The sequence below is a fragment of the Cimex lectularius genome, unplaced genomic scaffold, assembly GCF_000648675.2.
Source record: "Cimex lectularius strain Harlan isolate CLEC.00 unplaced genomic scaffold, Clec_2.1 scaffold7, whole genome shotgun sequence".
NCBI lineage: Eukaryota > Metazoa > Arthropoda > Insecta > Hemiptera > Cimicidae > Cimex > Cimex lectularius.
Window position 1 is genome coordinate 732,069 of NW_019392731.1, and position 114,406 is coordinate 846,474.

General features: G+C 33.0%; 1 protein-coding gene across 1 annotated transcript; it reads left to right on the forward strand.

Annotated features, from left to right (window-relative positions):
* Nucleotides 1–4,817: 4,817 nt before the first annotated feature.
* LOC106663917 (acetylcholine receptor subunit alpha-L1) lies at nucleotides 4,818–109,472 on the forward strand. The gene is made up of 7 exons (XM_014389159.2): nucleotides 4,818–5,065; nucleotides 70,444–70,488; nucleotides 77,799–77,908; nucleotides 84,357–84,537; nucleotides 105,495–105,651; nucleotides 106,660–107,405; nucleotides 108,456–109,472. The coding sequence occupies exons 1-7, from the start codon at nucleotides 4,886–4,888 to the stop codon at nucleotides 108,648–108,650; spliced, it is 1,614 nt and encodes a 537-aa protein (XP_014244645.1). The 5' UTR covers nucleotides 4,818–4,885; the 3' UTR covers nucleotides 108,651–109,472.
* The last annotated feature ends 4,934 nt before the right edge of the window (nucleotides 109,473–114,406 follow it).

The window sequence follows — 114,406 nt, forward strand, 5'->3', positions numbered from 1 at the left end:
TAAAATGATCGAGTTTAATTGTAATTTGGCATGAATAATATTTCTATCAATTCAAAACAGTAAATCGCTATGTTTGTAAAAATGAAATAAAATTGTTAGTGATTTTCGATCCAAATCATATAATTTTATGGACAATTCTCACTTCTGTCTCACAGAAAAAATTTAATCCAGTGGAGACATATTTTTGCACTGACCTCGAGTTTTTTTTTTTCAATAAATAATAGATAGAAGATAATATGTCCATGCAAATAATTTCAAATGTTAATTTTTTATAATGATTTTGTACCAATTTTTTGAATTTTGAATTTTATAATTTTATCGCACGTACCGAGTTTGTGTCACTGCCAGAACTTCAGAATTTCAAGCTTCACTTTAGTTTCTGTTAAACTGAGGAAAGCCGCTCTCTGCATATCAAGCAGCCCTTATTCTGACTCCGGAATGAAGTCCGACATGGAAGGAGTTTAAAACCTTTTTCGTCGCCCTTGCTTTCCGGCCTAGTTCGTCGACGCTATTCACGGGCTCTGCATATACCAAACTCCCCTCGAGAAAAATTAAATTAAAGAAAAAAGAATACAAAATGCTTATTAATACGGGATCGCTGGGAAATAACACGAGAGGGTTTGTAAGGGAAATGAAACACATCCTTAGCCTTAGTATTGTGAAATGTTACAAGAATGAGGATATTGAAAAGGATAAATCATGAATAAACCGATATTATGTGGAAAACGTCAAGGCTCTTGGTAGAAACGGGTTCTCGTTAACTTAAGCTTTCAACGATTTATCACATCCAAAATAAATCACTTTATATGGGCAAAGACATACGACCTGCCTTGAAATTTATTACTCCTTGAAAACGGAGAATCGTCCAACATCGAATTCTTACAGTCTAATCTGCACAATATTATATAATTACTCACAACTGAATGTTATCATTTATCCATTTGTAGCTTTTTTATTTACAATGGAGGGAACAACAATGTCACAAAGCAATAAAAGGCTTATTCAGAAGTTTCCATCAGGCATAAAATCCAAAATCCTTCCAATAAACCAGTCAGCCCAACAGAGAAATAGATTATTTTCTAATCTAAAATCAGAAAACAGATATAACAGAATGTATAAACAGATGTATGTAATTAATACCTATTCTTTATTATATACTAATTATTGTAAAACATTTATTTTCAATTTTCGGGAATGCATTAAAAAACAATAAATCCGAATCTATTCAAATTTTAAAACAGACATTTTGGAACAAAAAAAAACTTTTTAGATCATTTCGACTTCTATGGATTTAGAACAGGCCTCTGATAGAGTCTGGCACGTAAGCTTGCTTTAGAAACTAAAGAATACATAAAAAATAATCATTAAATACTGCATTGACAATTTTTAAAGAAATACTTTCATAAAAGCACTTCTATGAAAATAAATTACGGATAATTTAACCAACACCAGGATATTTCGATGTATTTTAATTTAAAAATCTGATTGTTTTATCGATTTTTGCTTAAAAAAATGAATAGTTTTTCTCTTTTTTTTCCGGATGTTAACTTTTTATATTTCTTGAGTTTCTTTTATAGAAATAGAAAACTATCAAACTCATTTTCTTTTAATTGATATCGATTTCGGGAGCATCAATAAAAAGAAAATGAATTTGATGGTTGACTAGTTCCTGAATTGATACTCAATGAATAAAAAAGTATTCATAGTGATACAAAATGTAATATAATAACTATTTACGCAATTTGTCTTATCTTTTTTAGGATGCATTTCAGAGCAAACGATTCCTCTCAGATGAAATTCATAGCTAAATCTGTTCTAGGTAAAGACCGCCGAAAAAACTACATTTTTCTCCAGATAATTTTTTAGGTAATTTGGTTTTTTCTTGATTTAGAACAGGCCTTCAATCTGTCTAGGCACTCGGGCTTGCTTGGCAAACTAATGAACATCCTCACTCAAGCGTATTATCTCATACTGAAATCATATCTGATGGACAGACTTTAATGAGTATTTTCGGGTTAAACGTAGCACAAAATAGTATAAATTAAATTCGAGATGTATGGCCAAGTTCAAAAAGTGGGTGTTACAATGCTTCCCGGAAAAAAATACCGATGGTAAAATTGTTTTGGTACCGCGTGCAGTAAAAGTGCCCACTAACAAGCAGAGGATGTAGGATGCATTTTCTCTTTTGAAAGATTTTAGATGGCAGGATGACTTGGCTGATTTTAAATGATCCCGTTATGTGGCTGAATCGCTAGTAAGCAGATGTCCAGATCGTCGCTTCCCTACCAACGGGATTAGGCTCTGACGAGGGCTATCGAAAGCTAAGTCATTTCAGCCTCAGACCCACGCAATTTATAATGTAGCCTAATACTAATTATAATAAGTCAGTTGCACAAATAAATACATTTGTACGTATAAAATACTCATGCGTTGCACTTATTCTGAGACGAAGGAGGGATGAATATTCCATCATCGACCTAGACACAGTATTAATAATCTAACCTAAATTACGCGCTAGGCATTTAGTCCCCGGGATGTGGGGGGATGTGGACTTTTCCATAGGACAATGCGTCATATTTTTTAAATGGTTTTTATCCACATCCTCCTGAAACACCCGTTTTATGAAGAACAGTAGCCTTTTAAATTGTGTAAAACTGTGGACGAGAGCCTCCCTGGGATTGGCTTTCTGCGGCCGGTGGAGATCCCCTCCTCGTAAAACGGCTATTAGCTTCCCGAGCGTTTGATCTGTATTTATTCTGTAGTATTTATTGTAGTTAGTTGATAGATAATTATTGCATCTGTTACTTGTTATTTATTTATTAGTTTGGGTCTTCAAATTGTTAGTTTTATCAAAATGTAATTTGTTATTTGGTAGGTCTGCAACTTTATTTATTCATGTTGCTGTTATCCTTTGCTGTTGTTGTTTTCGCACCGAAATTTTTTATTCTTAGTATTTATTGTGTCGACCAATCTTTATTGCTCTCGTTACTTGTTATTTATTTATTGCTTTATGAATTTCTAGTCATGCTAAAAAATGGAATTTGATATTTCATAGGTCCGTACTCTTGCTGAATGTTCCGAAACAAAGCAAAAAAACCCTAAATTAGGATTTATTAAAGAAAATAATAGATGTATGGTGTAAAAATGAGTATACTTGATTAATTATGATATAAACAAATACTTAGTCAAGAATTAATTTTGTTATGTAACTAATATTTTTGCTAGATTAAATAGAAATTTTTACATTTATTACACTTTTTGGAAGTTTTGAAGGTTTTTACTGCAGAAAAATCCGATTTTTGAACATCATGCAAAAATTAATGCAAAACATATTTCATATTATTTATTTTTGGATTTATCATTCTATGCCCATTAATTAAAAGCTGCTTGCTTTTTTTAATTTTGGACATTTTCCTTTATTTCACGCCTTTAATGATTTACTCTTGGTACTTTTAAAAATTATTGCTAAAATTTTCAATCATAATGTTATTTAGTTCGTTTTTAAGTAACTAGCGTTTATTAAATAATCTGTAATTATTGAAACATTATGTTTTTATGCATTTGCAAGTTTAAATTTTTGATGTTAGCAAAGCAGTAGAATAAACCATAACGGACATAAATATAATTACTACATATACTAATAATAAAAAGAAAAGAAAATACCGTGGTTGAAAGATTGGTTAAGTGGAAAGATTAATAATAATAAAAATAAAAAACTTAAGAAAATTTTTATTGAATTTTAAACGTTTTTTTAATTTTGCTGGGAAATGCTCTCCACCCTCCGCAATATATTTTCGACGCGCTGCCGTCGCATTAAACCCGGAAAACACGTATATACCGTACACAAAATATATATCAGCGTATTCTTCATTAGAAAAAGTAGCAAAAGTAAGACATGATGTTACATAGATAACAAAAAGGTTTTGAATCTTAAAACTCTTTTATTTCGGAGAATAATAATACAATATTCCTTTAATCAAAGATGCAGTCGTGTTGGTAAATAAATAAATACTTACACTATTTCCGTTTCAAACCGGAATTTAAAAAAGTTTATAAAGTTAATTTTCTACCCTATCAATCCGTCAGCCACGGTTTTTTTCCTTTCCACAATCAATTTCTTCATCTTTGAAAAAAGTAATTAAAAAAGGAATAACACCACTTAAACGGAGTACGTATTCTGAAATTTTCTGGTCTCTAAGTTTGGGAGTAGTTCATAATCATCAACTTTGAAAAAAAAATTATTTCTCAAATTTATCGCTACTAAAACGCTTATTTCACGAAAGTTTACAAGTTTGGAATTCACATCTTATTGGAAATTTTACATAGTTTTCAATGGCATCAACGGATTTGTCCAAAACCTTTTAGTTTTAGAGCATTGAATGTACATACCATATATNTAAGTTAATTAGCATATTTAATATATTATATACATATATACACATACATTCCTATATACATTTATATACATATTGTTATCAACAAGTAATAAATAATATACACATATAATACAACAATTATATCAATTTTTTGTGTTATGAATGAGAAAGCATTAAACATTAAAATAAAAGAATTTCCTGTATAATATATTTGTAACTGAATAAAGTACTATAAAATTCGTGCTTGTTATTGAAATATTCTGATTTGAAATGGGTTGAATAATAAACTCTTATTTAAAGTCAAATAATAAATAATCAAAGGATAATTTAAGAATATTTATACATAAATAACATTGCAGGAAAGGTAGTCGACGGAACCAACACGGAAGGTTGGAAATTTGAAATGTGGACCGAAGGCAAAGGATGAAGGGCGAAGGGGGCGTGCGCGTTGCGTGTACGGGTCGAAGGGGATGCTAGGGCGCTAGTGTGCACAGAGTTATGCCGGTGTGATGCTGGTTCTCGCGTTGGCAACGTTGACCCTCCTCTCAACAGCAACCAGCAACCCGGACGCCAAACGACTCTATGACGACCTGCTTTCCAACTACAACAGGCTCATCAGGCCGGTCAGCAACAACACGGACACTGTGCTCGTCAAGCTAGGGCTACGGCTCTCCCAGCTCATCGACCTGGTCAGTGACTGATTTTATTTTTTAATATTTATTTTTTTATTTCACAAAAAATAACATTAAATTTTGTTTAAAAGTAAAACTCTTTTATAAAAATTGTCATTGATTATATTTTAAACCGGCTGTTTGGGCCATGTTCTTTCAAAATCACCCCCTCTCTTATGGAAATTCTAAACAGTTGGAAATTAATAAAATGGATATAAAAACAAACAACAGGTTAATGTACTAACAAGAAAATTCGTTGTTTTCTATTTAAATTTTATTTAAAAAATCAGGTGAATAGACAAAATTAACATAAAAAACAACAAATTTATTAGGAAAAAGTAGTAATCTCATTTAAAAAAAAATTGTAATAATGATCATAGAATTAAAAAATACCACTTGTTTTCAAACATAAACATGAAATATAAATCAATATAAACATACCAGAGTTACAGAAACTAATTCAAAATATTTACCCCTGGGAAATAATTTAGCTAATAATGTACACAAACCTCAATAAATATTGCAGGTTGTGCAATTACAGTCGAAGAAGGTACACCCAAATTTTCTGTTAATTTCTCTGTATGCCTGATTGTACTTTTATATTTCTTTTGTTTATATTTCTTCAGTTTATTTCTAATTTGAATAATACTACTGCTCTGTTTTAAAGTTGATATAATACTAGAAAAAGTAATGTTTAGAAACGATTTTTTTTAAACAGATGATGTTCAAGGTTTGATATATTAACATACTTAACAAACAATAGTTTTTAAAGCAATCTTAGGAGTTGAACGAAAAATATTTACAACAATCACTTTTGAAATGCCCTTCTATTATCTACTATCATATTATTATCTATAAGCGATTACTCAATTGTGGGGTCAGTTTTTACTTGGAAAATTTTCATCATGTAAAAATACATATAATAAAAAATTACATTAAAAAAATCAACAATAGCAATATCTTAAAGGTGTTTCTCAATACATAGCAGGTTTTATGATGAAAGTTATAAAACTTGTCAAACTTGCACCCTCGTGAACACAGGCTTTTAGATAGGAATCTTAATTACTTTATCAATTTAGTTTGAAAGCACTTCTGAAACTTGTCCGGTAAAGAATTTATAAATTAACTTCCGTATATGACCTGCAACAAGTTTCCCTAAACATTTTCCTGCGAATGGTAAAGACTTTTATCCAAGATTAGTGGTGCATTTTTAACCTTTGGGATCTAATATAACAATTTTATTTATGATGTGCAGATATCATAATGATACAAATAAGTTAAATATGTAACGATCCATCGATACGTTTTGAAAAAAAGTTTAAGGAAAAACTAATTCCTCTGTTTGTTAAAAAAATGTCCAAATTAGTTCTAAGCTGGAAAATAAACAAACAAAATATTACTAAAACGACTTTAACACCACCACCGAACACCTTTACCTCAATGACACACCTTTTAATTAAATTTTAATTTTAATTTAATTAAGATGTGCCTGCTAATATAACCATTATCATATTTTTAATAATGAGGGTATACAAAGAACAGACGTCTATACTTCACAAGGGTATCCTATATGGAGAATTGTTTTTGTCATTGTTTATTCTTCTTTATTGTAAGTCCAAAACACTAAAAATGCAAAATCTCTTAGAAGCTTAACTTTACCTAAATATCAAAGTTCGTAGTTTTAACATTACATAAAATTTTCTTTGTCCTGTAAATACTGACAAATGTGGCACTTACAAAAAATGACCCTACTAATAAGCTTTAAACACAAGTACTTACATTCTCAATTGTGCAAAACTATACTCATTGTACATCACCAATTGGTCTGAAAAGCCTCTATCGTAAAAAGTCTGATATTCAATTGTTTTTTAAATAAGTCACATTTCGGGTTAATTCAACCTTTCATGGAATTTTTCCATAAATTTCCGGTATTTCCTTAGCTGTTATTCTGACAGTAAATTTGATTACACTAATAATTTTAAACATTTAAATTCATTGAAAAACGTATAATTTTTTTTCATTTGTTTCTTGTAACGTTTATATAAAAAAATAATAAAAAAATAAAATAGAGTTGAAGAAAAATGCGTTCTCACTGACAATATCTTATTCTTTACTTATATAAAAATTTGGACTATTGTTATGGAGAGTTTGCAGCTCTCTATAGAATGAAGACAGCATGAATTTGTTAATTCATTGAAAGCTGAAGAAAATTGATATATTATCAAATCCATTTTATGTTTAGTCTAACTGGCAATATTAATTATTTGAATTAATTATTCTTTTTTCATCTCAACCAAGACCATACATAAAAATACTATTATCAAATGGTAACAAACTAACAACAAAACGACTAATTTTCAAAAGTAACAGTTGTCATGTAAAATCAGAATGTTTTCACTGAAAACCACAAATAATTTCAATTAATAAATGAAACTGATAAGTTTTTAAATTCTATTCCCACTAGTGACATCAGAATTACTGTAAGATAATTAGATTAATGCAAGATATTTATAAAAAGAAAAAAGAAGAAAAGTAATCTGAAATATCTCAAATACAAAAAAATGTGAACTTGGACAATGAGATTTTTGTAAATCCAGTTTTACATGGAGAATAACCTTCTGAAGTATTAACGTCTGTTTACGGGGAACTCTGTACAATGTTATTTATAAAGCTTCAATATAATTTCTCCTCTCAAAAATAATAATGGTATGCCAGTTTCAAGAACAATGCTAATACAACTTAAGTAACATTTGAGTTTTGGCATTGTTGATTCTGGAATTTTCTCATTTTTCGGTAAAGTTTTGTTTAACTCGTTTAACCCATAAAGAAAATCCAATTATGGGCATGTCACAATGATTAACATAGAAAAGTATACTAAGATGATATAATAAAAAATGTACTAATATTGATATTTTAAAATTAAACATACTAGTTACAGAAACTTTTCTACATATAAAATAAAAATTCTTATTATATAAATAATAAAGTTTTTAAAATGAATTATTAGTTGAGTGACACAAAGACTTCTAACTTTATGAGTTATTTTAATTGTTTAAGAAAAGATTTTAACGTAACACATATTTCAATATTTACTCTCACGGCAATAATATATCTCTTACGACATTTTACAATTTTCTTTCCTGCCCACATTGATTTGGTCTAAAGTGCTTAATTACAATAGTTTCAATTAGAAAAATTATTTTAAATAGTGTTCGTGTTGTCTTTTTTGTGGTATTATCATTTTAAGGATTCAATTTCAACTGATTCCTTTAAAAGATATAGTGATGGTTTGGTACAAAACTGGCTGCACTGCATTATAAACAATAATGTTTGGAACAATACTCAAGGGTTTATAAAATAAGCAGATAAAAACTGATATCGCGTAACTTCGCACATTCAACTTAAGCTTAGATCTTTTTTATTACGTAGATAAAAAGAAGTGTAAATAACAGATAATAATAGAAGGCTTTATTGTTAGATGATAATAAACACAACCTTATCTCTGTTTTATGTGTACAGCTGATGATACGATCTCTGAAATGTAGGATGTTTTAAGTAAAATGCGTGGAAACTTAGCAATTCTAGCTTTCTCATAATTCTTTTGTATTATTAATACAGGCAAGGAAGAGGTTAAGCATATAAGTTTTGTAGATAAGGTTTTGTGTTTTAAATACAGTTATTTTTCGAAAGGCTAATTAAAATCTGAAAAATCGGTATAAAATTTGTGTTCTTAACCTTCAAACGTGTGCCAACGACTTTAACTAAAAAAATGATATATGTGTAAACCAACGCAATTACAATTATATACTACAAAGCCCATTTCCCTGGAGAACATAACAGAAAATCTAACTGTGAAGAGAATTGGTAGTGGTAGTACAGGGAAATAATTCTTACTTACCAAATGTTCGGAATTGTACTACTTTTAATGTTGTAATTATGATGTAATTTATGTTTTATTCTTTTTAATTAGATGCTTTGTAACTATTGTGATAGAAAATAATCGTAATGATTGTTTTTATGTTTTTTCTAATCACAATATCTTTAATTGTTTATTCAAAATACAGATATTTCAAAAAATATTTTCATTAATTCTCTATTATGTTTAATGATTAATCTGTGATTGCATTTGCTTGTTTTTCAAGTATTTTATCTAATCATGTTATGTTTTTAAATTACATTTTTAATTTTTTATAAAATCAAATTTTAAATAAAAATAACTTTTATTTTTTAAGAATATGAACGTTCTTAAATTCCTAATTATGTAACAATAACTATTCAAGAAAGTAATAATGGATGAAGTGTTAAATAAATTTGTAATAAATTATTTGAACAGTAGTAATTTTGGAATGGAAATGAATTTTAATATCCAACGTAGTTTGAATATACCACAAATAATGAAGAATTAACAATAATTAATTATTAACACCAAAAAGGAATTTCTATTATTGATCTATATTACAAGAATGTGAAAATCTTCTACAACGCTTTTTAGAATAGCACTGATAATATATAAATTAAATTACTTCAAGAAAAAAGAAAAAGGTTTTCATTTTTTATTCAGAAATCGTGAGATACGGTCTGGTGTGATGTAGGTTTCAGAAAAACCTATTTATATTTATATTGGATTTATAAACATTGTATGGCACAATTACACAGAAGACAAACACTTTGAGTGAGTAGAAATACTTTGATTGAATATAAAAAATATATTTTGCATTGTATAAATTCACTTTTTCCACATCCTACATGTATTTGTTAAATGTAAACAATGTTTGTAAATCCCAGGCCCTGAAGATCATCTCAATGAAGATAGAAACGTTGGCACGATAAAGAAAATGTTTTTCTGAAACCTACGTCACACCAGACTGCAACTCACGATTTCTGAATAATTATCGATTAACGGTCACTAATCACCACACGTTTTCATTTTTGTGGAAATTTTTTTAATGACGATCTCAGATGGATAAGAAAAAAGATTATCAATAAAGAAATCAGTGTTAGGACTATTACTATTTATTTTATACATATACTAAATGTACCATTGTGTAAAAAATATTTTATTAAATGTTACAACTGCCACCTATACGTTTTTAGTTGTTAGTTAAGTTAAAGTAACTAAATAAGATACTAGTTATAAGTTTTGTGATATTTCTTGTCTCATGACATATATTCAATAGTTTTTATGATTATTTTAAGTGTAATATATTCAATTTATACGTAAACAAAATTTCTTTCCGATAGAAAGAGATAGGGATAAGAAAACTGTGAAATTCCTGAGATACAAATTAGCCGGGTTCGTAAGATGGAAAAACTATGTTGATATACTTAATAAAAAAATGGTCGTGAATTGTATTTTGTACTGTACAAACTTAAAGGTCAAGTCAACTTGAATGATTTATGCCTTTTATATATTTGGTGGTTCTAGGGACCATTTTCTTTGGCTTAATAATCTGTGGAAACTCGAGCTCTGTTTATAAATTTGATGCGAAGACTAGACTGGGATTAGCAAAAACGGGACTGTGCAGATATTGCCACCAAGCAAAAGAAACAGAAGAACAATTTCGTTTTTGGTGCGAAAGCCTATGAGGCTTGGTTCCTATTCCTTCAAGAGAAAACTCCAAAGCCTGCAGGATAAACACGGGAGCCTTTAACAAAGCTTTAGGATCTGATAAAAAGCTTAACGAAGAGTTCTAGATAATAACGAAGACTATACAATAGACCAATATTGATCTCAGTGCGCAAGGTCTTAAACACACCTTCAAACCATAAACTTTACCTTTAATAAATTAATCATAATACAAAAAACATCAATCACAACAATATTAGTTACCAAAAAAGAGTGACCATTAAAGCCAAGTTTTTAATTTTTTTTTTAATTAACCAGTGACTGTGCCACATTTTCTATATTTTTTCAATCTTAAAATAAATAAAAGAACAATTCAACAGTCTCTTCGTGTGTCTTCATAATAAGAGAAAAAACCGTGTAAAACTCAGAAATATCTTGTAAATGTACATGTATGTATGTACATTATGTTAAGCTAGAAACAGAAGAAATACCAAATTGTTTTCAAATGAGCAAGAGAAAATACTATTTAAGAACCCAATAACTGTTAAATTGTATCGGTAAATATTTCCAGGCAAATATTTAAAATTCTCATTTTTTATTAATTTTTAAAAAAATGTTGAGAATATGTTACATAATACACAATAAATATTTGGATTCTTCTTATTCCATTGAACGTTCTACTTATTAATTTCTAACCCAAAGAAAATTAAGTTATTAATAATGGAGGCGATTTCTCGTATAATATTTTCAATGATGATATTGTCTGGGTAAAATATTTCAATAATAATTATAACCATTATATTTAGTTGTCTATTGACCAAATGACTTCTTTCAATTACTTTATCTTTTTATGTAAGGTTTTTGTTGAAATGAAAGTTCGATGCTAGCCGAAGGTCTTGTGTTCGAATCCCGATCGTACACTAACTTTCTCTTTTCAACTAAAACCTTACATAGAAAGATTAATTAATTGAAAAAATAATTATAACCATAATATAAATATGTGAAAATAATAAAACGTAGATTGAGGTGGGAACATACAGCCCCACCGCTCAAGATGTCACGGGGTAACTCTCGAGTATGTGGAAAACATAAGGTACCTCGGTATTACCTTTGATGCAAACTTACTATGGTATCCACATATAGAGAAAACTGCCGTCCAATGCCGGAGAATAATTGACATGATGAAATTCTTGAATAATTTCAGAAGGGGGGCCGCGAGGGAAACACTGCTGCAGATATTTAATTATGGATGTATGATATACAGCTCTGCAAGAAAAATCAGATTGAGAACACTAGATGTAATATACATGGCGGGAGTGAGAATAGCGACGGGCGCCTTCAGAACTAGTCCAGTACACAGTATTTGCGCGGAAGCAGGAGTGCTCCCGCCTGGGGAGGAAAGAACCCAACTGGCCCTGGCCTACTGCGCAAATATATGGTCGAGAAATAAACACTTCTTTCATAATATATTATTTAATGCCGAATTGCAAGACAAGTATGAAAGGCTGAGAACGCGTTCGAGACTTTTAGCGATCAGGTTAAAGGAAACTTTGACTTCAAGAGGGATAGAGATGGAAAACGTACTTTCAGTGCAGGTCCCTACTACTGAGCCATGGCTGCTCCCTTCACTCCTAATACGGGATGATATGGCGGTAAGGAAAAAGGAAGAAACCCCCTTTTGGGAATGAAAATGGTAAAATGGAATTTCTTTCTTTAAGGGAGGAATATCCAGACGCCAAATTTATTTTTACAGATGGATCAAAGACCAATGAGGGGGTAGGCTGCGCTGTATACATGGGAGAGCGCTCAGTGGAGCTTCCTCTCCCAACTGCAGCCAGTATCTACACTGCTGAGATGACCGCCATATCAATGGCTCTGACTGAGATAAAGAAACTGGAAAACCTTAAATTCGTAATATGTACAGACTCTCTCAGCGCAATTTCGGCTTTAAAAAACAAGTTCTTCAAGGACCCTATAACACAAAGAATAATCGAGCAAGTGAGTCAAATGAGAAATCAGGATCGCTAAATCATATTTGCCTGGATCCCGGGCCACGTTGGGCTACAGGGCAACGAAAATGCAGATCGGGCGGCCAAGAGAGCTGCTGCTAGTCCGCACGACCCGGGTATCCTGATCAGCCCCCCCGCTGGAACGAGATGAATGAAAAATTAAAAGTGCATAAGAAACGGTGAGGCCATGGCCCGTGGAGAACTTAAAGAAACAAGCCAAAACAATACTAACAAGGTTGAGGATAGGCCACACCCGTCTCACGCACGGCCATTTCCTGGTGGGGAGAAGATGCAAAAGTTGCCCTCTGTGTGGGGACCTAGTAACGGGAAGACATCTATTAGAAGAATGTAATAGCTTAAGAGTATACCGAGAAAGGTGCGACCTACCCTCCGACCAACGAGCAACTCTAAAACATAATAGTGTCCACATAAAGAAGTTATTTAGATATCTGAGAGCAGTGAACGCATATCAATTAATTTGATCCACCCCTTAGTAGAACTGGATTTCGTATGTATGTATTTATTGGCGAGGATGTTGCAGTGAATGTTGTGAGTAAGAATGTTGTTTTTAACTGTACATAGTGAATGTGTGTAGTGGATGAGCGTATTTATTGGAGTGAATGTATTTATTAGCAAGGATGGAATGTATGTTTATATGTTCAAACAGTGTAGATGTGTGTAAATGAGGGCGGGTCGTCGTCGGAATGCGCAGTACCATGACGGCCCGCCAAATGTCAGTTTAGGATTAGTATAGGGTGTATATTGTTAAGAGTGAGGACAGGTTACTGACGGAATATCGAGTACCTCGGTAACCTGTCAATATGTGTGAAAGGTGTTCTTTTAATTGAGGGAAATTAACAGTTTATAAGGGGGCGGGTGACGAGTAACGAACAGAGTGGGGTACCAAAATACCCTACTCGAAAATGCTAGAATTGTTAATATGCGAGGTGACGGTAATGGCCATAGATGATCACTGGCGGAGAAAAAAAATCTAAAAAAGATAAAACGTGCAATTAAATATATGAGAACGTAATAATTAAATTGGAAATCTGTGTTTAATGTCAGAAATGAGATAGTTCTAAAAGTGGAACATCGGGAAAATTGCTTTTAAAAGTTCAAATATTTCCAATAATCGAAACGCCGATTAGATTTCAAACGAATGTGCTTTTCCTTACTGTTATTTTTTAGGTTTTATTATATTTCCACGTACTTAACGAGAATTTCACAATTTTTATATAACCAACTTTTCACTATTCACTATTTCACGTATGATGCAATCAAAACTACCAAACCCTTGGAAAATATAACAACGTTGCCAGGGCACAAATATTTTGGGAAACGAACAAACCAGAGGTCAAATAGAAATTGCAAAGCCAACTTTAGGTCTAGAATAACAAGATCAAACACCCTTCCATCTCAGAACGGGTGATAAAACAAACGGAGATAAATTTACGTACATTACAAATGAAAGACCTTGGAAACTCATTGTTATAAAACCTTAATCAAAACCGCTAAACACATTGCTAAAGTTAGAGTGGATAAAACTCAGGGAAATAATGGGGCTCTGCATATATAGGCCTCCGGCACTCAAGAAAATGCCTGTAAAATTTGGTATATTAAATGCTGGCTTCATTCGTAAATTAAACAATAAAGGGGAAGAAACTGCTACACATATTATTTTCTGATGAGAAGCAACCACTCGATATAAACATAAGAAGACCATGGGAAAATAATTACCGCAATAAAAATTAATTACACTATTTGTTAAAAAACAGATCGAGTCAATTAAACTGAACTAGGCAAAGTACAATAAGCCAAAAGCCACAGAGCTTGGAGCTTGGAGCTTGGAGAATACCAAATCTGGCTTCCTTCCATACTACTCTTCATCATCATACATCACTTTCCTTTTCAACTGACAGGGTAAACCCGCAAAGGCTTAAGTCATGCTGACTGTTACGCCTCATTTGTCAAATTGCATGAACATATCATGTTTGTCATAAACAAAAAATGTAATATTCACTTAATCAGCAATTTAAAGTTTTTATTACATTGCATTGTTGACCGTGTTTCACGATAGTCAACTTGTATGAAACTTTTGCCTCTAATTATCATACAATTTTTCTCATTTTTTTTATCTAAAGAGCAAATGTATATTCACTAGATATATTTATTTACAATACATAAGTTTATTTTTGTTTACTCGGAGTCAAATTGTTCCGGATCCAGTGTGAGGATATCACTGAGGGGTGGATGTTTTCAGAATGGAAGCCATAAATCATTAAGATCTAGTGCGATGCTATCAAGGGGTAAGTGGTTAACTGGGGTTTTACTCCCCTTCCATTGAGGCTTCTGCTCGCAATCCTCACTCTCTTCTTATCATTTTGTAAGAATGAAAATTCCTGCAGTGAATAAGTCATCCGTTGAAAACGTGAAACAGAACTGGGCGTTATTTATTTACCATATGCTTATAGTACATACGAATTATGATGTTTATGACATACGATTTATGCTATTTAAATTTTCGGGATCCAGCTGAGGCTAGTCTGAAACACCTAATTACAAAAAGAATGGGCTTTGATGCAATGCACCACTGACATCATTACACTTATTTTTATTTCTTTTCTCGAGTATAATCTGAGGAAAATGCATCTTTTCTAGTTCGAATGAGTTTTTGTATATTAGTTTCATTATACAGTGCTTAAAAATTATTTGTTAAAAAATATAATTCCCTCAGATGGTTATAAACCTCGAGGAACATCTTTCTTCTTTTGTAATAGATATTTCCTTTGTATACATATGTATGAATAAAGATATTTATTAGTAGTATTTTTAAACAAATAGAATTCCGTTATTTTGGGGTTACTGTTCTATTTATTTTCCTAAAATTTCTGTGTGTACAAATAATTAATTATTTATTAAATTTATAGCATGACTTTTGAATTATACATTTTTTTGTTAGTCACAGCAAAATGATCTTNATATAATATATACTGGCACAGTCTCTACAATTATGTTTTGTACTCCGATAATTTCAATTATTAATAAAGTATTGTGTTAATTTTGACTATTTGTATTAGTATTGTTAGTATTAGTATTCGTATTATTAATATTATTCTGTTTTTTCTTTATGTACTGAATATTTTTTGTAAAATAATTTTATATATATGGATTATGTATATGAAACAACATCAATATTTTGTACTGCTATTGTCGGTAAAGAGTTGTGTACTGATAAGCATTTACTAAAAAGCCGTCCAAAGCGAAGGAAGAGTAAAATTATTGCAAAATAAATTGAAATAAATATACTTTTTGTCTGTTGGGAATTAACCTCGTCAATAAGTTCACTACTTTTCGTGGTCCGCTTGACCAATTAATATTATTCAATTAATTAATGTTTTTAGTTGAGATAAAAAAGTCAGTGTCACGAGCGGCATCCGAACCCACGACTTTCGGCTGAACGGATGAACATTAACCGATGACGAATCATGCGGTTTTTGTTTTTTTAAATTTTATCGATTTCATTAACTTATATTTTTCATAAACAATAAATAAAACGATTTCCCAATAGATACAATGATAGACCCCTCAGATTTTTATTATTACGATAGAAGGAAAAGGAAGGATTTTCATCACTATCGCAATTTACGATGTGCTACTGGAAGGGAGTGAATTACGGAAGGAATCGACGGATACCACGATCTATCGGGTCGGTGATAAATATCCCCAACACCTTGCTCCTCGACTATGCTCTGATTAATTCAAAGATATGAATAGAGGAAACTCCATCCAGCCGTGAGAACACGTGGGAGCCTAATGGATCGTCATAAACAGATTGCAATCCCTCCTGGCTGAAATCTATAATTGTTTATTGATGTAGGACAATTAAACCACTCCGGCTTTACCCTTTAACAAACACTTGCGCCGCAAGTTTGATATGTCATGTTGCATTGTAGGGTGGATGAATTGTTGAAAGCGGTTTGATAGAAATTGATCACTCTGGTCCGCCTATTCTCGCTGTTCGCCTATTGTCGGACGCCTTTCAGCTTAATGCCATCCTCACAGTAATTACACGCAGGATAAATAATGAGTTTCAGCACTGATGGAAGGATGAATTTATAACTTTAATCAAGTTTTGTTATTTATTTGAAAAGAGAGATAGAGATAGTGAGAGAGAGGGAGAGAGAGAAAGGGACAGAGAGAGTGAGAAAAAGAGAGTTGGTAGTGTTAGGAAATGAACGGCAGAAGTGTTACAGTTTCTATTTTTACAAGTTAGCAGCAGTAAACAAGTGTGATTAGAAATTGTATTTTGACGATTTGGTGTAATATGAATTTAATAATTACATTTTATTAGGTTTCGTGGTCCGATTGACCAAATAAATTCTTTTAAATTAATGAAGATTTTGGTTGAGATAAAAAAGTCAGTGTCACAAGCGGGATTCGGACCCACGACCTTCGGCTAAATACGCCGCTGCACTACCACTTGAGCTTTCGTGGCTTCGATCCACTCGGACACTCACTTCACATCTCAACCCTACCTTTTGAATTTTCCATCCTTTTTGCCATTTTTCAAATGTCGTGTAATCTATTTGATTCTCGGCCACAAATGAAATGGCCACGGAAGCTTTAGTGAAGTATACTTCATTTTGCTTATTACATTTTATTAGGTTTCGTAGTCCGCTTGCCCAAATAGATTCTTTTCAATTAATTAACTTTTTATCTAAACCAAAACCTTAATTAATGGAAAAGAATTTATTTGGTCAAGCGGACCACGAAACCTAATAAAATGTAATAAGCAAAATGACGTATACTTCGCTAAAGCTCTCTATGGCCACTTCATTTGTCGCCGAGAATCAAATAGATTACACGACATTTGAAAAATGGCAAAAAGGATGGAAAATTCAAAAGGTGGGGTTGAGATGGGAAGTGAGTGTCCGAGTGGATCGAAGCCACGATAGTTCAAGTGGTACAGCAGCGGCGTAATTAGCCGAAGGTTGTGGGTTTGAATCCCGCTTCTGACACTGACTTTTTATCTCAACTAAAAACCTTAATTAATTGTAATATATTAATTGGTCAAGCGGACCATGAAATTAGGGAATTATACATAATGACCAGTCAGTATGATAAAATTAAGTTTATTTGTCACTTTGTCTAGTAATTTTGGTCATTATTCATATTGGCCGGCCATTGTACATAATGACCAATTATTCACTATGCCAGTGACATATATATATATATATGACACATACACAAAGACATATGCCGATATCACTGGTTTCTATTACCAGGGTTTGCATGTTGTTTTTGTCTCTGCTTTGCCCATCTGTCCATTTTTGGGTTAGTTGGTAGGCCTTTTCATTTTCTTCTTGTTCCTTCATGTCCTGAAACCAACATTATGTAATCTTGTTGTGGTTTCCTAAAACCATTAGGAAATTTTTGCACTACCGGACAAGTTTGGAGTTGAAAGCACACATTTCGTTTCATATAGTACAAAAGGCACATAACATCAGCATACTGAACAATAGGGTTTTAATAGTGAAAAAAGCTCAAATAATTATTTATTATATCAAATTTAACTCCTATCGCTCACTTTGTATAAAATTACAATATTTTGGTGCAACTTATAAATTGTTTTTAAATCAAGTACTATTTTTGACAAGCAAGATAACGATGTTTTCCTTCAAAAGGAAGATATTTTTATTTATACTGAGTTATCATAAACCAAGTTAAACTTTTGAATCATTCTATCTTTACTACTCGTCAATCGTTATCGTTAAATCTAAAAATAAAGTTTATGGATTTAAAAGTAAAAATTTGCCCATCAAGCAGAGATGAGTTGAACCAAAAATGAGTTGAATGAAAAATGGCAAAAAGGATGGAAAATTCAAAAGGTGGGGTTGAGATGGGAACCGAAGGTCGTGCGTTTGAATCCCGCTTGTGACACTGACTTTTTTATCTCAACCATAACCTAAATTAATTAATAACTACATCTGTCCATTAGTGCTATTACATTTTAAATTGATTCACATTAACTATCGTTGTTACAATATGTTGGGATGAAAAATTTCATAAATTTTTTAAACTTATTTGTAAATCTATTATTAAATATAGACAAAAGGCTGTGATGGAAGAATAAGTAATTATTTTTATGTTCTAATTTCTTTCAACTTCAAATTTTAAAAAATTGTATTCTTTGTATTTTCCATTATGGCAAAATAAACATTTATTATTATTTATTAAAAGTATATTCGTGTTATATTTTTAAAGATACTCAATCAAACTACATTAAGGAAAGTTATTTTCAGACGGGACAAAAGGGTAACATAAACTGATTGTGATGTATGAATATCCAATATTGCTTTCACAATATTTTTGAGCTAATATTTTCCCACTCTTTATATTTGAAGAGAAGCTCAATATTCGAAAAAAATTATTTATAATTCAATCGTTATTAAATTTCGAAAAAAAATAGTTCATCGTAGCGTTATAATTTCTATTTTATAGTTTTTATCCTATTTTAATCTACACTTCTTTAGTAATTTTGTGATGTAAAATAAAGAACTGAATTAAAAACAGAATTGAAAAAACCGAATTCAATACATTCATGAAATTAAGTAAATTATTGTGACCTTTAGATGTGTTACATGTTAATATTGGCTAGTAAAATGTATCTTAGCATTTTCAAATAGTTCGATTTTATTTCTCTTGTGTTTTGAAGTAATGTGTTTCTAATCATTATTATATACATATTTTGAAAACGGATTAGTTTTTTATTCGTCCGTTTCCTTTGATATCTCGTAATTTTAAAGACTGTTTTGATCATTTAGAATAGTAAAAAAAAAGGCATTCATCATTAGATAGTTTTGTATTAGCGCAAAAGGAAAACCGCAGATTAGAATGCTATAAATTTTATAATGTGTTTTAGATTAATTGATTGCACATTAGGGAAAAGGTACAATGTAAATGTTTGCGTTGTTCACAATCGCAAATTTTGATTCGGATGATGCGAAGACGACCAATAAAGCTTTTGTCACAAGTTACATACACTCAACGGCACGAAACGTCGAAGATACACTTAACATATCTCATACAAGCGTGTCGACGCATCTGAGAGCAGTTGGATATGTTTGTCTGAGCGATATACGGGTTTCTCACATGTTGACTGAGAAGAATTTATTGGACCGTATCTCCTTCTTCCGTTCCGTCCTAAAACGCAATGTAAACAACCTTTTTTTAAAAGATGGATAACAGGAGATAAAAAGTTGTTTTTGTTTTTTTTTTACAAAATGAGATAGAAAAAGCTTGAGGAAAACGCAGATTTGCAGGTAACGAATAGGAATGCCGATTACTCCAAAGAAAAAAAGTGTTATTCATTTGCTGGGATTGAAAAGGGTTGTTTTATTGTAAGCTTCTTCGGTCTAAGTAAACGGTTAATTCTAATGTATATTGAACATGAGCATTTAAAATGGGCTTTGTACCAAAAAGGACCAACATAAGTTAAACCCTCTTAAAAAGGGGATTATTTACTACTGAAGAATTTGATTGAACCAGAAATTGTTAACCTTCCGCAGAGGGGTGCTCTTCCGGGTTTTGTAAAATGTTAATGGGAAAAACGTTTCATTACTTGAAAATTGAAGAATTTCCCTACCAGCAGTATACACCGCTCAAAAACCGGATTGATTTTGAGAGAACCAACTTACACAATTGCGTGGTAGGTAGCAACACATCCTGGAACAAAATAATTATAATGTTGGTGACATTTTTTTTATAAGTGCATGAACTTGTCATTGAATTTACTATCAAACACCCTACGAATTTAAAAGAGAGTCCTACATAAGCTTTGCAGTTGATTTAATAGTTTTTAATCTCAAAGTTCACTCGGCTTACTAGACTTAATTTCTTTCTCTCACTGTAAAGCATATGGCGAGCGCAATGTTCTCCATCACTCTCTGTCAGCTGCACAACTCTTGCTCTCTCTTCACGAATTCGTGACTGTCCTAAGTTCCTTTCCCAGTGATCTTCTCTACGGTTGCATTAGTCATCCAATCTATTGTCAATTTCTTTTGCATACATGATGTATTGCAGGCTGGCCGGGTCTTCTCCAGAATTCTACATTGCTTATTTGTTCAGACCATGATATTCCGTGAATCCGCCGCAATCAATGATTCCAAAAATCCTGGATAGGACAGGGTTTACCTTTGATTTGGTTACTTTACAAATCTCAGATCCATCTAATAGCGCAGACTTGCAATCGTGTTGTCGAGCAAAAGTTTGGTTCATATGAAGATAATTTTAATTCGGCATATCGGATATATTTGTATTAGTACAAAATTGGCATTCTAATTTTATTCTTCATATCTTCCTCAGGAGCTCCAAACACCACGCATTTTTGGGAGATAAGAGAATGAACTGCTTCAAAGTTGTTTCCTTCTAACATCAGCGGGCTAACCGATCTGGAATTTATTCTTATTCCCTATGTGTGTGTTTTTGCATTTATTTTTAAGCCTAAGACCTTGGCTGCGTATGTTTAGGTTCGTTATTTTGGCTTGCAGGTCGCTTATCTATGCCGCTAAGAGATTCGTCCTTGACAAAATCAGTTCTGTCCTGCATTCCACATTGAATGCTTCTTTTTCTTCTTTCCAGCGATGCGGGCATGACTGTAGTCAGACGATGAAGAAGATGAGGAACAATATGCATCCTTGTTTAACTCCGGCATTTTTCCCTTGAGGACTTTAGTACTCACATCGAACATATATATCGCTCAAATATCTGGGAAATTCTGAGAAGACGAAATTACAAAATTATTTGGCGCTTAGAAAAGAGTTATAAATTACATAGTTTTTACTCTTAAAGTTCACTACAACTAAAATTTAAACAATTTTTTGCGAGGATTCGCAACAGTAGAGGTCATATCGACCCTTCAGGAAAGTTGGTGTTTTTGTAAAAAAAAAAATAAAATTGAAAGTATGCTTATTCAGACGTCGTGAGATGCGGTCTGGTGTGACGTAGGTTTTAGAAAAACATTCTCTTATCGTCCCAACGTTTCGATCTTTATTGAGATCATCTTCAGGGCTCAAAGTGTTTGTTTTTTGCGCAATTGTGCCATTTTTGTGTGCCATGTTGAGAGTGCCAGTGAGATACCAATCACTACACATTTGAAAGTATGTCGAGTTCGGCTGCAGGTCCGCTGGATTCGAACCCGGGACCATTATAGTACTTAATGAGCGCCGTGTCATCGCCTAAACCGCTGCGGCCACAGACGCCCCGATTCGCAAAATTTTAATTGATTGAGTATTAATTAAGACCATTTTTTGTGTAATTGATTTTAATAAGTCAGTCAGAACTGATTTTTTTTCTTTTTATGTAAATCGATTGTTATCGTGTTTTTGATTGTTTTTCTATCGTTTTCTAAAAAATCCTATCAAATAATTTGTCAAACTTTATTTGTTTAAAGTATTTTTAATGAAAGAGGATTTCTAATAAGATTTGACATTTCCCTTTCTAAATTGACTTTAAAGATTCGTCCATCTTTCTCTGACGACTTCAGAAAAAAGTTTCCTTCGCTTCGATATTAAAATCAAGAAGAAAGGCTTAAAAAAATTCCCAGGCTTAAATAAACTCATTTTTCTTCTTGGGAACAAAGGATTAAACGATTTTCTCGCAGAATTGATTTTCTTTTCTCGTAATGTAAAAACAATTGTTAAACAATATTATCGGCAATCATTTGGTTGAAAGCTGCTGAATCGATCTAGTATCATTGTCTCTCGCTTTTGTTCTATTTTTATTTTATAATTAAAACCCAGCACAAAAATCTTTGTCATAATAAAACAAACCGTCGTACAAAGAGAGCAATTTATATCTTGTCCCCATTATCACCATTTAACATAGTTATAACCGCTCTTCAAACTATCATTAAATTTTATGAGTCATAATTTATATGTTAAATAATTATAACGCAAATAAAAATTACAGTGTTTTAAAGTTTATAATAAGATACATTTATGATCTATTACTGGAGCGATAAAAAGGTAGAAATTGAAAGATAAATGGGAAAAACCGTACACCTATGTGGCAGTTTAAATTTAAACCTATAACCTTGGAATTACAAGCATTTTGTTCATCTATATGATTTCACTAATATTAGAGAAATTTTTTGATGCTGAAAGATATATGTATTTTGGAAAAATGGGATGTTTTTATGTAAAAAGCGAATTTACCTTGGATCAGGTAATTAATAATGTTTAATAAATCATTACAAAACAGTCAATATTTTAATTCTAAGTAATTGTTATATTTTTATTAATTGTTGAGTTGTGGCAAAAACTACAATGCCTATTTATTTGGGGTATTATTTTCTACTAGATCTGTCAGTTTCTTTTTGAATAGAAGGTAAAGAATTCCTTATCATTCCAATTTCAAAAAAATAGAAAGTATTTATTTTGTTCGACCTTCGCAAAGTAAGAATTTATTTCAACTTATTAACATAGAAGGGCGACTATTCATTTTAACGAAAAGGTAGGTTTATTGTACGTAAGTATAAAAATTTCAAATTGAATTTAGCAAGTATTTTAAGAAGTTATATTGCAAACGATTATATACTAAAGAATCCCTGTTAACCGTCCACCACAGGACCCTAGCTGTTAATCCGAGGTATAGGTTATTGAAAGAGAGATATTAACAGAAATTTAGATAACAACTATCTTTTATGTAATACATATATCTGTGTATATATTTTATTATGCATTTAAAAACATAAAAAAAGACGAAGTATGTATGTACAAGTATAAATGTGATTTATCGTAAAAATCGGTTAATTTCTTTTCTTTTTGAACATTTACAGAACTTTAAATGCAAAATCTCTCTATTTTTTCATGTATCGAACGTTTTAACGTTATTTGAATTACGTTGCTGTTCATACATAAGTATCATTGCATTTTTGAATTCACTAACTTTTCAACCTCTTCAACACCACTCCACCCTCTTCATTCTCCTTGTGACCCCTTTGGTAGCTAATGATACGATTCCTTCATCAGGCACAAACTTATTTTCAAAATCTTCATCATTCAAGGCTCAATGTCTTCAGACTAGAATTATAATGCTCTTGCAAGAAATTCAATGGATTGTTATCTGCAATACGTTTCTTAACGTCTGTCCAAACTTTCCGTTATGGTTTCAAGAAAGTAGAAGCAATAATTTCTTCGTAAGCGGCTTCCTTTTCTATGTGCCTTTTTTTTCAAACTAGGCCAGTACGAAGCACGATTAATGCGTGGCCGATTGACAGGGGTTCTAATGTATTAGTTTGAAATATATTTTAGAAGTAATGATAATACTAAATAATAATTATATATTTTATGATATATTTAAAAAAAAGAAATTTTATAGTACCACAGCTAAGCAATATAGAAAATAATTATTCAGAAATCGAGAGACCGCCAGACCGCATCTCACGATTTCTGAATAATGATCAATTAACGGTCACTAATCACCACACAATACAGAAATTAGTTGAATTTTTAATAATCTCAGTTATTTTTCAATATCTGAAGATATTTTATCGTGAAAAAATATAAGCCTTTTTTCCAAATAGTATAAATCTCAAATGGACACTCTGAACCATTCCCTTTAAAACAGACGAACAAACAGAATTAAGTTGAGATTTCGGAAATTAAAGTTTTAACACTGAGTTATTATGCGTGAACCAGTTTTAATGGGAAGCTCTACAGACGGAGATACTTGGTTGAGAGGGCGAACTTTCGAACTCCTCGAACTCGAACTTAGATTGCTACTAGTAGGATGCGAACCAACAAAACTTGTTATCCTCTGTAAATATAGAACGATTCAATACAATTATATTGGGTTGTCCGGAAAATAATGCAGGATTTTAAGTTTTCATTAAAAAAAATCTATATAAAATATTCTGTTTACGTTTACAGGATTACTCATTTGTATNATGGGAAATTATTTTGATTAAAGAACATTGCTTTAAAGTAACTAGTTTCTTTTTTTTTGTTTAATACCAAAATCCTGCATTATTTTCCGGACAACCCAATAGGATTGCTGATTCGTTAGTAAAACAATTCTAGACGACGAGACGATAAAGGGAGGAACGTCAAATAAAGTTTTCTATATCATTTATTTCTTTACTTATCACTATTTGCGTAAAGATATATTTATTCTATTCATTACTATTAATTTTTTTTAAACTTATCAATGTAAAGTAGTGAAAATTCGACACGGATTTAATATTTATTTAAGTGCTTAAGATTTAAAAAAATGAAAAGCGAAATGGCGAGAGACTGACAGACCAAAGCGACTATGGACCATCATTAGAAACTAACTTAATGAAATAGGAAACAACGTTTTATTTTTTAACGTTAAGATAACATGTTTTAAAATCATAAAATGCTAAACACAATAAGATATTACAATTATGCAATCCCTTTTTCCAATTATTTGTTCTTAAATAAAGCAAGAAAATAAATATGTTAAAAATGATTATTTGGAGATCGTGAGATGTGGTCTGGTGGGACGTAGGTTATGCAAAACATTTTTTATCGTGCTAACGTTTCGATCTTTATTGAGATCATCGTCAGGGCCTGGGATTTTTAAATATTGTTTAAATTATACAACTGCATGTAAGAAGTACAAAAATGAATTTATACAATTACACAAATTTTAGGCTTAATCAAAGTATTTATACTCACTCAAAGATTTGTTTTCTGTGAAGTTGTGTCATTAGTGTGTGGCGTGTTGAGGTTGATGTTGAACTTTTGCACGATAAAGAAAATGTTTTTCTGAACTTTTTTTAACTTCTAAACACTAGACCGCATCTCATCATCTCCAAATTATTATTAATTAACAGCCACTAAATACCACATGTTAAAAATTATGTTTAATAACTTACTGTTTGAATTTTTGCATTTGCTTTTTGTGGGATACCAATTATCTACACACCTTTCGAACAAATTAGGTTTACCAGGATAGTGAAAGCGAATTTTTAATTTGTTTGAATGCATTTATTGGCGTGAATGACGGGAGTGCTTCATGGTGAAAAACGCCTTCCCAGCTTACCGACAACCTAAACCCACCAGTAGGTTTAGGTTTTAAAGTATTAGTGTAGTTTGAGTTTGGTTTAGCAGTACCAAGCTATCGTTTTAATTGAACGAAATTGTACTCTAATCGAGTTAGGGTATTTTATTCACATGAGAACTAGTTAAACAAACGACAAACCAGACAGAAAGAAAGAAAGAGAGAGAGAGAGAGAGAAAGAGAGAGAGAGGAAGAGAGAGAGAGAGAGAGAGAGAGAGAGAGAGAGAGAGAGAGAGAGAGAAAGGGTGAGATCTATGTAAAATTTTAAAAAGTCAGACTAGTGTAAACGTTCATGAAGTTATTTTAATAGTGAGAAATAAATAAAGATAGTATATGTATAATACAGTCATTTAATAAAGAGCTAATTTGTTTTAGTTTCATTGTCTGATAAGATTAAAGTGGATAAATCACATTCAATTATTATATTGATTCATAACTGCAGGTCCTGTATGATAAAGGGATATTTGTCGTCATGTCTGTGAGCTTGGATTTGACGTGATAAAAAAATTGGCCGTACACAATGCAGATGGAGAATAGAATGCTTCAATAGCCCAACAGACGGCAATATCGCCTGGACATCTCTTTTATTCCTCAATCTTACAGAGCTAAGGGTTTTTTATCCCGGAGCCAACAGTTCAATATAGGCTGATGATAAAATCTAACCCACTGCCACTTCAGAAAGATTCTTTGAAGTTTCTTTTCTGTCTGGTAGATTTTTCACTTCCCATTTTCGTCAACAATTTTATTACCATTGAGCCCTCTATACATTTACAAAATGTGAGAATAACATTTGTTTAAATTATTAAAAGGAAAACAAAAAAAATTTTCAATTAAAGGCGATGTTATAATGCACGACATTGATAAATATTTTTGTACTATAATATAACATGATAGCCGTTTTAACGATATGAACTGATCAAAGGGTACATTTTATTTTTAATACAAAAAGTCACGTTTATAAAAATTGGAATGATTCAGCGTCATTCGTTACAGACATCTAGGTTTATGTATTCTAACAATAGTTAATTTATCTATTCTCAGTAAATGATAAGAATAAATACATGTGATTTTCCTGTAAACTGAGATAGGGAAAGGCGTGCTTACCAACAGAAAAACAATAAATAGTCATTGTTCTACTGTCCGTTGTAAAACAAAGCCTGGAACATACTACACTGCTACATCGTCACTGGAGTCGTTGGAGTATCAAATTAAACCGTCATTGATTATGTTCGAGGAATAAATTGAGCGGTAAAATTGTTCCTTTATGAATGTTCTTAAATGGAACAAGGTTTACAGGATCGTTTAATAGTCATTAATTGATCGACCGCTTACTTGTCCATTTAACAGTAGAGATCAATTACAAGAGAATTAGATTCCTAATGATCTCAAGTCCGTTTTCTGGTAAGCACCTATTAAACCAAAGGTTATTGGCAAATATACGGACTATAATTACTGATAATTGTCCTAGTGTTTTCTAGTCAATATAGTGTCTTAACGTTATATGTAACTAAAAAATTTAACTTCTGTGAATGTTAAGGTCAAAATTGTCTTTTTTAGATTTTATGGTTTTGTTGTAAATTGACAAAAATCATAAGATAAATGTGAGAATAAAGTAATGTTTTTGAATAAATATAACAAAGATAATATACCAAACAATATTTATTTTGAGGTATGGAGGGATTGAATAAGACTTTTAAAATCATTTCTTCCACTGCGACCAATACCTATTATGGTACCATTATAAATTATAGCCACATCTTGAAAAGTGCACTTTTCCTCGGTGCCTCATTGCGCACCTCTTTTCGTATGTGAATTGCTTTGCCAAAGTGACGGTTCTGTAACCGGGCTTATATATAGGTTACGGGCAAAGTGAACAATTCGGTCATTATGTACAATGACCGGGCAATATGAATAATGACCTCAGAAAATGGGCAATGTGATTAATTTAGTGTTTTCCTTTGAGTTTTATCACTTTGACCGACCATTATGCATAATGCTGGCACATCGTTGAACAAAGTGATAAAAATCTCAAAGAAGACATAAATATTGTTTTTCGGATAGATTCGGTTTGAAAATGATCCAATTGTCCAACACAACATACCCAGCGGTTTGTGTTGGCGATACTGTGAGAGTTCGGGTGCCAGATGTCGATAGGGCAAGGAGTGATGGAAAAAATATTTTAGCAACAAGGCTGTTGAGGAAAACAACTTTTAAAAATTGGGAACAACATGGAAGATTATAACAACGCCAAGAATGAGTTTACAATTTGTACAGAAAAATTTATTTCTTCTCAAGAAGTGTTTGATGTGGAAATTTCATTGAGAGAGTGCGCAAGGAAGTCTTCTGTGTCAGGAGGTCGGTGTACTGCCGTTGCTACTGCAAAAGCGGGTGCAAAAGTAAAAAGCCATAAAGCAAAAAAAATTGCAATTCAAAATGCGCTTGCCAATTGCTTCAATAAAAGTAGTATTGATTAGGTTTCTATATCATTTTTATTTTAACATCACTCAATACGCTACACGTATTTTTTTAATTAGAAAACTATATACCTATTGTTCGTTTTTTAGTATTTTTATCAATATGGTAATGTATGTTTTTTTATTTCATTAGATAGGTAATAACATTAAGTACCTATTTTATATAAAAATAAATAGCATTTTATGATGATAATTTGTTATTCAATTTTTACACTGATTATATTGCTGAAATGGGATTTGGTAAATAACAGTATTGGAATATTTAGAATACTTATAGTTTTTGAACATTTCGTGTAATGACTGGCCAGTATGATAAACTCAACATGCGGACTTATTTTTCTTTATTCATGCCGTCCAAATGGGTTTGGACATTATAAATAATACGATTAATTAAGGATTTTAGTTGAGGTAAAAAGTCAATGGCACGAGCGGGATTCGAACCCACGATCTTCGGCTAGATACGCCGCTGGTCTACCACTTGAGCTATCGTGACCTCGATCCACTCGGAGGTGCGTTTGAGATGGGAAGTTGGTGTCCGAGTGGATCGAGATCACGATAGCTCAAGTTGGTCAAGCGGACCACGAAATTAGGGAATTATACATAATGAGCAGTCAGTATGAAAAATTAAATTTATTTGTCACTTTGTCTAGTAATTTTAGTCATTATTCATATTGGCCGGTCATTGTACATAATGACCAATTATTCACTATGCCAGTGACATATATATATACATATGACACATACACAAAGACATATGCCGATATCACTGATTTCTATTACCAGAGTTTGCACGTTGTTTTTGTCTCTTCTTTGCCAATGCTGTCCATTTTTGGGGTAGTTGGTAGGCATTTTCATTTTCTACTTGTTCCTTCATGTCCTGAAACCAACATTACGTAATCTTCTTGTGGTTTCCTAAAACCATTAGGAAATTTATGCCCTGCCGGACAAGTTTGGAGTTGAAAGCACACATTTCGTTCCATATAGTACAAAAGGCACATAACATCAGCATACTGAACAATAGAGTTTTAATAGTGAAAAAAGCTCAAGTAATTATTTATTATATCAAATTTAACTCCTATCGCTCACTTTGTATAAAATTACAATATTTTGGTGCAACTTATAAATTGTTTTTAAATCAAGTACTATTTTTGACAAGCAAGATAACGATGTTTTCCTTCAAAAGGAAGATATTTTTATTTATACTGAGCTATCATAAACCAAGTTAAACTTTTGAATCATTCTATCTTTACTACTCAATCGTTATCGTTAAATCTAAAAATAAAGTTAATGGATTTAAAAGTAAAAATTGGCCCATCAAGCAGAGGGTGAGTTGAACCATTTACCAGGACGCTCGGTTAAGATTTGGAATCGTTTCAGAACAAATCCGATAATGGATTACACTCGGCAAAAATTCAGGTCGTTGCTTCCAATCGAAATAGTTCAACGTTACAGCCGAGAGGGGAAGTAAGCGTTGGTATTACTTATTTGTGTCTATCCGGTAAATAATGGAACGCCGTAACATAAATATAAATGGAACAAATATGATATAATGGCTGCTAACAAAAAAATCTCCATGTTTATATCTTTTTCCAATATTTTCCGTGTTCGAAATAACACATCGTCATACCGTTTCCCTCCGCATTCAAAGGCTGTTTTTGTTTCGACTTCCTTTTCCGACATTGCCAAACGTCAACGACAAAACTGATTTGATAAAATCTGCTGTTAATTGGTTACCTCTTCAAAAATTAGTGATTGGCCTTATGTCCAAACCCGGATTGGATTATTATTCGGAAACTATTAAATCTGTACACTTAAATATTCAAAACATACATTTGTATATTTTGTTATACTATTTTTCGTTACGGGGTTTGCCAGTAAACACTAATTCCATTTCCTGTTTTAAACTTGTTCAGTTTCATTGTACATTGGTTAAAAGGAAGGTGTCAGCATCGGTGAGCCAGGTCGGCAGAGAAGCTCTCACGTACAAAGAGCATCGGTGGCCCTCGGAGGATCCGACTCGTAAAACAGGGGGGTTAATGGGTCGCTCACCCGATTGAGAATAGGCCATGCGAGGTTGACACACAGGCACACTTTTGGGACAAAGCCCGCTTGTGTGTCAGGCATGTTGAGAAAAGGTGCTTGATGTGTTCCACCTAGTTGAGTGGTGTAAATCCCTGACTTTATATAGAGTGAACGTAGGAATGCCAACCCGATATCAGAATCGTGCTTGAGCACGGTATCTGGGCCACCTGTTCCCATTCTTGGAGGAAACAATGTTGTTTTATTTTATAAATAACGATGGTTTTTTGTGGACCGAGCGTGTGTAGAGTGTAAATGTATTTACTAGCGTGAATGTGTGGCCGGAGAGGGTCGATAATAGATAGAGTACCCCATCATCCTAATTGAATGAACGGTATGTAAATAAGAAAGAATGTATTTAAGAATGAAAGTGAGTATGAATTGGTTTAGAACTGCATTCGTTGGATCCCCTCCTTAGTTAAATTGTAAGCTGGGATTGCTGGTGGACTGCGACAGGTAACCTTTCACATGTTTGTATGTATGTACTTACATATGGTGAATTTGAGCGTAACAAATCCATCCAAAATCTGAGTGTACACTTAAATATTTGAACGTATATTTGCATTTTAGAAATATTGGTCAAATATTTTAATTGGTCAAGCGGACCACGAAATTAGTGAATTTATCAATATTAATGCTTTTTTTCTTTACGGGGTTTGCCAGTAAATAGATCCGTAGGCATTAATAGTATTAACCAAATAAAAAATGTAAACAACGATTGATTTTTTAATTAAGGTTTAAGTTAATATTTGTAAAGGAATTTATTTATTACTAGGTACGGAAAAAGTAGTGAACTTCGACATTCCAAACATTGTTCATTTAAAAAATACACATTCAATGGGTATTGTCAATGTCATTAGTTGCATACGATTCGATATTCTCACCCTTTGGCAATCCATCACGTTAACGTTTTATCTAACAAAAGGGTTCTTTTTCCTAGGGCTATCCTTCAAGAAGATAGATAGAAGGCAAATATTACGCGTGCTTGAACACATTTTGTGTTTAAGTGTTACGAAAGCCATTTATAAAGTTAGCCAAGTGTTATTTAATCGATTTAGAAAGGGTTTGGCTAATATCCGTTAAGATCCCTTAAAAAATCTGTAAACAATCCTTCTCAAAGAAGAATCTCTATTTTAATATAATACTGTTTGTTTTCTTTATGTTTTAAACTTTAGTTTGTCTAACTTACTGTCGTTTAAGAATCAAGGAGGGATTCATGAAAATAGCCCTTTATGTGTCGACTAACCACGTCTTGCTGTTCCATCCTGCCGACAAAACTTTCCCTTTATCCCTCGCGTAAGCAATTTTTCTTGCCAAAACCATAAATTACCGCAGGCTGACTTCTAACCTCAAAACTGCCGTGGCCCCTAATATGAATATTATGGGGAACCGTGATAATCGCCCAGTGATAAAACTTGGTGGTCTGAGAAATTGAAAAAGTCTGGAGGAAATGCTTTTATAATATTTAGGGCTTAAAGTTTGTTGTTTCATCATCCAAACTAGGAAAGAACGAAAGCAGATAGTTTTAGATATCGCACTGTCAATTTGCGATTTGACATTTAACATTACGACGGTCAATGAAAATTAGGGGTAAAAAAATAACCAATTTCGCTAATATTTTAAGTTGTAAAACCTAAAATTTTATATATGTATAAAACTTTATAAATACATTATTATATATTATATATTAAAATGNTTATTACATATTATTTTTTGTTATCTGTTAAAACTTTATATATATAATTTAATTAAAAAATTGTTTGTGATAATTTTAATTTTTCTTCTAGTCGATATTTTTGTTAATTGATATGTGCTAACTCGGCACTGGGTCACTGATCGGGTCCGTCTTTACTCCCGGGTTTGAGTAGCCGCATGTGACGACGAACCAAATAAATAAATGGCCCAGTTTCGGTTCAACCTGAGTTCCCAAACTCGCAGACACGCAACATCAACTGATTGATTTTTATAGGCTCAAGTATTATGTGCAGAATAGAACCAGTGTTTTCATAGACCGGAGTCAGTCTTCAGTCTTGTCCGTTGAAGTTAACTCATTGAAGTTAAGGTGGTATCACAAAAAGCATACAATTTTTAAACCTATACATTTTCACCACTCAGCCCTTACATACATTCTTACATACATTCTTTCTATTTGCATAACATTCCCTCAAAGAGGGAATAAAATACCCCTCCAGCACCTTTTACATATATAACAATTGCTACCACAATTAGTCTAATTGGTGGACGATGCTCCAAACTAGTCGCACACACGCATTCACGCTAAATGCACTTTCATAAAAATTAAATACAAAATTTATCTATCACCAAACTTGTTATTTATATACAATAACACAATTACGAACAATAAAAATGTATATACATAGAAATACTCCAGTGTGCTCGAAAAATGGATTAGAAGACGTAAAGCTTCACTGCCATACTTGAAGTAAATCCTTCGGCATTACTACTCGCTCTTTATATGGAGCCATGGAATACCAACTTTCAAAAGCTCTTCTCTTTTCTCTTCATGCCGGGCATATACGCGGGGTTTTTCTTAAAAATAATTGTCTGCTTATGGCGAATTTTGAGTCGGATCTCCTATTTTGACGTTTTAGAATCTCTGGGGAACAAAGAAGAATTGACTGCGAACGAGTCAGTACACGACGGTTTTAGTTGGTTCTATATATCTAATTGCATCACTTTCTCTTTCTTTATTTCATTTCGTCTTCAATTTATGACGAACTATGTCGTATTAGTGAGAAATCCAATAAACTAAGACTCAAATTTTGTGGATCTTTCCCGTCCGAAGAATAATGGCAAAGGAATTTAAAAAAAATGATTTGATTACAATTGTATATAAAAAAGGACTTTAATTAAAAATGCAAAAAAAAGAGAATAGCGGCTCTGCCGTGTTCAGCACATTATTTTTAAATAAGAAATAAATCACCAAACGCATTCATTAATAAAAAATACACAAAAAAAAAAAAAAACAATTGCTCACTGGCGTTAAAAACAAAGATATGATGCGAAGTCGACAAACTGTAGTCTGAGAAGGCGATGAATTCAGTCATTGGCTCAATTCCGCAAATTTCTTCAATCAAGAATCTTCCGACCTCAGGAAACATCTGTGTGAGACTCCCGCGGTTCTCTCAATTCCCGACGTGTTCGGCGCTTCAACCAATCAGATTGATATGACAATTGTTGATGCTCAATGCATTATAAATTTCGTACCGAGTTCAAAAGATCTCAACTCAGAAGAATGGTGAGTGAAATTATTATTTTTAAATTCACTAATTTCGTGGTCCGTTTGAACAATTAATATATTACAATTAATTAAGGTTTTTAGTTGAGATAAAAAAGTCAATGGCACGAGCGGGATTCGAACCCACGATCTTCGGCTAGATATGCCGCTGCTCTACCATTTGAGCTATCGTGACCTCGAGTGTCCGACGAAGATCGTGGGTTCGAATCCCGCTCGTGCCATTGACTTTTTTATCTCAACTAAAAACCTTAATTAATTGTAATTATTATTTTTATTCATTAGACCCAGCCACACCAACGACATAAACGTGAATTATTAAACATGATGTTAATTAAATATACAAATAAAATTTAGTTGTAAATCAAACAATTGATTTTCGTTGATGTAGTTAATTAAATTTCCAATTATGATCATTTAAAAAGTTAAACCAATCTGTCTGTTTTGATGAAACTCGCCATCGACTGGGGAGAGGAGCGGATCACAAGCGGGAGAGGTAAAGTGATTAGACTCGCAAGGGAAAACCTGCCGGTGACACTTGAATGCTGATCACAGGAAATGACATCTCCTCTATTGAGTTGTTTCACTCTGCCACCCGAACCAAATTGAGCTTTACTCCGTTCAAATTACTTTTTCCTCTATAGGACCCTAATTATCTTGATTGGATCGAGGATGAAAAATGGCCAAGTTCAACGTCAAATTTGGAGCTTCGCCGTAGCTGTTCGCCGAAAATATAAGAGACCCTTAACCGGGCGAAACTAAGGATCGCGTGCGGAACATCTTTAATAGTAAATGTATGAAAAATGGCAGAGTCGTGCTAGTACGAGTGATGAAATAAGGAGCCAAGATTGATATGATGGCTGTCAAATGAACTGGATAATCAATGATCTCGAGTGTTGTAGCCGCTCTGAACTGAAGAGTTAATGATAACGCGAAAGCTCATTAATGCTGCTGATCCATATCTGACGTTTCTATTTAATTTTTGCTTCAACGCCTGTCACTCAGTCAAAGTTCGAAAAATCGCAGACTAAATTTAAAGTATCCGGCCATCTGATAAAACTATTATAATTTAGTTATAAATACCTTAATCTCTTAATTTATGGTTATTTCATCAAAGGCAATTTATTTCATAATTACATACTTTCAAAGTTTTTTCCAATCTGAGAAAACATTATTGGAGGAATAGAAAAATAAAATGTAATGATTATTTAGAGATCGTGAGATGCGGTCTGGTGTGACGTAGGTTTTAGAAAAACATTTTCTTTATCGTGCCAACGTTTCGATCTTTATTGTGACCATCTTCAGAACCTGGGATTTATAAACTTTTTTAAATTATTCAAATTCATGTAGGATGTTAAAAAATGTGTCATTATTGTGTGTCGTGTTGAGAGTGCCAGAGAGATATTGATGTTTTATGTCTACATACGTTGGATTTTCAAGGGGTAAAAAAGGAAGTAGGGATAGAAAGACATTTTTATGTGAGGAGTCGGCTTCTTTGAGGTGAAAGGAGCCGACATTGGGAGAAAATGGGCAATGGTTTAGCCTGATTATCCTTTCGGGATTATATAGACGCGACAATTAATCAAATTCAATATCGATAACGTACATATATCATCATCACATCACTCAAAACATATAAACAATCATTACATTCCACACATCAAACATTTCTCCATAGTCTAATTCTTCAAAAATTTGACTTTCTTTTCCCTAATTATCCCCCTCTATATAATCCTGAAAGGATAGTCAGGCCGAACCATTACTCATTTTTCCCATTTTTCCCCTCCTTTCACCTCAAAGAAGCCGACTCCTCGTATAAAAATGTCTTTCTATCCCTACTTCCTTCCTTTCCTCTTCAATATCCAAGTATATAAAAAAAAATATATGTTTAAAATTTCGAGCATTGTATAAAGTCAAATTTTTACCATGCTACATTTATTTGTAAAATTTAAAAAAATGTTTATAAATCCCAGGCCTGAAGATGATCTCAATAAAGATCGAAACGTTGGCATGATAAAGAAAATGTTTTTCTAAAACCTATGTCGCACCAGACCGCATCTCACGATCTCCAAATAATAATTAACTAACGGTCACTAAAAACCACAGATAAAATATAATATTAGATTTTGATATCAATTTTGATCGACAGTGATTAGATTAATGGGTCCGCTTATTCTCACTGGTTTACTTTTTACACTGGTTTTACGTGTATCTTTGTTGGTCAACATAGCTGGAGAGGAGATTTAATTTTTTAATGTGGAACCTTTTTTTCCTATTGGTATAGTGATTTGGGAGGTAAGGAGATAAGGAGCTAAGAAAGGACCACAAAACGTTTTATTTACTATAGCTGTTTACATATTAATGTTTGTTCTTTCTTTTACAAATCACAGATTAATGCGTCCAATAAACAAAATCGTGGAATTAATACCTTATATTTTGTTATTTTTCAAAATCCTTAATTAAATTTTCCTTCAGTACACTAAAAATAAAATAAAAAAGCTAGGGAAAAAATACTACAACATTGGCAATTTTCATTTTTGTAAATTAAGGTTATGGAAAGAGGCATGGCACGGATTGGGACAAGTTAAAGACATGTTAGGGTGTGTGTGTGTGTGTGTGTGTGTGTGTGTGTGTGTGTGTGTGTGTGTGTGTGTGTGTGTGTGTGTGTGTGTGTGTGTGTGTGTGTGTGGTATTTAATGATTATTTGTAGATCGTGAGGCGTAGTCTTGTGTGATGTAGAATAGGATAAGGATAATTATGCGATAATTATGGATAGGAATAAGTTACTGTTCGAAACAGGCTAGGTTAGGTATGGTTACGGTAGGCGACAGAAAAATGTTAGAGATAGGGACTAGTTAGTCTTACAATGAGGTTAGGTAAAGTAAAGGTTTTAGGTAGGTTAGGGTTGTGATTTAGGACTAGTTATATAAAGTAGATTACAATACCTCATAACTATTGAATGTAGCTTCATCAGAGAGTAAAAGATTTCTGCAGAAACCAAGGACTCCTCGCCTACAATTTTTTTGTTGCTTTTATTAGTCATAGACAAGGGGTAGAAATACAAGGAAGGGGTGTTGGATGCGCGACTGCGATATACCAATCGTCCTGGATATTTAGAGCAAGATTATGAATACTGCATCAACTATTTCACAATCTAAATAATTAGAAGCTATAACAACAAATGCACTTTTCAAATGTCCATACAATACTGAGAAGGAAGGAAGAATCAAATTTATTGTTAATCTTATTCGGAAATATAATTAGAAATCAAAAAAAGAAAAAGAAAACATTTTCGTCCATCCAAAGGTTGAGTGGAAACCTAAAAGGAAATGTAAAACATGGAAAATCGCCCAAAATAATTTGTTGATTGTTTTCTTTCTGAAACTAGTTCAAAATAATAAAAACGTGAATATTTTCTACCAAAAAATAGCGATGGACAAACGATAACTATTAATGGAAACATAAAATACAGATTTATTTGTCATTTTTACATAATTAAATAATGTAAGCCTGCCTATCACTTAATGCATGTTGGTTTTTTGATCGCTTTTTTATCATATTCATGTGATACAATTAACATATTTTTATAAAGTATATGCTGAAAAAAGAAAAAAAATAGAGTGTTTCTTTGTGTTTTGCCTTTGTGAAAAAATATTTTTGAGTGGGGTCACCAATGGGACACCCTGCATAATTACAAACTGTATTACGTGATAAAAGAAGTCCATATATTATAAATCGTAAATCTTGTAATTCAAAACCATTTGTTTTTATTTCAGTAGCTTTCAATAGATAGGATATAATTTTCGTATTATTCATTTCCGCAGTGATAGGACTATCAAGATGAATGAGACAATGTAATATAATAACAAAAGCCGGATGAGTGGAAAGACAGGAGTACAAAGGACCCCTTAAGAGGATATCCTTGTATCAGAGTTACTCTATTATTATAGGGACCGGGCGTCTAAGCAGGCGGCGTTCTGAATCTTGCATAGCCAGAGGAGAGAAAGGGCGTAAGCGAGTCTACCGCAGGAGGCGACCTGAGGCCCATATCGTAAATGTTTAATAAGCTCAGTGTTAGCCACGACCAGCAGACACCGCACAACACTCAACATCGAATCTTGTAGTTATACATAATCCCTAGCAGGCAAAACGTGACATCACCAGCCCAAATGTAATATTCATCGAAAGCCCTGGGTCGTTTGCGTAGGGAGAAAATTAAGGAATTTTTAATAAACCGTCGAGGTGATTGAATTTTTATTTTTTTATGAATATTTTCTTGGATCCGTGTCATTCTGCATTGGGTGAGTGATCGTAATTAAATTTTTCTAGAAAAAGTAAAAAATACAGTGATAAGATTTAGCCCAATTTTTAATTTTAATCTCTATTATGATTAACAGTAATGCAATTAAAAACATTAAATACGTCCATATATCTATAGACGTATTACTTATGGCACGACAAACATCAACTGGTCATCGACCACCCTGTGCGCTTTAAATGGAAAATTTACGCATGTTTTATGACCGACTCTATCATGTTTTATCTTCTGTTTTTTTTTAACTTGTCAATTACTCTCGAAGGTACCTCATGTTTCCAAATTAGTATGGTATTGTAATAAGGATACTAGGAAGCGGGGTTGAGCTCCCTAAGCACTGTAAATTAATATTAAGAGAACAAGAAAAAACACGCACATCTAACATAGAAAGATTTTCGCGCAACTCATCTCCCGCACAGGGGCGATGAGAACAACCCCTACAAACGCATTAGAAACCTTGGTAAACCTACCTCCACTACAAATATTCATAGAAGGAGAGGCTAGGAAAAGCTCATTTAGGCTCCAAAAATAATTAAATTGGAAAGGAACCAAACAATTCGGGCATACAACCATAATCAATAAAATCAGATACCCATTATTAGAAATGGGGACTGACTACATGATCCCGGAAACAATCTTCACAACTTCCTATAAAGTCTCAACAGACTATAAAGGAGAGGAAGAACACAGGAAAGCACCAGATACAATGATATGGTATACGGATGGCTCCAAAACAAACGAAGGAACCGGATCAGGCGTTTTCTGTACAAGCCCAAAATATGAGCAATCAAACTCATTAGGGAAGTATACTTCGGTCTTTCAAGCAGAAATACATGCCATCAACGCTTGTGTCCTGGAAAATCTTAAAAGAGGTTACAATGACAAAAACATCCTCATAAGATCAGACAGCCAAGCAGCTATTAAAGCGTTGGCATGTAAAAGAATTACATCAAAACTAGTCAGTGAATGTATCCAAAATCTCCTAAACCTGGGAAAACACAACAATCTGATGATATCTTGGGTGCCAGGGCACAGGGGAATTCTGTGTAACGAAGAAGCAGACAAACTGGCCAGAGGAGGATCTGCAAGACCATACATAGGCCCCGAACCTATCCTTGGGATAACAAAAACAAACATAGAATCCTCCATCGCACAATGGATCCAAACAAAACAAAGAGAGAAGTGGATAAACTCTAGCGGTGCTAGACATAGTAAACTTATGATGAAACAACCCTCACCAAAATTGGCAAAAACACTGCTACAATTGGAGAGGGCAAAACTCAGAGGAGTGGTGGAACTACTAATCGGTCACTGGTATCTGAGAAAACATCTACACAACATGGGTATATACAATGATGATCCCATTTGCAGATTATGTAATGAGGAGGAGGAAACAGCCACTCATATCATCTTCGAATGCGAAGCAACAGCTCAATGGAGGTTTAACCTAACGTACGAAAAACACTCAGGGAATCAAATTGCAGCAATAACAGTCAATGACCTGACTAGGAAACTGGGAAGGTACAATAAGCCAGAAGGCTGCAGTGCCTGGGGAATACGAGCCCCGCTTCCCAGTATCCTTTCCACCATACCAACTCATCTCCCCACAGCAACCCTGCTCCTCCCCCCTGCATGAAGCACGCTGAATGTGCGTAATATGTTGAAGAGCAGTCAGAAACGCCCCTAAAAGCACGCCGCGACTTTCCTGCAAGTCCGTCCTATTGGATATTCCGACGGCGCCGATATCTTTTCACTTCCTATAACAAAACAAGTCTGGTCACATTCACACCCGAGAGTACTCGCTATACTTCGGGACGATGTAAACCCTCTATTCACGCTAATAAATTACTTTCACTCTATAGAAAACACACTCCCACCCTAGACTGCTCGATATTCTTTATAATGAGGTAATCCCCTCCTTCATGCTAAAATTTACATTCATACCAACACGTACTGTATACATTTAAACTCTGAAGCTCCTCCTTCCGAAGCCGGCTTCCACTTTTTTGCATTCTAAAATATGCGTACTTTTTAATCTTTTGATACACAATAGACAACGACGACGCCTTTTTCCCGTCAGCAAGTGCCCATGAGTAAGCCTAGTATGACCTATGCGTAACGTGGTAAGTGTAGTCTTTTCCCTTCTCGTCCCGGGACCAATGCCAGTCTTAATCTGCATCTTAAGTTTAATCTCGAAAATGATAAATTGTTTAACTACATAAACAGTAAGTAATAATATATTTAAACATCTGATAAATTAATGTAATTTACTGAGATTCGTAAGAGGAAAAACCTTTGTTTCTTGTTTGCAAGATAAATTAATACAATGAGAGTAAACCAATGTCAGAATGTTTTCTAAAAAAAACAATCCTTGATTGCCATTCTGAACTACATAGTTTATTAAAAACACAAGCAACTGCAGACTAAATTACTTACAAAGGGCTTATATTTCTTTTTTGTCTTAATGAACAAGAAAAACCTGAAGAACGTTCATATTTCCAGCTACGGCTAAGTTAATTTGATGTATTAGTGCGGGTGTGTAATATACTGCGCCCTTTAAGAGCTTTTGTATGAAAGTAAATTTGAAATAAATGCAGTAAATCTATTTATTTAATAAAAAGCAAAGCTAATTACATTGTAATAACAATTAAATTAGACAAAAGTATATTCACTATTATTCCCCCTAAGTATTAGTATAGAGAAGCCAGTGTCGCTTCTATCGAAGAAAATTATATGTTGCACAAGGGTGAGGGATGAAAGATTCTAACAAGAAGGTTTTGACGACAGGGTAGTCGTTTGCGAAACTTCTTGTCGCTGTTTTATGCGACTTCGAAGACAAACGGTGCATTAAGGTCGGTGTAAATGGCAAGCTTGGTTACACGAAAAGTAGGTTGGAAAGTTAGGTTGAAACACAAAGTTCAATTCATTATGCTCTAATGGATTCCAGCATTTTGATGTATATGAGATTTTTGTTTTGGAGTCAGGTTTGATCGGTTGTCTTGTCTTTTGAAAGTCTAAAAGGATTCGATAAGTCCCTAAGTCCAGATGAGTTTCTGCTACTCAATTATTGTGACGACATTGGTTGGTTGAAGAGGGATATTATTTAGTTGAAGTGATCCTTCGTTGGGTGAAAGAATATTCACAATTTTTATTGCATTCATGTTCAACTACAGCTCAAGGGAGGTGAACCAAGCGGATTGGCAAGTTTTGGTAGAAATCTCATGGTCTTTATGATTGGTAAGGATAGCAGTATCGTCCGCGTGGTGTGGATAGTTTCAGGAAGGGGATGATACCTGCAGCGTATACTGTTCATTATATTCATATATCCTAATTCTTCAGACCGGCCGTTAAAATTTACGTTTATTTTCATATTCCTATTGGATATTATATTCTTATTATATATTACGCTAAATTTGTTTTCTTTTTCTCATTTATTTCAGCAATGACGCTCGGAAGATGAATGTTCAAAGCCATGTCGTATCGGTACTCTTTAAATATAGTTTTAATTATTAAGATAATTATTACATTTGCAAGTTTAGTTGCAGTAAGCAAATTCGTCAATTCACAGAGTGCACAGATTGCCATACATAAAACACAATGGGAAAAGCAACCCACAGGTGCCGCACAAGACTCACCTTTACTTATGCACATTACTAAACAAATGCCTGTTCAACCGACGTGGAGGATTTACAGATAGGTTTAGTATAGAAAGTGGTTGACCGAGGTAGTTTAGGTGCACGATAAGGTGAACAAATGGAAAATCGAGGCCAGTATGGATGGTTTCATTGAAGACAAATAAGGAAGGATTATGCATTTTTCTTATGATTTTGGATTGGACATACTGGATACGGGATGAATGTCGCTTGAGCCCCGCCCGAACTTCCAATCCTTAGGTCCATGACAAATGTGTGTTTTATAAAGAGGAAGATAGTTGTAAATGTTTAGGTGGGATTGTTGGTCGAAATGTCACAGCAGGAGTTTGTAACGGCCGTTCATGCCTGCCGTTTCAGATGAGTCTGTGTATTCCACGTCAAATTTTATGAATGGCCATTTCCAGTATCATACTACATCAGCAATCGGAGTCAGTATGTCATATTTATATAATGAAGGTCACAGTGACTTTCTTAGTGCGAATGTCACATAAACACATTTTCTTCACTCTGATTTTTAATTTGCGAGACCAGTCTTCTAATAGGATGAGGTGTTTTCGCAAGATTGCAGCATACCACGGACGGATTAGAGTATGAAAAGAAGATCGCTGGGTCGTCGGCAAACGTGAAGATGACTTGTTCGATGAAGTATGAAAGTCGGCAATCTGTAATTTAAAAAGCATCTGTCTAAACATGCATTTTTCGCGGACTCAAGAATTTACTGGAATATAAGAAGAAGGGATGGTACACGGCAATACTGTCAGTCAGATATTATCTCAGGGTAAGGTAAAAGGTACTAGGAAGAACTGTCTCAAATTTCCACAAAACCCAGCTGCCATACTAGTTCTAAAACCTTAGCTTCGTTTAGGAACGAACACTCTGAATCAGGATATGGTCTTGAAGAAAAAAGCAAATTCAGTTGTCACATTTGAACTATTTCATCCAGAGTGTTCATGAGTGAAAAAGTGTTCGGTATTTCGAAAACTGAAAACAGATTCGTTTAGGAAGACAAGCAATACAGTTTTTGCTCAAGAGAAGCGGCCAAAAAAATCATAAGATGCACCTGCTGCACAATGAAGTGAGTACAACCCACACTGATGGGACAGTACGGTCGAGGTAAAATATGGTTTAAAAAAAAAATAGTTTGAAAATTAAATTTTCAAGAATGTAATTTGTAAGTAACTAAACTATTTTTGCTACAAAAAACATTGTTTCGTTTAAGAAATTGTTTGTTTCAACATCCGATCAGCGTTTTTAATCTGCTGAAAACATTTTTTAATAATTTGATTTATAAAAGTACCCCATTGACCCCAATTACATTAATTTGTTATTGTACGCAGGTCGATGGAGGAATAATGAGTACTCCATCTACCAATCTACGAAAGTGAATGAATGCAGTGTATACAAGTGTGAATTTGTTTATTTGTGTGAATGTGTGAATTGAATGTGTGTTTTAATATTTCGCCTGGAATAATAATTATTTGATTTTTTTTAGAAATGAATTCTCATAAAACATTCAACTTAGGCTGATCGAGTCATGAATCAAAATATCATATCTAATAACGGTATAAGAAATTACTTTTCGTATAAAAAATATGTACAATTTTAAAACTTTCTTCTTCTCGATTAGTCCGAAAGTATTGGAAATAAGAACCGACTCACAAAACCCAGATTGCACAGTCCAATAAGAAACAGCAAGTGACTGCGAAAACGTGCCCCGTGGGTCTAATTTCTTTTTTCTTTTTGTCGCAGTGAAAATGGAAAATCTATGACGTACAGATTCATGGAACAAAGCGCTATTTACTAGTGCAAGGAAACATAGTTGGAATATAATTTGGAAAAATACCAATTGCGTTTAGTAGAAAAACGACATTGTGAAAGTACTTCTCATTATTTATTCAATACATCTGAACAAACTTAAATTGCCGCGATTTCTTCTTTTAGTCTCCGAATGTTGTGAACGTAATTTATGTAAGTCTACCGAAGTAGTGAGATGGTTACTTTTAACTTCACTAGTTTTCGCTTGACCAAATAATATCTTTCTATTAATTAATCTGTATTTAAGGTATTGGTTGAAATGAAAATTTAATATCACGAAACGGATTTGAACCCAATACCTTCGGCTCAATTCGCCGCTGCTCTACCACTGGAGCTATCGTGACTTCGACCCCCTCGGACACCAACTTCCCATCTCAACTTCACCTTTTGAATTTTACCTCCTTTGTGCCATTTTTCGAATGTCGTGCAATCTATTTGATTCTCGGCGACAAATTAAATGGCCACGGAGAGCTTTAGTGAAGTGAAACTTATTAAATTCACTAGTTTTCGTGGTCCGCTTGACCAAATAATATCTTTCAATTAATTAATCTGTATTTAAGGTATTAGTTGAGATAAAATAAAATCCCGCTTGTGACACTGACTTTTTTATCTCAACCAATACCTTAAATACAGATTAGTTACTTTTAACGTTGTTAATTACGAAAAATTGTTAATTTGTGGGTGGCATTGAAGAAGGGATCTGGGCAGGATGGGGCGCGCTCTAACAGGATCCATAATTAGTCCCCGGATTGGAGAAGGATGTGGATGGAACTTTATCCACATCCTTCTGAACAACCTGTATAGGTAAGGATATAATCAGTGAAAAGAAAAGGTCTCCATGGTTCGGGCTACAGTTGGGCCCTGTTTTCGTCCGTTCATAATGGTTTAATCATAGTGGTTATCGCCTTAAAAAAGTCGTTAATGTTTGGCTGAGTGTTTTTCGTTTTGAATGTTGTATGAGTTAGATATGCTGAGTGCATACAATTAAATGAAAATTAGCACGAACGTTAGGAGTTTCGAAGGGCTTTAGCAAATCGGTTGATGATTTACCGCACAGGCGAGATCGCTTCCGACGGGAGTGCTGCAGCAATTCATTACGGCCGCATCTGCTACTTATCGGCAATTTCAAATCTGTCTTGACATTGCCTTTCGGAGGAACTGTTCAACGATATTTTTTTAACTTTTACACCGGCCAGAAAAAACGCGGCGTGGGAGGAAAGAGTCGATTCTATCAGCGAAATAAATTCCAGTGAAAGAGTTATGGCTGACACACCGTTCGAGCGATATGACTCATCAGTGCCACGGGAGAAAAGGAAATATAACAAACTTTTTTTACACGTAGGTTTTTATATGAATAGGCTTCCGGTTTCGTTCATCGTAAAAGGTTGCCTCCATTAATCAAATATTTTGGGAAATAGAAAAGCCTAACCGTTTCCAAGTAAATAACGCACTAACTTGTCATTCCTGTTTAACAACAACTAAACAAATATTTTGACGATAGAAAACAAACTGAAAAGTTACATTTTTTACGAGAATTCGCAACAGCGGAGGTCATATCATACCTCGGGGTGTCGGTGGTTTTTGAAAAAAAAGCCTATTTGAAGGTATGTGGGTTTTGAATGCAGGCTCTCTGGATTCGAACCACGGACCTTTATCTTTCAGTGATGAGTGCCTAAACTGTTGCGACCACCACATCACTAACATATTTTTTTGACCATAGAAATAAGATATAGTTCATAATTATTTTTTTAAATATTTAATTCTACAAGATTTATGATTTTGTTCCTATCCAATCTCCCACTAAAATTTCAAATAAACTAACAATTCCATTTTATTACAACAACAATGTAAACATTGTCCTGTTTCTGTTTTTCACAAGTAGCATAAAATTCATGAATCATTAAACATTAAAAACGAGCATTTTATTTTGCTTCCCATTCTTGATTTTTGGAAACCCATTTTTCTTCCACACTAGTTTGAGAAAGAGCACGAAGAAAAAAGAAAGATTTGCCTATTAGGTAAACTTAATCAATAAGTATTTTTGTTGAAATTTAACTAAAAATAGGTCGTCATTTGCTAACTTGTTTGTAATATTCTTGTATTTTACGCACTTGTTTTTAAAACAAATTAATTTATTTTTTGTTGCTGTTCTATAACTGAAAAATAAACTTTTCATACCGGCTAGAAAGGATTTTCCTCTTACCGTTTCCTTTCGAAAATCTAATAATTTTTAAAGGAAACTGTAAAGAAATAAGACAAAAAAAGCAAACGAAATGATTGAAAACTACCAAACTACAGTAAAATTAATAACTAAGCAATTACTTTACAGTCGAAAAATTGAAAAGTAACAACTATTATTAAAAGGAATGTTATAAATTAATACACATATTATTTTTTCGGAAAAAAGATTCAAATTCTTTTGTACATCAAAACCTTCCTCAGAAGGATGTATCGTTTTTCACTATAATAAAAAGAAATATCCTACGTACCACACACTTTTATTTCATATGAAATGATTCCTTCTGCATTCTCGTTCAAAAACCTCCCAACGATATGGCCAAATCCTCAAAATACGTCCTTTAAAACGTTTAGTCCAAATCTTAGATTTACAGAAAATCATTTCTTCTCGGCAATTCGGCTTCCGTCGCCATCATACCAAGATCCAGGAAGGTTTCAGAGTTATTGACATCATTTCCTTCTCTCTTGAGAAGAAAGATCTTGGGTGAGTTCCTCGATGTATCCAGGCTTAATGTAGAGTTGCACCGTCTAATGTTTTATAAACTGAAACACTTCGGATCCTCTTAGAATTTGATCATGGAATCTTATTTAACTGGCCGTTGTTTCAAAGTGAGGTGCGTACCAGTTTCGTCCATCCAACCCAACTAATTCTACACAACATATTACTGCGACAACTTTGGTCATACCGAATCGAGCTGGGGGGTTCCGGTAACCCTTCCAATACTGAGCGAATCCAATTCTCCCAATCAAAAGTCCTCAGACAAATTGTCAAAGCTCCTTTCTACGCCATTACCCATGCACGACCTCAAAATATGTTTTGCCAAATTGATTTTGATTTACCCTAACCCTTCCAGAAACCCGCCACGTCGTTTGAAATATCAATGGCTTCAAACCACCTCGCCCCTTAATCGCTCGTTTTTGTTTAAAATCCGATTATTGTGACCAAAAAACATACTCGCTTATTTTTAATTTGTTTTTCATAAATACAAAGTATAAAAAACATATTTCCAAAAATTTCTTAAATTTAATAAAATTCAAATAACATATTTGACAAAGCTTTCTGAAAGATGACTAAAACAGAACAGAAATTATATATATNTATATTGAATAAAATAAGTTAATAGAGTTTTGATAGAACCTCTGTTTAGCGACACTTACGTCCAGCTTGCTAAATTATAGTAAAACCTACACTACATCGCTATTTGTTTTTTTGGGTGAAAATACTCCAGCTATACAAACTTCCTCAGTAAAATATCGTCAATATCGTGAAGGTTTAGTTTTTTGAGTACTAAATAATAAAAACTTAAAAAAGCAATAAGGAAGCAAAAAAGCAACGCGCACATAAAACGTTCATACTAAATTAATAAATAAGTACAAAGTTTTACAATCAAACAATTGCAACAATTTCTGCGACGATAATAAATTTAATAGACAAAATATTTTTTTTAGGTTTTTAACTTTGAACAATTCTAAAACATAAAATTATGAGTGTTCGAAAAGAAATTTTGTTAGTTAGTCAATTCTCCTAGTAAAATTTCAAGGGAATGAATCTTTCATTTTTATTACAGCAATGTCGATAATATCGAGCTGGATCACTTCTCACAAGTAGTTTAAATTAATGGATCGAACCCTACCATTCTACTTTTATGAGCGAATTGAACGAGAAGATGGAAAACATTATAGATATATTGGGTTTATGCAAAATTAATGCCAGTTTGGAAAATTTGTTTTATTTTCGCTAGTGTTTGTCTAGTAAACAGATCTACATCCTCAAATCTAATTAATGGATTATAACAAATGCTTTTAACTCTTATCCTTTATGCAAAAAAATTTTAGTTTATATTGAAATTTACGAACTAACCGAAGCCCGAAGAAATCGACGCTTCGAAATTTTTCTGCTGGGCCACCAAAATGATCCGTTTTTCGATCGAATGCAATGAGAAAGGATTCTGTTCGATAGAAGGAGGCGTACAGGACAGTGATTGGACAAGGATGAAGCGTCAAAACACTTCCCGAAACCAAATCCGCTCCCAAAAAAGGTTATGGTGACTGTTTGGTGGTGTACTGACAGTGGAGTTGTTCTCTACAATATCCTGAATTGTGGTGAAACTATCTTACCAGAGAAATATTGCCAAGAGATTGATAAAAAGCACGGGAAACTGCGACGTCTTTGTCCAACATTGGTAAACTGTAAGGGGCCGATTCTTCTTCACGATAACGCCAGGCGATATGTCGCAATGCCAACCCTCCGGAAACTTAAGGACTTAGGATACGAAACCTTACCTCACTCACCATATTCACCTCTAGCCTACACTTTTTTTAGACATTTTGATCACTTTTTGAGTGATAAAATTTTTAGAGAACGCGGTGAATCCGAAAACGCCTGCCAAGACTTGGTTGTGAGTCGAAATAAAGATTTTTATGGTAAAGATGTATTAATTGTGATGAACAATTCTTTTTATAAAAATTAAAAATACTTTTGACTGCCTTTTCAAAATCATTATTTTAGCACCAGCTCAATATAAACTTTCAATATGTCTTAATGTTACTTTTAATTAAGCTTTTCGCATTTTTCACTTTAAATATTGCAAACTTGAATTCATTCTATCAATTACTTTCACTAATTTCGTGGTCCGCTTGACCAATTAATACATTACAATTAATTAAGGTTTTTAGTTGAGATGAAAAAAAGCTAATGGCACAAGAGGGATTCGAACCCACGACCTTCAGCTAGATAGCCGCTGCTCTTCCACCTGAGCTATCGTGTCCTCGATCCACTCGGACATCAACTCCCCATCTCAACCCCACCTTATGAGTTTTCCCTCGTTTTGCCATTTGTCAAAGGTAACCTTAATTAATTGTAATCTATCAATTACTAAGATAAAATAAAACGCAGTCTATTTCGTCAGGTTGGTGAGGTTTTTCTTTAACGTGAGGAAAGCCGAATACGACCGACAAGCTGGATGGAAAATAATCCAAGGCATACGAATTAAGACATGTGCAGGGATGACGTTTCAAAGGAACGTAATTTCCCATAAAAGAACTTTGTTCTGTTACCTTTTTTTTTGCCCACTCGCTAACGTGGAGAAATTTAACTGACAGCAATATTGTTTAAAATTTGCTTACAAAGCAACTCGATAATCATACACACTGAGACGTCGGGTGAAAAACAATTTATATCTAACAATACAGTTTGGATCACGAGGGAAAGGAAAATGAACCTCAATTAAGCACTTATAAAGGTGGAACACCCAAAGAAGATTATGTTATACTTTGGAATTGAATCCTTTGCCGGTAAACTGCTTACTGAGAATGGAACGGTCAATTTCACAAAATACCGTTTCCAATTAAATACGGATATCAAACAAAATAGGGTTTTCAGTGAACATAAACGATATCGTTTTATTTTGGTAAAAAGGCAAATTTGTTTATTATTGACCGACTTCAAGCGTCAGATTAATTATAATCAATAAAATTTATTGCTACAAGTCAATTAAAACAATATAATAGCAAACTGGTTGCAGAGGATGGGGTTATTGAATAACGTAAAAAGTAACAGAAATTATCAATAATGATGGTTAGTATAACATTGACTGAACTAATCTGAAAATAAGTTAATACTTTTTATGTCGATATTTACTTTTGTACAACACCAATATCAGAATTTCATTGTTTAAGGGATTATTTGTTATTAAAATGAAAGCAAACAGAAAAAGCTAGTAAATAAATTTCACTGAAAAGCCAATGTAAAGCTTGGATTAATCTATGAGACGAGTTGAAAAGTTTATTAACAGAGAAATATAGAAAAAAATAAAACATGAAAATAGATTATTTGGAGATCATGAGATTCGGTCTGGTTTGACGTAGGTTTAGAAAAACATTTTCTTGAGATGTTTCATTATTGTGTGTCGTGTTGAGAGTGCCCACGACACACAATAATGAATGACACATTTACAAAGGAAACAAACACTTTGAGCCCTGAAGATGATCTCAATTAAGTTCGAAACGTTCGCATGATAAAGAAAATGTTTTTCTAAACCTACGTCACACCAGGTCGCATCTCACAGTCTCCAAATAATCATTAGCAGTAAACACCTCACATGAAAATAGAGTTGGGTAATGGCGGACTAAATTTTCATGTGTTTTTTAAAATAAAGGAGTAAAAAAATTATTAAATTTATTTTAATTTGTTTATCGCATAATTCATACGTCAAAATACTGTCTTGTCCAACCTTAGGCAATCGTCGTCTATTTTGTTTAATCTCTAATTTCGATTTATGTTTGTTTTAAAATAAGGCTGTATAATTGTATGAAACTGAGTTACATTATGGGCTGAATCAAACCAAAAAACTCGAATGATATGCAGTGACCGGGTTCGGTTGAGTCATTTTTCATCATCACAATGTATAAAAATTATGGATTATGTAACAATGTAAAGTAATATGCGATAACATAACTTGTAGTAAGTACTGAAATTATTGATGTTATTACTAACGAAACATTTTCATGCTGAACACTGAATACAGTTTTATTAAAACCGTAACCTTTATAAATATAGTTTAATCTATTAGTTCAAAAAAGGTATAAATATTTAATAAATGTCCATTTTTGGAAAATAAAATTGTCAGTACACGTTATTAAAACGCGGTTAATTCATCACCCGTTCAGCGAATTACAAATAAGATGGAAAATAAGAAGGGCGTTTTATGTGAGAGGGAGGATCAATGTAGCCAGAGGGTGTGGTCTTATACCATCTACTTGTTGACGTTTCCTTTACATCTCAAAATGAGTATTGAGAAATATCACAATGCCAAAAGGCCGGAAGTTGAATTTAATGGCAAATTTGTAAGGGCCAAAGGTTTAACAACCGTCTAGATAAACTACAATTATCTACATGTAAATTTAATTCAACTGTAAAATTAAGATTTTAATTTTACAAATGTAATATTCATAGATAATACTAAATTATCATTTTTTTATTTAAGGTAGATCATAAATCATCAAAAATTGAAAAAAAATTAACCTAATATTAGGTAAATATTGGTAATAGTTCGTTAAAGGATCAAGCTAACTTTTGCTGTTTAATTTAAGTTGTTAATCTACGATGTATGTGAAAAACGAATGATTCTAAGCAACATAGAGGGAAAATATGTGTTCTTTTACTACAAAAGTTTGAAAAAAGCTATAAAATTTAAAAATTACAATATAGCCTTTTAATTTTTGTCGTCTGCTAATTAACTATCAATTTAATCAGGTTGACACAAATAGTGTTAAAGCATGAAAAATATAAAAATTGTTTAAATTTAATGATTTCATACTCTAATACAGAATAACCAGAACACTCGCATTTATTTGTTTATTTGCAATGATTACTAAGTATAAATATATTAGTCGACTTAGATTTCATCACTAATAACTTTTTGTTGACCATTATATTGTTACTAATCCTTTTACTTTATTTATATTACAAATAAAGAAAATCAGTCCAATTTCATCCTTTCCAGAGAAAGTTGTCGAGTGATTTAATTTATTTGTTTTATGAAACAACAATTTTTTTCATAAAAGCTTGGCTTTAAGTCGAGCAGATCCCCCGGGTAGATGCTTTCGCCAACGAAGGTTTACCGCCCGCTACATAAAGGAAGTCATGAGTCTGCCACGCTCTACCATCCAGTGGTTTAGGTCTACCAGAAGTCTCGATCGAAGAGAAGGTAATCGGCTAGAGACGATCGTTTTATAACTCATAACGCACTACGGAACTGTCATTTAACGGATTGATTGATAGGTAGTAAACTCCAAACGATGAAATCACATGCAAAGCAACGAGTAAAAAGGCGACTATTCAACTCAGCATTCACTTGGACGCGTGAACAAGTGGTAGCAAGTTCTCTTCACAGATGCCGGTTTGGTTTGTGACAGTCACATGATACAGACTGTGGGTGGAGAAAACGTTGCGCCATGTGCCATACTGGAGTCACAGTCTTTTCAAAGACGGTCAGTCATGATATGGCAGAATCAACGTAATTTTGATACAACGTGGATCTTTGACTGTACTAAGGTACAGTACATAAGATTGAGTACAGTGCAGTACATATGCTTGAGAAAATCCTGATCCTACGGAATATTTCCTACAGGCCTCTCCTAACCCTTGAATGCATGGAGGGTTTCCAGGCATAAAATAATGATGTAGCCTTGAGAGCGTGGCGAACTCTCTAAAGCACAAGCTGTATTCGTATGTCTCTTTGCGTATGATCTCCGTTAGCACACGCCGTGTGCATATGGAATGAACGGACGAAGGAAGCGTAAAGCATGCGAGGATATGAAGAGTACGCCTACAGAGTCGAATGCGTACAGAGTCAGAAGGCGGGTTCTTGAGCAGTAGCACAAAAAGGTTAGGGTACAAGATCCTGCGAGACAGGGGAAGGTGCACACCCAACAGAACTACGGGGTCGGTCAAGAGTTCTCCACGTTCCAAGCTAGGTGCTATTTGGGAATGGAATCGTAATGGCCAATGGTGAACCCCCGGGCGGCTATTTAGAGAAGAGTCTGTTGTAAGGTGGTGCCTTTATAGGCTTCCTTCACCGAAGGCAGTGTTCCCCTAGGAGGTGGTTAGAAATTCCACTATAAACAAAACCTCGCCCGTAGAGGATCCGGTTGTTCCGACACTGGTGGGGCCCCTATACACAGGGAGATAGAGTGGCCTTCTCTATCTGAATAGTATAGCACGGTTAATCAGCTGATGCATTTCGGCACCATGTGAATGGTTGTCCACTAGCTTTGCGGCACACGGTCGGGTGCAAAGACTAGACCAAATTTCACAGGATTGACACTGAACCACTTTGTGTCGCTCCTATCTTAAAAATCTAAACGTGTAATATGGCCATGTGGCAGGTGCACACGTTAAAGAACCTCATTGCCCTTCTGATGTCATTGCGACCCCAAAAGGGAAACATATATACTAACGTACATTGGAAAGTTCTGCTGGAAGCGGTGGTCCCATTCGCTCCATTTTTGGGATAACTTCGGGTTAATGCATGATAATAATTGACCTCATGTAGCTCGAGTTGTTTCCCATTGCTTGGATGATAAGAGATTACCACAGTCAATTGGCCAACACGTCCTCCTGACATGAATCCTATAGAACAATTATGGGACAATACAAGTTAGACATAGTTCGAACAGCTTCAAACCGCTCGTGTTGAAGAATGGGATTGTGTTTCAGAAATCCTCTCGCTTATTTACGTGATTCGTAGGAAACTGAAGGCCCGCCTCTTACGCGTTTTAAGGGAAAAACTAGGTAACAAATTGTCAGTTAAAATTTTAATCTATCACTAAAATATTTTTCGGTGTTTTCGTGAATGTTCTTTCAAACCATCAGAATATAATAATTTTTACGAAACCTCATGAATTGCTGATCTCGTTTAATTTGATTTATATTAAAATAAGTTGGTTGTAATTAACCTAACGGTGAGCAGAAATATAGTTTGAAATAAACCATAAAATACAGGGGCCCAGTTTTTTATCTTTGCCTGAATTAATCAATAACTTTGCGATTAGCACAAAAGATCAAAAACTTGAAATAAATTTGCACAAATCTATTTTAGACAATAAAAGAACAAATATACAAAATCTATGTAAAATGAGGAACAATAAAAGGGTGACGTACTAACTCGTCTATTTTTTCATTAATAGTTTTTACAGCATCATTATTAAACATATCAAAAATAGTAAATATTTTGTTTAAAAAATGTATTTATTTGTTAAGATGTTATAATACTGCCTCCCTTCTAACAAAATCAGTCCTATTTCAGGGGCCATGAAAAATCTCCTGAATCGTAACTACAATTTGGAAGAAAAAGGTTCAAGAAATGAAAGGTCTGATTCAACAAAACCAAATCCCTACGTCTTATAACGTCTTCTCCTTGTCGTCCGCTAACTTTAAATCGACAAAATACTAGATTGGAAACCCTCACACTCGATTAAAAAAATTTAACTGAAAAAGCCAACATAAACTACTCTAAAGGCTAGTTGACAACAGATCTAACTACCAAAGCTCCATTTCACTATCACTACAACAAGCAATGTGGACAAATTGAACCCTTAGGTTCAACCAAGCGTTCCAGCATTCCAACAACCCATTTCCTCCAGTTCAAAATCCTTCGAACCATTGCTAAGCGTCCTACATCGTATCTATCCTTCTGCAAAGACTTTTAAATACTATCGGTCCTTAAAACCATAACAAGTAGATAAAGACTATTGCATAAAATCACCTTTCACAATCCTCTAAGATGTCTAAAGTGGCCTCGCGATCTCCTTCTCAAACTTAGATTTAAAATAGTAATTTTTAAATTAGTACATTTACCAAACATTTTTTATTGTTAGTTAATTTTTGCTCATCGTTTACGGTAAGCACCTCGTTCATGTAAGTTTGGTTCTTAAAGCAACTTTTTATATATGTACTTTTCTCTAAAGAATTCTAAAGCGGAGCAGTCTCGTAAGAAGTGTACCAAGTTATCACCGGTACCAGAATCATAGAAACTATACATTTCTTGAACTGTGAATATAAATTTCTGCCCAATTAAAATCCTCCTAGGGACTCTTTTTTGACAAAACATTACATATTGAGCGATTGTTTATTAATGCCAGTGGGGAATTCAGAATTAATCTTTTCAACTCCTACAAAGGAAGTATTTCTGTAATATATATTGAAGAACGAGTACTATAAGCTATGTCATATCGAGCAGGAAAAACACCAAACACCAGAAAAAAAAAATCATTTATGAAGTATATATTAATATTTTCCAATTGCTGAAATAATATATTATTACAGGCATTTGGGATCTAATTATTTCTTCATGCTCAATCATTGGACCATCTCCTCAGCATTAATTATATCTAATAGTTTTTGATTTTTGTCAACAGAGTTTAAAGATCATTTTCCTCTATTCACCATCATGGTATCACCAGCAACAATATTTTAGGTTTAGGTTTCCTCAAATAAATTTTTACGGCTAACAATAAGACATCTGATTATTTTATATTATGGATCATCATTGAACTACCATCTAAACATAAATTACATGAAATTTTGTATTATAAATTTGAACAATTAATTTCTTAAAACAAAGTTTTGGCATTTCATTATTCTCTTTCCTTCATCACACTTGAACCATCAGCTCCGCATTAATTGTGTTTTTGTTGAAATAATTTATTATACCAAATTTTTGGGGATCATATTATTTTTCATTCTTCATCACAAATCGGAAAAGGATTCTTCTAAATATTTTATATTTAACTATTAAAACTTTTAGAAATGTACATACGAAATGTAGAGGTAATAGACTTTTAAAGCGTGTATGATAATTTATTGTATCTAATTTTTGGGATCATATTATTTTTAAAACGTTTAGAAATGTACATACGAAATGTAGAGGTAATAAAAGCGTGTTTTGACCAAAATTAAATAATAAAAAATTGAATGTTTGTTGTAATCTTTACATAATATTAAAAAGTAAATGGCTCATTACATTTAACATTCATTATTAAAAATTTGTGTTTTTATTTTAATGAATTTCACAATGAGGACCTCAGTCTGTTAGTACTTCGTCCAACTTTAGAGAGGAATCATCGAGTTAAGTTCGTTAATTATTTTTACATTCCCGACATCCCGGATGAGGTCTAATGGATCATTAAAAGATCCAAATGTCTTTCGGATAAAGGACCGGATGTTGAGAGGGGTGATCGGGGGATAAAATTTAAAGCAAGTCAAGACGGCAGTGCCGGCTATAAAGGGAACTCCTATTACCTGACAGTTAAACGGTTTAACTGTGCCAAAATAAACTTGTCATTTCCTCCCTTAGCCTTAATGGGAATGTAGAGTGCGTCGAAAGACGGAGGCGAGTGAATGTCTGTGCTGGGAGATATTGATCCCGGTTAAATACGAATCCTGCCGATCCCGAACGACGGGCTCCCACTTCAAATTCTGAAATTTGCCCCAGTGGGATTTCTGCGCGCCGCAGCCTGGAACTTTTAATACGTTAATCAACTTTCTAAAAAACTGATTTTTCGTTTGAGAATTTTGCCTAAACATCATTAAAAGTTAAATTGAAGTGAAAAAAGTAAAAGAGTGGGAGACACCTTCCCATAAAAATTAAAATCGTCGCCCTGTAAATGTAAATTCAATTTGTACTCAAATAAATACACTTTAAAGAATAAATTATATTCATAGTAATAAGAAATATTATTAGACTTAGAAAAAAAACAATAAAGAAAATGTGCAGAGCAGGAGCACACGTTTTCAAAATTGATCTGGTATATATTTCATAATTACACGATTCTAATAAAGAAAAGAATCATTTTGTATTAGTAAGTAATATATTACATGTATTATATTTATACACATTATATTTGATAAATTTAATGTACTTACTGCACTTATGAATAGTGAAAATTTGTACCTACTAATATAAAAAAGTAATTTTTTTTTCATTTCTCTGAAGAAAATATTTCATTGTACTGGAATTTCAATTCCATTCATTAATATTATCTATGCTAGGATTTTATTTATTTTATCTTAGAAAATGTCTTTGTATTATCATTTTTCTCTTAACTTAATAATGCTTTTATTTCTCAATTTAATTATGACAGTTACAGAGATGGTGAAGGAAAATTGTAACGATAAAAACAGAAAATATTATTTTTCTATAATTTTTTTTTTTTTTTTGCAAATGCAACAAATAGTTATAACAACGGTTGTAGTAAATCGTCGATTTAATACGTTCCTCGTAATCATTTAAAACGAATTGAAGCAATATGGTAAAGTAAAAGGAAGAAAAGAGGGACTTTAAAAATAATGTTTGCGCATACTTTTAGACGATAATGTATTCCCAAATCTACAAAAATCAGCTTTCCATTGCACAGCGTTATCCCCATTAGATTAGCTTTTATTTTATTTTTTTTCGTCTAAATACTAAATTAAAGAAGGTTTTCGATCATTGGTGTTGAGTTACAAAAATGCACCGGGACCTACTTTCTTCCTGACACTGAAAAATGCTTCAAAAACTAAAATTAATATTAAAAAAATCACATCACACCTCATTTCCATAGGGTAAACATTTTTTCTACAACTATAAATGCTCATTTAAAAATACATTTGTTTTTAAATAAGGTATTTTGGAATACAACATAAACGAGCACCATACTCACAACAATGCATATTAAAATACATATTTTTTGGTGATGATTTTGTTCTCATTTTTTCGGGATAACAGTATTTTTAGTATTCGAACAATTAAAAATAAAATGGTAACTATATGGTTTAGAGAATTGTGGGAGAGAGAGAGAGAGAGAGAGAGAGTGAAAGAGGGAGAGAGGGAAAGAGGGAGGGAGGGAGAGAAAGAGAGAGAGAGAAAGAGAGAGAGAGAGAGAGAGATCCGGAGGGAGGGTGGGAGGCAAGGAGGGGGAGAGAGAGAGAGAGAATGAGGAAGAGAGAGAGAAGGAGAGGTAGAAAGAAAATTAACCTTTCTAGGCAAAATATTTTTTTAAGGAAAAATTTATTTTGTACAAAATTTAGAGTTGAAGTGAAATGTATGAGAATAAATAAAACAACTCAAAATCGTTCTACATAAGAAAAAATGTCTCTACACATTAAGTTTATCATTGAAAACATTTTATTTAAATTAATATTTATAATGTACATATGTATTGTATAATATATGTTTTAGAATTGTAGTATTTTGTCGATCTGTAAAATAAATTTAAAAAATAATATCGAACAAAACCAGGAGTGTAGAAAATGAAAAAAAAGAATTAAGGCAACCTTCTCACAGATACAGAAAACCGCATTAATAATTTTATGTTATTCACTTTTTAATTAACTACCAACTCTATCAAAACCCTTAATATGCCTCATGTTGATAAAAGTACTTTTATTTCAATATTAATCATTTGTAAGTTCAATAAAAAATAATTATGTTAGAATATGGAATCCAATCGAAAAATATATCTCCACTAGACAAACGGTATATTTGGAAAAATTTGAAATAATTCTTTTTATTTAACATTGTTAAAATAGAAACATAAATCAACTAATTTCTTTTCCAAGAAGAAAAGTCCATATTAACACGGGTGACATGACCAGACGTCGGCAAAACCAGCAAACTTGACAAACCTGCATGTCGGAAATTAACGAGTTGGAAAATTCAAAGTTGTATTGAATGAACAAATTAATTTCGCTCAGCCAAACCTAAATTTGGTTTATGTACAATCCATTTATGCTTACCGACACATTCTATAAGAGTTAAAAAAAGGTTTAAATGGAGAAATATTTTTTAGCTTGATCTATTCTACGAAAGTTTACGCAAAATGATTATCAATAAATTTGAAATGATCGTGTTCTAAAGTTAACAGAAATGAACTGAATATTTTTGAGTAACTGCCTTTTACTGAACAACCTACAACTAAAACTACGTAAGTATTTTTCTCATAATATTCATTTATTATATGTATTGTAAAATATTAAAACTTAATGTTTTATTACAATTAATTAAGGTTGTTAGTTGAGATGAACATTGTAATGTATTAATTGGTCAAGCGGACCACGAAATTAGTGAATTTAATGTTTTATAATCCTTTATTATTCAATATTATTATGTGATTTCTCTGTACGGTCTGTAATTTATAATCAATATATGTATATAATTACAAATTTTATGTTTTTGATAATGGTTAAAATGTTTGTCGAAAAAATAATCATTGTGCTTTTTAAGTTATAATTGACTTACAAAACACAATAATCTAAACCTTTAACTAACTTAAAAATAAAAAGGTTATAAACTTGCCTAGATAATAATTTTATACGTTTGAAATGTTGTTTAAGCCTTCTAAATAATGAATGTAAATGTACCTTACCACTCCTAATGATATATTTAAAATCTTTAAATTTATTGAAAATATTTATTTAGAAATCGTGAGATGCGGTCTGGTGTGATGTAGGTTTCAGAAAAACATTTTCTTCATCGTGCCAACGTTTCGATCTTTATTGAGATCATCTTCAGGGCCTTGTGTTGTCTACATTTCAGCAAAAAAGTTCTCTGATTGAGAGCCGATGCGAGTTTCTTCTCATTGTTGGCGATGGCCTTCAGTATACTTTTAGCTTCGTGTCCATATGTAGTTGCAATTTGTTCATAGAATCCCATGTTCTTCGTTCTTCTCGTGTAGAAATGTGTGGTGATTAGTGACGGTTAATCGATATTTATTTAGAAATCGTGAGATGCGGTCTGGTGTGAAGTAACTATGACTAATCACCACACATTTATTGAAAATCATCAGTTTATATGAAATAAAGGTTACATTTTGTAGAAGAAATTAAATAATTAACATTCTGCCAAAAAAACACAACATTCAAAATGTTTATTGGCAGGTATATAGTAACTTGTTTGCTAGTGACTTTCTTCTAATTCATAATGCAATATAATTAGTGTCTTCGTCAGGTTATATTTTACAGTCAGAAACATTTGAACCATTGCTAGATAATATACACATCCACGGCTAACTGATTTTCTACAGGAACTACAAGAACGAAAATGAAATATGACTACAAAGCATGAAATCTCCCTAATTTACATGTTAAAGTAAAGAAACATCCGAACTGAGCGCTTTAATTTATCTCTGACAGGCGTAATTCGGGTTTTGTTCATAATTCACTTATACGTTTCTGAGGATTCACATAACGTACACAGTTTGATAATAAAATTAAACCTTCCTTATGCTTCTTTTACGATAGAGATGGAATTTCTCTTTGCACATTTGCGCATTGTTCTCCAAAAACTACAACTTAATTAGTAACCAAACTAATTCAATACTATTCTTTGTTTGTTGTTCGGACGTTTTTGTTTCATACTGTGTAACGTTGTTCTCACCGATCTCGCTTTGTGTCCCAGTCAAACTTCATACACATTGTTTCGTTGTGGCTTAATTTATGGGTTATTGATTGGTACACCTTTTTAATGGTTCTGCAGAAAGTCAAATAAAGGTGAGCATTTTAGGCGTTGCCATTGGATTATTATGGGCTAATTACCTAGCTTTGAAATTACTCCATGAAGTTAATGAGAGAATGATGAGCGAAAATGAAAATTTACCCAGAAATAAATATGAGTTTATTAATACTACATTAGCCTTACGCTCTATCCCGTGTTTTGATTTTTGTGTGAATAATATTTCCATTAATCAATAGCACATATATTCATAATTTCAATTTAACGTCAAATTCTTTCATTTAAATTGTTTATTATATTAACTTATAAACAGATGGAAACAGAAATTTATTAAAGTTTACTACTTACAACATTTCTAAAGGAAAGAGCTTAAATTGTTAAAATATTACCTTTATTCAATTCTCTTTAATCTCTTAATCCTATTCCTGCATCACCCACAAAGTCTTCTATTTATAAACCCGGCTCTTTCTGCGGCCAGTCCCCTTTGTCATTGAACAAAAAGTCTTTTCAGGATTCGAGGTAAATCAAATTAGTGCCGGATTAAAACACATTTAAATGTACGAGCACTCAACGTATAATCGATTAATCGTTCCAATTAAATATGTATGAAACAGTATGATATCGTGTTTATGCTTTGAAGTATTGTTATTGCAGAACCGTTAGTCGGTAATTAAAATTCAAATATTTACATCCCACTTTCATGAATGTTATAATAATTCTTCCAATATTGCAAAAATAAACTAATTATATTTAACAATTTTATCTCATATAAAAATGACGATGCAATTTTGTCTTTACCGTTATCTTGTTATAGCATTGCTGAGTTGGACTGATTTCGGCTTTGTCAGTGGGGCTGTGAGATTTCTGTGAAATCAAGTCCATTTTATTCGTCAGTGAGGGGTAGGGTGCGTGTATGGCGTTATCTTTGTCAGTCCCTTTCGTGGATTTAGTCTAAAGGTGGTAAAAAAAACTGGGGAGATACATAAATCCAACAAAAATGACAATGACTATTTGAAAAAAACGAAGCACAACATAACAGCATAAAAAACTAAACGCGAGAACCTAACCTCCAACTACCCGGTATCACTAACGAAAGGTCCACTTTATTTAAAATATTTTGTCATGTATTTTACAATAAAATTTCATAAGCTATGCCTGAATCCGAACCCAGAACCGCTTGCGTGGGAAATAACACTAACAACTCAGCCTCCTGGGGCCACAAAATAGTGTATACATTCTACAAAAGAATATTAAAAAAATGTAATAAAATATGTTACTACGGCCTTATTTTCCCCCCAATCTATAACCTCTGATTTTGACATAATTTAAAAATATAATACAACTTTATTTTAGCAATTAAGAAAAACGTTTATAAACAATATATGTATAGTATTTGCTACAGTATATATAAAAAATATTTATAAAAAGTTATATGTAGTTCACTCTTTACATAGTATAAAAAGTAAATTATCCAATATTTATTAAAATATGTGTCTAACAATAAACAGTTCGTTGTATTTTTTATTTGGAAAATAAAACGTAAGACGTGTTTTCGTTTTCCAAGTACCGATGTCTTGATTTAGTAGGTAAATAGTTTAAATTTTGGTATGAAAAATTGGTAAAAATAATGATCAAATAGGACCCAATCAAAAAATAACACCGATCTAAAATAATCAAAATGATTTATTCTCAGGTGATTAATTGTTAATATAATTTTTAATGCATGGTGATTCCTCTTGGTTTTTAAAGTCAACCTTAATTAATTTTTAAAAATGTACAGCTTTTTATATCAGCAATTTTTCATTATTTAAAATTAATTGGAATTAAGCTACTAAAGTCATGCCGTGAGAACTACATAATCCGGTATTGTTGGCAACCCAGGGTTAGTCCCCAGTCTTATCCGTCCTGCCCACCAAAGTTAGGCTCAGGGCATATCGTTAACTAGGTTATTCCGGTTCATAGCACAAGTAAATTATATGCTAAATATATATTCACACCCCTCTCTCATATTCTTAAAACGTTCAGCCCATATCAACACCTCCATTTCCCTCGGTATACAAAGTACTTCCCATTCCTCTCGTGATAATAAATACATTTATGCGTAAAATATTTTCACATGATGCATGCTAGAAGTAATAATATTATATGTAGAATTATTAAATAAGTTGATAGAGTGCGTACTCAAGGGCAATTATTCGGTTGGGACGCCAACTTTTTATGAAACCAACAAATGAAAAGCCTTAAATTATTTTAGACGTATTACTCTGTGTCTTTATAAGTGTTTGTGAGTTAACCTCGTATGGCTTATTCTTGGTTGGAATGTGCTCGGGAGTGTCAGATGCCAAAAGATCATAAGTCATAACGATCTGGGTTTCGCTACTTCGCCCGCGTTATCACTTTTCTCCAGACGTGAGTGGTGTAAGTGTGTAATATTGGAACCTTTGTACTCCAAGACTGCTACGTATAACTTAATAAAAATATGCCGTAATGATATCACAAATGGCAATTCTTTCTGGTAGAGGAGATTTTCAAAAGTCAGAACACCCGAGCTAGTACATATGATAGAAAAACCGTGGTTTAAATGCCAATGTCTTTTCATAAGTTGACTTTTGCATCCAAAGCATAGACATATATGGTAAGACCATGGATATATAGCACAGCGAGAAATCATTGGGAAACAGGAACGGCAAACAAAATGTATTTATCCTATTTTCAAGTACAACTAGCATATTTTCTCTCTTTATATTTTCCTCTGTTTAAACACAACGTTGATAACCCGTCTTTAAAAGTCTCGGATATCGAAATCACAGTGGCACAGGTGGATCGAGCATCGGAGTACAGTTCAGAAGAGGGTTGGTTCAAATCCCACCCTTGACATTGACATATTACCTCGAATTTCGTATTAAAAAATTGCTAAGTATCTTGCCCTAACTTTATTTAACCTAACTGATCCATAACCCTAATAATTAGTAATCTAACATAACCCGCCCCTAAGCTAACAGACAGACCATCATAGAAAAAAGTGGAACATCAAAATTAAAAATTCCTGAAAATTACGGAATACAACCCATGCACATGCGGAGAGAATAGCACGAAATCTATGACGCAAAAATAGCTACAAAAAATTTGTGAATCCAGCCCAAAAATGTGTCAAAAAAGTTTTGTACTGTTTCGTTCCATGGGCACACTAATGACCGAGCAACAAAGAGATCGACAAACTTTCAACTGACTTGAAAGAGGAATAATTAGAAAATGGACCAGGTGAAAACTCATACGAGATTAAGCACTCCAAAACAGAGAAAAACGATAGGCTTCGTCAATATAATCTCGTCTAAACTTTCTACCGATCTGCTGCAACTAAGTCGAGAAAAATTAAAATTATTCGAGGTTCTTGTAAGTAGACATTGCCAAGCAGCCAACTAAATAGATGAGAAATGGCAGAAAATTATCTATGTTGTTTCTGCCAACAATAGAAGGAAACAAATTTTCATAATTATTATTTACTTAAAGCATAAATAAGGAACTATTATAATCACTAATGGGGCTAATAAAACCCTAAAGCTAGAGTGGAGCTAATGACGCTGTTCAAAAACTCTTATTGTTAATTAAAAGACCACCTCACCAACAAATCCTCAAATTGACAATGATTAATGTTTACTTTAATTATTAATTTTTTCTATAAACATGACGAAATTTAATATTATCGGGATAGTATAGGGGACAAGCAACGCACGCACTCTCGATTTGTATGTAATAAATGTTTATAATTTTATATTAAAGGAGATCAGGTTTATAGATGATTTTGTGAGGTCAGTTAGGTATAAAATAATTTTTTCATTCTCAATGTTTTTGAGAAAAAATATTGAAGAAAGTCAGTAACACACAAAATATAATTTAAACACTTCAAATTATTCTATTGAACTTAATGTGCAAGATTAAGCAAAAATAATTGTTGATTGAGCGGGAATGATCTTGTCTGACCACAAATAAACACACTATTACTGCTTTATTAAAGAACTAGTAATGTCTCTCATCATAAATAAAACAAACTAAGAATAATTTCGAACCGACTCATTATAAAAATAATTCTTGTTGATAATTATTGTGCGGTGGTTTATGAAGTTCAATACGAAATTCGTAAATTTTGGTCTGGTGGTTCTAAAGTTATTATTATTAAATATTAATCCTTTTATGTTTTAGTGGTTAATTGACCAAGTTACTTCTTTCAATTAAATATACCTTTTATGTAAGATCTTTGTTGAGATAAAAAAAAGTCAGTGTCAAGGGCGAGATTCGAACCCACGACCTTCGGATAAATACGCCGCTTCTCTACCACTTGAGCTATCGTGGTCGATCCTCTCGATCTTTTTGAAAATGGCAAAAAGAGGGAAAATTGGAACAGTTGTTGGTTGAGAAGGAGAGTTGGATCGAAGTCACTATGGCTCAAGCGGTTGAGCAGCGGCATATTTAGCCGAAGGTCGTGGGTTCGAATCCCGCTCGTGACACTGACTTTCTTATATCAACCAAGTTTTTATAAAAAGAATAGTTATTATTATTAAATTCACTAGTTTTCAATACGAAGTTCGATACGAGAGAAAATTTTAAAAAAGGTGGGGTTGCGATGGGAAGTTAGTGTCCAAGTGGATCGAAGTCACGATAGCTCAAGTGGTAGAGTAGCGGCGTATCTAGTCGAAGGTCGTGGGTTCGAATCCCGCTCGTGACGCTGACTTTTTTTATCCCATCAAAAACCCTTAATTAATTGAACGTTATTATTATTATTATTGTTTATTTAATTGCTTCATTTATTTTTCACTGAGGATTTAGTGGTCAATGACCTAAGTTACTTCTTTTAATTAAATATTATTTTTATGTGGGATCTTTGTTGAAATAAAAAAGTAATATTTCTCTAGAGATTTTCCATCGGCGTTAGGTCTACGTTAATTTCTCATGTGTTTTAAAAATATATTCAACAGCAAACGAGAATTCGAAAGAGGCCTCGGAGAATTGTGTTCCTTTGTCACGGTATATCATTGTGAGTTTCAAATAACGAGTGATTCTGAGAGTCTCGTATTAACTTGTCTACGGGAAGAGTTTACACCTTGAAAGGGAGCTCATATAAAAGTGGGCGAGGGGACCCACGGGAGAGCCGCACAATGCCACAGGCTCAAAGGGGCTTAACATGGGGACGTTACAGAGTCATGTGCCCGCAAAATACCCAATCTCGGCTCCCAAACTCATTACATACAGAATAAACCCTTTCCGCGTTGGTGAAAAAGGCACCGTTTTGACATTCCGCAAATCGGAGGAAGAATAAATGGAAAGCCCTGTATAATTTTATTTTAAATTATCAAGCAGCTAAGACAGAGGGAAAATGTTCGTCCTTTGTTTAATTATTTTGTATTATTAAAAAATTTACAAAAACCGAAAGTCGACTTTGTGAGCAAACACATGAGAATGGGAGAAATGTAAAACCATAGCGCTAATCAGCACATAGTAATTGGGTTTTAAATAATAATTAAAAGAAATCTTTATTTCCTGTTTATGAAGCTATATTTATTATTTGTTCTCTATGTATATGATTGTACAATGATACAAATTTATGCAGGTTGGTTCACTACTCGTACGACAAAGTTGGTTAGATGCTTTTACACCCCACATGCAACAAAAAAGTTGGTAGGAACCATGGTTTCAACAATTTGTGTTTTTTCAAACTATCTACGGTTTTTGTCATTACTCTACGTATTGAACTATTTATTTTAAATAGAATCCATAAATAGAAAAGGGCGTAAATTTAGCTTAAGGAAGGACCCTTCTAAAACTTTCAATGTATTTTTGGCAAAAAATACTAAATATTTCAAAAACTGTTAAATTTAAAATTTGTAAAAGAAACTAAATTTTCAACCTCGTTGAAAAAATTTATGGTAGAGCATGGCAAATTGCAAAACAACTCCTTCCTTCAATAAGCTTTCTAGCTGGTATACACTTTCCTTCAACCAGAATGCCGAAACTTTATGCAACATGGGGAAAAAAAGTGGTGGATTACAACGAGGGAATGGGGCTAATCTAGTAATTCAGCTTTTTGTGCTGGACAAATTTGATTTTCTACCTTTAACTAAATCAAAAACCACAAAGCACTCAAAAGAAAAATTCCACTTAAATTGGTTGGTTACTATGTTTATTGTCTCTTTTTCGTCTATTTTGTTTCATTTTTACATTGGCGTTTTTTATTAGGTTAGAGTTGAGTTTTATAACTTCTGTATTGAAATTTTTTCTTTTTTTTTCGTTAGTGTAGATATTTTGTTCAATTTTTCTGCTTAGGTTATTCTATGTTTATTGTTTCTTTTGTATGTGTTTTGTTTAAATTTTCTTTCTTTTCTTACTTTTTAATAAATTAAAATTATATATTAATTATACATTTTAGTATTATATGAAATTACTATATAATAATAAAATATGTGTAATATTAATATTATTTACATAAATGTATGTAATATATATGAAAAAATATATGAAAAGAAAATATAATTTTTGTTAATATTATTAAGCTGATTTGTTTGCAGTTCAACCGGATTGTTTTACCGTACGAAAAGAAATGAAAATAAAGGAGGGCCAAAATAAAGCAAGTTCCTTTTTATTCAGTACTCTCCCACATTATCACAACTTTTATAGAGTGCCCCGACGCAGAAATGAAATTACAATTTAATGTTATACTCTTTTCTTCTTTGAGATCGGAGACTAAAAAGCGTAACTTGACTCAGTTAAGAACATCAATTCTGAATTTTCATTACTATGGTGTACGAAAGAAGGGGAGTTGCTAACGCAATTTACCAACTTACAAATAGCCGATAAAGGCGAAAAATTTCACTGTTAAAACTTATTTTGTATTCGAGATGATGATCGTAAAACGTTCTTTTTCTTAAACTTTTAATAGTGTTTTCCGAACCATTTAAAATATAACTGAAAGATGTGTGTGTGTGTATGTGTGCGTGTGTGTGTGTGTGTGTGTGTGTGTGTGTGTGTGTGTGTGTGTGTGTGTGAAAACGTGTGGTGTTTATGCACGATAAAGAACATGTTTTTCTGAACCCACATCACACCAGACCGCATCTCGCGGGCTCTAAATAATCATAATTGAAATGTACGGTAATCAGGGAAAATTAAAAGGTCGTAAATATTTCAGGTCAATGTTAAAAGTTATGCACGGACAATGGTGTTGATTAATTGGAGAAATTCTGGAGTTTTAATTTTTTATTTCAGCAAGATAGCAATTCGTGCTATTCCATAACCCCTCATAGTGATTTGGCAAAAGTTTTGCATTCAAAATAAAATAAAAAATGAAAGTACTGGAGTTTCTTCAATAAATCAACACCATTGTCTATGGATGAAAAATAACCACACAAGACAACACACCAAGAACTCATAAGAAAGAAAGGCAGTTTGTTTTTTAAAAAAGTGTAACAAATTTTAAGAAAACGTGTTCATGTTTCAAATTCCCGTTTGCCTGTAGCAGTAAGAGTCTCTTTGAATTGTTTTCTTTACATTGTAGTTCAGATTAGGAATGTTCCTATTTGAGTAATTTATGAATCTCCTGGGTTGCTTCATACCTCCTGCTTTTGACCGGTGCTTGAGTATTTCTTTATCAAGTCATTTTTCCATCGTCGATTGTTTGACTCGTTGGTCAGTCTGTACGTTTCTTTCTATACCTTCATGCCATGGAACCTACCTGAAGTAAACTTCTTGTATTTAACAGGGCAATTAGACAATTTAACCACTCCCAGTATATGCTGAACCAGCAACATCCACGCAACATCGAGCATTGGTATAAGACTAGTTTCGAGATAAAAGCAAACGCATGTGGTTTTATGGCTACCTAACTGTCCGAAAGTATGTAAATCGGGGCATTTTACTTTCAGTTTTATCAACATCTATACACAGAGTTGGGTTACTGAAATAATTATTCCAAGGGGTTTGGTCAGGTGCAATTACCCTGCCACCTACTCGCTGTTTGATCTTGGGGTTTGTCAAATTCAATTTAACTCTCCTTTCGTCAGATACTGTGATTTCCATTGCATTTATTTTAAATCACTAGCGACTTTTGTGATGACTCTGATGCTTCCCTTTTGCTCCAGTGTCTATCTGTAATTTGGAATTATTGTACATAAGAGTTAGGTTATCAGAAAAAGTGCGGTATCAACCGCAGTTGAGGGACAAGTATTCATTTCCGCGTTATTTTAAGAAACACTAGTCTTTAGAGACTTTGCAGTTTGTTTTGTGTCTTACCTAGCAGTCGTTTTTGTTTGTTTCGACAAAAAAAAATTATATCCAATTTTTTTTTTGAGACAATAAAGTTGGACTTGCACAAATGTTTTCATAATGTTTGAAAACTATATATTTGATCAATGGAGAAAAGAAGAATTCACATAATTTGCTTGTGGTGCAAAAAAATGTCGTCATGAAAATGCAAATATCGCTGAAATCAGAATTTTGCCGGAACCGGCTTATCCACCTTACCGTACCCATATTTTCTCATTTCCAGCGTATGACATATTGTTACGGAAATAACGTACTTTTAATTCCAATGATGTACTTATTTGCATACATAAATGTTGATTTAATTGGTAAACATTTCTAAAATATACTGCAAATGAACAATTTCAATGGGAATTTTTAAAAATATATACATTCATTGCAGCTTATTTTTTACTAAATAATTTTTTTATACAATGATATTCAACATTTACAGTATTATATTACCGTTATAGATTTAATGTTATTTTTGACTGTTAGAATGTCCGTAGTATAAATCAAATGTGCGACAAGTATTAAAAAAAGTTATTTGATAATGATAACCGCTTTCATTTATAACACACTGAATAAATAATGAAAAATAAAGATCCATCTATAATTCTTGAAAGCAAAAATGTTTCCTCTCGACCAAAAATAGATAACCTTGGAATAACCCTTAATGGGCTGTTATTAGGGATCAATCTTCCAGCCTATCACCACATCAGATAGACAAAGTTTCGACCAGCCCCAAGTGATTTAAAGGAGCTATTATGTTCACAGGGATTGTTTCAAGTATCTGTTTTCGCCCTAACTTTATCAGAACTTTAGTAAATATTTAGCAATTAATTAGACAACTTCCGCTTTTTTTATTAGCGAGAGTAAATTATTATATATCCCAATTGTATATTTAAATTTGATTTATCCTTTGTGTTTGAACTATTAATGGTGTGGAATGTAGTCAAGTAGTCCTTTGTGTTTATTTTTATTTTTTATCTTAAAAGTTGATTACATCTTGTTCTTAAAATGATTTAAAGTATGAATAACACACACTTAAATTTGCAAGTTTCCGATCTTTTTGGTGCCTTCGCTCTTTTGTTCTGTCATACGCGTTTCGGCTTCTCACCATTTTCAGTGTTGGGTCTGTGTGTTACATGTTCATAGAAATTTCTAAATTCAATCAACAGAATTTATTATACACACAAGTTAAATATTTACACACAAATCCCGTCTGGCAGAAAAAACTTATTAAAATAATATGAAACGACCAACTTCCAGGTTAATAACTCAACAGAATCAAGAGGAAATTACCCGAAAAGCAAACTAATAGCTAAACCTAATTAAAAAGCATAAAAAAAGAGATTTACATAATGTTTATATATACTACCGTGATTTTAATAAAAACAATTTTGAATAATATCTAAAAAATTTCTTGTAATATTAATTAAGAAAAAAATAATAACAAACAGACATAATTATGAAAAAAGAGTTAATGCTTATCTCTCTGTACATTAAATACCGAACCGACATACCAGTCGTAGATACCCTTTAATTAAAACCTGGTTTCAATAAATTTGGCGGTTTGAATTACAATACTTCAATTAGTTGACCGTCGGACCCCCATTTCCCAAATAAAAAATGCTTTCTCTTTATTAACATCCATGTTCTGGTTCGAATTCACCGAACGGAACAACTTTGCGGTCGGGATATGAACACACTCGCATTCCTTGGATTACCCGTTATAACCGAGTGGCACCCGAAGAATCAGTTTCAATTATATTATGCTTACGGCCGACTATGCCGAGTGTGGAATTCGCGTTTAATGTTCCCAATAGGCTTAGGTTCAAATATGAAGCTATGCCATATTTCTACCTTGCGACATTTGCTATCCATTAAAGATTTAATATTTCTCGTCATATCGTTGTATTAACCGTCAGATCTATAATTCAAATACATATATTTTTAAAACATCTTATTAATAATTTTGTGTGGTGGTTAGTAACCGTTAGTTAATGTTTGGAGATTGTGAGACTCGGTCTGGTGTGTCGTAGGTTTTAGAAAAACAACGTGCCAACGTTTCGATCTTTATTGAGATCATCTTCAGGGCTCAAAGTGTTTGTTTTCTGTGTATATGTGTTATTATTGGGCGCTATCAACACGACCCCCAATAATGACACATCTACACCGAAAACAAACACTTTGAGCCCTGAAGATGATCTCAATAAAGATCGAAACGATGGCACGTTGTTTTTCTAAAATCTACGACACACCAGACCGAGTCTCACAATCTCCGAATAATCATTAGTAATTATGTAACTGTAGTAGTTTAACTTTATTTAAATAACTTTCTTAACAGAATGTTCCTTATGTGTGTATTTTTAAATTTACAAATATATACAGGAAATGAAAGTTTAAAAAAACAAATTAATTCCAACAGTTTACACATTTAAAAAATAGTTTTCTTTTATATTTATATTATTGTTTTATATTTATATAATTTTTATTTTATATGTATATGATTATATTATTTATATATATTTTATAATTTTCGAATTTCATATAATCGCTATTTTCTACTTATAAATTTATAATAAAAATATCCATGCGATAAAAAATAACTTTTCTCTTTTACAGAACCTGAAAGACCAGATCCTCACAACAAACGTTTGGCTCGAGCATGTAAGTATAGTTGTTTTTTATAGTTTGACAATGTAGATGTAGTAAGTAATCAATAAGACAGCCAAGTAATCAAGCATATTTTTTTTTATAAAACATAAATATTTAAAATAGTTGATTCGTCCGTACAAACGTTTTGTTTGAACTTACCCTCATTAATCTCTTGTTTTAGTGTAGTAGTTAATACCGTTTGTTGATTAGTTATTTATTATGAACTGACAGACTTAACACACACCTGACGTTACTCTTATTTCTTGAGTTCCTAATATAATTGTTTATGCACATATATTTTCCAACTTGGTTAATAATTGTTTATGAGTAGAAAATATTTTTCTAAAAATTCTTCAAGAACCCCTTTTTTCAGAAGATTTAATTTTCAATTTATAACTCTGAGTTCAGCATCGGTGAGCTTTTAAATGAGATGACTATTGTGCTTTTTCGCTACTTGTATTATTGTAAAAATAACTACGGTTCCAAAGGTAAGTTTTCCGTAGAATCTGTTGGTAAATATTATTAGATTTTAACTTTAATAAGTGGTGAATGGACTGGTCTGTGGCGGAATATAGAGTGCCCCTTAAACTATTTAGGTCTATTTGTATAGGGATGAGTAATGATAGGATGGCAATACCCCGGTGTCTCCCCAATTGTTAATTGTACATACGTTTGAAAAGTTTTATATGTCAGAATATTTGCATGAATGGTTAACTGTACGGACGGATCTGTGGTGGAATATAGAATACTCCGCTGACCTGACAAATTAGTTAGGTAAGGTATAATATTTTACTCCCAGTGTGAGTTTGTAAATACATGTTACTGCAATATTGATTGAATTAGATACATGCTCGATGTACATTTTAGCAGAATGTATGACCATAGATGTGTAGGAAAAAGCTCAGAAAAAGGGGGTATGCTGAGTAATGTCGGCTATGACCCTATGCCGGTAAAAAAAAAGTGGACGGGTTAAGCAGACCTGGGTTATCTACTATTTTCAAATGTAATTGCGCTATTTTTCTCATATTTTTTAACTTCTTTCCCTTCTAAAATATTAATACCAGAAACTCAAAAATTCATTGTTTTTTCCAAAAATATTAAATTTTCTTTCAGAACTCAATAATTTCAATTTACGCTGTAATTTGTTGAAAAAAGCAAAATTTAAAATTGAATTGAAAAATATGAGCATTTTATTTGTGTCGATTTTGTAAACATTAAACGATAAATTAAAATTATTGAGTTCTGAAGAAAAATTTCAGTATCTCGAAAAAGAATCGACGGATTTTGGAATAGTTTCCAGGAACATTAGTTTAGAATTGAATAGACTTTAATCCAAAAATATAAAGCAATTATCTATAGCAGTAACTACATTATTTTTATTCAACAAATTGTACAATTTTTTTGTTAATGTGATTTTTAAGTGGTCGGTTGTTTAGTAATTTGTTCAATTATAATCCATCCAATAATTAAAAATAATTTTTGTTAATGACAATTAATTAAGGTTTTTAGTTGAGTTGAAAAAAAGCTAATGGCACGAGAGGGATTCGAACCCACGATCCATGAAAAATGGCAAAAGGAGGGGTTGAGTTGATGTCCGAGTGGATCGAGGTCACGATAGCTCAGGTGGTAGAGCAGCGGCGTATCTAGCCGAAGGTCGTGGGTTCGAATCCCTCTCGTGCCATNCACTTGAGATTAATTTGAAAAATGGCAAAAAAAGAGGGAAAATTCGAAAGGTTGCAGGTTGTGATGGGGAGTTGATGTCCGAGTGGATCGAGGTCACGGTAGCTCAGGTGGTAGAGCAGCGGCGTATCTAGCCGAAGGTCGTGGGTTCGAATCCCTCTCGTGCCATTAACTTTTTTTCATCTTAACTAAAAACCTTAATTAATTGTCATATATTAATTGGTCAAGCGGACCAGGAAAGTAGTGAATTAATTTTTGTTAATATTTAAATAATTAGTTGTTAAAAAAAATTACTACAAAGACTAATCAAAAATTTTTCCCTATCTAACATTAATTATTTAACAGGCAACAAAGAACAGTAACAATTGAGATCATTAAACAAGCCAATAGATATACAAGCCTACAAGAAAATTGTGTAGATAAATAATGGCCCGTTCACTCATGAGAATACACTAAGGTACACAAATAATGGAATAATTTATTAATCGAATTCCTTCTCCAATTTCCTCCTAATTGATTGCACATTGTAGCAACAGAACACTTCCCATCAATTGCTGTTTAGTACATCAATCATATCAAGTAATTAGTCGATAGTTTAAACAGTGGATGAAGGTTCCACCTAACTACAGCCCACGATAGCGGACAACGTTGTCAAAATCGTAATTTACTAGAAAGAGAGCAGAAGATTTATAAATTGTTAGATGAATGCGCCATATTATAAACCACTGCTAAGAAGTACATGTGACCCTGTAAATTTCAGTGATTGGTGTTCATCAGCATTTTGAAAATCAGAAGCGATGTGGAAAAGAAAATATGAATTTATACAATGCTAGAAAACTTTAGATTTAAAAAATGACACATCTACGCGGAAAACAAACACTTTGGTGAGTACGAATACTTTGATTGAATCTAAAATTTTCTAGCATTGTATAAATTCATTGTTGTTAATCTAAAATTTTCTAGCATTGTATAAATTGAGAATTTTTTTCCACATCCTACATGTATTTGTAAAATTCAAACAATGTTTATAAATCCCAGGCTTTGAAGATATCTCAATAAAGATCGAAATGTTGGCATGATAAAGAAAATGTTTTTCTAAAGCCTACGTCATACCATACCGCACCTCACGATCTCCAAATAATCTAAATTCTAAAGTACGAAAGCTAAACCAAAACAGTGTTCAAAACTGTGCAAAGGGTAGATCAACATCCAAAAAACATGCTCATCAGAATTCCTTCTTGACAGAATGAACAATAGTATCCAAAACAGGATGGCACTGTTTTAAAACAAAATGGTGCTATCCATATTTCTTGTTCAGGATAATTTTCAAAGGTTTGAGGATGAAATGCGTTTGGCTTTAAAGAAATTTATCCAATTTTTTTACAAAAATTGATAATAAACTTATAAGGCGGTAGGAATTTTCAAGGTGAGGATGGTTAGGTTGAAAGATTAGACGAAAGAAAAGAACTTTCTTTAATATAATAAAATGTTATATATAAGTGCGGGAGGGGGGGATATAAGGGAAATAAGTGCGCGGAGGGTTGCGCTATGTAAATTGATTAAGACAACCGTTGATTTTTGTGATAGTTCACGAAGTATTGAAACTAATAAGATCGAATCTAGAAATTTTTTTAAAAAGTAGGATTATAATAGCATTATCATGAAGGACCATAATAATCTGAAGAAGTAAAATGTTTTGTAATTTTGATATATGTTATAACTATTTATATATAAAAAATATTAAGAAATGCGGGTTTAGTTTGCTCAAAGGAAATGGGTGTCACCACACGTCAGGGTGATCCGACTCTGCTCTGGGTTCAAATCCCGGTATTATCCATGAAATTTGAATTAAGACTGCAAAACGTGTTGAAAATTGGTTTAATTCCTTGTCCGTGTTAACCAATGGGTAGTTAGACATTAAGCATTTCTGGATGGCAGGATCTACTAGGTCCGTAATCCCTTATCTTCCCACAGTGATGGAGATGCCATAAATTATATCGTCTTCACATTTAATCTTTCAATAGGATTTTTTATGATAATTTGATAGTGGTAAAACAACATTTTTCAACAATAAAATTAAAACAGACAATCAGACGTTATTTTAATGTGTATAATTTATTGTCTACTCCTCTCCAAAGGAAAGTCGTCCCGTTTCCTTCAAAATAGGTTTATGCAAAGATCGGTGGGCTAGGCTGAAATTTATAGCCCCACCCCACAAGCCTTTGATAGAGTCCTTAAACAACAAAAGGTTTTTTAATTTTCCGCTTATTGTACACGAACGAAGAATATAAAACTGAAATAGTGGCCGAAGGACTCCGCCTGAAGTTATTTGTTTACAACGGCCCGACGGCAATTTTGTTAAGAGGGTTCCCCCGACCTGGAACTAAATTCGCCACCATGGGCTGAGGTGCTTTGTTTTCAATAAAAGGTCTCTGGAACGTGTGATTGGGAAAATCACGTCTTCGCCACAGCACTTACACACTCAGCTCCATTCCAGCCTTGCACGTGACGTGGCCATACAAACTAATTACATCCCTTTCTACATTGTGGTTCCCTTTCATGCCTTTCACATTTTACTTCCATTGTTTTAAATATATCATTTGAGATTTTTTATCCATAATGTGATAAAAGGTTTAAATTAAAATATTAAAATCTCAATCTCTCCATCTTTCAGACTTGTAAATTCTAACTTCAGCCAGATGGAGGTGATATTCAGATGTGAGCCGCGTGTTATTTTGTCAGTTCGGTTAAGTGTTTTGGTTACGTTTTTTTATGTTGACGTTTTTGATTAATGAAAGAACGATTATTCCGGCGTTTGTTACTTCCTGTACTTTTCCTTCTTCCTGCGAGGCGATGAAGGACATATCGAATCTAGTCGCTCTTCAATTTTAGCAGTCAAGAGAAGTACACAACAAAAAAAACTGCTACTACTCTGTGCTTTTCCTGCAAAGATTGATTTACTTTCTGCAGACAAGTGGAGTATATTAAAGATTACAAAATAACAATATAATTGCTACTTGGAAATTTTTCTGCGTACTTTGCAGCGAAGTGATGTACGATATGCATGTCAACTTGTAATCTAGATCCTAGAAGGCAGCTTCATTTTTCAGAAGACATGTTGGAGACTATTAAAAAATAGAAAATAACCATCTAATTGCCGTATTGTCTATACTTTTTCTGCATAATCCGCAGGTAACAATGTAGGATTTAGTCTGGACTCTCTAGACTCTAGACAGCTTCATTTTTCTTGATATGAGGAGTAAAAGTGAATTTCTTATCAAGCATCGACCTGAGTATTTGCTAGAGATAGGCCTAGAGCACGTCCAGAACCAAAAATATTAAATAGCGTTGTTTTTAAAGAACATTATGTGTATCAATCATTATTGCAATGTTAATATGAATCCTTGTGTATATTTTTCTTAAACTTTCGACTCTTCAAATAAAAAAATTTAAAAGTCGTACCAATATTAATTATTGCATCAAGAAAAGAGTTCATAATATTTTTCCTGTGAATTTATACAAAATACTACATATATAAAAATATGCGTAAAAAGTGAAATAATGAGAATGTTTTTAACTTGAAAATCAAATAAGTAAAAACAAGGAGTGTTTTTCAGTTATGGTTCTAATATGTGCATTAGTCAGTCGCATGTGAAAACCGTATCATCTTTTCGCCATTAATCTAATAATATAAATTAACCGACGTTGACATGGATTTAATGCTTTCCTACATCAACATTGTACCTCAAGGATTGCAATTAATAATGAAAAGGAGTAGGCATCGTTTTGTCTTTGTCAGAGATACCGCATTTAAATTAAATCATTCTCCATTAAGGGAATCTCAAGAAGGGCTTCCTGGATTTTCGCTGTTCTTATGCACTTGGTGGTTAAAACTGCAAGTGGTTTCTTGTGGACTGTTGTTGGTTTGACCCCGACACCGGAACTACGAGAGTGTTGGAGTAATCTTTAACAGATAAGAACCACTGTATAATCCTTTTCTAACCGAAAACCCTTATCCATTCCTCTCTATCTTACGGGTTCCGTTAAGTTAACGTACAATTAATTATACCTGCCCTAGACGATGAGTCAGTATTCCAGGCTGAAAGATTATATAAATTACATTTAAAAAAATAACAAATATAATTATTTATTACGTAAAAATAAAAAACAATCCAAGTAAAACACTTCAAATTGTCATTAGTTTCATAAAGGCATATTGTTTCAATCATCCTCAAAAATATAGCCACATTTCTTTTACGATTTCGTTCTTTTTTTACAAAATTTATTGTTTAAGATCAAGCAAAGTAAATATATGTATTTTGTTTGCATCATATAAAATTAAGCATCAATCGATTCATAGATAAAGTATTAAGTTATATAATTATATAATATAGGATTTAAATTGCATTTAAACTTTTTTCTTTGCATTTTCTGCGAAGAAGAAAAAGTTTTCTTTCAATCATACTGCCGTCCAATTAATCTATTACTCATAATGGCTAAAATCCTAGAAAGAAAAACTTCTATTTAAACACATTTTCTCCATCTTTCCCTTAAGCTCATTTCACAACCAGTTTGGGTTCAGATGTCGTCATTGCTATCGCGTGGGAAACACTTCACTACCGCTCCTGAGGAAAAGGAAGCTACTCAGATATATGTCTGATTCTCAAACCCTACTTGAACGACAGATACATTCATCAGTGGCTCTCTCTATTAGCCGACTATCGAAAAATTGCAGGGTACCCCAAGGTATTATCTTAGGGTTCATCCTCTACATATACACCACAGACATCCCCACTTTTAAACTATCCTTCCCACCTTGCAGGCATTGCTACACTTGGTCTCATAAAGGTAATGCAATCTCAATCAGGAATCTGTAAAGCCGTGTCAATTGAGCGGTTCAAGCGGTGAAAAATATGAACATGTCACTTTTATCCTACGAATCCGACGAAGGATAACATCTGATCCAATCTACTGCAATGGAACTCCGCTCTCACCTGCTAATGAAGTCCGCGATCTTGGGCTATGTGGAACTTTCAAAATACAAGATCATCCCCATAATGACTGCTAGACAAACGATCAAAACTGATTACAAAACAAACAACCTAACTGAGACCCCATTAGATTTTTTTTGTCATAAAACTTTGAAGTTCAAACAAACGTCCTAACCAAGCCATTGTCACTCGTTCATGTATCGTATCTAATCGTACCATTTTCAATGATCATCGTTCAAATAGAAAAAAAATGTTACAAAAAGTTTCATAAACAATTATCCTGTCACACTCATTGAGAAACTTTTCATCCCGCACCCTAACCAGATAATCCTTCCCGACGATTGAAGGATCATACCTCCTACGAGATAGTGAGAGAACGCAGGAGTGACAAGTATTACGTAATTCCTCTTCTTTTTATTTATTTTTGTTATCCATTTACGCGTATACGCAAACTGAAATTCAATAAGCGCAGCAATTGACGCGGGTGCAAATAAATAAATTTATATTTAAAAAAATGAACAAAAAGCAAAACATTTGAATGTGACAATTGCACAATTGCCGCACAGTCATAATGCCATGTCTAGATAGATGTTGATCTATTATATCCAGAACACGAAGCAATAAATAACCGAGATTTGCTTTTATTTCCAGCAGTGGGAGGATCATAAATTTCGATGGGAGCCAGCTGAATATGGAGGTGTCACGGAACTGTACGTACCGTCGGAACATATCTGGCTTCCAGATATTGTTCTTTATAACAAGTAGGTACAATTTTTAATATTATTATATTTTTATTTTATTATTTATTTTAATAAATCTCTCATTCTTGAAATAGTTCATCTTGTCAGTCATAATTATTCGAGCTTAATGAAATTTCTCCAAGGAAAACGAACCGGGGAAATGTATAAAATCTCCATAATTCAATATGATGAATCGTTATTCATTGGTTGCAAAAAAACAATAATGAGTTCAAATATAAAGGAGAAGCCAAGAAAAGGTTTGCTTTGGATCATATTTCACTCTCGTCATTAACGAATCGTAATAAGTTTACTAAACCAATCCTGGAGAAACGGTGGGTGCCTATTGTGAACATAAAGACAAAAAGTAAGTATAATAAAGTAAGCACATCATGATAAAGAAACAGAAACGGTCGAGAGGGTAGAACTTCATTTCTTATTCCATAAATGGTATCTCAACGCTAATGTACCAACGCCGGTACGAACACCGCTCTTCGGTTTTATGCCATTAAATACTTTATTGAGGTTAGAGCTGAGTAATATTGACACCATAATAGATGTGGTAAAAACTAAAAGTAGAGTTAGTGACATACTTTATAGTGGTAACACAAATTAACTCAAGGAATAAGAATGTCATGAATCATGATGATAGAATTATTAGTTGCATGTAAATGATAAGATAAATAGCAAGGTGAAGGCTATTCTAATATTATATTATCTATTGTGAATCATCTTTGTTACACTCCTATGCTATTTATGATCAACACATAATCAATCAATAACTGAAACTCATTGCAATTCAAAAATAAAGCAATCGATCGTCAATTCAATTATATTTATTTTTAACCTGTATCACACTGGAAGGTCTTAGAATACATCAAACTGCAACCAATATCTTTTTTGTTGTTGCGTGTTTTCTTTATAGTTTTGTTGTTCCAATCTTCACTGCATATTTGCGTTATGGTTTAAAATGTTCATAGCTTCACGGAATTTATTGAATCATGAATATATAAGTTAACCTACCCCATCTTATGGATGAGGTTTGTCAGAACGATTAAAAAAATAATAAAAAATAAAATTTCAACATCAAATATAGACACGAATATTGTAGTAAATCAATTATATTTAGTGCCTGATTGGCCAAATTACTTCTTTCAATTAATTAATCTTTTTATGTAAGGTTTTGGTTGAAATGAAAAAGTTAGTGTTACGAGCGGGATTCGAACGCACGACCTTCGGCTGAATACGCCGCTGCTCTAACCACTTGAGCTATCGTGACTTCGATTCACTCGGACACAAATTCCCCATCTCAACCCACAGCCTTTTCACTTTTCCCTTCTTTCTGCCATTTTTTAAATGTTGTGTAATCAGGATTCGATTCTCGGTGACATATGAAGTGGCCAGGGTGGTGTTAGTGAAATTTCCCTTCGTTTTCCTTATTAAATCCATTATATTTAGTGGTCTGATCTTTGAACTTAATTCTCTGTTTTGACAGTCAAATTAAATTCTCCTTATTTTTTGTCAGAAGGATTAAAAAATAATAAAAACGTAACATTTCAACATCAAGTATAGACATGAATATTGAACAAAATCCATTATATTTAGTGGTCTGATTGACCAAATTACTTATTTCAATTAATTAATCTTTTTATGTAAATTTTTGGCTGAAAGTAAGGGGAATTTAATTTGACTGTCAAAACAGAGGATTAAGTTCAAAGCGGAAAAAAGAGAATTGAAAGGCGCTACAGCCAACAGTTTGTCATGACTTAGAAGATATGCGGGTTTAGTATACTCATAGAATGTGGGCTATGGTTTGGCCGACCGAGCATATTTATAATCCATATATAAATGATCTTATAATTATTTTAATTAATAAAATTTTATTCTAAGGCCTTGGTTGAGATGAAAAATCAAGTGTCAAGAGAGGATCGAACCTACGACCTTCAGCTGAAGGTGTAATTAGTTATAGTGTATTTATAATGCTCTTATTCAGAGTTCGGATCCCGTCTTAGCCAGTAGAATTTTATCGAGAATAATATGAAAACAAATTATAAAGTGCTTTGACCATTCGTCCGCAAGTAATTTGGTCAATCAGACCACTAAATATAATGGGTTTAATAAGAAAATCAAAGTGTTACTTCACTAACAGCTCCCCTGGCCACTTCTTATGTCGCCGAGAATCGAATCCTAATTACACATTTGAAAAATGGCAGAAAGGAGGGAAAATTCGAAAGGTTGCAGGTTGAGATGGAGAGTTGGTGTTCGAGTGGATCGAAGACACGATATTTCCGAGTGGTTAGAGCAGCGGCGAATTGAGCCGAAGGTCGTGGGTTCAAATCCCACTCGTGATATTAATTTTTCATTTCAACCAAGATCTTACATAAAAAGATTAATTAATTGAAAGAATTATATTGGCTGTTGACTCTTGATAAAAGATCAGCGGATGTTCTACTTGAATGGGAAGCGTGTAAAACTATATGTTTCGCCCACAGAACACCCTTATAAGTACAGAAAAACAACTGCGATTTTGGTTAGCCAATGAGCAGGTTTCTGGATGATCAAAAAATGAAGTTTCAAAGTAATAATAAAAATCAGGTTTGCATCAATTTCAAGCTGTGCTTTTGTACTGTAAAGTTAGATGTTAAATTTAGCAGAGAGAATAGTGTTATTATGTTGAAACGCTGTACTTATAACAAGAGATACCATATTTTTGAAGAACGCCACAACCCTGAAAACCAATTAAAATTACCAAATGTTCACTGTATGAAAAAACTCATAAAACATAAATTTGGCATTCTCCCTGATCTTCAATCAGCCGTTTATTCATTAATGCTGTGCGTAAGAGGGAAGCCAATTAGAAAGCAGTCAAGAGAGGTTAGCGGCCCCATCCATATCCTGAACGTTTTGGCTGACATAAGCCCAAGACCGACCTTCCAGGGTTCTTCCTAGGCAATTAATCGCACACGTAATGTTCATTTATGTTTTTAACCTAATTAACTCAGTCGATATGCAAATAAAGGGAGAAGTAATGTATCTCGGCTCCTGTCAGAACCAGTTACACGCAAATTATTTAGGACTAATGCTGGGAAAAGCGGCCCTGAATAGAAATCACTAACTTCTTCCGTACAAAACCTGTAATAATATCAGAAATAAATAGAAAAAAATGTTTTCTGTAACTATTTTTTTGTGGTTTTGTTTTGTTTTACACACACTTATATTTATCTAAGTGCATAAGAATATCGGAGTGCTGCTAGTCGCACAATTAAACTAAATATTGCGGTTTTATGAGCGCAACATAATGAAAGTCGCAAAACAAAAAAGAAAGAAAGACATATTTACACAATTTTACTACTTGTACCTCTCAATTATTTTCGTGTTACTCTCCTATCTATATATTGCAATTCATTCCGAGTTTAATTTTTTCATTGCGCCTTTTTACCTTCTTCCACTAGTAGCTCAATATAGCTATTTTCACGACTTGCAATAACTAAAAAATCCGTTTAACCTCAGTCTAATCCGGGTCCATGGCTATCAGAACATTGCGAATAAACCCACCATCACACATGGCAATTTTTAGGAAACATTTCATATCGTGTAAGCTCCTTAAAGATTTTTTTGCATGTTTGAGATCCTTACCTTCTGCGAGTCTTTCAACACTTCTCTCTCTCTCTCTCTTTCTCTCTCTCTCTCTCTCTCTCTCTCTCTCTCTCTCTCTCTCTCTCTTTCTCTTTCTCTTTCAAGTACAGAGTGGCTGAATTCTATTACACTATTTACAGGATTGCTGTAAAACCTCATAAATAACCATCAATAAGCCATTCTTTCTTTCGAAATATGTATATTCACTGAAAAATTTTTCAAACCAAATATGCAAATACGATGTCTTCTCTTTTAATTATTTGACGATCTGCTCAAGTTGATTTAAATTTATTTGTTCAACAATACTTTCAAATTACGTAAATAATGTAAGAAATGTCTTTTTGGATGAGAAACAATGAAATGAAGATTATTTGTGCAAATTGAAAATTTATAAAAAAAATCTTAGCGGATTCTCCGCAAGGAAGCATTAATTAATTATTCACAGTTACATTACAACACATTACTTATACATGATTTAATTTCCACCCTTAGAAAAACGAAAAACCCTTAAATAAATTTTTTTTCGGTGGACATTTTTTCTCATCGACGTCCGGTGATCTATATAAGAATTTGAACTATTTCATCCAAATTATTCGTAATAATTCTTACGACCGTTAGAAAATTGAATTTTTCTTTTTATAGTCAATGTCAACATCATTCATATTTATGTAAATAAATTAATAATAAATTTATGTAAAATTTATCAAAAGTAGTTAAACCTAGAGGTCTTCTGTGGTCTACGGAGGCCTCAAAATTGAGGAAAGGGTATGGGACTGCTAGTCAAAGAAACACTTGTCCTTGAAATACAAACTAAATATCTCATGGGTACATCAGTAATAATAATACTTTCAGGCAGGCAGTTCCAAAGACCCTACAGGCCAACAAGATCTCAAAACTTGTCTGGGATTGATTAACGCCCTACTGGGATAAACTGGGATCTTCTAATAGTCTAACGCTAAACTGGTCCCAGGTCTTGACGGAATTAGTCAACGAGGCAGCAGTTATACCTGATAAAAAGGGAGTCTCGAAACAACTCGTAGGCCCAAAATATTTTGTTGCGTATTCAAATGCAATGAATACACATTAAAAGAGAATTGGGAACTTGGGTAACCAAAGTACACAACTAACACTGGATGTGTAAAATAGGCAACAGGCAAGGAAAAATTTGCTCGCAGAAAGAAACCAATGGGAGAAAGAAAAAATCCTTCTCAACAAAAAATAATTAAAATCATTCACTGATGTATTCACAAAACATGTTCCAGTTCTCCAGTTATTATCTTCAATAAATATACCGAAATCCAGTGACCAATGTCGATTATGACCTGAAGAGACAGAGACGACTAAACATATCCAAAGCAAATGCCCTGCATTCGCTAGGAAAACCAAGTACCTGGGAAAACGTTCTTGAGCGTAACAACCTGGATGAAATACAATGTTTTCTACATGAATACAAAGTTTTGGGAAGATTAAAAAAGAATATTTAAAATGATTACTTACCAGTAATCATTCAAAGCAAATAATCCATAACGGAATAAGAAAAAAGGGGGCATGCGTGGCCGCAACAGTTTAGGCGTTGACACGGCGCTCACCACTGTAAGGTAAAGGACCCGGGTTCGAATCCAGTGGTCCTGCATTCGAACCCTAAATTTTTTTTTATTTTCTTGTATGTGTGTTCATATTGGGGGGGGGGGGTATCGTGAAAAAAGGGCCAGAGGCGACGGTGGGAATCGAACCCACGACCGCGTCGTCTATGAGCCGAGAGTCTCTCATGCTAACCACTCGGCTACCGCGGTCCCCTTAAATACATACTTACAATTTTTTTTTTTTTTTTTTTTCAAAAACACCGTCACCCCGAGGGTTGATATAACCTCTGCTGTTGCAAACCCTTGGGAAAAATGTGTATTTGTTTCAAAAGTTTCCTTTTCAAATAAATGCCTCCGATTCTTTCCAAAAATCACAAAACATAATTTTAAAACTACTCCACCAGTGTATAGGAAACTTTGGAGTTTAGAACCCTATAAACTACACGTACGGCCAGAAAATGAGATCTTTCTAATTACATTAGAAGTGGAAATGTTAAACAAAATGTTTGGGGAGTTATTACTAATTTCATCCTTATTTTTCTTACTTATAATGGCATAAAAGCCAAGTTGCTACAGGCTGAAAGGCTTTTAATTTTTTAACAGTTGTAATAGGTAGAATCCGGATAAAATCCTTAGGAGTTATAAATTTTTAAGTGGAACACTGTACGAAAAAATAAATTGCCCCTGGCTAATACATCCCAAAGAGCCGTATTTAAAAGCTTCAAACTGTGTTTAAAATGAATCGCATTTTTAAAGATTTTTTTGCTTATTCTTTTTGTTTTGTAACCTTTTATAGCATGACTAAAATACTGATTGTATAAAACTGCCTTTCATTTAGTTAATAAACTTTTGCATTAAATATTTCCACTAACCTTTCAACAGATAGACAGACAATCTTAGAACTCGAGTAACATAGGATTGTAAATAAGATTACAGAGACGTGAAAATTGTGTTAAATTTTTAAATTCTGTGTTGGTTAAATAAATAACTAGAAAAATGTAATATGGTTCAAAGTGGGAATATTGTTTTAATGGTGTACGTGAAAGCGAAATTGAGTACAAAATTTTGTTCTTTAGTCTTAATAATGTTTTCTAAAAAATTCAAACTTTGTAAAACCTATGACACAATAAGCTTATTTTTCGTTTTATACCAAAGTGTAAAATTATTTAATAAAAATCAATGAAGTTCTAGATGAAATTAGTTGTTGCAGTATGTAAAGGAAAAAAGCTATTGACACGATCATATTGTTTCAGTGCTGATGGTGAATACGTAGTTACGACAATGACGAAAGCAGTGTTGCACTATACAGGAAAGGTTTTGTGGACTCCTCCCGCCATTTTCAAGTCATCATGCGAGATAGACGTCCGTTATTTTCCTTTCGACCAACAGACGTGCTTCATGAAATTTGGATCGTGGAGCTACGACGGAGTCCAGGTAATTTTGTTTGAATAGATTATGCAAATAATTAAAAATGTTCATAGAATCGTATGTAGAAATTGCGCACGGATTTGGTAGGAAGAAAAAAGTAAATTTGGTGGGGAATCCATGCAAAAGTGGCTAAGGAGCCTTAAGACAAATAAGAGATGGTTCAAAATTCAAGGACAACATCTTGATGAAGTATGGAAAGGCTGGAGGGTTACATACAGAAGTTCAAGAGGTGGTTAACGGACAACGGCCTGGATATATCCGATTCCAAATCTGTAGTCTTTCCATTCATTAGGAAAAGAAAAGTAAACTTACCCTTAGGATAGATCATGCAGTATGAACGTTGTTTGTGTAAGTCCCCTATTATGCCCGTGCTAGATTTCGGCTCACTTGCATACAAGTTTCTAAAACTGATCTAAAGAAGGTTAGCACGTTTATAAATAAGTGTTTACGGAGAATCTTCGAAGCACTGCCCAGTACACCAGTGGCTGCTCTGTTTACTGAGAGAACAGAACACTTTCCTAGCATCAGAATAGCTAAACCGGCTGTTAAAGTAATAAATCTACATTATTAAGATAGCTTCAGTTTACGAAAAATTGAGGCATTTAACCGAGTTAGTCTCACAGAAACTGGTTAAAAAAGAAACTTCCCTCAGTTGTGAAAGCGTCTCATACCATGGTACGGTGTATTTTCTGTATAGAAAAATAAACTTTCACCCACCCACCCTCCAGACTATCCAAAAGCCATTAGCACTCCTGCGACACTGGTTCAAAGACTACTCCGGATATCTCCCCTCATATAGCTAACTCTCTATTCCAAGCAGAAGTGTCCGAATAGACTTCCGGAACACCATCTAATTTTCACTGGTGGGTCCATTCCAAATGGGAGAGGAGGATGCGCCCTCTTCGACCTTTGCATGATCATTCAATAAAAATCTCTTTGCCAAGCTCAGTTTCTATCTTTACTGCAGAAACGAACGCACCCACTGTAGCAGTAGATTATCTGGCCGACTTAGAGGGCACACAATTTTGCGTTAATCGATAGCAGAACCTAAATAACCCAACCATAACATGTCAAGCCCAATTCAAACTGCGACTTCTTAACTGCAGATCTCGTGATTAAGGCTTACAATCTTAAAATTTCAAAGAGGAAAGTAGTATTTTGCTGGACTAGAGGAGGCGGTATAGGGGGTAATGAGGATCGTTAGCAAAAAATAGCACAATAGTGTCAAATTTCGGCGACTTCTGCAATACTAAACTCCCAAAATCAGATTCAAAACAATCTCAAAACACGAAATGGTTTGAGGATTGGCAAACCTGATCCACCAAGGTAATGCGGGTTCATTTTATCAATCCATATTCCCTCATTTGCGCTCAGCTCCATGGTTTCAAAAAGTAGACAGAACCAAAAACTTTGTTTGGACGCTCATCAGAATTTGGACAAACGACGTCATATACGGGTCTTGTCTAAATCGAATTGGTCTCATTATCAAGCCTTCGCTCAACTTGCGAGAACATAAAACATCCTTTTTTTCTGTGTGGAACATGAGAAACGAAAAGAAGTATTCTTGGATGGCATGTCGCGAAGCCATACAGCTTTGAATCAATGTTATCTAAAAATGAGTGGGCGTACAACCTAATTTTCAAATTCCTGCAAGATTGCAAAATTGAAATTTAACAACAAAATTATATTCAACAAAAATAAATAAAAACATGCTCCTTCGGTATTGTTGTCATAAACTTTGTTATTAGTGTTATTTTTAATGTTAGTATTATAGTAGCAATTATGATAATATTAAAAATCTGTTTCTAAAATTATTATAATGCAGTGTATAATGAGTTTCAATTGTATTGTAGAGGAGGTGTAATGTATATTGTTGTAGAAATGTATAATATCGTATTGTTATTATATAAGAATTATTATAGTGTAGTTGAGCCACCTCATATTGTATTGTATTGTTGTAAAAATTACTATTTATATATTCACTAGTTTCGTGGTCCACTTGACCAATTAATATCTTTCAATTAATTTATATAATTTTCAATTTATTATAGTTATCACCCTATCAATAATCTGTTTAGTAGTGTATTGTAGTGGTGAATTATCTTGTTAATTTCAATTAATTAATCTTTATGTAAGGAATTGGTTGAGATAAAAAAAGGTAGTGTCACGAGCGAGATTCGAACCCACGACCTTCGGCTAAATATGCCACTGCTCTACCACATGAACTCGAATTTTACCTCCTTTTTGCCATTTTTCAAAAGTCACGATAGCTCAAGTGGTGAGTTTCTCTGACGCATGGGTGATACGGAAACCAGAAAAAATTAAAATTAAAATTAAAAATAATTAATCGAAATAAATTACTTTGTCAATCGGACCACGAAATCTAATGGATATATATTGTTCTTGTTGGTGTTATTATCCTTATTATCATTATTGTTGTTAGTGTGCTTCGTTAACATTATTATTTTCAAATTTAAATAAATAATATAAATAAATAAAAATTGTCTGTAACGAGCAGAAGGCGTGGTAACGGGCTGCGGGCGAGTCTTTGGGTGCCACCAAATCCCTTAGGGCAACTAGGGGCTCGGGATCCGTGGCGAAAGTGGACATTTCCTAAAACGCTATAAGTGGTTTTATGTAAATTCTCCTAATAGACTGGATAAAAGTGAGTACGTTCTCCAGAACTCAAAAATTAACATATAGTAGCGCGAAAGTACCGCGGAGGGTGGGCTCGCGTATGGCTGATGCTCTGTATGCAAGTTGGTAGGCTGTATTTCGCACAGTATACAAGTCTAATTACACTATTCAATGCACATTAGTTTTCTCTATTTAAATTGGACAACCTACTTAATACCACAGGTCTTATCAAACGCATATATTTTCAATTTAAAAATGTTCTAAGTACAATGTCCATGCGTTTACAATCCGTCGTATTTAAATTTTAATATTGTATATGTTCGTTGTTCACTTCATAGCTTTGAACATTTTGTTTTTCTTATTTACTAAACCAATGTATCTTATCTGAAACAATCTCAGTACCAGTAAGCCAACCCCAATCGTACTGAATTCTTTCTTGTCAATATCAAGTTGCTTTCATTTGTATACGGGTTGCTTGTGATTGACCTGGTTGACGTTTTATATAATTTTATAAAACCAAATCGATGTATTTACTTGTTGGTGCACTTTTGTGAATGATAAGATAAATATAATTAAATTGCACACAAATGAATAAACTTGTTTAACAGTAACTTAATTGATTTTTCTGTAAACAAAACGTTTCCGAAATAAGATGACCTAAAAAAACATTAAAAATCAATTTTTAACCACGACTAAAAAGTATACTATGTTTGCCTTTAATAAGAATAATCGACCGTATTCTAATTCTTGGTAAAGCTTTGAAAACGATAAATTTACATTATTATTTGTCCCCTTGCACTTATTATTCCATAATTTATGAATGAGATTAAACTGACGACGTAAAATGGGTTTAGGTGGGGTTTTTGTATGTTAAAACATATCTGTCACCATTAATTTTAAACGAAATACGATTCACAAAAACAACGTTACGACAGCATGAATTTACATTTAAATTTCGATATTGCTGATTTTTATTTATATACGATGTGTTAGGAACGTTTAGGTCTATCAGTTAAACAATTAAACGATTTTCCGAAATTTGGTTTCAGTCTCATGATGTTTATTTGTGAATATATATTGTTATCCACTATGTACGTAATTGAAAATTTGTTTACTTTGATATTGATTCTACAAAAATGCTTGCGTGAATTATTCCTATAACTTGATTAGAAGGAGCCCAGTACATTCGTAAATTAGATTAAAACAAACAGACGTTTATCTATAACTGATTACTTGCTTATATGTAAATAACTACATTTCTGCACAAGCATGTATATACATAAATGCGAGGATCGCGTCCTAATCCAGGTTTTGGCAATCTGTGGTCAATCCTGGTACGCATTCTACTGTAATCGGCCCAAAAGTATTCAATGATCAACGTTTTTAACTCGTGTTCTCACGCATTCTTTTCATTCACTCAAGTAGGATTGCGGAATACGCCATATTCCTCCATCCCTCTTTACCATTGCTAATGCCGATTGAGGGTCGATATGGTACTCAATAATTAGCCATCAACCCTTTTCATTCAATCCTAAAACATGAAAGAAGAAACACAAAACAAGAAATCTACGAAGAAACAACTAGATACAACAAACAGTCCTAATTCAAAGACTCGCTGCCATGCTTAAGCACAAATCTCATACCGGGTGGGATTCCTGCACGCTCTCTGTATGGAGCCAAAGAAAGACGCCCTATGATTAGAGGTGATATCAAGCAATCTTCATCTAAATGACAGACACAGACTATTTTGGGTCAAAATAAATTCACATGTCCAGTTCTTAATTATGTGATGATACTTCTTCTCTTACAGATTCTCCGCGTACGAGATCATGCAAAATTTAACATAGAATAATAACAATAAAAAGTATCGTAATAAAAATCTAGTCTCAAAATAATTTGTAATACAAATACCAATGTGAATACTCGGTGTAAAATTATCAAGAAAATACCAAAACATTCTAAATATTTAAATAATTGGATGAACCTACCCTGAGAACTAACTGAATTTCCATTAAGTCCACTTTTCGTTCTTGTGCACAGAATCAACATAATTAACGAACACTGAATAAATCAGACAGATTTCCTCCGTTTGCTTTACAAAATCCTTGGAATCAATGTACCAGTTTCGCTGAGTCGGCCTCACCGACATTTAATTGGAAAGGGAGTAATTTCATTTTCTTCCGGAACGGTATACAAAATGGGTTTCATTCCGACGGTCGAAAGCATGACGTTTAATTGCCTCATTGCAGTTGAGCGATACTTCAAAATCTCGTACTTTATTAAAACAAAATTAATTAAAACGGCCCACACAAATTCATCTAACATTAGTTCAATTAATTGGTTTCCAAACGACAAAAAACACGCAATTATACTCCCTTGATTGATGACATTCGTTCGATATCTTATGGTCATACAGAAATGTATGCTTTCCAAAGTAATAAATCTCTTATCAAACGGTAAAAATATGGCATAAATTGTAATTTTGAAATGTTTAAAAGTTCAGCTCTGAAGTAATAAAACATTAACATTAAAATATAACATTACTTTACACTTATAAGTTCAAATTCCAATAGCCGTTCAGTGAAAATAACATGTAAAATTTTTAACATATGGAGTTTTAATTATTCTGGAATAATTGTTCTCAATTGTTCTCACGGGTTATGCCAGGATTCGAACCCAATTTCGCTGTCGTACCAAATACGATTCTAGCACCGTATTATTCACTCGTCTCCGCTTCTGTAGGTAAAAGAGTGTACTCATAAAAACAAGTTATTTAATTATCGATTGTCCTGACCCCTCCCGTGAAGCAAACTTTGTATAGTTCGTCTGAATGTTTTGTTAATTACAAAATTTATTGAACAGCTGATCTAGCACTATAGATTGAAAAAAGTTTGAAAGACCAAAACATTAAGTACTGATTAAAATATACTTACCAAGTAGTACTGTACATATTATTTTAATTGAAAACATAAAAAGGATTTGAAAAAATGCATTCTGTCTGTGCAGAGATCTCCACCCAGCATGCAAATTCTTTTCTCCACATTTGTCCATGGTACTGCTGGCTCTCTAGCTACGATCCACTATTATTAAACACAGGGTTTCTGTTTTTTTTTTCTGTTCCTATCCCCTAAACGGTTTTGGCGTTTTTTTTTGTTTTTTTACAAGACCATAACATGAGCAACACCAGCAACATAACATCAGCAAATACCAAACAAGCAGAAATACGTGCATCAATGCTTGTGTCTTAGAAAATCTTAAAAGAGATTACTCTGGCCAAAAGTCCTCATAAGATAGTATAGCCGAGCAGCTATTTAAGCGTTAGCATTGAAATCACATCAAAACTGGGCAGCAAATGGGTCCAAAATTTCCAAAACATGAAGAAAAACTATAACCTGATGATATTTTGGATACCAGGACCCAAAGGAATTTTGGGTAACGAAAAAGCCGATACACTGGCCGAAGGAGCCATGCAAAACCTGCAGGTTCGATATGCCCTGAACTTATGTTTTGGACGACAAAACCATACATAAAATTCTCCATTTCAAAATGAACCTAAAAAAGGAATAGGATATGTGGAAATTTCTAGAAGTGCTAGACACAGTAAGCATGTTAAAATAACTCTCAAAAAGACTGGTAAACTCACGGCTACAAATAGAGAACTCAGAGTAGTGATAGGACTATTTACCGATCACCGGCATCCGTGAAAAGATGTAAAAACCTGACTATATTCAACGATGACCCCCATTTGCATGCTTTGCAATTAGGAAGAAGAAACAGCCACCCATATCGTCTTCGAATGCGAAGCAACTGTTTAATGGAGGCAAAGAATGGGATACAAAGAAAACTCGGTAAAAGAAATCCTAGCGATGACAGTCAATGACCTAAAACTTCTTACGAGAAGAACTGAGATGATTGCTCTGAACTAGGAACTATACGAACTAGGAAATAACAATAAGCCGGAAGACTTCAGTGCTTAGGGAACATAAAAACCCCACATCCTAGGATCCAACATCTTCATCATGATTCCACACCCTATTTTTTAAGGGGCGTTTTTGGAAAAAGTCGTGACAAACTTTTTTTAAACTAGTTCATCATGAGGTAAAAAGTTGTTATCTAACTCACCAGAATAGCAGGATACCAATAGAAACTTAATTACTTCGAATGGCAAGGTTCTCATCAGTGTACATTTTTAAAGGACATTAACCCTGAAGTCAACGGTGCAAATTGTTTGGTGGAGCATCCGTTTCCATATTTGGAAAAAAAACACTCCACCTTCTACGACCAAAATCAATTTATTTATTTATCATTTTAATATATATTAAATTAATTGAAACGCATTCATAGCTTCGTAAAAAAATTCTCAAACAATATTTTTAAACGTTAACGTTCGTAACTCTGGACGTACTCATCCTGATATAAATTTCAGCCCCCAAATACAAATTTAAAGGAATTAATGTTTCGAGATCCAAACGTCAATAAAAATTCGTTTGCTGATGCTTGGGGCTTTTGAGAAATGCTAAAAAATGATTGAAATGTTTTAATCCATGGGTAACACTTGTCTAAAAACCAACGCACCAAAGTTTAATTTTTTACGTCGTTCGGCTTACTGTGCATTTCATAAAAATGTTTTGTACGTTACAAGAAAAACTAAATATGATTTATGAAATTTGCAACAGGCTGAATCGCGCTTTAATGAGCTATATCAAAACCTTCTGGTAAAACTAGACATAATGTACTAGTTTCCCAAAACCGTCCCAAAAAAATAAATAAATAAAGAGGACGGGGCAAATGTTAAACTCACCCTGTGTTCACAATGAGTCTTTATATAATGAAATTAATATATATTATTTTACAGTTTTTATAAAGCAAATCAGAGGATTTGCAATCCCGGCCAGACGTTAAATTCATCCTTGTGACCCCATATATTTTATAAAAACTCAAAATCCCCCAGTCCTTTGATACAAGGTGGTCAGATGTCTCTGGAGAGTTTGCAAGCCCTCGACTCCTACCGAATGCTAATAGCGAGGGCAGTTCTATTGATGTAATGCGATCAAAGAATTCGGAATTTCGACAGCCTTTGCCTATATCTCATGTCAATGTTTCATGTTTCAAAGCAGTGAATCCTTTAATGAATTGATAAGAGATAACAGGAAAACATGAAAAAATGCTAGTGGGTTTCTTTGTCCTTAACAATTTACAATCCCTAATCCATCTAATAAGAGCTCTAATTTTTGTTATTAGTACATAAACAAAATTAATAATACTGACATGGAACACAATAAACTATTATTGTATTATCATTGACAAGCGTTTAAACTGAATGGAAGTTCAAAATCATAAATTAGAACCGGTAAACTCGGGCTGTATATCTCCAAATACTTGATGCCTCGTTTCACGCATTTCCCGGGTAAATTCTTATCGGCTTGCCGATCAGCTCGAAACTGTGCACATGACCACCTAAGCGAAATCAGAACTGGTCCCAACCCTTTCACCGGCAACACCGTTGATCCATATTCAAATAAATGTACATTATCGGATGATGACACTTTTGCAAAACGATCATCATTTTTTTCAATCGCAAAAATTTACTGTAATTGAAATTACAATCTTAGGTTAATCTGGGAGAAATACTTGTACGTGGAAAGCATATATCGACTATTTTCCAATATGCAATTTTTGTGTAAAATATTTCAGTTAAAATTCTCAATATCAGCACAAACAATTATTAAGGGGCTATTTCTAAGATTCTGATAACAGAAATTCTATTGAGGAAGAGAATAAAAATTTTAAACACGGCAAATGTATTCTAGAAACGAGCCTTATTTTGCACATCTAGACAGACTATCGCATATTGTACTATTTAAAAAATGTTCATTTCAAACTACAATTCTTATCGAGGATTTTACATGCTAAAAATATAGTCTAAGTATATGTAAAAATGCAATAATCGAACAAATTACGTAGAATTGGCGAAATGTTCGCTAGAATTTAAAAAAAATGCGTTCAAAATTTTTTCCCCACTATTTCTCTATCAGTTTGCACGTCCAAAATGCGTAAGAATGAGAACTTTTGAGATAAAACACAATAAGAATCAAAAGCAAAAACTAGTATACAAAAAATACTATAACATTGACTGAAGTATCCAAATATAATTTTACTTATTATTGTAATGGTATGTAAATAAATAATAATAAATAAAATAGGGGGCGTCGGTGGCCGCAACGGTTTTGGCGTTGACTGTAAGGTGAAGGTCCCGGGTTCGAATCCAGGCCCTGCATTCGAACTCGACATACATACAAATGGGCACCGGCATCCCGAGGGTTGATATAACCTCTGCTGTTGCGAACCCTCGCAAAAAAAAAAAAAAAATAGAAAGAAATGTTAGAATAAAACAAACAAAAACATATGTTTTGGGGTCTACAATACAAATCAAAGCTTTGCATGGCTAAATGGTTTAATGAGTATAATAAAAAATATATTGTTTTTAACTAATCTATAGTACATATATATTTTTAAACTAATCAGTTGTATATTTTTATTTTAAAAAGTGATTTGGGTCATTTACGGATGAAATAGAATAAAATAATAAATATAAGAAAAAACGTTAGTTACATTCTCCATGTGTATGTATTCTTTGAAGCCTGAACTTCTTTTATAATTATTTATGGATGAAATATCGTAACCAATATTGTGAATATATATTACCGCTGAATTCTTCGTCAAAGGCATGGAACCAACATGTGTGAAATCAAAAATGTAGACTGGATATTACAAAATTCGTATTGGCCTTGCTCCGATATAATGAAAAAACGTTTTGAATTTTATATGGATGAGATATATTACAGTACATTTTCCAATAATAAAAAAATATGAAAGGACTTCACTCATATTTCCTTTATGAAAAAGTCTTCAGAAGTTGGTTAAAATTAAGATAAAAGTCAAAACCATACATCTATAAAAAATTATTATAAATTCATTATTGTCTAATAAAATTTAGATGTATTATTGTTTATTGATATTTTTACATTTGTGAAAAGAAAAATATTTTATATTTCCAAAGGTATTATAATGAATTACGAAATAGGAAGATTTATGAACTAGTGTAGGGCTGCTTTGGGAGGAATTATGCAAATCGATGAAAAGCAACAATAATTGTAGTAATTTGATCATCCTTGTTCATTAACACAAGCTGTACGGTTTAAAAAGATATGTCTCTTCAGATAATTTAATACTTCCGTTTTTTACCCTAAGACTTTTTTTATTAACTAAAATATTAAAAACAAACGTTCAACATGACGTAATGAAGTCAACAAAATCTTCTTGTACGAGCATGTCCAATTAAGGTAAACGTCAAAGCTGAACCAGTCTCATTTCGAAATTGCAATATCCTCCTACAGTGTTGCCAGTCCCATTTGTAATTCAAATTAATAAATATACTCAGTTACAAGAAGATACGTAATGGATATGGCGAAGGCGCGAGGGAGTTAGAAACTACATTAGTACTTGATTACATTAGAGGGACGTCAATTGTTAGTTGCAATTTATGTCCAGTTTGAAACTATCTGTTTACAGTTAACACTATTAAGGAATGACTAATAATAGGAACCACCAAAGATTAACTTAACCGAAAATTATACGAAGCTGCAATTCGCAATGTAAACTTGGTAATCTCCTGAGCTATTAACCTGGTTCAACACTAGTTATAGCTGTTATAAAGTCCATAATTTGCCCTTATAACATGCTTTTAATTTTTTTAAATACGTTTGCTCATAATGAAAACTGTCTATAAAATGTGAACATTTTAAAACCGAAAATATTTATTTCATGACAATTGCTTCATTTGTTTTCATTTTCGAAAATTTAAAGATTATCATCCTAGTTTCAACGCAATCTAAGAACAACAAACACAAAGTTAAGTTTTTTATTAAATTCCAATTCGTAATTATAACAAAAACAGATTATGTATAGACCACCTCACGTTTAAAGAATTTTTTTTTACAAATATAAGATAGCTCTCCTGGGACACTACGTTTCTGGGAGATTATTTCTACAATTTTAGCCCCTCCACGCGTGGTGAAAATGATCTATAACTCTCTCAAACCCAAACATTCAATCATTACCTAGCCTAATGTGCGATATTCCGCTGAAAACTCTCCCTCGTTCACGCTAATAAATACATTCATACTTTAATACTTTTTAAAAGGATAGTTCCTACTCAAAGTAAGTTGTTTTGCAACGATCCGGATTTCGAGCCTTTTAGCTCATCATCAGGTTGAAGGACTTCTACAAGCACGTCTCTCGACATGAATTGCCAAAATGAACCGCTGATACCTCCGCCAACGCGACGTTCCAATTATCAGCTGATTTGTTTAATGACGCTCAATTTGAACGTGCGAAACGCGGAAATTATAACACAAATAAATATTAGAATAATAAATACTTAATATTACCATAAATTACTATAAAAATAATAACACTTAAAATAATTAGATTAATTATTTGGATGTTTGATATTATTTATGTACATATTTAAAATGGGAGGTAGATCAAAATCTGTTTTATTATTAATGCATTTATCGCCATGTTCGATTTTACATTTTTTAATTTCAAATTTCTCAAACCAATCTAGTTCTTTCCCTTTGTTGAAACTATGTAACACTCTTGTATTTAAATTTGAATCGAAATTATGTTTTGTTTCTTTTAGATGGTCCTTAAATTCCGAAAATTTGCTCGATTCATTTGGCTCATAGACCGGATGGTAAAACTAAAAGAAACAAAACATAATTTCAATTCAAATTTAAATACAAGTGTTACATAGTTTCAACAAAGGGAAAGAACTAGATTGGTTTGAGCAATTTGAAATTAAAAAATGTAAAATAATAAAACAGATTTTGAACTACCTCCCATTTTAAATATGTACATAAATAATATCAAACATCCAAATAATTAATCTAATTATTTTAAGTGTTATTATTTTTATAGTAATTTATGGTAATATTAAGTATTTATTATTCTAATATTTATTTGTGTTATAATTTCCGCGTTTCGCACGTTCAAATTGAGCGTCATTAAACAAATCAGCTGATAATTGGAACGTCGCGTTGGCGCAGGTATCAGCGGTTCACTTTGGCAATTCATGTCGAGAGACGTGGTTGTAGAAGTCCTTCAACCTGATGATGAGCTAAAAGGCTCGAAATCTGGATTGTTGCAAAACAACTTACTGTGAGTAGGAACTGTCCTTTTAAAAAGTATCGAACACCACACTCACTCCATCATTTATCATTTCTATTCATACTTTATGTACAATTAAAATTTACATTTGCACAATGAGTCTAAAATACTAATCTAGATTGGTGGGTTTATGATGTACTTGATAATAACCACTGACCCAACCGCGCATACACTACTATCACACTAATAAATACATTCACTCATTCTATATGTACAGCTAAGAATGCGGAGCCACTGGAGCATTTAATATTACTACAAAGATTCTGCCCATTCACTCTACAAAAAAACACCTAGCCTAATACTAAGCTAAATCGGTGGATCTGTGGATATTCCTGCACTACCCACCCATTGGAACTCACTTTCACACCAATAAATACATTCATTCTACACAAAACATACAAAGAGAAAACTAGCCTAGTTCGGTGGGTCTTTGGGGTACTCGATATTCCGTCCACTACCCACCCACACACACATATTCATGCCAATAAATACACTCACTACAGGAAGGGGGAAAAATCATTTGTATCTATTTGCTTCAGATATTCCATTAATTTTTTGCGACGTCATTGTTCGGTGCGGCGCCAATAGTTCGCATTCTGTTGAATATATATTTTAGCTTGTTGGAAGATAAAAATATATACTCCTTGTTTGTAAAACTTGTAAGTGTAAAGTGATTGATAAAATTTAATATAGTTTCTGAACAAAAACTTAGAATTATACCGCCAAACATTTTTTTTTCTATTTGAAAGCCATCCTGTTACACACGGGATAATATTGTGTAAAATTGCATGCCGGTAATTACTGATTACTTATTTTGCGTTAGAAATGCCAAATGTTTTCAAATAATAGTAAGAAAAAAATAATTGCCTCATGTTACATTGTTGTGTTTACCGTAAACTATTGGTAATTATAAATAATAACGTTAATAATTTAACATCTGGCAATTAGTTTCGGGCAATGAGCCTCTGATCCGAATATTCTGAGTTGTACTTTTCCGAGCCTTGGGACCCATTTATCAACAAGTCACCTTCTCTAAGCATGAGTAATTAATGAATTGTTTGCAACAGCCCTCCCTAAACTTGTTGCCCATCTTTTACCTCTTGACAATGACCTATGACGAGCTACCAAGGTAAATATCTCATACTAATGCACTGCTAGACATCCATTCCAAAGCGCCGTTAAACGCAGAGCGATTAATTCAACATCTTTGTTTCGTTGAGCTTTGTTTAATTTTATTTCCTGATGTCAAATTAATGAAATTAATTACACTAAAACGTCTGTTTTTTGACATTGTACGTAACTATGACCATTTCTCGGCTTAGGATAAGGCAAATCATTATTTATTTTTGACTCGAACGCATTACTATATAAATTCTGTTCACTTGATTTTTTGTTATTTTCTAGACCATAAGAAAGTACGTTTGTCATTTTTCTCAATTTTAACAACTTATTTGCCTTTACTGTGTTCTAAATTGAAATAGTTATTTAATGTTAAATAATCTTAATCGTTATTACATATTACCTTCTCCAGTCGAATTCTAACCTTTATTCAATGGCTGTATTTTTGTCAGATTTAAACACGAAAAGGGACACTCGTATTTTGTGGTTTATTTCAAAGTTACGTATTTTTCTCGTTGTATTAACCATAAAAAAATTATATTATATTATTAATAACAAAGAAAGAGCAAAACCAGGTAATATATTGTTAGTTAAATTTTAATCTCTCACTAAATGATTTTTCAGTTTTGGTGAATTTTCTTTCAAATCATCATGAAAAAAGCATTACCAACATTCATGAATTTGTTGCACTTAATTTAAGGATGAAATGCATTCATATATTTTAAAATAAACAACAAAATAGGTTGTTTTTTATGGGGGGGGGTGTTATACTTGACCCTATATATCAAAACTTTTTTTATCTGCGTGAAAAAATTTGAATTTGTTTATGTATTTCACATTTTTCTTTCCGAGAAAAGTATTTCCAGTTTAAAATTTCTTGTTTTATTGACTGCACCTGCACTATAAATTCTTTTGCACGTAAAAAATTGTTTTAAGATGTCATTTCTCTTAGTGAAGTTTATTCGTGTTTTTACTTCAATTTTACTTACTTGAATACGGCTGTTTAGTTATATTTCATAAACTTTATGGTATACGACATTATTTATTCGCATTCTTTCTTTCTTTTTCTTTATTCATTTATTTTCTACATGGACCACACTTTTATTCGATGTAATATACATATATTTACATTATTAAATTTTCCATCATGTTGTGCATATTATTTATAAAATTAAATTTCAAATTAATTATATTATATACTGTTCATTTCCCGCAAATTACAATTTTTAACGAATGTTCAATTTTCAAACACTGTTGTATTGTTTTCACTGAGGAGGTTCTTTCATGTACACGGCCAATACGATCCGTTTAGCAGGAGGTGTCGTACCACAATTGTTCTTTCCATTCCTCAACCCTTCCATCCCTAATTCATTCGCATTCCGGAGTGTCAGATTTTATTACCAATGTTTTCCTTTATTATAATTCAACTGTATTGCTTTTCAAAGATTTTTAATATAATATTTTATTCAATTATTAAAAGTTAATAATCTTCTTATAAATTATTTATATTATTCTTGTGTCTCTATTTATGTCTAGCTTCACTTTTTCATCCTAATTTTTAAAGTAATTATTGTTTAATCGAAATCAAACTGTAATAAACCTTCAGTTTATTTTCTTAGTTTCTATTCCACTAAAGGTTCATGGGTCATTTCAGTTTAGACAACTAATATAAATAATAAAAGAACAAATAACACATCCAGCAGTATTGTTTTTATTGCATATCATTTTCTTTTATTTCATCTATAAATAATTAGGAAATGTTGTTTTATAATAAAAAGTAAAATAAAAACTTTTCAATGTAACCTGCATATCAAGCATATTTTTATTGTTTTAAATTCGTTTTTTCTATCGATGAACTAGATTATCGACCTGCTGGATACAAGAAGTCTTTTCAGAGGATCTTCGGAAGAGGTCAAAACAGAGAAAACTTCCTTCCGGTTTTCGCCGAGCTTTCGACAGTTTTATACTGTCATCTTCTACAATTGCAATCTACAACTGATAGGTTGGGATCCATTTCGGTCTTTGCAGGTCTCCTAAATGAATACAGGATCTCTAAGCAAAGGAGGGAAAGTAGAACATCGCCCTAGTGGCGGATTTTATGTTAACTAGGAGAAAAAACGATTGTTTCCCGTATCCTTTGTTTCCCCTCGTCGTAGAGATTGTTTTTATCGGTTTTTATTGACTTGATCTGTGATCCTACTTTATTGTTTTTAAAATAAGTTAATTGTATATGTATATATATATTGGGGAACGTACGGTGATCATTTGTACCTGAAAAACTAAAAAAAGGTGGATTTTATTGGTTTTTTAGACTTATATGAGGTAACCTTTCTCGACCACGTTTTTAACTTTATTTTTACTGTAATTTTAGCTATAATTTTTAATTGTTAATGTATTCCATTTAAATCAATATTTAGATGCTGAGCCGAGAAAAAAAACATAATGTACTTCTGTGCCCAAAACACCATGTTGTTTAATTTCCTATTAAGGTTTTAAAGTAAGATATCCAATTATTGTTGTAATTATTGTTTTTTCATGTTTTAATTGTTTGTTTATATGATAATAAAACAGGCCCTGAAGATGACAGTATAAAACTGTCGAAAGCTCGGCGAAAACCGTAAGGAAGTTTTCTCTGTTTTGACCTCTTCCGAAGATCCTCTGAAAAGACTTTTCGTTTTTTCTCTTACAGAAAATATACAGAGCGGTTAATAAGATAAATATACAGTTTTAAAATTCTTTCTTGCATTGATAACAAATATTTTTGAAAAAAACTTATTTCAAACATGTATCATTCTGATTTTCCCTTCGTGATTATCTCAGAAGGGTGATTATTTCATCTCCTCTGATATAATTCTAGAGATTTTCGAACATGGCTGATCCTAAGCCTTTTGTTTTATCAGCCTCTCTCTAATTTCCTGATTCCCCAGTTATAGTCCACTCGTTTCGGTTTCCAGTCCCAGACCTCTTTGACTTGGAATCCAGCGGAAATGAGTCTTCGGTCAAACGAAATTATTTGACATGGCAGAATGAATATTAGTTTATGCAAAAACTGCTCAAGGCAACGACATTTTTACTTTTTTCTAAAATTCATTTCCAAAATGTTTTTGACAGTCAAACGCAAATTCAGAAAAAGGCACAAATTTCTGCATCTATATTGGGTAATTTAAATATAAAATAGTTGAGCAGGATAAATATTCACCTGAAAAAGGATCTAGACTGATCCAAGACCCTTCTTTGAATTTCTAAACTGATCTCTCACTTTGGTTTACATAATTCATGAGCTGCTCGGGAGAGTAAAGGTTACCCGAACCTAGTCTTGTTTTCACGTTAATATGTCATTGACATATACCCATTTGTTTAACTTGTCTTACGTTACATCCTTGTAAAATACAATCTACAATTCAAAGAGTTGTTTTATTTTTGCAGAGAAACACTTCAAAAGTGTTTTTCCAGAGGTTAAAATATGTCAATGCCGCTTTAACATATCCGTATCTTTCATAAATTCTGCAAACGAAAAAAAAAGAACTTTATTTACAAAACGGAAATATATTTCATATATGTGGTGATTGGTGACCGTTAGTCGATAATTATTCAGAAATCATGAGATATGGTCTGGTGTGATGTAGGTTTCAGAAAAATATTTTCTTTATCGTGCCAACGTTTCGATCTTTAATTGTGGAAAATTTAATAACACCAATAACAAATAAATCTGACTTAATGTACAAAATCAATTATTTAAACTGTCCGGCAACCTACATCGGTCTTCCATCCCAATATCTGGACAAGAAAGTAAAGCTACATATCTATGATTGCAAAGAACTTAAGCAAAATCCTACAGCACTCGCTACCCACCATTTTTAAAACAAACACAATTCCGACTTCAACAGTCCAAAAATATTACACATAGAACAAAACAAACATAAACGTAACTTTCTAGAAACGGTTTACATCAACAGAGATAAACACAGGATCAATTACAGAACAGATACATGTAAACTCAGTCGCAGCTACGCCAATATCATTAATCAAATTCAAAATGGATAACATACATATATCATCTCATTACATTTCACACATCAAACATTTTTCACATAGTCTAATTTTTCAACAATTTAGCTTTCCTTTTCCTATTTATCCCCTTCTATATAATCCTGAAAGGATAATCTGGCCGAACCATTACCAACGTTTTTTCCCTTCGTCGGCTCTTTTCACCTCAAAGAAGCCGACGCCTTATACAAAAATGTCTTTTCTATACCGACTTCCTTCCCCACCCCTTCAAAATCCAACGTGTATAAACATAAAACAGCAATATTCCACTAGTACTCTCAACATGACACGCAAGAATGGCACAATTACACAGAAGACAAACACTTTGAGTGAGTAGAAATACTTTGATTGAATATAAAAAATATATTTTGCATTGTGTAAATTCACTTTTTTCCCACATCCTACATGTATTTGTTAAATTTAAATCCCAGGCCCTGAAGATGATCTCAATAAAGGTCGAAACGTTGGCACGATAAAGAAAATATATACTTGGGGAAGTATGACTCAAAATAAAAATATTAAAAAAACAGTGCTTATACAGCATTGGTTATTAACCTTTCTGCTAGAGGTGGCTGCCAGATGAGATTCACTTGAAATGAATTGTTACTGTTCAATAGAATTTTTAGACAAGACTCTATACGGAAGGTCGAACTGAATTGCTCTTCATCAATAGTTCTCAAACAGTTTTTGGTACAATGAAAATATTTTCCTTAAGAAGTTCCGTTTGTGACATTGCGACGTGTTTTTATACATGGCTCAAAGCTTATTACTGGAACAGGGTTCAATTTAATGTTTGGAATGGCCAATGTAGTCTCGACGGATTGAACAATTTCGGATGTAAGGTATTTGCAGAAATTGAAAACTACACTGTTGGAGTAGTATGAAACTATTCGACAACACTATGTTTAAAACCTTAAGCTACCTGAAATAGGTGGTGATCACCGGATAGTACGTAATGAATCAGCAAATGAGCAAATGTAAATAACGCAATTTATTGCATATGTAAACATAGCAATATTAGGTGCACTGTTCAATTATTTAAAAAGTGGTGATCTTGCAATCTTTTATACTTTACTGTCGAACTGTAATAATAAGTCGACATTAATGCATGTACGTAAAGGTAACATAATCCCAAGCCATTATACAATTTGTTTGGCCAGCAAATTGTTTATTCTGTAAGATAATATCCCATAAGGGAAATTGGAAAAGGTGAAAACAAAACGACGAAGGCGATTTAATTATCAACAAAGTTATTATAATCGAAACCATGGTGTACAACAAGAGGAAAGGGTAGATATTGGTAAAAGAGGGCGGGGTTGAGAATACAAAAGGGGTCGAGGTCCGCATAACTTATATGGGGACTTGGCACAGAGTCAACTTCCTCGTACAGAGGACTTGCCCAATCAGACGGAGGCGGCCATTCTACAACTCCCCTATATATTACTTTACTTTCCATTAACACTCCTTTTCCTTCTCTTTTCTTTTCCTCCGCTTCGTCCTTGTCGGACTCCTATATCTCTTAAGAAAACTGCAAACTTAAATTGTTTCCTTTTTATTATTGGAGGTGGAACAATCAAACGACGATCAACAGTGTTATTTTTTCCACCTTCCCTTAAGATTTAGTACAATTAATTAATCTTTTTATGTAAAGTTTTGGTTGGAATGAAAAAGTTAATGACACGAGCAGGATTCGAACCACGACCTTCAATACGCCGCTGTACTAACCACTTGAGCTATCGTGACTTCGATCTACTCGGACACAAACTCCCCATCTCAACCCACAACCTTTCGAATTTTCCCTCCTTTTTGCCATTTTTCAAATGTTGTGTAATCAGGATTCGATTCTCGGCGACATTTGAAGTGGCCAGGGTGGTGTTAGTGAAGTTTCACTTCGTTTTAATTATTAAATCCATTATATTTAGTCTGATTGACCAAATTACTTATTTCAATTAATTAATCTTTTTATGTAATTTTTTGGCTGAAATTTAAAGCAACGGCGTATTGAGCCGAAGGTGGTGTGTTCAAATTCCTAACTTTTTCATTTCAACCAAAACTTTACATAAAAAGATTAATTAATTGAAAGAAGTTATTTGGTCAATCAGACCACTAAATATAATGGATTTAGTTCAATATTCATGTCTATACTTGATGTTGAAATTTTAATGTTTTTATTATTTTTTAATCCTTCTGAGAAAAAATAAGGTGAATATAATTAGACTGTCAAAACAGAAAATTAAGTTCAAAGCGAGAAAAAGACAAATGAAAGGCGCTACAGCCAACAGTTTTGCATGACTTAGAAGATATGCGGGTTTAGTATACTCATGGAATGTGGTCTATGGTTTGGCCGACCGAGTATATTTACAATCCATATATAATTGACCTTATAATTATTTTAATTAATATAATTTTAATCTAAGGCCTTGGTTGAGATGAAAAAAACAAGTGTCACGAGAGGGATTCGAACCAACGACCTTCAGCTGAAGGTGTAATTAATTATAGTGTATTTAGAATGCTCTTCTTCAGGGTTCGGATCCCGGCTTAGCCAGTAGAATTTTATGGAGGGTAATACGAAAAAAATTATAACGTCAATGAATTTTTTTTTGACAAAATTTTCAAAAAACATTTAAAGAAGAATACAACAAATACATTTCCCACGTAATAAAAACACAGAATTAAATTTTGAAAATGTTAATAAAATTGAATGTTTTTGATCATGAACATTTCCTCAAAGTATTAAACTTCATACCTATCACACTCCTACATAGTTAATAAATTATTTATTAGATTCGCTTGTATATTCTTTTTCTAAACGCACATCGAAATGGACAGATTTTGGATCATTTAGTTAATTTATTTATTATTCGTTATTAATATCGCTACCACCTGTAATAATACAAAATATTAGTGAGCATACCACTGTTTAATCACTTATGGCAAATAAATGAAAGTAATATTGTGAGCATTCGTTCTTTTAGGTTCAATAATGATTTTGAAAAGTTTGTTTTTTACATATGTTGATATTACATTGATGACATTTTTATGTTTTATATTATGTAAAGTTTTGAAATATCACATATCCAAAATGTTCTAAGTGTAAGTATTTCTACCATATATTTAAAAATTGCAATTATGAAAAAACAATCCCAAACGAAGATACCTCTTTTTTCTCGATTCTCGATAATAGCAGACATCTAGCTGACCATTGCCGTTCCTTTTGGTAAAGTCGACTTTTGAACATAGTTTGTTACATGCTTTATCTCGATATGATACCTAAGATACCTAGGCAGGTCTAAGTTAAATATTTAACAATTTGGTGACTATCTGCATAAGTGATACGTTTATGGTTGTATAACGTTCATAAATATATCGTCTATTGAATGCCACCTCAAAGCAAAACTTAATTTTAAGAAATTCTGTGATTAAAGGCCCAACAAAATTGCTTTTGTGAAGGAACCTAAAAAATAAGATATGGGATTTAATAATGATTGAATATTTTTAAATAATTTAATTGAATTGTTCAACTCAGTAATAACTGTGCATTATTAAGTATTTATAAAAAATATATATAATAAAATTCATTTCAAAATTTTTTTGCCGAAGTTGTGGCAAAAATTTCTACAAACGGTGTATTCAAACAAATGAATTTCATTTATTTTATTAGTTTATTGATTGAAAATAATATATTGAAAATTACAGCAATAGGATTAATAATTTGTCATAAATTGATGGAGATATTTACCAATGCTTTTAATACTTCTCCTTTATTCTCTATTTCATTCTTTGCCTATCAATGTTGTTCTTCTACATAATCTAATCCTGCATTTATGAAAGAGAAACTTTTACTGAAACTTATTATAGGATATAAATCTCAAATCCGCAATTCATTCTTAAAGTGATAGTAAAGTGGAAATATTTTTGTTTTGTTGCAGATCGACTTGAAGCACATAAATCAGACGGCTGGAGTAGACAAAGTGGATGTAGGCATAGATCTACGGGAGTACTACCCAAGTGTCGAGTGGGACATTCTTAGCGTACCAGCCGAACGACACACAAAATACTATCCCTGTTGTCAAGAGCCATATATAGGTAGATGATATTTTTCATCACCTCATAAATCTGTGGTTTTTTTCTGAACATACCCCCTTTAAATGGATTTTGGAATCATGAAGTGGCCATTTTACCAATATCGAATTATGAATCATTGCAAAACCGGCTTCTATCGGACAATTCGCTTTTCCTCTGAAGAATCAATCCCATGCCGAATTTCAGATTACGATAAACCACATTTTCTTATCTCAAATGGAACATAAATATTGGATATCGCCTTTTGGTTTCACTGGGTATCCTTGGAAGGTAGATTTCTCTTCTTAACGCCGGCCGGTACCTTGCCCACTTTTTGTACTAAAGAAAATGGTAGTGGTCAAACTAATGAAAAAATTAAAAATGACAAGATAAATGGAACCTACATATCAACACCATATTTATTTTGCCATAGATGGAACTTTTAGCCTCTCTCTTCTCTCTCTCTCTCTCTCTCTCTCTCTCTCACTCTTTCTCTCTCTCTCTCTCTCTCTCTCTCTCTCTTTCTCTCTCTCTCTTTCTCTCTCTTTCTCTTTATTCTCTTTTGTTCCTCTCAATTCTTCTTTTACTTTCTATCTATTTATATCTATTAATACACCTAGCATCTTTTTTTCAGTTATCTTCCTGTTCCGTCTACTTTTCCCATAATTCAATAAAACCTCTGCAACTCTTAACTATGTAAGTTTCTTTGAAGAATCATTTTTTCTCCCAAGAGTCTGTTTATTCATATATTTTTTCTTTTGAGTTTACTTCATATTTTCTTTTTTCTTTTTTGGTCTCTTGTTTGTGAATTTCTCACCATTTTTTTAAGCAAACAACTAAAGAAGTCTCAAAGTATTGATATGTTCTAGTTTGTATGAGTAATAATTTGCGTTTGATAATGGAATAAATCAATTTTCTATTCTTGTTGCAAGCCATGTCATTTAACAATTTTGTTTTATATCTTGCTCTCATGCACTTATTTACATCACTAATTTGCTAATTTTTATTTCCATTTAATTGTGTTTGTTTCAGATATTTTCTTCAACATAACACTGCGCCGAAAAACACTTTTCTACACGGTAAATCTAATTGTTCCCTGTGTCGGAATTTCTTATCTATCGGTCCTAGTGTTTTACTTGCCAGCGGATTCTGGCGAAAAAATCGCCCTTTGTATCACAATCCTTTTGTCCCAGACAATGTTCTTCTTACTGATTTCCGAAATCATTCCTTCGACATCTCTCGCGCTACCCCTTCTTGGGAAATACCTGGTTTTCACTATGCTTCTAGTCGCGCTGTGCGTTGTAATAACTATATTAGTGCTCAATGTCCACTACCGTAAGCCGAGTACGCACAAAATGTCCCCATGCGTCAGAAAGATATTCATTAGGTGCCTCCCTAAGTTGTTGTTGATGAGAGTCCCCGAGCCCATGTTGGCCGACATAGCGGCAAAAAAGAGCATCATTAAAGCAAAGTCGTCCGGGTTGGGACTCGCGATTACACCATCCGGCGACTCATCGCCCGATTCATTGCGACATTTCCCATCCCGTCCTGGAAGGTGCAACGGGCTCCACTCTGCATCCAGCACCACCCACAGATTCAGCGGCCTCATCGGGGCCCTAGGAGGCTCCGGATACAACGGCCTCCCTTCGATGGTCGGCCTAGACGAAAGTCTCAGCGTTGTCGCCATCAGGAAGAAATACCCTTTCGACCTCGAAAAAGCAATTCACAACGTCAAATTTATTCAACACCACACCCAACGGCAGGACGAATTTGATGCTGTAAGTACGTCAAAATAATATGATATCAAAAACAAAATTTCCATTTCAAAACAAACATTTATTTTAACGTGTGGTGATTAGTGACCGTTAATCGATAATTATTTAGAAATCGTGAGATGCGGTCTGGTGTGATGTAGGTTTCAGAAAAACATTTTCTTTATCCTGCCAACGTTTCGATCTTTATTGAGATCATCTTCAGGGCCTGGGATTTACAAACATTGTTTACATTTAACAAATACATTTTGGATGTGGACAAGTGAATTTATACAATGAAAAATATATTTTTTTATATATTCAATCAAAGTATTTCTACTCACTCAAAGTGTTGTCTTCTGTGTAATTGTGCCATTCTTGCGTGTCGTGTTGAGAGTGCCAGTAACTTCAAAATAGCTTTCAAAAATTATAAAACAATTCAAACACTTTTTTCCAAAATTAAAGATCCCACACCAATAACAAATGTGTGATCTCAATAAAGATCGAAACGTTGGCACGATAAAGAAAATGTTTTTCTGAAACCTACATCACACCAGACCGCATCTCACGATTTCTAAATAATTATTTATTTTAACACAAAGCTCAATTCACATAATATTTTTGTTTTATTTTCCATGTTTTAAACTGACTTTACTGTTTGTCGAGGTCTAGAATAAAAGATTGTATAGTTTCAATTTTATTATTTAACATCGATCATTACAGCAATAAATCGAAAGTTTGCTTGTTTTAAATTTCTCAGTGCTGATATTTTATTTCCATTTAAGTAAGAATTAATGTTAAAAGCTTTTTATTTACATTGTTTAAAAAAACCTCGTCTATAAAAATCACCGCTCTTCCTGAACTAAACAGAAAATAGTGACAAATAAAGATATTACAAAATTCAAACCGAACATATGAGTAATATTTTATAACCACACAGTGGTAATTTTTTTATTATTACTATTATTACAGAAATTGTAATCGTGTTAAATTTTCAACTAGATTTTTTAAATTCCTTTCAAAGTAGAAATGTTTTGTAGAATTTAACTTAACTATTAATATTTCTTGTTATTTCAGGAGGATCAAGACTGGGGTTTTGTTGCAATGGTGTTAGACCGTCTGTTCCTGTGGGTATTCTTTTTGCTTAATATTGGAGGAACAGTACTTATTCTCTGCGAGGCACCGTCACTGTACGACGACACGAAACCAATCGACAAGGAATTGTCGTCAGTGGCCCAACAGCAATTCCTGCCAGAAGTCGATTTTAACTAAAAAATACGTGAATTGTTAAAACAACTACGGCTCAATCCTAGTAATAAAAAATTAAAGTAATTGTAAGACAAAAGTCCCATTTATTATAATGTTGTTGTTATTTTCAATGTTATCTCGATCGAGCCTTTGAATAATTTAATGTTCAATGACAATCGTACTTGTCAAATGTCAGGAATATATGAAACTTTCGTTGATTTGTACAGTAAAACCTCTGTCGATTAATAAATTATTAGATACGTAACCATTGTATGAACGATGACATTGACATGTTACTAAATTTATAATATTGAAATTATTAAATTAAATATTATTAATACAAAGATCCATGACGTAAAATCGTAAATTTGTGAAAAATAATTTATGTACAGAAATGTCTTTGAATAAGAATGTATGAAAACAAATGTTACTGAAATTATTCATCTATGAACATTTATCTTCAAATTTACAAATGTAAATGTAGAGAATGATTATTAGTGTTACAATTAAAGAATATTAAGACAATATCAATTACTTTATAAATTAAACAACCCAGTATTTTGTACAAACGGCCGATTCACTGTTTTTTTACGAAAGGAATTTTAGCTTTACATTATACACTAAAAAAATTAAATAGACTGTATTAAAGCAAAGTGTACTGGGTCATTTTTTACTAATATCATAGCGTTACACTTAGGTAATATTGCCAAAGTGATAAATATTATTATATCATTGTAAATAATTTATAAAAAAATTAATTTGGACATTATATAACTATGAATGATTAACAGTGTGTTATGTGAAAAAGATTAAATCGATTGTACTCATTGCAATTAAATGTTAATATTTGAGGGTTATTGGATTTTTTTCTATATCCTTTCACTATTTAAACAGTTTTAGGTATAAGGAGAACAGGAAGTAACAAAAAAAATTACTTTTTTATTAATACATAGTAGTAAGGCCACAAACAGTCATAAGTAATTGCGCAGACAGCATTACACTACTGTAAAGATGGGAAAACATGCAATCCAATTGAACAGTATAATAAATAAGACTCGACGGTCTCACCTTACAATAAAATTGGCTCAATTCACTCTGCTTTCACCTTTCTCTAGAATTTCAGCGAGGACGATTCCCATAAACATAGTGAATAAAGTTTATAGCCCAATAAAAAGTAATTCATTGTCGGAAAGGCTGGAGAACGGGCCGGTCAAAAATACTGTTTTACTTCTCTTACATTAATTGGTGTGCGGCCATCTGGAATCGTATATGCCGAAAAAGGAGGGATTCAAAATAATCGAGTTTGGCATGCGAATTTCTATTCAAAACGAAATGTTTGAACATTCACCATTTTTACATAATCAATATGGTAATATGGTAGCAAATACCATCTTAAGAAGGTTTCAAGTCCTTAATAATGAATAATGGGCAAACTATTAATTTCATCATGCATACGAAATTCCGAAAATATAAACTATTTCACAAGCACCCACACCAAAGTTAATAAGTGGCTTTTTATATTTACGCTGCTTATTTTTATTATAAATCTAAGTATGGTACCAAAGGTTACCAAGATTCACTTAGAATCTTCTGGTGCTATTACAATTTTAATAACGTTAAGCCGAATTGATCAACTGATTTTAAAATGAACTTTCCATTATAAAAAAGATACCATAAACTCAAACATTCGCCTATTTTTTTCTGGATATATTGGCGTTTTCCTTCAGAAATTTTGAACATCAGAAATTTGAAGAAAAAAATGTTTAAAGGCCGGCTTAACGCACCAACTTACTAAAGTTCTAATAGCATCAGCAGATTTTACGCTACCTATATTTAGTTTTACTATAAACTAAGCTACGTAAAAATTAGAAAAAAATTCTACTCGCGCGAGTACATACAGCATCGAACTTATGACTTCTCATAGCTTTCCGGCAATACTTGGTACGTGTAGAGAATAATCCATCTCGCATTTGGGCAGTACGGAGTCAAAATTCGGTCTTAGTTATTAATAATAAATCATAATTAATCGTCCCGTCACCGAAGTTAGCTTTTGGGGCTGTCGGTACAGTAACAAATTTATAAAAATACTAATTCAATAATTCAAACTGGTGAAACAAAATGTGCTCTTGAGTGAATTACGAAAAGATTGAAAGCAAAACGTTCGCACCAAAGCAAAATTTCAAATTAAACTAACTTTTTAGCATAACACACCAAGGGTAAAAGCTTCATCTAACGTGAAGTTTTATTACTAATTCGTAGCGTCCAGGTTGTGCGAAGAAGACAGCAGTCGGACTACTTATATTGTTGAGCTGTGTATCATTTTATTTATTTAAAAAAATCTAAACTTAAAATTAAAAACCAGGAGATATCCCGAGTTAGCTCATATTTGATTGAGATTGATTATTTGATTCAATGGGGTGGACGAATAACCATAACGCCCAGAGCGTTCATGAAGCCCTTTTTAAATCCTTAATTGGTAAACTAACGTTATCAATTAAATTTACAAAACAAAACCAAATGTACAAAATATTACTGAATGAACATCCGCATTGCAGAAAAACTAATCTTTTTTTTTAATTCATAATTCTTGTATAGGAGCATTGTATAGCTCACATTTATTTTATGACTGCGCGTGAGTTTGTGTTTGTATCAAAAATAATTTTTTCCTTATTGAGAACACGTTGAAAGTTAAATTATTAATACAAAAAAGTATTCGCCGCCTGTCCTGCCCAGGAACACCTCACGGACCACAGGAAAGAACAAAAATTACCCCCTACCTAAGGCAAGCAATTTCATTAATCATGAATTCGGGATTTCCTCTCGGAAAACTTGTAAACTGACAGAAAAACTCGAGAAACATTTACAAGTTAATGGATCCCTTTATAAAAAAATATTAAAATGCGAATATAATCTTTCAGAATACCGTATTTAGGCGGTCTGTCTTTTTAAAATTTGAATTTATTACAGCTGTCCATAGCATATCAAAAGTTGTAACAATTTTCATAGTAAACAAAGTAAATTTTAAATAAAAGAACAAAACTCATTTTTGAACACTCTGGATGAAGGTATGGTCTTGAAGAAGAAAGCAAATTTAGTTGCTACTGCCAAGCTTTCGGCCTATTTTAAGGTCAGCATCAGCGCAAAACAACCCTAAATATGTCTACAGATTGACATGCGTAAGATTGTTTTGCCTTAAGTGAAAAAATGATCGATACCTCTAATAAAGAAAACAATTCATTAATTTCATAAACTTTTAGAAAATAATCGAAAGTTTAAATTTTAAATCTCAGTAAACTGTTTATATTCTGCTTTTCATCGTTTTTCTTCTTTTTTCTTTAATAGGTGGTTTTATTTTTATGTTTTGTAGGTCTTATTGTGTGAAGATGTTTTAAACAAAATTCGCGATTTTACATTTCAGCGATCCTTGTGCCTTGTTAAATAAATTTGGTGTTTAGAACTTTGTAAATTAATAATTTAATAATTAATTGTGTCTATTAAAATTTCCAAAATTGTCATTAAAACACAAGCAGCTACGATGACAATTTCCCGGTTTTCATTTATGTTGTCCCACCTTGTCCTTGTTTCAATTATGTTGTAATTCTTGTAAATGTTTTGTAATGTTATAAATAAGATAAATATTAAGTAGTAAGTAAAGGTAAAATATTAAGTGGTAGTAAGGTAAATAAGGTATTAAGAATAAATATATTAATTATAAAAATATGTAAAATATTTGAAAAACGTAAAATCAAAAATTTCTCCAGAAATAAATTATAATGTACTTGAAAATGGCATTGGTCGCCAAAACATCGTAAAATCGTGAATTTTATTTAAAAATATTTTCGCTTAAGGATTACAAAAATTAAAAATAAAATGTTTATACTTTAGAAACATCTATTGGAGATAAATAGAGAAGAAAGAAATTATAAACTCGTCAAAATTGGGGACCGCGGTAGCCGAGTGGTTAGCATGAGAGACTCTCACGCCGCGGTCGTGGGTTCTATTCCCACCGTCGCCTCTGGCCCTTTTTTCTCGATAACCCCCAATTTGAACACACAAGAATTCGTACTATGGCTAATATGCAAGATCATAAGGCCATTAAAAAAAAAAAAAAAACACGTCAAAATTAAATGAGAAAGAAAATTATTAACTACCTAGGTACTGATACTTCGTATTCTCATTTCAATTTAATTTCAGTTGAATTACGAAACTATTTCATTTGAGCTTAATAAGGTGTATTTAATTTAGAAAAGTTTTAATTTTGCCATGGCATAATTACCCCTTCCTTCTCCACTGTGTAATTTATTTTCGCAAGGCGTTAAACTAAATATAAAACTTGTTAAACCGACGACGGTGAAATTTTGTAATAACTACGAAACTTAAAAACTTTATTAAAACTTATTAACACTTTGGAAAAGTTTAGATGTCGAGGAAACGATCGATAATAGATTAAGATGATTAAAGTGACGACGAATCAATAATAATTCCAGAATACAAAAAAAAAAACAAGAAATTTATTTAGAAATCGTGAGATGCGGTCTGGTGTGATGTAGGTTTCAGAAAAACATTTTCTTTATCGTGCCAACGTTTCGATCTTTATTGAGATCATCTTCAGCGCCTGGGATTTACGAACATTGTTTACATATTTAGCCGACGCCTTATACAAAAATGTCTTTTCTATACCGACATCCTTCCCCACCCCTTCAAAACCCAACGTATATAAACACAAAATAGCAAAATCTCACTGGCACTCTCGACACGACAAGCAAGAATGACACAATTACACAGAAGACAAACACTTTGAGAGAGTAGAAATACTTTGATTGAATATATAAAATATATTTTGCATTGTATAAATTCACTTTTCCACATCCAAAATGTAATTGTAATAGTAAACAATGTTTGTAAATCCCAGGCCCTGAAGATGATCTCAATAAAGATCGAAATGTTGGCACGATAAAGAAAATGTTTTTCTTAAACCCACATCACACCAGACCGCATCTCACGATTTCTAAATAAATATCGATTAACGGTCACTAATACCACACAAAAAACAAGAAAGTAAATGCACGCATAAAATTACCCTTTTAATTTTTACGTATTTTAATTTGGAAGTCCCCTACTGAAAAGACTAATTTTCACATTCTTCCCAATGCGTGGTGATTAGGGGCACTCTCGACACGACACGTAAGAATGGCACAATTACACAGAAGACAAACACTTTGAGAACTGAAGATGATCTCAATAAAGATCGAAACGTTGGCACGATAAAGAAAATGTTTTTCTGAAACCTACATCACACCAGACCGCATCTCACGATTTTTCAATAAATATTCTTCCCAATCTTAATCCCTACCCTTCAACTAGAGTTTAGTTCTCCATTCTACTGTCCAGCTGGCAGAGTAGTCGTTGCTTTATAAACCAAGCAATATTGCTAAACTGAATTTTTGGACGCTACGAAAGCATTAGGCACCACAATCTATTTTCAAGTTAAAAAATAGTCACCCTATTATTTCGTTCTGAAACCCTTCCTCTTGGATTTTTTTTTAGATTCATTTTTTCTTAAACAGACTACATTGTTCAGGCAATTCATTTACAAATGAACATTTTAAGCATTTGAATAGTTTTTTCCCCCATCCAAATATTTGAATAGTTGTTGAAGTCATGAGAAGCGGTCAAAAATGGGGTAGAGTTTAGAAAAACCCTTTTTTTCGGCGTTTCGACCTTTATTCGGTCATCATCAGTTATGATTTACATTAACAGAGACCCACACATAGCATGAA

What these genes read in the sequence shown, in the direction of transcription:
- LOC106663917 (XM_014389159.2), top strand. Translation starts at nt 4,886, where the DNA reads ATGCTGGTTCTCGCGTTGGCAACGTTGACCCTCCTCTCAACAGCAACC. An exon ending in CAAACGTTTGGCTCGAGCAT is followed by an intron (nt 70,489 to 77,798) that starts GTAAGTATAGTT and finishes TTTTATTTCCAG; the next exon opens with CAGTGGGAGGATCATAAATT. An exon ending in GGCAGGACGAATTTGATGCT is followed by an intron (nt 107,406 to 108,455) that starts GTAAGTACGTCA and finishes TTGTTATTTCAG; the next exon opens with GAGGATCAAGACTGGGGTTT.